General features: G+C 42.7%; 1 protein-coding gene and 1 pseudogene across 2 annotated transcripts; both read right to left on the reverse strand.

Annotated features, from left to right (window-relative positions):
• Positions 1-9,297: 9,297 nt before the first annotated feature.
• LOC147461353 (uncharacterized) lies at positions 9,298-9,868 on the reverse strand (annotated as a pseudogene).
• A 37,798-nt stretch (positions 9,869-47,666) lies between these two features.
• LOC147461354 (NAD kinase 2, chloroplastic-like) lies at positions 47,667-103,614 on the reverse strand. 2 transcript variants are annotated; one of them, XM_086508919.1, is made up of 9 exons: positions 102,770-103,614; positions 100,660-102,507; positions 79,952-80,073; positions 79,515-79,656; positions 79,202-79,426; positions 79,028-79,102; positions 74,881-74,982; positions 74,583-74,797; positions 47,667-47,871 (listed from the first exon to the last, which is right to left on the reverse strand). In XM_086508919.1, the coding sequence occupies exons 1-8, from the start codon at positions 103,160-103,162 to the stop codon at positions 74,591-74,593; spliced, it is 3,114 nt and encodes a 1,037-aa protein (XP_086365045.1). In that variant the 5' UTR covers positions 103,163-103,614; the 3' UTR covers positions 47,667-47,871; positions 74,583-74,590. The 2 variants fall into 2 exon arrangements, with proteins under 2 accessions (XP_086365045.1, XP_086365044.1); XM_086508918.1 differs by lacking the exon at positions 47,667-47,871 and having other exon boundaries at positions 74,214-74,797.
• Between the last annotated feature and the right edge of the window lie 40,565 nt (positions 103,615-144,179).

The raw sequence follows: 144,179 nt of genomic DNA on the forward strand, positions 1-144,179 counted from the left end.
TTCAGAGGGTCGTTAGTGGGCTACCCTTCAAATTGTGGCGCGAATCTCTCTCTCTCTCTCTCTCTCTCTCTCTCTCTCTCTCGCACACAGTACACGCAGCACGCCTGCTTGAAAGGCGACAAGAGAGGCTCCATCAACGTAAGATATAACACGCGATGCGTGTGAGATTGTTCTTCATACGAATATGATTAGGGTGGTGGTGGTCCTCGCTCTCAATTCTCAATCACAGAACTAGCTATCAACAAAGCCTAACAAGTCGTCTCCTGCTTTTGTTGCTACATGAAAAGCGTGGCACTCCCAATTCCGGAGTCCCAATTTTCCACTTGTCAAAAAAATAGGAGAGAGTGTGTCTATATGGGCATACAATACATATATGTGGGATGTACATACACATCTATTCTATATATTAAACAGAGAGACATTCGAGGGGCCACGTGTAATTTCTTTTATCCGACTGTGTGCAACTAGAGAGAGAGAGAGAGGGGCGCGACCGAAGGCTTTCGGCCGTCGGCCACACTAGTGTTTATTTATATGTACATGTACAAGGCCCTCTGAAACCAATGCTTGAAAAAATAAACATTCAAATTTCTAAACAAAAATATGTGTGTGTGTGTGTGAGAGAGAGAGAGTGAGAGAGAGATGTATCTTTGTATATTATACAAGCATACACACACACACACGTGTGTGTGTATGTGTGTCCGTGTGCGTGAGCATGCACGCATACACACACATATGCTTGTTCAGTGAAAATTGTCTTGGTTCCTATGGTCCCAAAAAGGAAGTGAAACTGTCTTGGTTCCTATGGTCCCAAAAGGAAGCTAATCACCACTCAGAGCCTAGTCTACATAGTACAAGCCCATTCGGGCATGCACAGCCGTCAATTCTCAAAAAGAAACTTTTCCCCGGAAAACTTACATATAAGAAATGCAAAAGGTCAAGTGACCATATTGAAGCAGGTCTAGAAAAATACATTTTCCCTAACCCAAGAAAATAAGGGCAAGCTTGAAATTCTCCCAGTTTTTAGGTCAAAATTTAAAGCTTTTGCCGATAATTACACTAAAATTTGTGAAACTTTCAAGGCAAGCTCAAAATCTAACCGGGATTTTAGGATTTCAGTCGCTTAAAATACATTGGACCCTGGCTTTTTCTCTAACACTAATTTGAAGGTTGTTACATTAAATTTCTCAAAAACTTGTAGGTTTTCTCGTTTTCAAAATTAAAATTTAAAGGTAAATCTCAAAATTTGGAGGTGGGATTACACTAAACCTAGGTTTTATATGGGCACTGCATGATGATAATGATTTGGTTTTTGTTTTCTGTTTATGGGCAGTCAACGTCTTTCATGAATTAAGTGGAAGACAAGGCCACTATTGCTTATTGCTTGATGTTTTCAAAAGATTTGACTTTCTAGGGATATGTTGGGTGGTTTAATGAATCTTTGGAAGTATTTTTCATACATGATCAAAGACATACCCTACTAAAAATGAAAGAATATTCCTAACTTGCTTACTTTTTTCCAACTTTGGCCTACTTTGTTTTCTCATTAGCCAAGGCCCCCCCCCCCCCCCCCCCCCCCCCCAAAAATTTTAAAAAATAATAATAATAATAAAAAATTGAAGACTATTCGCAAGACATTCTACAGATCTCATAATAGTAACTAGTATAGTCGATCACCTTCGACAGCCTCTCTCTCTCCCTCTTTATCATGTGCACAAGAGCTTATTTCCTTTCTGGAATTTAGCTTTCATCTCACAGATTTTGACAAGTCTAAAGAGCACTCCCTGTGCTATTATATATAGAATACATATAGATCTATTTTTAGAAAAAGATCTTAGGAGAAAACAAAGTGGGTGTTCGAAGACAACAACCACATGCTAAATTGACACCCACTTTCCTCATTTGCCTAAGCCCTTTTTCACCGACGGACCCCCTTTTTTCTCCTTGATTTTATTTTCAGACATGGCAGGTTGGCCACATCAAATTGGAAGTCTCTTTCTTGCATCAAGACCATTATGAGATGATTTGTCTCTCTGCGCTACATGGAGGCAGTGTTCGGGAAAAGTGTGCCTCAGCTTAGCCTAGAACCGGTTGCAAAATCAAAGTAGCCGGTTGAGGGGAGGGCAAGAAGGAGAAAATTCCGCTTAAAATACATGGAAAATAGTGTAATTTTGCAAAAATACAGGCTAGTATTGTAAAATTTTCGGTTCAGATTTGTCTTGGAGGGATTTTTGAATGTTTGTGAAAATAATTTTTCCCGATATCTCTCTCTCTCTCTCTCTCTCTCTTTTACAAGCCAAAGCAATGGTTAGTTTCTTCTCTTTTTTCGCTAGTTTTACGAGAATGTGCCACTCATGCATGTCGCAGTGATTGAACCATAGCGGACGCATTCACAACTCTTCACCTTACCAGTAGGCCAACTCCCATTGACACCAATGGTTAATTTCTTATGAGTCAAATGCTTTGTCCTCTTTCACTCAGGAGAAGTACGATGGGATTGCTTTAGAGATTTCTTTCTTTACTCTTGGTGCCTATTATTCTTTGTACCCTTGGATATCACATTTATTCGTGAAATTTTATAAATTTCCTTCATCGCATAATGTGCTTCCACATGGACGTTAGGTTTTTTTTTAAAATTATTACTAAGACTAGCTCGCACGATCCTCTTATCGACAAGTCTCGCTCGCTCTTACCATTGATACATGTATGTGTGTGTTTATACCTCTTTCCATGACACACACACGAAGGACACTATCATCACTAACCTACTGATACTTGTTTACCCATGCTCAAATTCCTATGTGGTCATTTGGGCCTTTTTATGCGTCACTACATCGGAATGAACAGTCGCAGTTACATGAGTGAAGGCAAGTTTGTATTACCCCGCCTTGCTTCGGAATGACCTCACTTCAATAGTGATACAAACTTGCTTTTTCACGCAACAATAGTGCACCACCTTTAGGTCCCACTCATCGACCTCAATGTAGACACCATTGCCCTCTTATCCCACCTTAGCGAGCTTGCCACTCAAAACACCCTCTTCATGTGCCTGCTTCTCTAGGAAAGTTCCCCAACTACCCCAGCAACATAAAGACACCTTCCACTTACAGGTCAAGGGAGCCAAGCACATAGTTGCACTTGCGTATAAACTTGCAAGTTAATTATGGTTTTTTCCTTTATGGAAATTTGGACATTGATGGGCATTCTCTCTCTCTCTCTCTCTCTCTCTCTCTCTCTCTCTCTCTCTCTCTCTCTCTCTCTCTCTCTCTCTCTCTCTCCACAGCTAGTAGCACTTCTAGATTCATTTTAGCATCTCTTTTTTGTACCCAGACATGGTATCAAATTCACGAGTTTCTAACGGATTGGTCTCATAGGTCATTTTGGCCTTTTGAAGAGATTAATATATCATTTCATTTCTCCTTCTTTTTTATCTCATAAATTAAAATCTACTCTTCCCATTTATGGGTGTGTTTGTGTTTGTCACAGCTTTCTAGAGAGTCACACAATGAGGTCAAGACTCATTGAGGACATCTTTTGAAATTCTTGATCTCCATTGAATAAAACAGATCTTCAAGGTCTCTTGAGATTGCTCCTACAACAATAAAACCTCTTGTCTCTTGTGTGGGTGCATACGTTTTGGAATTGTGTATGGATTCGAACACCCTAATCAGTGATGCCATAGGGTCTGGTTTCATAGGCCATTTGGCCCTTCTGAGGAAGTTAATATAGCATTTCATTTCATTTTCATGTGTGTGTGTGTGTGTGTGTGTGTGTGTGTGTGTGTGTGTGTGTGTGTGCGCGCACGCGCATGGTTGATATATAGATGATACTTACAATTTAGAATCTCCATTCAGTGTAGAAAAAAAGACGTTCATCAACGTACAATAATGCAAGCTTGAGAATTGGCAAAAAGGCAAGGCAGATACATTGAAAGGTGGGCACAGGTGCAAGGATTTGCAAGCAAAAATAGTCCACTCCGTCACCTTTACAACAAATGAGTAATCATTTACAGTAAATTATGCATTTGGTGATGAATATTATGCCTTGATGTAATCTCTCTCTCATGTCTCATACTTCCCACTATCATAATTATGCTCTCTCTCTCTCTCTCTCTCTCTCTCTCTCTCTCTCTCTCTCTCTCTCTCTCTCTCTCTCTCTCGTTTTAATTCCTATCTTGATCCCTCTTCAAGTCACTCTTTGGATAGGGGCCACTCATGCAACCGCTTCAATTCCACCTTCCATCGGCTACATGTGTGGCCCTTGTCTATCGGTAGGAGCCTTGATTCCCCACGATCATGGGGAAACAAGGTTGTATGAGTAGAGAGGGGCCATATGTGTAGCCGCTTCAACTTCAGATTTCACCGCCTCTATAATTGGTAGACAATCAATTTAGCTTCTACCACCTCTACTGATAGATTCTCTCGATCAGCCTGTGGCCTGAAGATTTTTGTCCATCATGAGTTTGAATGCGGTCAGAGCATTTGTCAGGCCAAAACTTGTAACTTATGAAATAGATCTTCTACCCGCGGTACAGGAAATATTTTTTTTTTGTGATCCTATTTAGTGCTCTATAGTCGACACACATGTGATATGTGCCACCTTTCTTTTTCACTAAAAGTATTGGTGAACAGAATGGAGAGGATCTAGGCCTCACCATTCCTTTTTCCACCAATCTCATGATCTCCTCTTGTTGAGCTTGTGCAACTCAATAAGGAGGTTTACTAGGCGATGAGCTTCCTATTAGAAGCTCTATTGCATGGTCATCATCCCCTCATTTTGGAGGTAGCTCACTAGGGATGTCATCAATCAAAACATCTTGGAATCCATTTAGGAAATTAGACAACTCTAATTCCTTTTGATTCCCTTTGCTACGTGCGAAAACATTATAATCATTTACATTCCCTAACAAAAATCATATACGCAAAAAGAGAGCTTTTCATTGACTTATCAAAAGCAAACATATTTACCACGGATATGGCATTCCCCGACTCATTAGCATCTATGTACATGCTCTTTTCCCTGTAGGTGAAATAGATTCTCCTTTCAGGGAACTTCATGTTGGTAGCTATGCGGTTGAACCATGGTGCCCCTAGGATTACATCCTCATGTTGGAGAGGTAAAAAAAAGTCTTCTTTGTGAATGTATCTTTGGACATGAATCCTCAACTTCCCAATCAAGGGAATAACGGAGACTTGCTATCCCTTGAAAGCTGCATCGGTAGTTATAATATCTCTCATCTCAAAATCTTGAATGCCTAACTTGGTGGCCAACTCCATTGATATGAAGTTGTGAGTAGAGCCAGGGTCAAAAAAGATGACAGCATCATGCTCCCTTACTTTTCCCCAAGCGTAGGAGAGGAATGAGCCTCTGCAATGAGTATCCTCTTTTGGAGCTTCAACCATGGAAGCTCTAGATCATTGAGTACATGTCTTTTGGGGCAAGAACAATAACCATGTCCTTGCTCCCCACACTTAAAGCATTTACGGTCTTTACGAAAGGCCTCCAATTCATTAGGAGAGAGCTTATTTTTACCTTTGTAAGTTGCTTTCTCCTTGGCCTTGTTGTTGCTGGTATTTGTGTTGCCTTGGGAAGAGTTTTGAGCATTGCTCTTCCCTTTAGCTTCATTTCAATCCTTGTTTTCCATGGGCTTGAAATTTCTTCTTGCCCCTTGTTGGAAATCGATCCTTAAAGCAACCATAGTCTGGTGGAGGACTTAGGTGGTAGTGCTAGGCTGTTGTGAGTAAACATACTCGGCCATTTCTTCAGGTAATACTGCACAAAATTGTTGCTTTTGTTTGATGAAGTCGATCCTTTGAAAGACTATCGCTTTGAGATGTAAATCCCAAAACTTGTTTACATATTTGTGGATAGACTCGTTGAAGAGTAGCTTCAAACTCCACCCTTTGGTAAGAACTTTGTCCTTTGCATCGCTTGCAAGGAATTGCTTCATGATGGAAACTCGTTGATTTTTCCATGTCTTTGGGGCCTCGCCATTGCCATGAAGGCTAGCCCACCATTGACGAGTAGATTTCTGGGAGTGCATAGCTACATGGCGTAACTTGGAGGTCTCCGTGAAGCCTCGTCTCCAAAGGTCTCATCAAATTGTTGAATGAAGGCCAATACTTTGTTGGTGGCATCAAAGGTGCCATCATAGGTGAGAAAAGAGATACTCTTTCCTCCCCCTTTGAATTTCTTAAGCTTTTGGGACCTTCGCCATGCAGGGTAAGTTTTGCAATGTCCTCTCCTCTTGTATTCTCTAGGAGAATAACTATTGCTTTCGTTGGAAGAGGAGGAAGGTGAAGAAGAAGGAAAAGAGGGTGACCTATTTCTTGCCTTTTTCTTCCTTTGTTGGGCCTGTCTTCTCTTTAGGAATGACGAGGAGAAGGACTATGGGTTGACCCATCTCCTCTTGGGAGGAGTTGACGATAGTCTAGACCACCGTCTTCATGGAGCCACATCTTTAGAGGAACTTAGGGATTCACTTCTTTCTCGTTCTTTGGATTTCTCCTCTCTTATGGGAGAGAGTCTTATTTCAGGAGTCTCATAAAGAGGCCTCCTCAAATCTCTCTCTCCTCTTGGAGAGGAAGGGAAATCCCATAAGCACAAAGTTATTGGGTAACTTTGGCTTGCAAAGTAGGGTTGCCCATAGCTTGATGCAACTTAGTAACAAGATAATTGATAAACATGGAGCATCCTCATTAGCACCTTCATGTGCAAAATCAAAGTTATCAATGTTCATTCTACTCTCTTGGTTATTGTCAGCCATGCTAATTATACTACTTATGTGTTTACTTATTGTATTATTTGGCAATTCAAAACCATAGTTACTACTCCTCTTAGCGTTTGAAAATAAGCACTTAAGTATCTACACCCACGGCTCAAATTGGTTAATTATAGAGAGTAGTGGCGTGGGTCTAACATAGCAGAATTAAGTGATGTGGCGTGGGTCTAACATTATTATGGCTCAATAATGGTAAAGTTGTAGGCAAGTCTAAAAAAACCCCATTATTAAGACCAAATCTCCCAAGGTGTGCATCATATCCCACATAGTGGGTTCAACAAAACCGATAATAGATCCCAGTCCCACTTACCCTAATATCTTTAACAAAATCAGCCATCAATAGACTACTTAAGGACCTCTCTTCTTAAGCAAGAAAAGAGAAACCAAATGCTCTGATACCAATGTAATGGGAATAGCCTATGAACTTTGAGAATAGCAGAATTAAGAGAATTAAGGTGAGCATTTTTGTTAGATCACTTTGAAAACATAGAGGGTGAACTTAATTGATGGTAGCAACATAAACATAGTACTTAATTAACTTGGTATGAATAATACTTTTGCAAGAGAGAGAGTATTAGAGAACATGACAATAGTTGAGGACCGGATTTACTTGGAGCCAGTCCCCCCTCCAAAAGACGTTTGTATTAGATTCTCCCATCAAGAAAGACTTTGTTACAATACAATCTTTGTGTTCCTTGTGACCTTGGTGATGCTATGAAGATGGAAAGCTTCATGCATAACGAGCTTAACCTAAACTTTGCAAAAAGCATTAACTATCCTAAGCTTCAGTCCCAAGGCCTCAAACACCTTTGAAGGTGGAGAGAGCTAGTGGGGAATGAGGGTAGGGAAGAGGAAGAAGAAACATTCCATAGGAGAAAGGAATAGTTCCTCACTTATCATCACACTTCTTGCTTATCATAGCATAATAGCATAGTAATGAAGATGAAGAAGATGGCAAGCTTAAGCATTGAAGCATGGCTCTTGGTTGGATTTGCATTCCATAGCCAAGAGTGTTGGTGTAGACTCTCCAATTCTCCACAAGCTTGGAGATCTAGAAAGAGATGGAGCTCTTGCATTTTGCACTCCACACAATGAGAGAATGCGTGTGTGTGTGTGGGGGGGAGAGTATACCCCCCCCCCCCCCCCCCCCTTCTTATGCTTGGTCCTCTCTCTTTCTCTCTCTCTCTCTCTCTCTCTCTCTCTCTCTCTCTCTTATTATTTTATTATTTCATTTGGACATGTGTCCTCTTTTTTCTTTTTGAGAGAAAGAACTTAATTACTTATTTTTATATATCTAAATTCTCATTGGACCCCTTTAAAACCTAACCAATAGCATTCAAGCACATCACGAGGGCCACATGTGGAGGATCATTTGAACATGTGTCTTTTATGCTTCTTAAGTCATTTGTTTTGAATTGAATACTTCAAGCCTTAGTCAATCAAGCATAGACGTTCATGCATGCCTATGGAGAATTTAACTTTGAATTTAACATTTCAAAAACCTTAGTCATTTAAGCATAAAAATTACCTCAAGCTTTGGACAAGGTTCCCACAACCACTTTAAACGTCTTAGCACCTCATGCTTGGGTACAATTCCCACCTCAAGGTTAGCCTTAGCTTGCGTAAGGTCAAATGACTTTTTAACACTAACTTTTGGAGGTCTTTAATGAAGCTAACCCTAAGGTCTTTTAAGATACATTAGATGCACATTGCTCTTTGATAGACTACCTCCGTTTAGACCCCTTTTGAGGATGTAACCATCTCTCCTCCTGGTCCCTTAGTGAGGTAAATCTAGAAGCACCTATTGCACATTGCTCTTTGGTAGACCGTCTCCTTTTGGACCCCTATTGAGATGCAACCATTTCTCCTTTCGGTTCCCTGTTGAGAAAGGTCTAGAAGCATATATATACTAACTCTTGTTCCCCTTTTATCTTCCCATATTAAGTGGTCAGTTTAATATGAGAAAATCATTTGGTAAAGTTAGATATTATATTTTATGACACCATGACCCTGTTGGAAATCTTGGACAAGAAGCTCCTCAAGCACTTTTTGCGCTTTAAGAAGTGCACCACATTTGGCATACATGTCAACCAAGGCAGTCAGCACCATTTTCAAGCCTTGAGGGGGACGGTTCACACAGGTCTGCACTTAATTGCTTCATGTTTGTGCTCTCTCTCTCTCTCTCTCTCTCTCTCTCTCTCTCTCTCTCTCTCTCTCTCTCTCTCTCTCTCTCTCTCTCTCTCTATGTGTGTGTGTGTGTAAGAAAGCCAGAGATACCTTGCTTGCTTGATATGAACCCACTAGCAAGTGTCCCTTCAAACTCTATCCACTTGAGTCCATATATAGCTGGGCTTGATAAGCTCAAAACACCACCATTGTAGTTCAGTGCTTTAGCAAATCCATAGAGAGAGAGAGAGAGAGAGAGCACGCAAGCTTCTATCGGCATGAGGTCATGGGTGTAGCATGAGGTATTGATCGAGTGATGGGTTCAATAGGAAAGTGGGTGGTCTGGTGCAAAGCTAAAAGAATTTGGTCCTGTTTTTTTTTAAAGATAAGCAAGGAAAACTAAATCTCAATGGAAACATAGTGACCAAGACAATTCCAATAATTCCAAGCCCAAGCTAGACTTGTAAGCGGGCAATCTTTGCACGTTGAGATGCACATCAAACATGGCAATGCTCCCGATAGGCACATACATGTCCAGATGATGCTCAATGGATGTGACTGCCATGTCCCTAAAGAGGAAACATGCAAACTCATGAAACTCTACTAGGGTTAGAAACAGCTTGCCTAAGGGGGCAACCCACCATGTCTGAGGGTGAGATCCACATCTGCTTGAGTGGGGGAAGAAGGAAGCCATCGCTACGTGAGAAGAAAAGTGGGGTCGTCTGCGTGGTCTACAAGAGAGGAGATGAGATGAGATGATAGATAGATGTGTCGGCTTGCGTCGCAGAGTTGGTAAAGGAAGACGCTTTCTTCTGTGTGGTGGGATATGGCAATGCACTCTTCGAAGCTGGTGCAAACTGCTGCTTGAAACCGGGGTGACTCCCTTAGCTTCTTCTCCACCTTCCTCGATGCAGTTATGCCCATTGAAAGAGACTCTCTCTCTCTCTCTCTCTCTCTCTCTCTCTCTCTCTCTCTCTCTCTCTCTCTCTCTCTCTCTCTCTCTCTCTCTCTCGGATGCTTGAGAGTCACCTACATCATCGCTAGAAGGCTCTAGAAGAATCTAGAAGTTCTAAAAGTATCAAGGAGATTCTAGAAGTTTCTAGAAAGCTCTAGAAAGTTGAAGAAGGATCCAGAAGGTTCTAGAAGAACTAGAAGGATCAAGAAGATTCTAACCTCCTCAAGAAGAACCTAGAAAGTCCTAACCTCCTCAAGAACTAGTATAAATAGGGGTCTTGGGCCACAAGCCCCTAAGTCTTGCCAACACTAGTTGTGAGGCTCCTATGAGGAAAACCCTCTTCTAGTTCTTGTCTTATGTTACAGTCTTGTCCTTGCAATCAAGACTTGTCTTGTACTCAAGTCATGTAATCCTAGTCTTGTATCTAGCTCTCTTAATAAAGTATTAAGTCTTATAATCAATATTAATCTTATCATCAAGTCCAAGTTCTTATACATTGTGAGCACCTCCTCTTGCACTCTTCTAGCTCTATACGCGCTCATAATAGTTTGGCAAGACTACCATCTCTTAATCTTCTCAAGCCATCATGGAGCCGACGATGGAAGGCGTCATCAACGCATTTCAAAGCATCCAAGCTCAGTTACAAGAACTTCGTGAGAGTAACGCTCAACTTCAAGCAGGGCAACCCCTAATCTTGGGACCGGCGTTGCAAAATCTTCAACGTCAAATTCAAGAGCTTCAAGAGACAAGCACACATCAAGCACAAGCTGCAAGATCTAGCTATTCTCAACAACATAAGAAGGAGCCAAAGGTCAGCATGCCTGAAAAATTTGATGGGACTAGATCAAAGTTTAGAGGTTTTCTCCAACAATTGCTTCTCTTCATTCGAATGCAACGAGAGCGTTATCCAAATGATGCCTCTCAAGTAGGCCTTATTGGGACCCTCCTCTCGGGTACAACTCTCTCCTGGTTTGCTCCCTTACTTGAAAAAGAATCTCCTCTTCTTCATGACTTTAAAGCTTTTGTGTGGGAGTTCTCTGCAACCTTTGGGGATATTGATAGAGCAAGGGTTTTTGAAACCAAACTTAGAAATCTCCGCCAAGGATCAAGACCTACATTCGTCTATGCATCCGAATTTCAACAGCTCACTTGTGATCTGACTTGGCATGAGGAATATTTCATTAGCCAATTTCGGTGGGGATTAAAGGATGACATAAAAGATCTTTTATTGACTATGCCAAAGGTTCACACACTAAGCCAGTTCATCTCTCAAGCAATAGAATGTGATAATCGACTATTTGAGAGGAGACAAGAGAGGCGTCTTGGGGCACCATTGCGGCCCCAAACAGAAGTGACACATAATGGGTACACACCTCAACAAGGCCATGAATCAAGAATTGAGCCCATGCAAATTGATTCAGCACGGTTTCAACCTCTCTTAGCCCAGGAGAAGCAAAGGCGACACATTAATGGTTTATGTATGTATTGTGGAGAGCAGGGGCACTTAGTTCAACAGTGTCCAAGGAAGAGAAGGATGAAGGTTCATGGTGCAATGGTCTCAACGTGTTTGGAAAACATGGACGTCCAACCTCAATAGAGACCGACCGGTTGGACAAAAGACAAGAGAAGAAAGGTCTCTTTCTTCCCGCTGATTCCACTTCAAGTTTTATGCTACCAGTCAAGATCCATATGCCGGGTAGGAACATGGATTGTGAAGCATTACTAGATTCAAGCGCAACGGCGTGCTTCATGGACAAAGAATTTGCAAAAGAACAAGGCATACCACTTGTGGAGAAGTCTAATCCAGCAACTGTAGAAGTCATTGATGGTCGTCCCCTCGCTTCAGGGGATGTCAGGTATGAAACTCGCCCCATAGAAGTAACATTGCATGAGCATGTTTCAAGAATAGCGTTCAATATTATACAAAGCCCAAGCAGTCCAATTGTTATTGGGCTACCGTGGCTTGAATTACATAATCCTGACATCGATTGGAGGGCTCGGAGAATTGACCCACGAAAAAAGTCCAAAAGAAGAATGGGAAGGCATAATAGGCCTATATATCTTGGAGCCAAGGTCTTCATGCGTGCAGCCAAAAAGTATCCAACTTTCTTGATATTTGCAACACCAACCGACACGTCGATAAAAAAAATCATGGAGGCATTGCCACGTCAATATCAAGATTACAATGATGTTTTGAGAAGAAGAATGCAGACCTTTTACCGGGGCATCAACTCTATAATTGTGCTATAGAGCTTCAGGAAGGAACCCAACCCCCTTTTAGCCCAATATACAAGCTATCTCAAGATGAATTGGTAGAATTACGGAAAAATATTGATGAGAATCTTGCCAAGGGGTTCATACGGCATTCAAAGTCCCCAGCAGGATCTCCAATACTCTTTGTAAAAAAGAAGGACGGAACTCTCCAGATGTGCGTGGATTATAGGGGCCTAAACAAGATCACCGTCAAGAATCGCTATCCCCTTCCCTTGATCCCAGAGCTTCTTGAGCGCCTTGGCAAGGCAAGAATATTTACAAAAATAGATCTTCGTGGTGCTTACAACCTAGTCAGAATCAAAGAAGGTGATGAATGGAAGACAGCCTTTCGGACAAGGTATGGCCACTTTGAATATACCGTCATGCCATTTGGTCTCACGAATGCCCCAACTGTTTTTCAACATTTAATGGACAATATCTTTCGAGAGTATTTGGATTGTTTTGTGGTGATATATTTGGATGATATCTTGATATTTTCCAAGGATCAAGAAGAGCATGAGCACCGTGTACGATTAGTGCTTGAAAAGCTTCGTGCATCAGGGTTATATGCAAAGTTGGAGAAGTGCTCTTTTCATCAATCTAAGGTGGAATTTCTTGGTTATGTAATTTCTGAAAAGGGAATCTCCATGGATCCAAAGAAGGTTCAAACCATCCTTGATTGGGAGACACCCACCTTGGTAAGAGATGTTCAATGTTTCCTCGGATTTGCAAATTTTTATAGTATCTTTATACAGGGATACTCCAAGGTGGTTACAGAACTCACAAGGCTAACATGCCATAATAAGTTTGTCTGGGACTCAGAGGCCACAAAATCATTTCAAACTCTCAAGAAGGATTTCACAACCGCACCCATTCTAATTCACGCAGATCCTACAAAGCCTTTCATCCTAGAAACAGACGCTTCAGATTTTGCCCTTGGCGCTATTCTATCCCAAGTAGGAGAGGATGGTTGAGTACATCCAGTGGCTTTTCATTCCCGCAAGTTCTCAGTTGCAAAAATCAATTATGAAATCCATGACAAAGAGCTCTTAGCAATCATCGACTCCTTCGACACTTGGCGTCACCTACTTAAAGGAGCTCCTCATAAGATCAATGTCTATATAGATCACAAGAATTTGGAATACTTCATGACATCCCGCATCTTGAATCGTCGCCAAGCTAGGTGGAGTGGTATCCTATCAAGGTTTGATTTTCTTATCTCTTATAGACTTGGCCGTCAATAAGCTAAGCCAGATGCCTTATCAAGAAGATCCTACCTTGCACCTAGAGAAGGCGATGCAACATTTGATCAACAAGAGTCTGTGATTTTGAAACCTGAGTAGCTTAAGCTAAACGCCACCATGAGCCAAGCTCCTGAAGATTCTACTTTTCTTTCTAAGGTGAAGACGCAAATTACCAAAGACCCACTTGCTCAAAATATTAGACAACAACTACAAGGGCAAGAGGTTAATGAGGACTTTCAAGAAATTGATGGACTAATTTACTATAAGGGTCTTCTCTATATTTTTCCAAGACCAACAAGCTTGGAGGTACTTCAGCAACGGCATGATCTTCCATCAGCAGGGCATTTTGGGTTAATAAGACAATTGAGCTTCTCTCCCGTGACTTTTGGTGGCCTCAAATGTGGAAGCTTGTCAAGGAGTATGTAGGCACTTGTGACACTTGCAATAGATCAAAGGCCCCTCGTCATCGTCCTCATGGGTTACTCCATCCCTTGCCCATTCCAACCAAACCATGGTCATCCATCTCCATGGATTTCATTGTAGAGCTACCCTTGTCACAAGGATTTGACTCCATTTTAGTAGTCATGGATCGGTTTACAAAAATGGCACACTTCATTCCAACCACTATAACCATCACCACCGAGGGGCAAAACTCTTTCTACAGCACATCTATCGTTATCACGGATTATCGGATGACATAGTTTCTAATCGAGGCCCACAATTCATCTCTAGCTTTTGGAAAAGCTTATTCAAGCTACTTGGAGTACAAATCAACCTCTCCTCGGCCAATCACCCACAAAGTGATGGACAAACAGAGAGATTAAATCAATTTTTGGAACAGTATCTCCGTTGTACTATCAATTATCACCAGGATAATTTGGTCGAGCTCCTACCGCTAGCAGAATTCTCCTATAATAACAGTTTTCATGCCTCCACCCGTCACACTCATTCTTTTCCAGTTATGGTCAACATCCCAAACAGGATATCCACAGACACTATCAAGTCAATCCAGCTGCTATTCATCTTACACAACAACTATCTGCAATTCACAAGGAACTTACAATTCATATCAAAGAAGCTCAATCCAAGTATAAGGAAAGTGCAGATCTCCATCGCATGCAGCATCCAAAATACAAAGAAGGAGATAAAGTGTGGCTCTTCCGACGTGATCTGCGTTCATCTCGTCCCTGTCAAAAGCTTGATTATCGAAGGCTTGACCCGTTTAAAATTATCCTTCAAGTCAATCCAGTCACCTATCGACTCTGATTGCCCTCATCCATGTCTCAGTCCTAGAACCTTGTCACACATCTAAGATCCCAGGAAGAGCCCTACAACCACCTCCTCCGGTTGAGATTCAAGGACATGACGAATATGAGGTCGAGAAAGTCCTAGATTCTCGAGTTTTGCGTGGTAGGTTACAGTACTTGGTGCATTGGAAAGGCTATGATGTTAGTGAACGAACTTGGGAACCAGCACACAATCTATAGCATGCATCTCTCAAAGTCCAAGAGTTTCATCAACAACATCCATGGAATCCCAACTCAAGGAACACCACTGCTCCTCGTGGAACTCCTCGCTAGAGGAGGGGATAATGTCATGGATGCTTGAGAGTCAGTTGCTACCTGCATCATCACTAGAAGTCTCTAGAAGAATCTAGAAGGATCTAGAAGATTCTAGAAGTTCTAAAAGTATCAAGGAGATTCTAGAAGTTTTTGGAAAGCTCTAGAAAGTTGAAGAAGGATCCAAAAGGATCAAGAAGGTTCTAGAATATTCTAGCCTCCTCAAGAAGAACCTAGAAAGTCCTAACCTCTTCAAGTAACCTCCTCAAGCACCAGTATAAATAGGGGTCTTGGGCCACAAGCCCCTCAGTCTTGCCAACACCAGTTGTGAGGCTCCTATGAGGAAAACCCTCTTCCAGTTCTTGTCTTATGTTCAAGTCTTGTCCTTGCAATCAAGCCTTGTCTTGTACTCAAGTCATGTAATCCTAATCTTGTATCTAGCTCTCTTAATAAATTATTAAGTCTTATAATCAATATTAAGCTTATCATCAAGTCCAAGTTCTTGTACATTGTGAGCGCCTCCTCTTGCTCTCTTCTATACGCGCTCATAACTCTCTCTCTCTCTCTCTCTCTCTCTCTCTCTCTCTCTCTCTCTCTCTCTCTCTCTCTCTCTCTGCGCAGCCTCCATCTGCCTATGTCACCGGGTGCTAGGGCACTTTTGCGGAGCTTGCCGGACTGAGTTGTCACTGTAGACACGTGGCCGGGAGGGGGACCGAATTCCCTCCCCCCATTATCTATAGTATAGATTGAAGACTCTCAAATTTTTCATGGGGTCCCTCGTGTATTGTTTTCCTACCCACCAAAAGGAGAAGAAGCCCCCCCCCCCCCCCCCAAATCGAGGCCTCGGTGAAGGGGGTGGGGGGGGGACTTCCTCATAATGGTTCCTATCAAAAGGCATGGATGGCGCTCATCTACATCATCAGATTGCAAATGGACACGATTGTGATACAATGTGATCTTGTAATAATCACAACGTGATCGTCATGCAAGTTACACATGGGGTGTGATCTTGATGTGATCCTTACGTGAACCAGATGTCATCCTTGGGTAAACGGAAAAAAGTCAAAAACCACCATTTACTTTATATTTTCTATTCATCTTTTATCTATCGAGTCTCAAACAATAGTAAGCGATTGCGTAGTAGTCTTGGAGTGATGAGTTCGAACCCCAACGTTCCACTCAAATGCTGTTTTCTCTTTTTCAAGAGAACAAAGATTCCCTTGTGATTCTCAAATCATTCCCCTTATCCATCTTCAGCCTTGGATGCAGCTTATCTCCACACCGTTGACCCCTCTAGAGTTTGGGTGTCAATTAATTTTAAGAGAGAGAGAGAGAGAGAGAGAGAGAGAGTGTGTGTGTTTTCCTACCGTACGAACTATACATTTGCATATAGTTTGTATCTCTATAGATGAATATTGGACATAATGTAAATTGCATGCTATAATTGATTCAAATTACGTTTAGTTTTATCAACGTTAAATCTTACCTTTGTTTAAGAGCTACAAGTAAAGCATATGCATGCATTAAAGCAATAGATAGTATTTCATTGGCATGTATGAAGTTCAAAGCCCTGCCAAAGAATACATCCTTTGTATTTCAGAGGTTTTTTTTTTTTTTTTTTTTTTTATAAAGAGGGGGGGGGGGGGGGGGCGTGCCCACAATTGTGATCTGAAAGAATTTTTATTAACTCAAAAAGATTACAATTGCCCTCGAGCACTAAATGTGCCCCTCACTAAATGTGCCTTGAGGGGCTACTTGAGGGGGCTAGGGTTCCAAGAGAGGTTTGTACACAAACAAAGAGAATACCAAACCAAAGGTGTTAAACCTACCCTCTTGAGTATTCTAAACAACTCAATGCATGCATCCATTCTTCATCTTTGTCAGCTAGCCCTCTTCTTGCTCCTACACCATGGATGAGCTCCATGCTCAGACGCACAACATCATCAAAGTGAGCTATAGCCAGTTTGGCCTTAAATACTAGAATGTTCTTGGACTTCCAGACCTGGTTCAGATAGCAAAATCTAGTGATTTGGGTGCATACCAAAATGGTCTGGCTTTGGAATCCACACCCTCTGTATTTCAAAAGATTCTTATATGCAAAATGAACCAATGATCAACCACACTAAGAAAAACATGCCATCTGAGAAATTTCCTACTAGGCCTCTAAATAATCTCAAGTAGGGATTTAGCACGTTCTCAAAGAATGCTTTTTCCTTACAGCTAAAAAATTTTGGGTAATGAAAATTACAAGGGCTGCAAAAAAATAAAATTTATAGGTTGAATAGAAAAAGTCCCCTTTAGTGGTGAAAATATGAAAAAATATAAAATAAGTTAATGTATAGTTTTTTGGACGCTTAATGGAAGAAAATAGGAAGCACTTTTAAAATAAACAATTTTTAGGGCAAATTGTGAAGCATTTGCTGGTATTGACACTAAAACTTGTAAAATTTTGTCAATTTTCTTCAAGGCAAGCTCAAAATCTAGCCAGGATTTTGCAATTTTAATGAGTTAAAATTAAACTAAACCGTAATTCTTGAGTAAGTCTAGCTTATTTCTTATTGATTTCTCAACCCATGCATATTGCACAAAAATCCATATACATGAATATCTCCACCACTATGTTGGCAAGGGTGTCCATAAATGTCTTTTCTTGGGGTGTGTTTGATTTAGTTTTAGTGCCCTAGACCAAAGAGTGAAAGTGCCTTTTCAATGAATTCACGCACAAGAGATAACCTCTATGCACTTCTTTATCAGTTTGGCTGCAATAGGTTGCCCTTCTTCCATTGTTATAAACCCCCTTATCAAGCTAACTATTTTCAGAATGCCATCAACTTTTTCATTTAGTTTTTTGTTTCCCACAATCTCACTGCCTTTTCCCAATTGTGCGTATTAACCATGTGTTGTAAATCCAATTGTTTGAAGTGTTCAGGGGGATGAAAAAGAGAATCATTTATAATGACAAAGAGAGAATGCTTGCATACCTAAGAAATTGTGTGTCTTAACATACCTTTTATATCAGAAACAGAGGTGAAATCTAGGGTTACATCGCTTGGGGAGCCATCATGAGATAGATTGTCAACTCTAGGTGGACACTAATTCATGGCTTACATGGGCTATCACATGACCATGGTGAAAATTAAATTTTAGAGGAGATTTCTATCAAAGTTGACGATACGGAAGCGTTGAACCAAGAAGAGGGGGGGGGGGGGGGGGGGGGGGGAGAGAGAGAGAGAGAGAGACTTATGGACCAACCAACCTTGGCAACGAATTAGTATATCTTTACAATGGGCGCTAAGTGTGCTTATACACTCACCTTAGCAAATTGCCCTCCCCAAGATTTGACAACTAAAATACAACATAGTGGACATAAATAGTGAGACCAAGTCGATGACAAAGCTACCATGGACACTCTAGCCACATTTGTCATGCTAGGTACACCTCGGATTTGTTATTATCAATGTGTCACCTAAGAAGAATGCCATCGTGAGCACCAGTTTCCTCATAGAAAATTGAACTGTATACCACACTACGTCCCTGATTCCCCATTCATGAAGTGTGAATATATCACGTCCAAACTTATAATAACTTCGAAACACATCCTGTCCATAAGCCAACCAACAACAATGAATTGGCGAGCACATCCATAGTGTTCTAGATATCTGCATTGGTTGCTTGTCAGATGCATGTGCATTGAACGGACTCACCAGTTCAAACACAAATAACTTGAACTCAAACACATGGGTCCAGATTATTTGTAGGGAGTATTGTTTGCCCCTCTTTGCCACACACAAGCCTCTCCTTGGTTGAAGCTAGTGGCAGCAACGACATCCACTTGACTAGAAGGCTCGAGTCATTATCAGTGTAGTCACACTAGAAGATCCCTTATTGTCCTTCCCAAAGTCATTATCACTGCTTTCATAATCATAATTGCATTTGCCCTTGTCCTTTGTAGAGATTTTGTCTTTGCCTTTGGATTTGCAATCTTTAGACAAATGACCACAATTCTGACAATTGTAACAACAGCTCGTGGACTTCCTTCTAGATTCCGAAGAAGCATGTGCTTCACCACCTTGTCACAAACTTGAATTCTGCGTTGAGTGATTAACACGGCTTCCTCCTCAATGAGGAAAGTGTTGAGACCATCAAATTGTAGCCAAAGGGTCCTAGACACCATTTCGTACTCCTCAAGCAATTTTATGAGTACCAGTGCACTTTTCATAGCCGATAGTTGATCATGACTAACTTTAGCCTTCATAAGAAAAGATTGCATGGAACTTCCGGTTGGAACCTTGATGGCTGATAAATGTCCAAGAAGGATGGCTGATAGCATCGTAGAGTCTCAATCAAACATTCTGTCGAGCTAGAACCACATATCATTGGCAGTCTTCAAAGTCTGTATGGCTAGAGAAATTTCATTTGTAAGAGATTCTGCAATGGCTCACAATGCCTTCGCATTGCTTACATCCCAATCAACACATGATTTTTAAAGCTCCTCATCTTGAAGGCAAGTGTACTTCTTGTTGGGATCTCTTGTAGGATGCGGCTCTGTGCCATCAACTATGCCTTTTTGCATGAACCAGAGTCGCATGATCAAATTCCAATGGACATATTTATTGCCATTTAGCTTGTCCTTGGCGCTCAACAAGGGGGGCCAATGCTGGAAATAAAAGGTTTCTTCCTTCTTACACTCCAAAAGGGCCGCACAATTCCCTAGCCGTTCACCAAATTTTGCAAAAAAAGGAACTGCAAAATTCTTGGCTTCAAATCACCAAGGCTTTCTCGACTTTTGCCCTCTCTACTAACCTAAGGTGCCCACAAATTCACTGCACACAGCGTTTTACAATGCTAAGTCACCAAGGGGGGAATGGGCATTCGCGAGCATTGTTGTCTAGGGCTTAATCACTATCAAGGAGAGCTTCGGAGGGTGGGAGGTAGATCGCCTAGTGGCCGTCGTCAGGTGGCACTACCGCTACGTATCAAAATGCAAGGAAATAAGAGGTGCAAGCCTGTTGGTGGGGGCTTGTGCTGGAAACATTTTAAAACTATATCAGTAGCAAATTCCTCAAGGCAACCATAGCACGAAATCGCCACAAGGAATCCGACGAGCCACTGTCCATGAGAGTTCTAAAACATTGCCAAGGACAAGGGAGAAAAAGAAAATGCTAGGTGTAGTCAAGGTCTTCAAATCTTCTCAAGATTTTATTTTATCCATCAAGGCTCTGGAACCATGTCAAAGTTGCGGAAGCATTGAACAAAGGAGAGAAGCACGAGAGAGAGAGAGAGAGAGAGAGAGAGAGAGAGAGAGAGACTTGTGAACCATTCAACCTTGGTGATGAATTAGTATATTTTTACAATGGAGGCTAGCTATGTTTATATACCTTAGCAAATTGCCCTACACAATACTTGACAAATAAGTCAAATAAATACATAAAACCAAAAATAAATTTTGGGGTCACATTGAATTATTCACTTGAAATGCTATAAACTAAATGCTATAAACTATAACAAATTCATACCATAAGTGACACTCATTCCCAACAACCACCCTCCTAAACCAGACCGTGTAATCGTGGCACCAAACAATGTGTCTCTCCATCCACAATCTCATTCAGAACTATACTAGCCACTACACGTTGTCAAGGCTATCCCGATAGTGGGTGACAGTCTTTTTCCTAAAAGACCACGTAAAGACAAGACAGCTATCCTAAGGGAACAACAATGATTGTAGACATTGTCTGAATAGGACCAATTTACAATACAAGAGTTATCCCACAACTATGAATCCCAAGACAGGTGTTTGAGGCCTTGGGACTGACGCTTGGGATAGTTAATGCTTTATGAAAAGTTTACGTTATGCTCGTGATGCATGAAGCTTTGCATCTTCATCACCAAGGTCACAAGAAACACAAAGATTGTATTGTACCAAGTCTCTCTTGATGGGAGAATCTATAATACAAACGCCTTTTAAAGGGGGGACCGGCTCCAAGTAAATTTGGTCCTCAAGTATTGTCATGTTATCTAAATACATAAGTATAATTAGCATGGCTAATAATAACCAAGAGAGTAGAATGAACATTATTAACTTTGATTTTGCACGTGAAGATGCTAATGATGATGCCCCCATGTTTATAAATTATCTTGTTACTAGGTTGCATCAAGCTATGGCGACCCTACATTGCAAGAAAAAGTTACCCAGCAACTTTGTGCTTATGGGAGTTCCCTTCCTCTCCAAGAAGAGATAGATTTAGGAGGCCTTTGATGAGACTCTTAAAAGAAGAATCTCTCCCATACTTGAGGAGGAATCAAAAGAACAAGAAAGAAGAAAATCACTAAGTTCCTCTGAAGATGTGGCTTCACAAAGACGACGGTCTAGACTGTCGCCAACTCCTCCCAAGAGGAAACGGTCAACCCATAGTCCTTTTCCTTGTCATTCCAAAAGGGAAGAGAGGAAACAAAGAAAGAAAAAGGCAAGAAAGAAGTCACCCTCTTCTCCTTCTTCTTCACCTTCCTCCTTCTTTTAACGAAAGCAATATTTATTCTCCTAGAGAATACAAGAGGAGAGGATATTGCAAAACTTATCCTGCATGCCGAAGGTCCCAAAAGCTCAAAAAATTCAAAGAGGGAGGAAAGAGTATCTCTCTTCTCACCTATGATGGCACATTTGGTGCCATAGACAAAGTATTGGCCTTCATCCAACAATTTGATGCGGCCTTTGGAGACGAGGGCTTCACGGAGTCCTCCAAGCTATGCCATGTAGCTATGCACTTCCAAAAATCTAGTTGTCAATGGTGGGCTAGCCTTTATGGAAACAATAAAGCCCCAAAGACATGGAAAACTCTATGAGTTTCCATAATGAAGCAATTCCTTGCAAGCGATGCCAAGGACAAAGTGCTCACCGAATGGCAAAATTTTGAAGCTACTCTTCAACGAGTCTATCCGCAAATATGTAGACAAGTTTTGGGATTTACATCTCAAGGCTACTATCTTCCAAAAGATAGACTTCGTTGAGCAAAAGTAACAATTTTGTGCTGGATTACCTGAAGAAATGGCCAAGAATGTCAACTCCCAAGGGTTTGGTTCTATCACCGAAGTAATCTACCACACCATGGTTGCTTCGCGCTTCAATTTCCAACAAGGGGCTAGATGCAATGCCAAGCCCATGGAAAACAAAGACAAAAGTGATGCAAAGGGGAAAACCAATGCCCCAAGGTAATTCCAATAACAATAACAACAACAATCAGTCCAAGGAGAAGGGAGTTTAAAAAGGTAAAAACAAACTCTTTCATGAAGAGCTTGAATATTTTCACAAGGACCATAAGTGTTTTAAGTGTGGGGAGCAAGGACATGGCTATCATTCTTGTCCCAAGAGAAATGCCCGCAGTGAGACTCCTAGAGCTTCCACCATTGAATCTCCAAAAGAGGGTGCTCCTTGCAAAGGATCACCTCTCTCCTATGCTTGGGGAAAGGTAAGGAAACGTGATGCATTTATCTTGTTTGACCCTAGCTCTACTCACAACTTCATATCAATGGAGTTGGCCCACCAAGTTGGGCATTCAAGATTTTGAGATGGGAGATATTGTAACTGTTGACACACCTTTCAAGGGACGGCAAGCCTCCATTACTCCCTTGATTGGGAAGTTGAGGCTTCATGTCCAAATCTATGTGAACAAAGAAGACATTTTTAATCTATCCTCTCCAACATGAGGATGTTATCCTAGGGGCACCTTGGTTCAACCGCATGGCTGCCAACATGAAGTTCCCTGAAAGGAGAAACTATTTCACCTACAGAAATAGTTACTACTCTCTTCATTACTACGCTCTTAGCATAGCATAATAGCGTAGTAATGAAGATGAAGAAGATGGAAAGCTTAAGCATTGAAGCATGGCTCTTAGTTGGATTTGCATTCTATAGCCAAGGTGTAGACTCTCCACTTAACAAGCTTGGAGAAGGAGCTCTTGCACTTTGCACTTCACATAATGAGAGAGAGAGAGAGAGAGAGAGAGAGAGAGTGGGCGAGTATACCCCCCCTCTCAAGATTGGTCCACCTCTCTCTCTCTCTCTCTCTCTCTCTCTCTCTCTCTCTCTCTCTCTCTCGTATTATTTGAGTTATATCATTTGGACATGTGTCCTCTTTTTTCTCTTTGAGAGAACGAACTTAATTATTTATTTTTTGCATCTAAATTCTCATTAGACCCCTTTAAATCCTATCCAATAGGATTCAAGCACATCATGAGGGCCACATGTGGAGGATTTTGACACGTGTCTTTTGTGCTTCTTAAGTCATTTGGTTTGAATTGAACACTTCAAGCACTTAGTCAATTAAGCATGAAAACCGTTTATGCCTCTTGAGAGTTTATCTTTGAATTGAACACTTCAAGAACCTTAGTCATTTAAGCATAAGAATCACCTCAAGATTGGGCAAGGTTCTCACAAACACTTTAAGAACTTTAGCTAGCAAGCCGACAAGAACCTCATGATTGGGTAGGATTCCCATCTAAAGGTCTGCCCTAGCTTGTTGCCTAAGGTCAAAGGACTTTTTAACACTAACTTTTGTTGCATTTTGACTTTGTTTGAGTGCCAAAACGGTGTGATGACCAATAGTGGTGAGACAGAACATAGGAAAACTTCTCAATCATTTAGTGGTGGTTCGCTTGTTGAGTTGAAGCGTTTTCTTGTAGGTTCATTTCTTGAGGATTGACAATCTCCAAGAGTTTCCGTGCCCCATTCAAGTCACTTACTTCATTATTGACATTATGTTAGTGATAGATAGCTAGGCTACAAGCGTCTATGCGCAGCAACCCGCTAGTATTAGCACCGTTGCAACGGAATGATCCTTAGATGGTGTGTGACCTAGTGCTAATTTAGAGCATTCTTTTTCCAAGGATTTGTCTTTCCATTCCATTTAAACTAGGAATGAAGTAGGTAGACACGGGGTTTAATACTTCATAGAGTTTAGAAGTGGAGGACTTTCTAGATCTATTCTTGCAAGATAAAGAGAGTTGTAAGTGAGATAGCCAAAAGAATTTCATTCTTTGATTTTCTCATTGCTTTACAATCCATCATGATCAAAGTCCTGAAAACTACAACAAAACTATCCACCAAAAAGATAACCCTATGCTTTAGGAGCACTCTCCTATGGTCAAAATGTCAAAAAACTGTGATTTTAGCACTCAAGTTTAAAGATTACGCTCACTAATGCGTAGTTGCAAACCACAATAGAACTGATAGTGCTTACACTTGAATGAAATCCATGGAAAGAGGAATGATAAGCCTTTCTTTCACATTAAGGTTGTTGACTTTTATACCTAGGGATTTCTAAATGGCGAGTGGCTAGCTCGCATGGGCTTTTACACATATCATGATAGAATTACAACTAAGGGAGTTGATCTGCTACTCTGGAATCTGGTTCTACACAAAGTGTAGCTATACTAGCTGGAGAGTACAAATTCATTTAAAATGTGGTGTTTCACTAGGTGTCCATCCACGTGGGCATCCGTCTACTATATCTTCTAGCAATCTATCTAAAGAAGAACCTCATCTTATGACTCTTGGAATTATTCCTCACTTTTGTCACTCCAATATTTGATGAAAAGCTCATCAACTATACGTTTTCACTCAACTGTTTTCAATGTATCCAAGTCCTCGATCTCTGTTTGTGATTCCAAGATAACACTCACCATTTGGAAGGGCGCTATTTCATGGCCCTCTTCATTATAGAATCTCGTTGGGTTACTTCATTCACACATACATATAGGGTAGCCAATATTTGATTCCAGCCAAAGATTCAAACAATTCCTCAGGAAATGGCTTTTGGATGTAATCTTTGTCTTCCACTGGTCTCCCTAGGATACAATCTTCTCCTGCCAAGATCTTGCAATTGGAAGCTCCACACATCCAAAGATGTTCTTTGGTATGTACCCATGCATGTATTTTCTTCTCGATTATTGTTGTTGAGTCAAAATCCTCAACAAGAGTTTGACTAACATATTTGCAGTTGTGATCCTCCTTGCTAATATGTGTCGTAATCTCTTTGTGTCACAAGTAGATATGGTTATAGACCAAATCTTGTACCAATTTAATTTGATGCATGAATGGTCTTTTCAAAATGACATGAAATTTGTTGATCTTACCAAAATCCATTATGGAAAAAATGTGTGCTCATACTCTATTCCACATGAGGATACTTTGACCTGTTCCAACATAACCAATGTCTCTCAACATAGCCATCCGAGTTGACATTAGTTCATGAAGTCTTTTAGTGTCCATCATATTTGGAATTGTCTTTTATTTAAGAAGGCACTACCTTGACATCCAATTTTGTTTCATGTTCTCCTATGAAAGACGACAAGGTTATCAATGTTTCAAAATCACTCTCATTGAATTCTTCTATTCTTGCATCATTGTACAGAGATTGTATATCTCCAAGATAAAACTCGTGATCCATATTGATCTCAATGGTAGGTGTTAGACTAAAACATCATACTACCATCCTTTCTATTTTGTGTTGTTTCCCACAAGGCTTGTGGCCATGGTTCTTCCACTTCTGGAATTGGCATCATCACTTGTGACTTAGAGTCATTTGTGGTATTAGCCACTGGGCCCTATTCTCCAATGATGTTTCTATCTTAGGCTTCTTTTGATAATTTGTTTTGTCTTTTTTGTGATTTTTGGATTGAAAATTTGTGTCTAGAGATGCTTGGTTTTTGTGTCTCCGTTAAAGCTTGAGTTGTCTCTAAGATCCTTTTGCCCTCAAAGATAGCAAGGGTTTGTCCGATCCACACAAATCATGTGTGGACAAACACTCATTGGCTATCTTTACCTAGGAGGATAATCTCTACGTTAATAATTTTTGGTTTGCTATGAACATGAGTGTGTTCTCATCCATCATGTAATGATTCTTTGTTGGTTGAGCAACATATCATAGATCTGTAGCATCATCTTTACTTACCCAAGAAGGGTAACCTTCATTGGTATATACAATACTCTCAAGTTCTCTCTTGTAGGTCTTACTCGATTCTTCATAACAAGAAGTTGGTGGTGACATTTTTTGACTCGCAATTGTTTCTACCAATTGTGTGTACCCAACAATATCTTGGTTCTCTTGAGGTAAGGGAGGTTCACTGGTTGAGGCTTGCCCCTTCCTTTGTCTATGTTATTCAAGTCTATCTGGTATCTTGATGGTGGTGGCAAAGCCTTTGTACACTCAGAGGTCCATGTGTCCTTTTCCTCATGTAATTCCTATTGTAAAAGCACTAATTTGTTTCATGGTTGGTCCACTTTTGCTAAATCACACACCACTTCAAGACACATTGCATGTTGACTACTGTTGTCGGCCTAGGCTGAGTATTACACCATGGAGTGGGATGATCTCTTCCACATGTGTCACATATCCTTGTTGATTGCTGTCATACATTTAGGTTTGATCGATTGTCTTGGTTCATTCTCTTGAACACTTCCTCAATCATTTAATCAATAGTCAGTATGATTGGGTTACTCTTCATTGTGGATTCACTTGTCATAGAAGAGGCACTAGTGGTAGCATTCTCTGCATCTTCCACCATCTCTCTGTAAGCCTTATGATTGTCAATTAGATACAAATCTTCTATAGTGACTTTCTCAAATGTGGTACATGCTTTGAAGTGTAAGGCCCTTTTTTAGAGTCTCATTCCTCAATCTCTCTATAAAGAGAATTAATAATCTCTCATCTTGTGGTAGCTCCCTTAATGGAGAACTCTCTATGTATTGTTTGAAGCAAAATGAAGCTTCCTTCACTTTCTCATTCTTCTTTTGCTTGAAAGTGTAGATTTGGGACATAGTATTGTGCTTGATTCCCCTTTTGTATAGTTCTTTAGTAAATTCTTACAAAAGTTGCTCCATGTTTGACGATTCTCTACTGCTCAAAGGTTGGAATTATGTCAAGCCTGTTCCTTCCAATGTTAAAACAAATCCTTTGTACTGAGTGTGGAAATCCGTCCACCTATTCAACTCTAAAAACCTATCAGAGAGTGAAACATGTGTCTATGGATCACCTGGACCATTGTATTTTTTGGCAACACACTTAGCTACCTAAGATGGTTGCATTTGTCGTGTCTCGGCAGTCATTCTTACAAGTCTAGGTTCTCTTGCTAGGACATCGCTAGCCTCATGACCCCCACTAGGAACTCTGGTTGGAGTATGTTCAGTGGCTCTCTCCTCAAGATGAGCATCTCTTGCTTCCATCAAGGTTTTTGAAGATCTAGTCGTATAGATCATGCTAGAAGATTAGCTTCCTCTATATGTAGTCATTGGAGCCATTGAGCCTAAGAATCCCATCAGTATAGTCACTTAAAACAATTGTTGATTCATTGAATAAGAAATTCTCATCCTATTCGGACTCAATCTTCTCGTTTTTTGTCTAATCTTTGATATAGTAGGTCTGAACGTGCTTCCTCTATATGTAGTCATTGGAGCCATTGAGCCTAAGAATCCCATCAGTATAGGCACTTAAAACAATTGTTGATTCATTGAATAAGAAATTCTCATCCTATTCGGACTCAATCTTCTCGTTTTTTGTCTAATCTCTGATACAGTAGGTCTGAACGTGCTTGGAGAGACATAATATGATGGAGTGGGTCTTTAAAGTATGTATACATCTCAAGTTCTCTTTTGTCTATTGTCAAATATCTATGCCCTTATTTATCAAGCATGATTATATGGGTATCTTTGCCTTCAATGTATGTAAACACATACAATCATTTTTGCTCTGACAACTCTCCTAGGTAGGGCTCATCACATTTTTAATAGTGCATTTTCTCACCATTATTGTACTTATACAGTCCCACATGGTTTGTCGTCCGTGTTGATATGTTTCATTTTATTTACTTGCCTTAGTTTTTCATTTGGAATGTCCAACTTAGGCGGTTTATTTTCAAGCTCTACGTCCACTTTGTCTTTTGTGCTAGTCATTCCCTATTTGTTCATAATATAGGGATTTTGCGCAACTAGATACCTTATTCTCATCAAAGTATTGATCACCACTATAGTCCACAGGTACTAGGTCCTTGAACACACTAGGTCTCTCTTCTAACTTCACACAATAGAAATCCACACCGTCTTTGTAACTTTTTGCACTGTGATCATTTTTGAGGTGGTATTTCAAGTTCAATAGTTTCATTGTTGGTGCTAGTTGGGATGGTCTTGCTCCCATGTTTGGTTCCTCTTTAAAACTCACTCTATTGAATTCCTCAACCATGTGGGTATGTATAAGATCTCTTTTATGAAGTATCATATAAAATCTCCTCAGTGATCGGCTCTAAGGGAGTCAATGGTCTTTGATTCACACTCTCTTCAATGGAAATGTTGCTCATTTGATCTCCTACGATAGAAATTATAACCAGGTAGAATCTACTTCATCTCAATTTCATCAAGAAACAATAACTCTTAAAAAAACCTCACATGTTACCTCTTTAAATGCTTCCAAAATTTTGACTTGGAATCACTTCAAGCTTAAATGCTCTAGCATGTCCAACTTGTACAATAAACACCTCTCTCACTTTTTGAATTGACAAAGCAATCACAATTTTGGCATAAAACCTATTTTAGCTTGAAAAACTCTCAAGTAATGTCCAAAGTCAATTTTGAAAAGGCCACTAGGCTTCCTATGACTAGATCTAGCTATGATGCAACTATGGTCTTAATCGATGATAGAAGACATGGATCGTGATTTATGTACCTCAGTGGCAGAATGGGATGAAACTTTAAACACAAATTGCCCTTAGTACTCTCACACCAGATATATGCTTTTTGTATGATCTGGTTTGATTAGATCAGTTGAAATTCAAACCCTATGTCCGACTACAATTTCTCACCTTGAAGTGTTTTTGGCTCTTTTGATGAGTTTTTTGGATTATCTTTGTACTCTTTTTTTTGCAAAGTATAGTCTCTAATGGTCTCTACTACTAGTTAGAGCAGTCTCTACCAAAAATCTCAGATGGGAGACATGGACGGCGATCCATGTTCCATAACTTCTAGACTTGGGATTTGTGTGAGCTGATAAAATATAATGTTTGCAGCCTATCCCCAAAATCTTTTCGAGTCTGGATTAGTTTGTGTCAGTCAAAAGTGAAATCTCAGGTCTTTTTTACCGATTTTTGAATATATTTTGATTTTGCCTCTTTCGGGTCACTTTTCTCACTCTTTTTGCACATGTATTTTTATTAGTCTCAGCTATTCACTCTTCAATTCTCTTCCTAAATCTCTCATGAGGTATATAGATCACGATCCATGTTCTACCTCCTTTTGGCATGAAACTTTGTCAGCTTGTAGTCTCTACTATTTGAAATCTTTTCCCCAAATCTTTTTGGATTTGGATCACAAAAGTTAAAAATACCCAAATTTTGGTCAATTAGACTAGCTTTAGCAATGTTTTCGCGAGGTAGTGTTTAAACCTATACAGCATTTTGCAAAAATATATTTCTTTTTATGCAGACAACATGTCTTTGCTTGTCATTTCTTTAATTATGCCCACTCCTTGAGCTTCTTCATGGTTAGCCCATCCTCTTTGGGGGTGAAGGCCAAAGAGGAAGGCCTTTTGCAATCTATGCCAGTGTTGTCTCTCTTACGAACAACCACTCCCTTTTAAGGCAATGGTAATAGCCACTAGCCACAAGAGAGCTCTCTTTTTACGCTTAAGGCTTAGATAGTAGATCATTGAATGGCACCAAGATTTGGACGAAGATGACAAGGCCTTACACCTTTTGAGATAAGTAATGAATTAAATTAGGTGTATTGTCCAAAGGATGTTAAACAAATAAAAAGGAGAGGTTAAGTTAAGGATACCAAGGCTATAGACTATGAGAAATGCTTGAACAGGGGCCAAGAGGGAAGGCATGCAAAGTTGGTGGGATGGGGCGGAAGAATGTAGAAAGGCAACTATGTACCATGAGAGAAATTGTGCAACTTGCATCTCCACCATAGAACGTGCTAGTTGCATCTATTTGGTGAGAGCGTTGGGACAACCATCTTAACCTTAAAAACAGACCATAAACAAATAGAGTCGAGAGAGAGACCTTGTCCACTAAAAAATAAAGGCTTTCCTCTAAATTGTACGTGCTTGACATCAAGGATAGCCTACTCTCCTACTCGGCTCCTACTGGCAGAAGGGAAAATAAAATCTTCACTTCCTCTAAATTCCTATAAAGATTCCCCTCCCCGCAACACCTTCGACCACCCCACCTTATCGGCTTGCATCTCTCTCTCTCTCTCTCTCTCTCTCTCTCTCTCTCTCTCTCTCTCTCTCTCTCTCTCTCTCTCTCTCTCTCTCTCTCTCTCTCTCTCTCTCTCTCTCTCTCTCTCTCTCTCTCTCTCTCTCTCTCTCTCGCTCTCTCTCTCTCTCTCTCTCTCTCTCTCTCACGTGCGCAAAGCAATTCTCTAAGACGTAGGCTACTCCCTACTCCTTGCCTCCCTTCCATCGCCTTCCCCTTCCCCCTCTGCAGCTCTTCTACATTCACGACGCCCACCTCTCCAGCCCCCTACTCACCAACGCTCCCTTCTTTCCTTGCTTTCTGCAAATGGTCCTCCATTTTTGCTATCCAAGAGTGCCCTCCTTCATGTAGTAGCCGCTCTTCACCTTCCCTTCATCCACCAAACACACCCCGCTCATGGCCTCCAACATGCAAGTAGCGCACACCTACCCTTCTTGTAATAACCACCTTCATGGAGCTTAATGTTGGAGCTGCAATTGATGTTGGGGCTTGATTCAGAGGTAGTGCGGGCAATAGGGGGAGAGAGAGAGAGAGAGAGAGAGAGACCCAAATTGGGGAAAAAGAAAAAAAATGCATGGCCTCCACGTGCCTTGCCTCCCTCCCCTCTCGCTGAGCCTTCGACTAAACCTCCAATTCAAAGGGTATCTATTCTGTTAATGGTGCATTTTTTGAATAAGATCCAGCTGGTACCTCGTACTCTCCTATGTAATCAAATTTAAAAAGTTCACCTCAATTTTTCTTGTTGAAGAAATGCTTCCACTACAAAAGCTCGTGTAGGTGGAGAGTCGAAGGAGGGTGGCAATGGTTTTAGAAAGTAGAGGGTGAAGGAAGGTGGGATTGACGAAGGGTGGAGGCTGACCAAGGACGGCTATGGTGCCCAGCATGGAGAGTCGACGGAGGGACCTGGAATTTGTTTGGAGAGTGCAGAGTCGATGAAGGGACTTTATCCTTCAACATGAGTGCGGCCAACCATGGAGTAGCAAGCACCTTGTGTCTCAAGAGGAACGCAGGCAAGGGTTGACAAAGGAGGCGCAATGTGTTGAAAACTGAGAAGGGCGCTACATTGCTTGCCCCCCCCCCCCCCCCCCCAACACACACACACACACACACAGAGAGAAATTGCGCAGAGAGAGAGAGAGAGAGAATGAGAGAGAAGGAGAGACGGAGAGACCGGATAACTGCTATATTAGTCGATTGATTGAAATCATTGAGTTGTGCCTCTTGGCTGCTGGGCGGCAGTATGCCCAATTGGGCTTGTACGAGGAGCTTTGAACGGCTTACCATATGGCAAAAAATATATAATTGCTAGATATCTTACTAGTTTCAATACACATATCTAGCAAAAGTGCAAACTAGTAAGTGTGAGAATACTCTAGTAGATGCATCAAGTAGCAATCTTCTTACCATATAGTAAGTTGAGTAGCTATATAATAAGATAATTGCTAGATGAATCGATAGAGTTCAAGCTCACTTGCTAGTTTGAGATGTGTTATGAAGCTAGTAATACATCTAGCAACTCACAGATATGACATAGTAGTTCATCTAGTAACTTCATAACAAAAAGTGGTAATCATCATAGACCTACTCAACGTGTCTCCCAGAATTACCTCAACAACCCTACCTTACGGTGAAAATACTCATCCTACAACCTATGAAATCCAAACTTTCAAATAATCAATCAACCCATGGCACTTGGAACAATCCACAACAAGAGACATGTCACATGACTCACAAGTAACATGAACCACTACACACCCACACAAAACTATGGCCAGATGTATTGTGCCCGGCTCATAATCAGCTTATAAAGCCTTTGGCCTTATAAAATAGTGGTCATACACTAGAATTCAATACAAGACAACTCCCACAAGTAATAGTGTAGATCCACAAGAAATCTCCCCATCGCATACATTAGCCCACAATGTAAGTTGCAAATTCCACCTGCTACTCCACAATCAAACCACAAGGGGTTACCCTTGCCTTCATTGCCATTTGTTATGGTCTAGCCCTAAGCAATGGTTACAACTTCACCTATGCTCCAAATCCAGCTTCACCTATTGCTTCACTCTCAGTACTAATCCCTACTCATCCTTGCAACCCTGCACCTATATATAAAAGCAATCATATAAACACAATGCAGAGAATCCAAGATTATTTCTTTACATAATATGGACTTTAAAACAATCATGTACAATCAAGGCTTGTAATTCATTTAAGAGATGCACCAAAAATAATTGTTGGTAGGTTGCAAGAACTACTTACTTACAATAGAGATGCGAGCACAAAAGCCTTGCTCAATCAAGTTTTGTACACAAGCTAGCAGACCAAGGCACCAGACCATGGTTGTAATAGACAAAAAACATACCATACATGATGTATCAAATTTGACATCTTCAAGGACCCTTGTAGCCTACAGCTGGAATGGCTCTTGCTCTCATGCCAAAATAATATTTCAGCAAGGCTATTGTCTGCAACCATCACATCCTTTTCCAATCACTAGCACCACCAAGTTATAAAGTACAAATAGCTTACACACTTATGCAATACATTTGCTACTTCATACATATGTACATCTTGATGTTCAAACCAAGTTTCAAGATTTGGTTCACATAAGCTTTCCTTGGTACTTGAGTTAAGAAACTACAAGCTTATCTTTTCAGCCCCTGATCTATTAATAACAGCCAAAAAATATATGCAAATCTCAATGAAAATATTTTTTTAGTTGTTTACCTTGCTTGTATTTGACCTTTGACATCACCTAGATGAGCTTGGCAAGCAAGTGAAGTCTGCATCAGTAGTAGACCGTGCAAGGGCAACACTGATGGTGTTGCCAACAGAAGAGGGATAGCACACTATGATCTACAGAAAGAGCAGTAAACCTTCAAGCAAAAGGGACACGTAGTCATACAGAAACAAGAAAGTTTCTCCAAGAGACCTAATTGTGGAATATATACCTTCAAGAAGAACACAAACGTAACAACTGCATTTGATGCAAAGTTCAAAAGCACTATAATGCTTAAAGCCCTCCTTGCATTCATAGGGGAAAGATTTCACATACGATAAGCCATGATCTATGGCGAAAAGAAACTTGAATCATGAAAATTCAACCAGAGGTACAAGCATTGAATAAGAAGGCCCTTAGATGGTCTTACCTGGTAAGAGCCAGCATAAAGTAGGACAGCAACAACGACTGCCAAAGCGAATGCACCTTGAGCAAAAGCGTAATACAATGCCATAAAGAACAGAGCACATATTTACAAGAATAGTTGAAGAAGCAAAGAATCAATCAATTTCAAGAGGCTACAAAAAAAAATCAGAATGAACCCTTCAACCTCCAAGACAATGTCACTTACAAGGACACTCACACCTCCGCTTAGCAAGGGTCTTCGACCTAATTTAATGACTTTCTAGATAGCAAACAATTTCATCAATACCTACACATGACAAGAAGTGTCCAGGCACAAATCGACTGCACATGCACATACATACAATTGTACACATGCACAAACCTTCACAAGCTCTATTTATTAATAGAATAAACTCAAAGAGATAGTGGATCACAGACTAAATGCAAAAATACACTCGCATCCCAGTCATAAGCATCTAAAACACAGCTCCACACACAAAAACGAAATTTGAAAACAACAACCAACTTGGTCACTTATGCTACACAGGAGCTACTATGTCTGGTGAATTGATACAATTGCAACAATGGACTAGTATGTTATGCCCATTCCAAATGTCAAGGATAACATCCGTATTGGCCTGTAACTAACAAAAATTAGTGCAATGTTTAAGATAGATAACCAACTCTGTCGATAAGAATCCATGATGGAAAGACTTTAAAACCCTAACCTTGAAAGGCCAGGCCTAAAAAGACCTATCTTTAAGCCATGGAGAAGCAATATCTAGACGAGACAAACCCCTCGTTGTACATCGAAAATTTTCATAATAGCTGCTAGATAGTCTGAATTTTCAGCCTTGTAACTTGCTCAAATGATCACGAGGTAGGAAGTCCAAGCATGCATAGCACTAAAAGGTCCAGACGGTTTAAAAATGGCAAGCACAACCAGAAAACATTGAGTGATTTTTGGAAGCTTCAAAATAATGATTTTTCAGCAAAATATCACCCTAAAGCCACCATGTACTTAAAGTCGATGACGCCTGATCGGCCGAGGCTTGAGCTGTTGAGCTCCAGTTCTATCGCATGGTCACATCCTTCAACTTTGACAATTATCAACGTCTTGCAATGACGAATAAGACCTGTCAATCCCTTACTGGAAGCCCATATGACATTTGCGCCATCGCCTTCTACAAAAATTACTAGCAACTACAATGTCGAATGGAGAACGTCCAGTGGAATGATCTGATCCTCCTTTGAGTCAGGAATTTGCGGATTGTAGAGGTCGCTCACGGTTTGGGCGCGTAGTCGCTTAGGGTTTGCGCGCGTAGTCGGCTCTCTGTAGAGTAGGAAAAAGCATGGGTTCGAAAAAACCAGGTTTTCCATTTGTCCACCGGCCAAGTGCACAGTGGAACAAGGGGCTTATCATTTGTTTAGGCCTCTGTCACCTGGACATGTGTGAGGTTGAAATGGCGAATCCGGATTGGCTCCCAGCAAGTTATGCCTCTACAAGACTGGCGTGATTTACCCCCGTCCCTCCCCAGCTCTTTTGGACCCCTATAAGTTAGAGGATGCCAACAATGAGCAACACTTGACAGTCAATGGTGTCCTATTCTAATAAGTCAATGAGAGCAGGCTGCAATAGTATGAAATTCAAAAGGTATTCATTCTATTAAGCTTTGGTTGTCATTACACTGTTAAAGTTTTACACTTGGTCATCATATTACCCAAAACAAGCTCTGTGAAGTAAAGTTTCTACCATTACTCCGGAGAGATGCAAGGCAGGATCAACAATAATGCAATCTATTACTAAGCAAATGTTAGCAGCGGCTAACGGCTACACCAATTATGCACCAAGATGTGGATGTGCCATAGTGCACAATATTTACTTTTCATTGTACAGGGCTTGGGCTCATTTAGGAGTTCCAAAGTTGTATGAGTCTAAGCTGGAGAGCTCACTTTATCCCATAGTTGAGGGGTTTGAGGCCCAGAGCTATAAAAGAGCCCTATGCTTAATGAGTGGTCATTCTAGAGTGGTCCTTTTGAGAACTCTCTCCCTAGAGTAGGTCTTGATGGCCTAGCCTTTGAGCTTAATTCCCATGCTTAGAAGGCTAGTGCTAATCACATGTAATTAGTGTAATCCTCTCTTAATTAATTTAGTCTTCATTATATTGTCAATCATGTTTCTCTACTTTCCTTCATTGTTTTGAAGTGTTGATCGTTTCTAATCTAACTCTTACTTATGCTAAGCTACTCCGATTAGTGGAGTCCTTATCTAACTCTCTCGATTAAGTGGAGTGGGTGCACTCGTGATTGAGGGATTAGATTTGTCCTCTAATGGTGTGCTTGTGTGTGTGTAGGTTTAAGAAGCCTTGAGCTTAATTTGATTATGTGTGACTTGATTTGGACACCATGATTGGCATGGTTGGGATGGCCGACTTGAATGCGATCTTGTGTGCTTAATCGTCAATGCATGTAATTAGAGTTGTGCTTGAGAGACTCCAAGATTAGTGTGTTTCACTTCGTTGCTTGATGTGTGTAGATGATTGCTTGTATTGATGCTTGATGTGCGATTAGCATTAGTTGATTTGGAATTATTTCTATTTGCATCGGAGGATGCACGCTCTTGAATCTTCTCAATCTTTGCATCCGATGACGCTCTCGCACATTCTTTGTGTGATGCCTCCAAGCCCTAGCCGGGTCATGCTCTCTCTCTCGGGATTGATAGATTTTGTGGGAGATTGACTATGCTATGGCGAGCCTCCAACATTGGCGCCGTTGCCGGGGAACGGGTTGCCTACGCTAGTGGAGTTGAGGTTGCAAAAGATAAAAGTAATTTGATTACCGATTTCTTATAGTTAGGTAGGATTTGATTTGTGTGTAGTGTAATTAGGTTTAATTAGATGTGTATAGAGTCATTTCACCCCAAAAACCCCTAAATTCTCTTTTGATTTTGCTAATTTTTCACTAACCTTCTCTAATTTTGCATCCCATTCATGCTAATTGTACTAATTCCATGCTAATTTCATGCTAATTGTGCTAACCTAACCACTAATTTCATGCTAATTGTGCTAACCTAACCACTAGTTTTGATTTGGAATGTATGCTAAATCCCCTTAATTGAGGAGGATCATCACTCTTAATTTCTCTAATCTATGCCTAATCATATGATTGAGTGTTGATTTTGGTCAATTTTTTGATCAATTTTGGACCGAATCGGAGTTGCACACATGTGTGTGCAATGGAGTGTCTACGCGAGGAGCAAGGATTAAGCGAGCAAGTAATCAATTGTAAGTGGATTGACCTACTCCGTTCAATTTTTGATTGATTAAGTTGATCCCATTGAGTTGCTAAATCATTGCTAAAATTAGGTGTGTGTGCCTACTTGATGGAATTTATGCTTAATTTGATTAAATTGGATGCCTAGATGCTTGAGGAATGGTAGTTTTGCATAAATTGTGTGTGCGAATCACTAAATTGATGTGTATGTGAGGCTATTCCGGTCATGGAGTAGACCTAATTGCCAAAATTAGGGCAAGATTTGAATGTGTGTGCCCATTTTAAATAACTTTGATGAGAAGATTTATGGTCAAATTGAACACCTAAATGCTTGTAGATTGATGATTTTGCAAGAAATGTGTGTACAAACATTAGGAATTGGCCTAATTTCGTTGCTAAATGAGCAAAAACTTTGGATTTCTGCACCTAATTTTTGTGTGTGCAATGCTAAATTGAGTTAAAATTTGATCAATTTTTTATTAAAATTGAGTTAATTTAGCATGTATATACTCATGTATGTGTGATCAAGTGTGCAATTGATGAAATGCAATGAGTGTTTCATGAAATTTTTGCACAAATCGACGGCCTAAATTTAGGTGTGTGTGCCTAATTAATGGCCAATTATGCCTAAATTGGGCATGAATAATTGGTAGCAAGTACCAATTATGATGATTATTAGACCTAAAGATTGGTGTGTACATAATTGATCGATTTGGGATTTTGATATGAATGACTCAATTTGTGAAAGACTCAATTTTGATATGAATGACTCAATTTGTGCGTAATTGGGGATGATTGAGGTACAATACCATTACCACATATACTAAATTGATTAGATATGGTGTACTTTTAGTTTTCCACAGCCACGTATGAATGACGAATATAAATCGGGTTGAGCGATTAAGGCTATTGGATATGAGCAATTAATGTTGCAATGATTGATAAATTGGGCTTGGATTGGAACTGCAATTACAAGCAATGCGAATAGGAAGTGAACACATGAGGTGCACACAGGAAGGAGAGACTTTAATTTTTTTGATAAATGGCTCAAGTTTTCAATATGTCGCCCCATGGCATGATCTGTACGCGTTAAAAAAATTGTCTTGAAATGGAATGAAGGATTGCAAATATCACTAGATGTGGTATATTGCAATAGAAGCCTAAATTGGTTGCATGGTTGTGTATAGCATAGGGAGTCAATGTCTGATTCCCTAAGTTTTGGTTTTCGAACTTTTTTACAATACTATAGGTGTTTGCCGTGGAAACGAGCCCCAAAAGCTTTTTTCTTATAAAGCAAAAGGAGAAGAAAAAAAATAAATAAATAAATCGACCTTGCTGACCTCATTTTGTCGCCAAGCCAAGGAATGAGCAGTGAGCACCCAAGCCTGGCTTGTAGCGGCACACACACCCATTTTTGGGCCCTCCATGCCCAACTTCAGTGCTGGTAGCCTTTGGCGCTACTCACACACACATATTGGTGGCCTAAATTCTCGCCTTGACTCGGAGCTCTCAAGCCACACACACATCCACACACACAGTCCCATTTTGCCCTCCACTTGCCTCAATGCCCTCCCTTCTTGGCCGCCTTTTCGCCAAATCCAAGCAGCTCCAGTTGTCCTCCTGAGCAAACAGTTTCTAGATGCTTGGAGCTACAAGACCTCGTCCCACTTGCATTGCCTGGCTCAGACAGTGTGACACACACTTATGTATGCCCCCAGATGCGCCATCATCTATGCAACAGGTTACGGCATCGCCTTGCTTGACTTTGGACTGATAGACAGCAGATCCATTCAACCCATCCTCTCATAACTCTTCCCTCTCAGAGTCTCAAAAAAAAAAAGAGCCCTCCAAACTCACCGTAGTCAGAATATCCACTCTCAGCTCTTGCACTTGCCATGTGCGCCGTCGACAAGCAACAGAAATTTAACTAAACAAAAAAAAAACACACACACACACCGATTTGCTAAGTTTGTTGCAGCCAAACATGCAAACAAAGAGAAGCTTAGCATTCTTTGTGAGAGCTGTACCGGCTCTTTTACGCCCCTTCACACATGTACGGAGCTGACATCGATAGCCTGGGACCTAACAGCCTCAGGATCACACACACCCTCACGATTAAACATGCTTGTTGATGCACTCGAAACCCACACCTTGTCATTTGTCCGGGTCATCAACCATTCTCTTCCTCAGCTCACTGAAACCGACTTGTACACAAGCATAACAGAAATCATTTGACGTTAATTTGTATTTTTTAAGAGAGAGAGTTCCCACCCAATGTGACCCAAACATTCTCAAAAAAAACAAGGGTCCTGTTGAGCCAATCGAGAAATCAGAAGGGGAGTAAGGGGACTAGGAAATTAACAAAAAAAATGGTGATTGATCAGTCCTTGTGTTGATAGGTCTCTTTTTAGGACTGAAGAAAAAGGCGACTTTAAACGGATTTAGGAGGATTTAGTGATCAATATAATTCTCTCTCCCTTTTCTCTCTCTCTCTCTTTTGCTTCATATGTGAAAGGATACTAGAAGGGAGCACGAACATATTTTCGTTGAAGTCATTTGAAAATGTTGCACTAAATTGTGGGGCTTGTGATGATTCTTGACATTTTTGAAGGGTTATTGATCTATGGAGGGAGCTATCATTTTACTTACACTCTCTTCTTCATTGCTATAAATGTCATATGAAAGCAAGAATGTGGGTATTGATTGCGTTCATTGTGATCATTTGGCCCATGCATTCGTCTAGTGCTTGGCTTGCTTGCAAAGGCTCAAATGAAATTCTTCTTCATTACATGTGGGGTCCATCTTGAGCTACGTACATTGACAGTAAATTGATCCTTGATGGAGAGTGTGCATTAAAATTTGGATTTAACATTGCTTAGTGCTTGAATCGAATGAAAAATCATGATGGAAAAAAGATATCATTTTGGGGCTTGTGATTGAGCATGCTTTTAGTGCTTGTGTTGAATTTACCAAATGCTTAAGAGCACTAACATTGATCTTGTTTGATGGTCAAGAGAGAGCACGAGAATTTTGGGGTTGTGGTTGATAGTGCATTTTTAGTGCTTGTATTGATTGAAAAATGCTTTCATGCACTAACAAGCGAGCTTTGCTTTGAAGGGGTGTGGCAGATGTGTGATTCCAAATGATCCAAGAAGGGGTCATCATTGCAAAATTTGGCTAATTAGAGTCATTCCATGTTTGGATTAAAGTTGTAATGCTAGCTCATAGCTTGATCTAAAAATGCAAAATTTTTCATTTGAGCTAGTGTTTAGCCAACTTTTTGAGCTTTCAAGTACAAATTTGGCTATTGAGAGCCATTCATTTTCAACTCATCAAGTTGAAGTCATCTCTAGCTCATAGATTGCTCAAAAAATGTAAAATTTCATGTGAGCTAGTTGTTAGCCAACTTTTTGGAAAGCTTTGCAATGTAAAATTCGGCTTTGAAGAGCCACTTCATTTCTTCAAGTTGCATTATTTTTTTAGCTCTTGACTTGTTTTTTCCATACTTCAAGTGAGCTAGAAACTAATCAACTTTGAATCATGCATAAGAGATGATAAAAATTACAAAATTTGCTTATGTAGAAGCATTTTACCTCTCTCATTGTTGATATGTATGCATAAATTTGCTACTTTAGAGCATCATGTGCATAGCCAAAGGCAACTTTTTCCCTTGGGTTTTTTCTCTTTGGCAAATTCAGGTATGCAAGACCCTAGCTTTAGGTTTTCATTAAATTTTTTTTGTGTGATTTTGGCTTTCAATAATTGGCTTTTGTAGCTTGTGTTTACACTTAGCTTTAAAAGGCTTCTTTTTGCAAATAAAAAGGATCAAGAGACTTCTCTACACAAAGGATGCTCAAAGAGCATGAATAGGTGTAATCCTTCCATGATTATTCTCTTTGTTCATCTCTCCATTCTCTTGCTTAGTTTAAGTGAAATTTTGCTTCTAAGCTATGGTTTTTTCATGTTAGAAAGACTAGGCATTTTAAAGTTTCAACACTTTGCTTTGTGAAAATTAACTCATCAAAAAATTGGGTTTTATGTGTGCTAATCATAGGTAATTGGCCTTGACCTTAGGTTAATGTAGGTTTATTTCTTGCTAGTCCTAGATTCTTAGTGATAGTTTTAATACTCCACTCATTTTTTGTCATGACCTAGGGCTATGATTAGGCTTTAGTCTTTTTTAGTCCAATTGCCACTAGTATCTCATAAAGAAAGAATAAAAAATGTGCTAAAAAAATAATCATGAAGCAAAGAAGTGTCCAAAAAAGTAGCAAAAATGCTACTAAGACACATGAAAATAAAAATTCTATGTTATGTTGTGTCTTTGTAAGGCCTAGCACCTTAATGACACTTGGCAGGCGAGGGGAATCACCTTGGCTCGCTTGGTCAAGGTCCTAAACCGATGCCTTGGGTTGATAGGGGTTAGCCATCGCCTTGGTAAGCTAGTAGGCTTTTGGAACACCTTCTTGAGGGTTCAAGGAGCTGAGAGTCGCACCTAGACTTGCCTTGGGGTGGTAACCTTGTGATTGTGCTTTAATTTTTCAATGAATGACTAAATCAAAACTTCCATGAGCTTCAAAAAACTTTGACAATGTACTAATAGATTAGGAGTTTTTTTATAGCCCATAGACATGATAGACTTGAATGATTTATTAAGATTGTTCACATAGTTTTTAGGCTAGTAGGTTTATGAACTTGTATTAGCCTAAGGTCATAATTGATTTCTTGTGTTTCATACATAAAACTGAAATTTCAAGTGGTTTAATCTTCACAATAGTTTGAGTATTTTTTTGCTTTATGTTGTCTAGTTTTTTACTATGATTGACCCATCTTTTAGAAGCAAAAAATCACTTTGCATGATTGTTCATTTATGCTTCATGTTTTATTCATTCTTGGTGGCCTTTGATGCTCATTACTTGTTCTTATGTTTTGCAGCTCAACATTTCTTCCATGGACTTACTTTCTACCATGTTACCGTGTCTTAGTTCACGACAGACGAGGACGTGCGCCAAATTAGGAAGGGGGGAGTGGTAGCAGCGGCTAACAGATATACCAATTATGCACCAAGCTGTGGATGTGCCATAGTGCACAATATTTACTTTTCATTGTACAGGGCTTGGGCTCATTTAGGAGTTCCAAAGTTGTATGAGTCTACGCTAGAGAGCTCACTTTATCCCATAGTTGAAGGGTTTGAGGCCCAAAGCTATAAAAGAGCCCTATGCTTAATGAGTGGTCATTCTAGAGTGGTCCTTTTGAGAACTCTCTCCCTAGAGTAGGTCTTGATGGCCTAGCCTTTGAGCTTAATGCCCATGCTTAGAAGGCTAGTGCTAATCACATGTAATTAGTGTAATCCTCTCTTAATTAATCTAGTCTTCATTATGTTGTCAATCATGTTTCTCTACTTTCCTTAATTGTTTTGAAGTGTTCATATTTTCTAATCTAACTCTTACTTATGCTAAGCTACTCCGATTAGTGGAGTCCTTATCTAACTCTCTCAATTAAGTGGAGTGGGCATACTCGTGATTGAGGGATTAGAGTTATCCTCTAATGGTGTGCTTGTGTGTGTGCAGGTTTAAGAAGCCTTGAGCTTAATTTGATTATGTGTGACTTGATTTGGACACCATGATTGGCATGGTTGGGATAGCCGACTTGAATGCGATCTTGTGTGCTTAATCGTCAATGCATGTAATTAGAGTTGTGCTTGAGAGACTCCAAGATTAGTGTGTTTCACTTCGTTGCTTGATGTGTGTAGATGATTGCTTGTATTGATGTTTGATGTGCGATTAGCATTAGTTGATTTGGGATGATTTCTATTTGCATTGGAGGATGTACGCTCTTGAATCCTCTCAATCTTTGCATCCGATGACGCTCTTGTTTTCTTAGTTCCCTTTGGGACTCTGGATTCAAAAGGATCCATGGAGCATGTCAAAAGGATAATGGATCTCTTATAATTGGAACCTTGGGGGCAATGATAAAGTGCTAAATACAGCAAACATGAAAAATATGGGTTTAGCATTATGACCTCTAGAAACCCATAGACACTACTCAATATCTAGCCAAGTTTGTAGTATATGATTAGATAGGTTACTACCTACAAAATACACACAATTGTCCTAAGAAACTAGTAATATTGAGAAAGTTATACTTGCTACTCTAAAATGTATCGTATTCTTCAGCAATCAAAAAACTCAACCATCATCATATACTATGCTATATAGCATAATAGGTTCCCCAAAACTCAAGGAAGATTAGGTTTATGTTATACATTACACTTACACGATCAAAATTGAATTTGGATATCAAGAAAGCCACCAAAAAAATCATAAAAGTGCTAATTTTGGCCAAAAAACAGGATTATGCAATTCTTGTAAATTGGTCATAACTTTCAATTTTAACACTTAGCTCTCCCTACAAGCATCAAAACATGTTGAGAACTATGAAAGCCTAACCTCTAGCCATCTAAACCTCACAAACATGAAGTTTAGAGTGGTATAGTTACCTACAGCGTAAGAAACACATGGTGTGTAGCAGTGGTTAGTGCTTACTGGTTTTTGAGGATTGCCAGAGGTGGGGACTACCATACAGTAGCCGCAACATGTGTGGTGGTCGGTATGCTTTTGGGGGAGAGACCGAGCGGCAAGCTCTAGTGCAAAGCGGAGCAGACACTAAGAATTATCTCCAAGTTAGATACTTCAAAATACTATGAAATTTGAATCTTAGCTTCTTCTTGTTTCAAATGTTTACGACGAAATTGTAGACCATTTTCACCTTGTTTTCAACACCTTCTACATTGACTGAGATGCGAGTCATTTGGACCAAGCACTATTTACTAGGACCACACATCACTCGTCTACATTTTAAGTTTTTCAAAGCCTTAAATCCCTTGTGGGAATCCTATTGAATAGGAGGTATACTTATTTGATGAGATTTTGAAATTAGTGTCGATATACAACGGAAGCTCTATCCAAATTTCTAAAAATGACTATATATACAACTCGTATATATATTACAGATGAGGGTCAAGTTGACCATACAAGCTCCATAAAAAGGGGGGTATATGGGTTCTTTAAAGTTTGTAGATAGAGGGTTGGATTAGTGCTATGAGGTCCGTAGATAACGGTTTTGTCCCATATGGTTGCACGCAGGTGACATTTCTCCATAAGTATAAGTGAATCCCCCGAGGTTTAAGCTTTTAGCAAGAATTATCTATATGTATATGTACGTGTAGATCTTTGGACAACCCAAAATTGAAATGGATTTATGTATTTACAATTAGAATAGTCTCAATTTTTCACATGGTCATATGGTTTGATTGGATGTGTTATCTTGAGCTATCCATTTCTTACCAAATGGTAATTTGTGCCTCTTTTTACAATAAAAAGAGTGACAAATTTTAAGTTGTTAATTTTTTTTCTATGTAGCTACAAATTCTATAGTTTCAATTTCCCACATGGTCATATGGCTTGACCGGGTGTGTTATCTTGAGCTATAGTTTCTTAACAAAACATTATTTATGTCTCTTTTTACAATAAAAAAGGTAGCAGACACGTCTCACATACCTTGGGTCTGTGTGTCACACATGACAGAGTCTTTATTTTTCATATAATTACAAATATAGTCTCAATTTGTCACATGGTCATATGGCTTGACCGGGTGTGCCATCTTGAGCTATGGATTTTTACCTTCAATTATTTTACCTTATCACATTAGGTCAATGTAAAAACCTTAATATGATGGTTTTAACTTGTATAATAAGGTTTTTTTTTTGTGGCATTTTGATGTAGAAGGATGCAAAATTTTTTGAAGTACACCATGTTTGGTATACCTATCAACCACGACATACTTTTTAACAGTCATTTTTAGCATCTTATGTAGGTCTATATGCCTTCAAGATGCAATCTTAGGTGATTGAATTGGGAGAGACGCCCTCGCCTCGCATCTGCTAAAATCAGCCTACTACTTGCTAATCATGCTTCTATTGCGCATACCCTGCAAGTAGTGTGTTTCAAGAGACAACATCCCAGGAGGAAGCTCTAAAGTACATCTCATTTGACATTACTTGTGTAGTACCACATGCCTTCAAGTTGAAACAGTAGGTGATTAAAAATGGAGAGATGCCCTCCCCTTACATTCACTGAAAATAGTCGAGATCGTGTTGGCATCAGATTGAGATTTGTATTAGTTTACAAGGGAAATGTTGCCCATTTTTTTTGTCAAATTACATTGAATCGATTAGTTTATTTTAATCTAGTATTTGTTACTTTATATGGTGGTTTGTTCTCTCAAATGAAAACAAAGTACAATCTACACTTCTGTTTGTTTGCAATTCAACATGTATTTTTGCAAAAGCACGTGCTTCTAAAATTGTCATGTTACTAGTACACATAAAATAGTGGGTTATTACATTCCGTACGAAATTCGTATGAGGGGGGGTGGCTCATTGTGAGAATGTCCATATCTTGTCCGTACGTAGGGGGGTAGATTAGCATGTAAGATATAGTCATAGGGGGGTTTCTCTAATTTGGATGCACGCAGGTGACATCCCCCCATTACTAATAGTGAATCCCCTGGGGGAGAGCCACAAGGTTAATGGAAAATAATGGATGAATCTTAGGGTTAAATGGGCTATGATCTAAGGAGCTCTTCTACTTGATGCACTTAGTGTGAGTTAGCAAGAATTAGAAAAATATCGCAAGGTGTGCTGGTTTCAAGGCTAATCATCTTCTACCACTTGGTGATCTATCTGGTGAGTTTATACCACTCTTACGTTCCTTTCAAAAACCTTTCCTTCCAAAGTGAGAACTAAATATAAATTATAGCATTAAGCCCAAGACATAAAAACTATTCTATTATTATGGTTTTCCTTTGTTACGAGAAAATGTTGTAGTACTCAATATTGCAACTTCAACAATAATGAGTCAAGTACATTTTGTTCAACTAGTGTAGATTTTCGAAATGGACAGAGGAAAGTGACTTAACAACAAATTCACCATTTTTACATTCCTTTCAAAAACCTTTCCAGCCAAAGTGAGAACCAATTATAAATTATAGCATTCAGTCCAAGACATAATGACTATTAAATTTTTATGGTTTTTCTTTGTTACAAGAAAATGTTGTAGTACTTGATATTGTGAGTTCAACAATAATAAGTCAAGTAAGTTTTGTTTAAGATGATGAAAGAGAGTTGTGCTAGGATTTCACATAAGGAGAAACCATGAAATCGGCAAGACACTTAGGATTTAAACAAAGTTTAGAGAATACATGGTTCTATAGGTCAAATACATCAAGGCCCTTTCTCATATGGTGAGCGTATAGAACCAATAGACCTTTTGAGGAGTTTCTCATATGGTTACTATAGGGAAAATAGATCAAAGCCAATTTCTTTAAGGGTGAGCATATACAACAAATGGACTTGTTGAAGAGCTCCCCATGCGGTAAGATATTAGTAACGTAGGGTTTAATTAATTTGCTACTTTCAATTAGCAACTCCACTTAGTTACTAGATAGGAAAAGCATAGGCATTGTATACTTGCTAGTTCCATCTAGCTGTTATGAACTTACTATATAGCAAATCCACTATTGCTTTGCTAGTTCTATCTAGCAATTTCACTACAAGCTTAGGCAATTGCCAATTCCATCTAGCATAAAAGCTATGATTTGCTACTTCTATCTAGGAAATAGCGTGAACATGATCAAACTTGCTATATGGTAACATGCTAAAAGTTCCTTGTGAATTGTACTTCCAACAACCCCCCTTAAGCACAATTGCAGCATGAGAGAGCCGGATTTATTTAACATTGTGCCTATCTGCAACTAGAGCAGTGCGTTCTGTTTTTGTGGTTTTGGAAACCATGCGGATGCGGTGCATAAGAAATAGATACATTGTTTGATGGCGAAGCTATCTGGGACCAATGGCATGGTTTCCATCAATAGCTCAAAGCAAGTACTTTTTCGGCGTGCACAGTCTTTGTTTTGATCGCTTCATCTTCTTAGTTGGCTTCGAGCACGATTCTCGAACTTGAGAAGCGTGCTTGGTAGCAGATAGGCTCATGCATCTCAAGGAAGCCTATGAGACTCGCAACTTACGCAAGCTCATGAGAGTGAGTTCTAGAGAAGCCCAAGACCACTGTGCTCCTCCTCTTGGCTGGCAAGTAAAGCCATCTCAACTCGCGGGCGAAGGTCACTGACAAGTTGCGTGTATGCTGCCCGTGGAGGGTGAAATGTTGCCATGGAGGGTGAAATGTTGCCGTGGAGGGAGGCCATTTCACGAGCTGATGCCGCATTGCTGGTTGCTTGAAGCTAGCAAGGAGCTGGCATGGCTTGACGACCAGAGTGTGGAGTCACCGTTTTCTTTTCAATAATTAAAAAGGTTTGGACGGCATCATCTTCATATGGTTTGTCAGTAAGATATTTTCCTTACCTACTTCTTTTTGCATGTTCACTTTTAGGAAGGGGGTTTGCACTGTCAATAAACTCTTAACATTAGTTTTGTAGATTTTTCCCATCATGTGTAGAGGATGGCTTGGCCGCCTTCAGTTGCCAAAAACATGCATGTATCTCTTCCGTATTAACATTTTCATTTTATTTTGCATGTTGTGGCCTGTTTTTGAAGGCTTTGAAGCATATATGCACGCGTGCGGGCGCGCGCGCACACACACACACAGAGATAGAGGAGGAGAAGAAGATTTTAGCGTCTTAGTAAACTATCCCAAGAGACCTTAAAGAACTATCCGACGAGGAGAGTTGAACACGAGCAAGAGAGAGAGAGAGAGAGAGAGAGAGAGAGAGAGAGAGAGAGAGAGAACAAAAATATACAAATAACTTTAACATGCTCATTGTCTCATGGAAGATAGGATAAACACGATGCACAATCCAAACTAGAAGATCTTGAAGTAACACTGAGACACCAGCACATTGCATATGAGAGAGAGAGAGAGAGAGAGAGAGAGAGGAAGAAGAAGAGTTTTAACATCATAGGAAACTATCCCAAGAGACCTTAAAGATCTAGCCGACGAGGAGTTGAACTCAAGACCTGTTATGAGAGAAAGAGAGAGAGAGAGAGAGAGAGAGAGAGAGATGAAATGTTATATTAACGTCTTCAAAAGGCCAAAATGACCTATGAGACCAAAAAGTTACAACGCGGTAAATCTGATACAATGTCTAAGAGTGCTATGTACCATACATGGAGAATTCCAAATACAAACGATTTGAATACAAGGCCCATGGGGTTGCCTGCAAAGGCCCAAAAGTCGAGTTTTAAAAGCAACTTCCCCCTACAAAAGCCATTAAAAAATCAGCCGGATGTGTGTTTTGTTTTAATCTTCCAGAAACATTTCTGTTTCCTCCTAGAGATCTCATTTTTTAACAACCTGAGAAAAACCACTGAAGAATGGAGCCAACCTGCACATCCCAACCGAGGGGTCTAAACCCGAGATGCAGAAGTTCTGGCCAACTTATAGATCCTCGCCGAGTGGGGCCAACAATTTAAAAGTCCGTCCAACTTATGGGACCCCGACCGATGGGGCCCCTGGTCACTAGGGTGAAAATAAATCAGGTCACCCTCACAAAGACCCAGCGTGCCCAACTGATGACAATGCAATTTCTGTATGGACGCTCCACAAATTGTGCTGCTGGACTGATGACGTGGCAGCTGTATGGACGTCCACGAATTGCATTGCAGGCTGCTGACATGGCATCAGTATGAATTTCCACGTTTTACATGCCGAGAGCACCAGATGCTTTTAGAACTAGTAGCTTTTCACGTAACTGCTTTTGAGAGGCCAAGGTCCTTTTGAGCACTAGATGGTTTTAGAACTGGTAGTTTTTCATGCAACTGCTCTTGAGAGGCCAAGGGCCTTAAACATGTGGCCTGGGCTCTTACTCTAGCATTCTACCCAGTGGGAGAAGCAGAGCAGAGCTGCAGGGATTGTGCTTTGTTGAAGCATATAAAGAAATACCGAAAGGGGCGCCAGGGTCTTGGGCTAGTGCTCACTAGGGGTGGAACTCCGCCACTTCCCGTCTTGTGTGTTGTGCATCTCTCTCAGTTCAGTTGTTTTGAAGCGTCTTAAGTATGTTCAGTATGTTCTTTCGGTTGGCACGTGGTCCCCGTCCCGTTACACTTCGACCAGATCTTTGGTAGCTACACATCAGAGAGACATAGATCACACCCAGACAGCTTCTTGCATCAAAGTTGTTGTACTATATAGACCATTTCTTGACTGTCTTGTTGAACGGTTCATCCATAGAGCAAGAAGTATGCACATACATGCCACACAGTGCTCGTGTGGCATCAGGACAGCTCAGAGTATTTTAGCACAGATAAGAGATTTGTATGTGCACAACAGCGCTCGCGTGGCATCAGGACAACTCAGAGTATTTTAGCACAGATAAGAGATTGAGACAGACAAGCTGCCCACATCCCTAGGGATCAGAGGACATGCGAAGTATCCTCAAAGGGAGTGGAGAATGAGGAGCATTATGTATACATATGCCCACCTTTGAGAGAATATGGAGCCCATACACGGCTTTGTTCAGATGACACTCCACACTCAAAGAGATAACAGAGTCACAAACAAGAGACAACTTGGCCGCTTTATACCCGAGAGCAGAGGTGCTCCAGTACTCTCTCATACCATTTAGAGAGGAGTCACTTTACAGCAGGCACTTACTGCCCGAGCTTGCAGACGACCGAAAGCACCAGGTACCGAGCCAATACAAGAGACGGAGATTTGAGAGATCTACGTGCACACGCACACATAGGCGAGTAAGCCTTTTCAAACCCTCCCTACTATCCTTTGTGGGCTCTCCTTCCCACATCCACCAATGCATCATATCATAAACCCCCATTTGGTACAAAACGAAGCTATCCACTTATATTTTGTGCTTTTTGTCATTCTCCTAAGGCATGCTCATATATATATTCCTTCATAAGGTCAGATTAGTATGAACTTACAAATTATAAGAGGATAAAATACATGCAAAAATCACTTGTGCAAAAATCACTTTATTTGTTATTAAACAAAACTAGATGAAAACAAACCATTTTTCACTTAAGGTGCTTATAGAAAAGGCATAAGCAGAATAAAACGAAGAAGCTTACTCGACTACTAATTGAAACAAGAAACAAGTACTCAGCTTTAAACTACAAGGATAAGACATCAAAGAGACTTAGTCCTAGAAATCAAACTCCACACACCTTTTTTTCTCGAGAAAAAGATCCTTCTATTAGTTAATGAAACGGCCCATAGGGCTACAACCACCTCTTCAAGCGAGGGCTACAACAATCATAATGGGGAGACTCTCTCAATGAAAAAACAGCATATGTACAATGAGCTAAATCAAGAAATGGGAGGAGGGAAAAGCCACACATGTGGACGGTAGTGCCATCTGAGTACACCCTGGACCATGGTGAAAAAAGGCCCAGGACGCAGAGTCGAAGGAAAGCCTCTCTGTGCTCCTGCATGCTGTCGGAGCTGCCCTGGAGTCTCTCAAGCTGTCCTCTGAGAGTATGGATCAGCTCTAGCCAAAGATCACAAACAGTCTCTGCTGCTGGTACAGGGCGAGCCTCAAAGATGCGGAAGCAGCGGGCCCGCCAGATGAACCAGAGTGTCAGGCCACTGATGAGCTCCCAGCACTCCTCTCTCTCACTGCACCACTCCTGTGGAGTAAGCTCTGTGGCAGGCTGGAGTGTAGGTCACCCCCCCGGTATCACTATCATCCTGCTGGTGGAAGATAGATCAAACTAAAGTGCCAGGCCCGTGAGAGTGGACCAAGCAGCTGCCGCCCAAGTGTACTGTCGAGCCGTGGAAAGAGCAGGCATCAGCCGAAGAACACGAAGCCACACTTGTTGTGCCACAAGACAGTCCCACAGACAGTGACGCTGACTCTCCACAAGATGGTCACAAGCTGCACATGCGGCCGAGAGACCACTAAGTACAAGCCAGCTTCCAACTGTTGTAGCTCTGTGTGCGACCAGCCACCACTGGAACAAAGTGACTCGCCTCGACTATCTGGAGCCCCACAACCTCTCTTAAAAAGCTGCCAAGAACTCAGCTGTGAGACCCTCTTCCTGCCAATGAAGTGCTACAGCAGGGCGAGCCTCTCTCTCTGCTGCCAGTATGTGACGTCCCAATCGAACAGTGTACTGAAAGAAAGGGACACCTGGGTGGTCTGCAGAGGAGAAAGGGTCCCTCCAAAGACACTCTCCAAGATCCCACTGTACTCATGCCAATGGACAGCTCTCCCAAGCCCACAGTCTCCAGTGTCCAGTCTCAAGAGCTGCTGGGTCAGGATCGATGACACAAGTCCTCCCACAGATGCCCACCACTCGGATCCTCTGAAAATAGCACTCTGCCACCTGCGGGGCCTCTACTGCAACTCGGTGTAAGCATTCCTCACCCTGTAACTCAAAAAACAGGGAGGATGCAGTCTCTGAGCAAGCCCGAACTGAGATGAGAACCTCCAGTCACGTGAAGGCTCCCATCCATCTGGGCGCTGCTGGCTCGAGAGGTGTGAGCCACTCAGCTAGTACTGCCTCTGAGATGTCCTGGCACATACTCTGCACCCCTCTCATGCCCTGGAGCTGTAAGCCCTGCAGCTCCTCTGACAAGCCTCAAAATTGTAACCAGTCACCTAAAGAGCATGCTGGACCGGCTGCCATGGGACCCCAGGAAATATGAGGCCGACTACCAACCATGTGGCCTCTCTGAGTGCTAACCATGCGTTCCAAACAAGGGGCTATCTCAGGCGCTCCTCCGTGCAAGTAAGCTGACGCTGCTCTAGGCCTCGCCGCAGATGCTCCCAAGATCGGAGCAAACTCACAACGAAGCGGTCCTCCAGTCTCCTGCTCAAGCCAACTCTGCGCATCTCTGTAAAAATCCATCTGGTCGAAGGTCGCCAAGGGCCTCCAGCCTGAGGCACCCTACTACCTAGCACGAAGCCGTTGTAGCAAGAACTCCTTCCAAGGCTCCTCACCTGGAAGAAGTCCTCTAACGATGAATTCCCAAGAAGAGATGAGCTCTGCTGTGCTGGGTCTATGATCCCAAGCCCTCCCTAAGAACAAGGAAGAGTGATGGCCTGCCAAGCCGCTTTGGCCCGGGCTATCTGAGTGTCACGCCCTGACCAAAGGAAGTTCTTGATCAGCCTCTCTACCTGGCGGATACAAGAACTCGAGAAGATCCAGCAAGAAGTGATGTACCACATAGTAGCCAACAACACCTGGTTGGCACTACAACTCTGCCTGCCAGAGAAAGTCGTGCGGTACTCCAATGTACCAACTTCATCCTGATAGACAGGAGGAGGGGAGCAATCTACTGCTCGGGAGACAAGTCCAAACCAACCTGACAACCCAAGTACCAAACTGCAGTCCCGAGGGGAATCCACCTGAAACCCTCACCTGGCATCCAATCGGGCAAAGGAGCACTACCAACAGAGAAAGCCACTGTCTTTCTCCAGTTGATCAGTGCGCTAGATGCACAACAGAAGGTCTCAAGAGCCTACTCACACCTGTGAAGGTTGGCCTCCCGGCCGTCCAAGTACAAGGCTGAGTCGTCTGCAAACTCAGCGTCCAGTAGCTCATTTCCCCGAATAAGAAGTGCGAAGCCACGTAAACCAACCTGCTGCAACACTAAAAACCTGCTCATCACCTCAGCATAGAACAGAAAGACGAAGGGGGCAAGAGGACAGCCCTGTCTGACCGAACGTATAAGCATGAAACGATCACCTCTACCTCCTGACAAAATTACCTGACTGTGTGCCTGTTTGTACAAAGCTGACACCCCTCAGATCCAAGCATCTGAGAAGCCCATCCTGCGTAGAGTGCCCTCCAAAAAGTCCCAGTCAACTCTGTCGTAGGCCATCTCAAAATCGAGAAGAAGAATCACCAGATCCTCAACACGGAGCCGCGCTAGGGCAGAAGCCTCCCAAAAAGTAAAGATGTTGTCAAGGATACTACGCTCCTTGACAAAACCTGTCTGAGTCCCATGTATAAGGCTCTCTAGAAGTGGTTGAATCCTCAAACTCAGAGCCTTGGCAAGAATTTTGTAGACTGAGTTGAGGATGGCGATGGGGCGCGAGTGTCGAATCTCATCCAACGAGCCACCCTCCTTGGTAATGAGGTAGATCAGGCCCTCACTCATGCTGTCAGGCATCTCTCCTCTGTGCAAGATGTACTGAAAAGCACTACAGAGATCTGGGCCAAGCAAGTCCCAGTACTCCAAGAAAAAATTGGGAGTCAAGCAATCCTCACCTAGACAGCTACCACGGGGGAGTGCACTAAAGAGTCGTGTGCAACTCCTCAAGCTGAAGTGGCAGCTCAAGCCTCTAACGCATCTCCTCAGTCACAAGACAAGGCATTTGTGCCCACACCTGCTCTCTGCATGCATCCTGACGCTCTGACTAAGGCTCTGCAGAAAGTAACTCACGGTAAAAGTCAGTAGCAACTGTACGCATGTCCTCTGGCTCAGAAGAAACTTACCCGTCGGGCTTCCTCAACTAACTAACCTTGGCATGCGTATGCCGAGGTCCCACTGCCTCAAAGAAAGCACCAGTCACTTTGTCACCCACCTGTGTCCACTGAGATGCCTGTCGATGGAAAGCAAACTCATGGCGCCGCTCCTCTGTGCTAACAAGCTCTTGGCGAGCCTGCTGTAACTGCTCCTCCAACCAAGGACTGTCTAGATGCTGCTTCTGCATCCTCTGCAAGGAAGCAACGCCTCATCGGAGACGCTGCTCCTCCTCTCTTGCTGCAACCAGGCGAGCCAAAGACTCTTGGAGAAAGAATCGACTAAGCTAAGCTAGTCCTGAGGCCACTCTGTCAACATGAGAAACCTGCATGTCTAAGCTCTCTATCCAGAGAGCCTCCACTCGCTCTCTCTGTGAAGAGTCCAACAAGACCCTCTCAGGGATGCGAAGCATCGTGCTCCCCCTCCTCTGCCTATTTGTCACTGTGAGGATCACTGGTGCATGGTCCGAGAAGGAAGTCCCTGTCAGAATGCCAACTGTCCCACCCAAGTCACAGAAGTGGTCACTAGTGTAGAAGCGATCTATCCGTGATAGATTCACTCTTCCCACTCTACGGTCCGAACGAAAGAAGGCCACGCTGTCTAGGGGCCTCACAAAGCTAGAATGCTGCCACACATCTGAAACCCCAGTCATACAAAACCTCTCCCAAGTTGCCAGCTCAACTCCATGCATAGTAGCATGGCTACTACCAATCCTGTCAGAGGGGTCCTCCAACATGTTGAAGTCACCCCTTATGCACCACTGCTCTGCCTGCGGCAGAGACTCAACAATCTGTGACGAAAACTCTGCTCGGGCACTCGCCACATTGTGCGCATAGATGTTCAGGAAGCCCACAAGACAACCCTGAACCTGCATAGTGATCCACTGAGCCCTGCCTGGCACAATAATCTCTCTGCACACAATGGCCTGCTACAAAGAATCCGCAATAGTCATATATACCCCACCCTGGAAGTCTCCAGGTCTAAAAGTAGATGACCAAAAAGTATTATATCGTCCACGCAAAAGCTTACCACAACGTCTAATGCGGCTCTCACACAGATGATGCTCCTGTAGCATAAAGTCAATCTCTCCTCCCACAAGGCATCGCTGAAGCTCCTGACGCAGTCGGCCCCTCTGACGCTGAAATTGGGGCCCACCTAATCCCTGCACGTTCCATGAGACGATCCTCATGGGAAGCGAGAGAGAACAGATGCTGCCGAGCAGCTAAACGTGCTATCTTCGAGGCTGGCTTGGATGGGGAGTAATCCACATCCGAGCGTCCTCTAGATAGGCGTGACTACAAAGAGTGTCTGGCCCAAGCCCAAGTAGACCGAGCCGTGCGTAAAGCAACCTCCTCTGTCCAGGAGTCCTCATGAATGTGTACATAGCATGGAGGGCACTACGTATCAGCAAAGAAATGAATCACAATGTGTCTACATCCTGCTGCATTTGGAGGTGTCATAGCAAACTTGGCCAATGGCCAAAGAGTCTAAAGCATGTCTGTAACTCCTAGGTCTCCCATGTGATGAGAGAACTCTAGGGTCTGTGTCTGTAGCCAGTCGAACACTGAGTCGAAAGTCCACTTAGTCTAGTCCCTACCACAAAGGGGAAAAGAGAAGCCAACCCCGCCGAGTCCAAGGGCTCTATCCCCCTAGCTCCAAGGAACAGAACATGAACCCTGAAGCAGGCTGCCTCAAGGTCTGGTGACCGAGAAAGCGTGTGAAGTCATAGGCAAAGAAGTCCCATCGGCGCCGAATGTCGAAGCTCGTCAGACCATGAGGGACTGTTGCAAAGGGAGATGTCTGGACCAGAAGAGGGGGTCGCAAGAAAGGCTGTCCCTCTCTCGCCAAGCAACTCGTGGCAAAGGCGCTGCCAAGAGATCTCCTAGCAACCGGGGATGGCCCTCCCTCCTGGGTCGACTAGGGGACTAGAGCGGGAGGGGGGGGTGAAGGAGCAGGGGGAAGGGGGGGGGGGGGGGGAGCAGGAGGCTGAAGAGGAGGGGGGAAACTCGGGGGGAGGGGGGGCCGTCGAGGGTGAAGCTGAGGTGGAGGCTGGAGCAGTGACCTCATTCTGCTGAAGAGGACCGAATCGGTTCCCCGTGGGAACCCACTGCTGCTGAGTAGGCGCCTGAGGACCACTCTGAGTGCCAGGCTGTCGCTGTGGCCCTTGCCGTCGTCGACCACGAACCTGCTGCCATCCTCCTCCGTTGGAGCCCCAGGCTCGGAGGGTGTCTCTGCCTGTGTGCTCTCGGCCTCTGCTTGCTGCTATTGGCCAGTCCTTGCAGGCTGGGGCTGGGGCTGGGGCTGGGCCTGTGGTGTAAGTCGGGGCCTCCTCCGTGGATAGGCCTTCGCAAGATGGCCCATCAGTCGACAAATGAAGCACTGATTCAAGAGGCCCGAATACTCCGCGCTCTGTTTAAACCAACCCCCACTCACCCGAGGAAGTAGGATGACCTTCGGGAGAGTGTGGGCGTCCCTAACCAGAACGCGAACTGAGGGAATGCCGGCCGCCTTGGAAGCTACTGAGGCTGCCGTGCGAGGTGTCTCCAAGACAGTCTCAATCGCTAAGCCTATCCAGGACAAAAGTGGTAGGTACTCCCTCCACAAACCAAGAAAGCAGACGGAGATGTGGAAGGTCTGCCTCCTCTACCAGAACATCTGAAGCAGGGTCAAAACCATGTCTCCACTGTCAAAAGTGGGCTCGAACTGCTCGGATGGTCAAGGGGCTCATGGCAATGACCTTGGACGCCATCTCGGAGGTCTCAAACTCGATCAAATAGTAGCCTCGTCCAAGGAACTGAACATCCAAGATCTTGCCCACCTCTACAAGAAGGCAGGCCTAGAGAAGGTCACGCAGCTCTCCTCTGCTGGGTCTGGTGCCGAGAATCTTGCAGATGACGGAAGTCGCCTGCAGACGATCCACCTCTGCGGCTAGGCTTGCTTGCTCTGTCGGAGTGAGAGCAAGTCGAATGGTGAGCTCAGTGGGGTCGGGCGAGGGGACTTCATCAGAGTCCCTCTGTGGCGGAGCTTGAGCCTCCATCTGTGTTTGCTGCTGTGTCGGAGAAGAAACGGATAGAATAATTTCTCTGCAAAAAAGCCCCGACGAGCACTGTCCAAAAACCAGCATTGCCAGAGCCAATCGACAGGAACCTTCGGCGCGAGAATGGTAGAGAATTAAGAGAGCCGGGGGGGAGGGGGTGCGGGGTGGGCTGGAAACGGCAATGGGCGAGGGCAGCGGGCTGGCAGGCAGCGAGTGGCAGCGAGCTGAGGGGCGGACTGGGGGGGGGGGGGGGGGGGGCAAGGGGGAGGCGGGGGGCAGCGCACGCGCAGCATTGAATGCTGGCAGCGCAAGGGCCCCGGGGGGGGGGGGGGGGGCAGCTAGCGATGGCGGAAGGGGGGAGGCGACAGGTGCTGGCGAGGGAGGGGGAGCGAGTGGCAGCAAGCAGCGAGCACGCCACCCAACAACTTCTTAAAGACTAATGCAAGCTAAATACTAGAACTGAATACTACTAGGAACCTCCCTCGAAGAGGCAAAACATAACCAAACCATACTCATGTATATTGATTTGTCTCATAGGCGCACTTTGGCCCCTAAACCAAGTTAATAAATCTTTCTTTCTTTCTGTCTGTCTGCTTGTGTATGTGTTGGTATGAGCCTGTATGTTTGTCCATGTGGGCACGTGTACACATATATTTTTGTGTCTAAGTGTGCGCATGGAAAAACTGCGCGCCTCTTTCATGTTGGTGAGAGATAGCCTACGCGTGCATGACGAGGGGGCAGACATTGACGAGGGACCAATTTCAAAATTAGCAAAACATTCAACAGAACAAACAATTCCTTCCTCCGAGCAAGCTTGCTTACAGGGGGTGTGATTTTTGTCCTTATTTCAAGGAGAGAGTTAAAAATGGTGTGACAAAGTGATGATGTGGCATAACCTGACTAGACCAGAAGAGGAGAGCAAGATGATAGATCCGAACTGGACTCGAGGGACCGACCAAAAGAGCCAACAGAAGACAGCGTGAAAACTACATAATTTGAAGCGCAAATGCGGCATGAATCACAGGAGGCCATACGGCTCCTGACATGGGGTCTGGAACGCCAGAGATCTTTTGGTGCCACTTACAAGAAAGCATTGACTGTGAATGCTTTTATACACTAGTTTTGTTAGCAATTAATTTTTATGCTTTTGAGCACTTGTTAAAATAACTGTAATTATTAAAGGTCGCTTTTGGGGTGCTTTTGGACCGTGCCTATAAAGGATAGGCCAAGGGTGCCATAAGAACATAAAATCAACATTGCGACTACGAAGTGTGCAAGACAGAACTGTTCTTTCAGGTCATGATCAAGTTTCAAGCTCTTGTATATTGTGAGGATCTCCTCTCGGTCCCTCCTAGCTTGAGACGCGCTCATAACAGTTAGGCAAGACTCCACTTCTTAATCTTTCTGAGGCATGGATTCTATATTGGAAGGTGTAGTATCCAGCTTGCAAAAGTTGCGGAAACAAATTCGAGAGCTACATGCACGATGGAAAACACAACAACCACAATTGCCAAGCCTTGCAAAAGTTGCGGAAACAAATTCGAGAGCTACATGCACGATGGAAAACACAACAACCACAATTGCCAAGCCCACTGGTGCAAGACCTTCAACGCCGAGTCCAAGAACTACGTGAAGCCAATATGTGACAAAATCCAACCATGATTTCAGCTAGTCTAGTGGGACAAGTAGAGCAACCACACTTGCTAGGTCCAATGGTGCACGAGCTTCAAACCCCAATCCAAGAATTACGTGAAGCTAGTAAGTGAAAAAATCCACTCGTGGTTTCAACTAGTCCAGCAAACAAAGGGAGCCCAAGGTCAACCCACCTGAAAAGTTTGATGGGCAAAGATCAAAGTTTACAAGCTTCTTGCAACAAGTGAGGGTGTTTATAAGCATTACCCGGATGATGCTTCTCAAGTTAGTCTCATTGGCACTCTTCTCTCACCACGCTTTGGAGAAGAAGTTGTCGAAACCAAGGTTCGCAAGCTACGACAAGACTATCACCCTCCTTCATTCATTCGAGAAGGAAGGGCAAAGCTTTTCTTTAAGGGTATTTACCACTATCATGGGCTTCCATATGACACTGTCTAGGATCAAGGGCAACACTTCATATCAAGCTTTTGGAGAGGATTGTTCCAGCTTCTAGGAGTAAAGATTAACCTCTCTTCAGCCAATCATCCACAAAGTGATGGACAAACTGAGAGGGTGAATCAAGTTCTAGAGTAGTATCTCCCATGCACAATCAACTATCATCAAGACAATTGGGTAGAATTGCTAGCCCTGGCTGAGTTTACATACAACAACACTATTCATGCTTCTACTCGACATACCCCATTCTTTACCAACTGTGGTGAGCACCCAAGGATGATGTCCCCAGCGTTTCTCCTGGCGGCACCCACCCGTCGCCCTTGCAGACTAGTCAGCTCCAGGTTGCGAGCATCTACTTTATTTTTTTTTATTTTTTTGCAAGCGGTCGTTCTCACATCATCACAACAACTTCTTGGCCTCATTTCCGATGGCTCGGACTGCACCACTCATTAGCCCTGGCCCCGTGCATATTGGGTTATGGGCCAACATTTTGAATTCAAGCAGGTTGTCACCCTTTGGCTCCTTTGCTCTTCAAACTAGCTTCACTGCGGTTGTGAAGGCAATTGCATGGAAAGAGGCAATTGTGCTTCATCGAATCAACCTGACACTTTAAAGATACAAACAACAAGGCGGCAATATCGAGATTTTTGGCAAATAAAAGAGAACCCTCGACAATCGATTGCAAATTTACCGTCAATTGAGAAAGTTGCAGAAAACAACAGCAACGAGGCATATCGCATCTATGCTCTAAGACTGGTAAACAAAGTTCTCAACTCCTAAATCTTTGTAATTGAGAAATCTAGATACTGGCAATTGCTTGAGAAAGTCTCTCAAGTAAGACCGCTCCACACTATGAGCACCAAGAAACTGGACAAGTTCAATGGCCAAAACTTTCACACCTAGTAACTTAAAATCAAAGGGTACCTGATGAAAAAGAATCTATGGGCTGTTGTAAAGCCAATTGGGGAAGGGGAGAGCATTATGACACGAGGCACACATGCACAATTTGTGTCAAAAGACTAGCAAGCCCTAGACGTTATTATCATTGCATTAGATGATAATCATGTTCATTACATAGATGAATGCGACACTTCATTACAAGCATGGGAATCCTTGGCACGAATGTTTGGTGCAAAGGCTAAAACTCCAAAATTAGCCTTAAAATGCATCTTTATGGACTCATGATGGATGCTAATAAAGATTTAGCTAGCCTTATCAATAGGCTTCAATCCATTTGCACTCAGTCTGCGTCCCTAGATTCTAAGGTAGATGATGAGGACAAAATTGCAGTTTTGCTCCAAGCACTTCCGCTCGAGTATGACCACATAGTCATAGTAATTAAAGAAAAGGAACTTGTACCTAAGTTTGAGGATGTGGTTAATTCACTTCAAGATGAAGAGAAGAAGCACTCTAACGACAACTCTACATCAAATAGAGTTTATATTACACAGAAGGCGAAGTGCAAACATTGTGGCAAGCGCAATCACAAATCTAGTAAGGTCGAAGCATGCACCCTTTGTGGAAAGCTTGGGCATACACCTTCAAGATGTTTCAAGAAGACCCAAAACAGGGATGAAGGCAACGTCAACCTCACCAATGATGAAGAAGAAGAAGAAGAAGAGGAGCCACTACAAGCCCTCTTCGTCATTGATGTACTATAAAAGGTTTGCAAATACCCTCTAAGCCACTACATGATGTATCCAAAAGGTGAACCATAGTATGACGTATCCAGTTTGAATCATGTTATGATGCCATCAAATTATGAACCCATGAATTATCTGGAGTGCCTTGTATGAATTATGACCTACTGCATCCATTGAGATCTAGGCATGATGTGATGAAGTTAGGCTTAAGGGGGCGATTGTTAGGATAACCCTAACTTCACCACATGTAAACCGTACCCAATTTAGCTCCTCAAACCACTACGGGAAACATGCCTACACCTAACACTTCATTTGCATGCCATGTCACCAGCGTGTGACTACTATCTATCCTTTTTGTTGATTTCTTTCTTATTATCTATTTACTTTCACTTTTTGGAAACACCCCTCGGGAAATCTAACTGCCCTGCATTGCATAGCTAGTGTGGAACTGTCCAGAGGGAGTCCATGCCTGAGGGCAAGAGAGCACTAAGGTTGGACAAGGACTATGGTTAGCCAAGTGGGGTCATTGACTAGCCAAAGTGGAATCCTTTGCTACAGAGGCTACATTTCAGTTCTGGATGTGGCCGCAGTGTACAAAGAGGGTCGGATGACCTAGAAAGATACAATGGCAGCATCTCCTAAAATTTAGGGAACTGCTATTTTGGGACCTGAAAATATCTTCGCGTCATTACGTGCAGTTTGACATGGGGATCATTTTGTTACTCTGTGGCCAAGTCAACAGAGGCTGCAGGTGAGATATTTTTAGACCCGAGGGTCTAAAGCGGGAAAATGCATAAATGAGTGACACTTGGCACTATGAGGCCAGTTTACTACTTATAGAGAAGGCAAAAACGTGATTTATAGCTGGGAGGCTCATTTTGCAAGTTTCTGTCACAGGTTAAGAGCTATGGAGTGCTTGCTTTCCCTCTTATGCACAGTGCGGTGCCAGGAGTGATGCCCTGCACGCTACACACTGCCCTCTCTCTCCCCTTTGGCAGTATGTTATGCCCCTCTAGTGGGCTCTTCATTTGACCAATGTACAGTTGTGTGGGTTCATGCGCGATTGCCGAGGCAAGAGCCTCTTGCACAGGTACTGGATTAGCTAGCGGCTAATCCCCCCGCAGGTACAGGTGAATTCGGAGAGGTTTCACGCCAGAAATCTCGTCCGATTCAAAGGGCAAGTAGCCCTACAGGTGCGGGAGCTCGAGGACTTGCTAAGGATGCGACCGGCACGCGAAACGGAGCCCGAAACAGTGAATTACAGCCTGCTGTGTATTTTTGCAGGTTTAGGGTTTTGGCCCTAAACGGACCCTGATACCCCCAGGAGGTTCGGGGACGCAAGGGGACCGCTGTACAGGTGATCTGGCGCATTTTCAGGGCTGAAAACAGAGAATTCAGCGTGCTGCAGATTCTCGCCAGGTTTTGCAAAGTGCCCGTATGCGTCGGGAAAGTCAGTCAATGCGTGGGAATACTGACTGTGAAGGGTCCTAGTACAGTTATGCTGCCGAAATCAGGCCGGAACAGTTGAAATTCAGCCAAGTTTGTGCGGGGCAGCTTGTAGGGATCTACAGCATTTATTCCCTCTTTTAAAGAATAAAGAAATACCGAAAGGGGCGCCTAATTAGGGGCCAATCTGGTGTCGATCTTCTCATACAGGTGCATTCTAGCATCTGTATCCCATTCCCCTCTCTTGTGTCTTGAAAGTACAGGTAAAATAGACGACTAATAATGGGTGAAAGCTAAATAAAGGTTTGAAGTAAAGTCTACCGCCCTTTTTGGATTGAACAGGCCGGTTTCATGGTTCCATCGACGGGATTAAATCACTTTTTCCCATAGAAGTGAGCCTTGGTCAGATTGGGCTTGAAGACACAGGGGATCATAGACCAGACACAGGGAATTGCAATTATGGCTGACAGACCAGATGATGTGACTGAAGAGGTTTCCTCTTCACAGGGTCAACAGACACATGAAGTGGGTGAGTCCTCAAGACCACCACAGACAGATGACGATATATTCAGGACCCAGTTGGCTACTGCTGTGGCTATGTTCACGCAAGTAATGCAGAACCCGAGGTTTTTAGCCTTTCTGCAACCTCCTGTTCCGTCTCAGCAAGTTGGGTCACTGGATCATATTCAAAAGCCTGTTAAGGCTCGAGCACAGGTGATTCATACCACACAGTCAATGGAAACACCTTTACACTTGACGGAGAACATGCAGTCTCCACAACCTGTGCCTAAGGTGCAAGAACAGGTGGCTGAGATGCCAGTCTTTCAAGCTGTACCAGTTCAGCCCGCCACCTTTTAGCAGCCTATAGCTGGTTCTAATGGGCAGGGAAGCAACCTACAGGCTATGCAACAGGTCTTCCCACCACCTTCAGTACACCCTGGCTATTTTGGAGGTGGATCCGTATTCCAGAGCATGGCTGGTCATGCACCTGGAAATCAGTTTTACACGCCAGGAACAGTGTTTGGGGGTGCTCAAACGATGATGCCTAACCCCATGTATGGTGTCATGGGTATGCAACCAGGGTTTCAGAGCACTCAGGGCCAATTTGGGATGCCACATGCAAATTTTGGTATGGCTGGAATTACAAATCAGCAGCCAAATATGGCATTTCCAAGTCAAGTTAATAGCGGCCAAGGAACACAGATGAACCCTAATAGTGTTCCCATGTTTCAGTCACTTCCATATGACAATTTAACGCCGCTGGAGAAGCCAACTCCGTACAAAGAAGGTGGCAAAGGTATGACTTTCACGACCTTTACAGGGTTTGATGACAGGAAGAAGGCTCTTTCATTCCTCCAGCAGTTTGACAAGGCCTATGCAAGGGGAAACTTTACAGAGGCTTCAAAGGTCCGCAAGGCAGCCACTTTCTTGACAGGGAATGCGGGACAATGGTGGACAACTTTATTGCTTCAAGGGCAAGCTCCGTCCACATGGATTTACTTCAAGCAGATTTTTGCAGCAGCATGGTTATCTGATGATTTCGAAGCAGATGTCATGACAGAATGGCACCAGCTAAATGCTGCCACTTGCAGAAATCTGGATGATTACAATCGGAAGTTTTGGAAAGCTCTACTTCCAGTAACTTCCTATAGGTTTGTGCCATTGACAGAACAGATTGAAAAATACTGTTGTGGCCTACCCAAAGGATTGAGAAAATACTCCACGAAGACAAAAGTCACTACTTTGACGCAGCTCATCGAGGTAGCAAACACTGGCAATGGTTTGCTCAAGGGAGAAGATTGTGAATTTAACACTGGCATCAAGGCAGGATCAGGCAAGAAAAATTCAGCCAAGAAGCACGTTCCCAATGAGGCTCCCAAAGGGACTCAGGAGTCAGCCAACGCAGGGAAAGACAAAGCTACGGCTGAATCAGAAAAAGGACCAGCAAAGAAATGGAAAAGACGTTTTCCTCGCAAGTCAGAAGAGCAAAAGAAGGTCCTTAGGACAGAGAACAAATGCTTTATATGTGAGCAGCCTGGCCACATTGCTTACAATTGTCCTACAAAGAAAAGGCCAGTTGATTCTGATGACAACGAAGACAAGAAAGGAAAGAAGCCCATGGTTGGTCTAGTGCCAGATATGGTGGGCAACAAGCCAAATTCATATGCAAGTGAGCTTTGCCGAGCATGGGGAAAGGTCAGGGATCAAACAGTACTTATCTTCTTTGATCCAGGTGCCAAAGCCAACTTCATTTCCCCAGAATTGGCTTCAAAGTTGGGAATCAGACCTGAAGAGATGGGGTATACAGCAGAGGCAGGTTTGGCATGTCCTGGCCATACAGAGGTTGTGACACCCATCATTGGAAAGTTGCGTCTACATATCCAGTCCTATGTAGATGCTGAAGAATTTTACATCATGCCACTGGACGGATGTGATGTGTTGTTAGGTATTCCTTGGTTGTTTCGTGTACAGGGAATCATGGATGCCTACAACAAAAAGATCACTGTACAGAGCAGGGGAAAGACTCACATTCTGGATGTAAAGCTTAAAGGGGAGTCTATTCCTACTGTATCAGCTTCTGCTATTACTTCTGTAATGAAAAAGCATCTTTCTGCGTACTTGGTTTTTGCACGTGAAGTGTCAGATTGTGATGAATCAAATTTATCTGTGCTAGATAAAGAAAGGTCAATGTTTTTACAACAGTATAGTGACTGTTTCTCCGATTCATTACCATCTCAATTACCACCAGAGAGACCCGAGGACCATGCGATAGATTTGGTGCCAGGCAGTAGCCCACCAAATAAGCCTCCGTACAGGGTTAGTGCGGCTCAGCAGAAAGAGATAATGGGCCAAGTACAGGAGTTGTTAGAAAAGGGGCTGATTTAGCCCAGTTCATCTCCATTCTGTTCTCCAGTGTTGTTGGTGCAGAAAAAGGATGGCTCATGGCGTATGTGCATCGACTACCGTGCACTGAACAAGAATACCATCAAGAATAGGTTCCCTATACCTAGAATTGATGATATTATGGACAAATTAGAAGGAGCAGGTATGTTTAGCAGGATAGATCTAAAGAGTGGGTACCATCAAATCCGCATTAGATCAGAGGATGTGCACAAGACTGCTTTTAGAACAACGTTTGGCCTTTATGAATTTTTAGTGATGCCCTTTGGTCTCACAAATGCTCCTGCTACGTTCAATAGGATGATGGACAGAATTTTCCGTCCACACCAGCAGTTTGTTGGTACATTCTTTGATGACATGATAGTCTACTCAAAGAATGAAGAGGAGCATAGGCATCACTTTGCCATTGTGTTCAAAGAGCTACGCAGTGATAGGTTGCTCATCAATGCAAAGAAAAGTGAATTTTTTCTGGAAGAGATCCACTTTCTGGGACACATTGTCTCAAAGGATGGTGTCAGAATGGATCCTGCAAAAGTTGAAGCGATCAAGTCATGGCCAAATTTGAAGACGGTGCATGATGTCCGAAGCTTTTTGGGACTATGCTCCTATTACAGAAGGTTTATCCGAAATTTCGATGAGATTGCTTCACCTTTACATGCTCTTCAAAAGAAGGCAGTCACCTTTAGATGGACACAGAAAGAGATTTCAGCTTTTAATCTCTTAAAGGAAAAGATGACTTCAAATCCAGTCATTGTGTTGCCAGATCTTAGGAAGTCATTTGTGGTCCAGTGTGATGCCTGCGGTAGTAGCATTGGTGCAGTGCTAATGCAAGATGGCAGGGTAGTAGCTTATGAGAGCAGAATTTTGCAAGGGCCAGAGATGACCATGCAGGTCTATGAGAAAGAGTTACTGGCTGTGATTCATGTGCTCTTAAGTTGGAAACACTACCTGCTAGGTGCAGACTTTGTTGTCCAAATGGACCATCAAACCTTGCGATACTTCTTGACACAGACAAAGTTATCTGAGAAGCATATGCGATGGGCAAATATTTTGTCCATGTTTCATTTTCAGATTGTGCATGTGGAAGGCAAGAAGAACGTTGTGGCTGATGCCTTGTCTAGGAAGCCACAAATTTCAGCTGTGTCGATTCCTTATCATCATGAACTTGATGATATGAGAGAACAGTATGCAAATGATGAAGATTTTGCAAGGGTCTTCGAGCAACTAATGGATGGACAACGTCATGAACACTATCTTCTTAAAGACGGGTTCATGATGATGCATGGCAGATTGTGTGTCACAAAGCCATTGCGACGCAAAGTTATGGAAGAGAGTCATGTCCCACCGTATGCAGGGCATCGTGGTATCGATGCTACAGTTAAAGCGGTTGAGACATTCTTCTATTGGCCTACATTGAGAAGGGATGTGGATGCCTTTGTGCGAGAATGCCTAATATGCCAAAAGGTCAAGTTTGACAGGCAAAAGGCACCAGGGTTATTGCAACCACTACCTATTCCAGATAAACCATGGGAAAGTATTGCTATGGATTTTATCTTTGATCTTCCGAGAACGCAGACAGGAAACGATGGTATTTGGACCATTATCTGTAGATTCAGCAAACAGGCTCATTTTATTCCTGTCAGGAAGAAGATAAAGCCAGATCATATGGCACGCTTGTTTATGAGCAATATTTTCAAGTATCATGGCATGCCACAGTCGATTGTTAGCGACCGTGATCCACGCATGACAAGTTTGTTCTGGAGAGGCTTGTTTGAGAATATGGGCACTACGCTCAAATTCTCTTCGTCATTTCATCCTCAAACAGATGGGCAGTCAGAAGAGGCAAATTCTACTGTCCTAGATCTGCTGAAGTGCTATGTGTCAGAGCATAAAGGAAAGTGGGAGCAGTATTTGCCATTGGTGGAGTATGCATACAATAATGCAATGCATTCATCAACTGGCAAGGCACCCTTTGAGATAGTTGAAGGTGGCAAGAAAGTTCCTCCCATACTGCATACAAAGGACAAGATATTTGAAGCAGATAAGTATGTTCAGGACATGGATGAAATGTACAAGAAGGTCAAAGTGGCCTTAGAAAGGACTCAGGCAAAGCAAAAGAAAGCAACTGATCGTCACCGTCGTGAAGTGGTATATTCACTTGGTGATTGGGTGCTTTTACGCTTTGAAAAGGCAAGGTTAAAGAAGATGAAGGGCAAGGAAAGACTGTTTCCAAAGCTCAGCATGCGTTACTATGGGCCTTTTCAAGTATGCGACATAATCAGTGATGTTGCATATAGGCTAAAATTGCCTGACAGTTGGAAGATTCACAATGCGTTTCATGTGAGTCTTCTCAGACCCTATGTGGGTGATGTGCCAGAAGATATACCAGCTGAAGATCAGCCGGAAGTCGAGGAACTTGACGAGATCTTGGTCCCTGAACAGATTTTGGCACACAAAGAAAGGAAAGTGAAAGGCAAGGTTGCTAGGCGTTACTTGGTAAAGTTCAGAAACTATCCACCAATGGATGCTAAGTGGATGGAAGAAGGTGAACTTGCAGAGTCACCAACTGTGTTATCACTTTACCTGGAAGCCTTCGATTTGCAACCTACCTTGACCCCTTGAGTTTCAAAGCTAAATGGATTGTCAGTGTGACAATGGCTTCTGAAACAAATGATGTACATGGTATTTAAAGTGAGCTCAAATCAAATACCTGTTACATGAATGTTAGAGCTGTACAGATTGTCAGTTTGGCAATTGCTCTTATAAAATGTCCAACAGTTTGGTTAGTGCTATAGAAGTGAGTATTTCTTGTCAGTTTGTCAAGGATGCAGTGATTGCTTCTATTGAAGAGTACATGTGTAACTGCATTCTTAAACTGTCGGTTTGGGTATGCTCGAAAGTGTTACGGGATCCAACGTGTACTATAAGACAGTGGCAAAATGTGCAGCTACCATTTTGTCATTGGAAAGTTAGTGACTCAAAGCAATGGCAGAGTGCGAAGCTACCACTATGTCATTGGGACAGGGTTCACACGCAGGCAATACATGAGTCGACGAGGTGTTGAATACACCAAGGTTGACAATGAGCATGTATGTGTCGTATATGTGTCGACAGGTGTATGACATAGATGCAAACGAGGACGTTTGAGATTTCAAGAGGGGGGTATGTCACCAGCGTGTGACTACTATCTATCCTTTTTGTTGATTTCTTTCTTATTATCTATTTACTTTCACTTTTTGGAAACACCCCTCGGGAAATCTAACTGCCCTGCATTGCATAGCTAGTGTGGAACTGTCCAGAGGGAGTCCAGGCCTGAGGGCAAGAGAGCACTAAGGTTGGACAAGGACTATGGTTAGCCAAGTGGGATCATTGACTAGCCAAAGTGGAATCCTTTGCTACAGAGGCTACATTTCAGTTCCGGATGTGGCCGCAGTGTACAAAGAGGGTCGGATGACCTAGAAAGATACAATGGCAGCATCTCCTAAAATTTAGGGAACTGCTATTTTGGGACCTGAAAATGTCTTCGCGTCATTACGTGCAGTTTGACATGGGGATCATTTTGTTACTCTGTGGCCAAGTCAACAGAGGCTGCAGGTGAGATATTTTTAGACCCGAGGGTCTAAAGCGGGAAAATGCATAAATGAGTGACACTTGGCACTATGAGGCCAGTTTACTACTTATAGAGAAGGCAAAAACGTGATTTATAGCTGGGAGGCTCATTTTGCAAGTTTCTGTCACAGGTTAAGAGCTATGGAGTGCTTGCTTTCCCTCTTATGCACAGTGCGGTGCCAGGAGTGATGCCCTGCACGCTACACACTGCCCTCTCTCTCCCCTTTGGCAGTATGTTATGCCCCTCTAGTGGGCTCTTCATTTGACCAATGTACAGTTGTGTGGGTTCATGCGCGATTGCCGAGGCAAGAGCCTCTTGCACAGGTACTGGATTAGCTAGCGGCTAATCCCCCCGCAGGTACAGGTGAATTCGGAGAGGTTTCACGCCAGAAATCTCGTCCGATTCAAAGGGCAAGTAGCCCTACAGGTGCGGGAGCTCGAGGACTTGCTAAGGATGCGACCGGCACGCGAAACGGAGCCCGAAACAGTGAATTACAGCCTGCTGTGTATTTTTGCAGGTTTAGGGTTTTGGCCCTAAACGGACCCTGATACCCCCAGGAGGTTCGGGGACGCAAGGGGACCGCTGTACAGGTGATCTGGCGCATTTTCAGGGCTGAAAACAGAGAATTCAGCGTGCTGCAGATTCTCGCCAGGTTTTGCAAAGTGCCCGTATGCGTCGGGAAAGTCAGTCAATGCGTGGGAATACTGACTGTGAAGGGTCCTAGTACAGTTATGCTGCCGAAATCAGGCCGGAACAGTTGAAATTCAACCAAGTTTGTGCGGGGCAGCTTGTAGGGATCTACAGCATTTATTCCCTCTTTTAAAGAATAAAGAAATACCGAAAGGGGCGCCTAATTAGGGGCCAATCTGGTGTCGATCTTCTCATACAGGTGCATTCTAGCATCTGTATCCCATTCCCCTCTCTTGTGTCTTGAAAGTACAGGTAAAATAGACGACTAATAATGGGTGAAAGCTAAATAAAGGTTTGAAGTAAAGTCTACCGCCCTTTTTGGATTGAACAGGCCGGTTTCATGGTTCCATCGACGGGATTAAATCACTTTTTCCCATAGAAGTGAGCCTTGGTCAGATTGGGCTTGAAGACACAGGGGATCATAGACCAGACACAGGGAATTGCAATTATGGCTGACAGACCAGATGATGTGACTGAAGAGGTTTCCTCTTCACAGGGTCAACAGACACATGAAGTGGGTGAGTCCTCAAGACCACCACAGACAGATGACGATATATTCAGGACCCAGTTGGCTACTGCTGTGGCTATGTTCACGCAAGTAATGCAGAACCCGAGGTTTTTAGCCTTTCTGCAACCTCCTGTTCCGTCTCAGCAAGTTGGGTCACTGGATCATATTCAAAAGCCTGTTAAGGCTCGAGCACAGGTGATTCATACCGCACAGTCAATGGAAACACCTTTACACTTGACGGAGAACATGCAGTCTCCACAACCTGTGCCTAAGGTGCAAGAACAGGTGGCTGAGATGCCAGTCTTTTAAGCTGTACCAGTTCAGCCCGCCACCTTTTAGCAGCCTATAGCTGGTTCTAATGGGCAGGGAAGCAACCTACAGGCTATGCAACAAGTCTTCCCACCACCTTCAGTACACCCTGGCTATTTTGGAGGTGGATCCGTATTCCAGAGCATGGCTGGTCATGCACCTGGAAATCAGTTTTACACGCCAGGAACAGTGTTTGGGGGTGCTCAAACGATGATGCCTAACCCCATGTATGGTGTCATGGGTATGCAACCAGGGTTTCAGAGCACTCAGGGCCAATTTGGGATGCCACATGCAAATTTTGGTATGGCTGGAATTACAAATCAGCAGCCAAATATGGCATTTCCAAGTCAAGTTAATAGCGGCCAAGGAACACAGATGAACCCTAATAGTGTTCCCATGTTTCAGTCACTTCCATATGACAATTTAACGCCGCTGGAGAAGCCAACTCCGTACAAAGAAGGTGGCAAAGGTGTGACTTTCACGACCTTTACAGGGTTTGATGACAGGAAGAAGGCTCTTTCATTCCTCCAGCAGTTTGACAAGGCCTATGCAGGGGGAAACTTTACAGAGGCTTCAAAGGTCCGCAAGGCAGCCACTTTCTTGACAGGGAATGCGGGACAATGGTGGACAACTTTATTGCTTCAAGGGCAAGCTCCGTCCACATGGATTTACTTCAAGCAGATTTTTGCAGCAGCATGGTTATCTGATGATTTCAAAGCAGATGTCATGACAGAATGGCACCAGCTAAATGCTGCCACTTGCAGAAATCTAGATGATTACAATCGGAAGTTTTGGAAAGCTCTACTTCCAGTAACTTCCTATAGGTTTGTGCCATTGACAGAACAGATTGAAAAATACTGTTGTGGCCTACCCAAAGGATTGAGAAAATACTCCACGAAGACAAAAGTCACTACTTTGACGCAGCTCATCGAGGTAGCAAACACTGGCAATGGTTTGCTCAAGGGAGAAGATTGTGAATTTAACACTGGCATCAAGGCAGGATCAGGCAAGAAAAATTCAGCCAAGAAGCACGTTCCCAATGAGGCTCCCAAAGGGACTCAGGAGTCAGCCAACGCAGGGAAAGACAAAGCTACGGCTGAATCAGAAAAAGGACCAGCAAAGAAATGGAAAAGACGTTTTCCTCGCAAGTCAGAAGAGCAAAAGAAGGTCCTTAGGACAGAGAACAAATGCTTTATATGTGAGCAGCCTGGCCACATTGCTTACAATTGTCCTACAAAGAAAAGGCCAGTTGATTCTGATGACAACGAAGACAAGAAAGGAAAGAAGCCCATGGCTGGTCTAGTGCTAGATATGGTGGGCGACAAGCCAAATTCATATGCAAGTGAGCTTTGCCGAGCATGGGGAAAGGTCAGGGATCAAACAGTACTTATCTTCTTTGATCCAGGTGCCAAATCCAACTTCATTTCCCCAGAATTGGCTTCAAAGTTGGGAATCAGACCTGAAGAGATGGGGTATACAGCAGAGGCAGGTTTGGCATGTCCTGGCCATACAGAGGCTGTGACACCCATCATTGGAAAGTTGCGTCTACATATCCAGTCCTATGTAGATGCTGAAGAATTTTACATCATGCCACTGGACGGATGTGATGTGTTGTTAGGTATTCCTTGGTTGTTTCGTGTACAGGGAATCATGGATGCCTACAACAAAAAGATCACTGTACAGAGCAGGGGAAAGACTCACATTCTGGATGTAAAGCTTAAAGGGGAGTCTATTCCTACTGTATCAGCTTCTGCTATTACTTCTGTAATGAAAAAGCATCTTTCTGCGTACTTGGTTTTTGCACGTGAAGTGTCAGATTGTGATGAATCAAATTTATCTGTGCTAGATAAAGAAAGGTCAATGTTTTTACAACAGTATAGTGACTGTTTCTCCGATTCATTACCATCTCAATTACCGCCAGAGAGACCCGAGGACCATGCGATAGATTTGGTGCCAGGCAGTAGCCCACCAAATAAGCCTCCGTACAGGGTTAGTCACAAGGGACGCATTCCGGGACGGGGGAACGGGGAACAGGGGACGGGGCTGAAATGGATTTTTAGTGTAAAAAAGAGAGCGGGACGGCAAGTGGGGACGGAAAAGTGGGGACGGGAAGCCCGAAAAAGGACGTCCCCTGTTACTATGCTATGGACACACCTATGCACTCATCAGACGAGTTCACACGAGATATGGCCATGCTCATGGCATATGGGATCACCACATTCCCAGAGAAGACACCACCATCTTTGGTGGACAGACACTTACCACTTGACCTCAACACGTCAAATCACTTGCTTATGCAGGAGCATCTACATGGACTTAGAGAGAGGATCTCGGATCTCTTCTTGGACAGGTTCATTGCTTGGATCTACAGATTGGAGTAGGACTTCAGTGCTTTGGACTCTCTTGGAGGGTTTACCCGCAAGATGCAGGAGATCAGGCATCCCACGACTATATTCAGAGTCACTCGGAGCTTGGCTTGGATGGTAGTGTAGTTGCTCTTCTACACTCCTAATCATTTGGATTGCTACCTTCAGAGTTGCTTACACTCACCCTCGATAACCTTACAACAGACTTATCCCCCAACCTGGGCAGTAGGCCACTCCCATCTCATTCACATGAGAGCCACACCGAGTCGCGGTTTGGTGGCGTTGTTGACGTGGAGTCTGTTTTTTGTTGACAAAGGAGGATTGGAGGCAGGAGATATAGGCACGAGGACATAGAAAAATTGGTCTGGCCTTTTCTCTTCACAGAGGATCTTCACAGCGCAGAATTCTCAATCTGGCTTCTCTACTTCAACAGGATGATCACGGTGCAGACAGATTGGTGTGACCACACCTCTTCTCAAAGGCCCTTCACAGCGGAGACTGTTGAGTCTGGCTTTCCCCTCATCTTGGATTACCCTACGTACGGACAGGACACCATCCGGTGGTGGTCCGTGCTGTCTATCGGTGACTGCTACAGCTTACGGTAGCTTCTACAGTGCAGACTGCTCAGTCTGGCTTTCCTTGTTTCGGAGGACGTTTACCGCTTCCGATCATTCTCCTGACGGTTCCTGGGCTTCCCCATTTTCCCCAAGCAATCCCATAAATTGCGGAAGGTGTGAAAGCAGTCAGGCAAGATCGCCAGAAGTATGTGAAGAAGAGAAAGGCTTTGTACTCAGAACATGAGAATAGGGTACCTCCCAAATACACGAGGCAACGATGCCTACAAGAATTGTGAAACCCAGATCTCAAACAGTGGCTGAAAATGGAGCTGCTGGTAAGGCACACCTCTAGTGTATCGTGAGTGTACTGAAAAATGACATCGTCCACCTCCCACTAAAGGTGAGATGACATCCCACGTAAGTGATGGAAGCCAGCTGGTTGTGCCCCATGAAACATAGCCAATATCCAAACCAGCCGTAGCCCTAAACAAAACCTACTGAATGGCTTTCCATACTAAATGGCCCACAGACAACACAGCAAGGCATGTCGAATAGACTCGAGGTCAAAGAGAACATTTGAGACACGAGGGAGGAGGGAGCATGGACGTGTGCTTTGCCCATGTGCCACAAGGGAGAGTGCCATGGACTGTCAGCCATGCAAAACAGTTATTCCATTTAACAGCCATACTCTTCAATAGATCTCGGTGGAAAGTGGTAACAAACCCTACAAATAGGCTGGCATGTAACCACAGTCTCAACCGTGTAGCTTGGTGCGCCTAATGGATCACAAGATTGCCAACCAGCTTGCAAGGTGTACTCAAGAGAGGTAGGACTAGGTCTTCCTCATCTATTATTGGCCAAAACCACTCTTTTAGGTGCCACGACAATGGACTCAAGGTCAACCACCCTAATCCACAACCTCCATACACTAGTGGTTGCGTGTACTATATTCTCCCGCTGTTGCCCACCACACTGAATGAAGTCCATGCTATGCCTCAATACCGAGGTGGTGAGCATGAAAGGAGAGTCTGAAACTCTGATAAAGGCCCATCACCCCGCAGAGAGATCTCACCGCACTGTGAGGTAGCCTCCAAAGCTCCAGAAAATATGTTTACAATAGTGGCTCTCTCTCCCCTAGAAATCAAGCAATTCACAAGAACTTCTCAAAATGGGGTCTACAAGTAGATCGAGGCATTGCAATCATAGAAAATGACAGTCGGTCAATCGTAGCTATATATGAATCAAGTGAGCTAGATGTAAATTAAAATTGGACTGAGTAAAGATGTATCTTTGGAGAGAGCGGCATCAAAACAATAATTCAACTCGTGAAATAGATAGAAGCACCAAATTTACAACCACTACATTTTACTTTGTTTCACAAACTTGCTTGTGAACTTTGCCCTCCAGCACAGTCAGTACATTTAGTGAGCTTCCAAATATTAGAGAAACTTTCAAGCTTGCCCAAGCTCCCACCCAGTTCACTGGCATATTTAAAACGGACGGTTTCACCCGATTGCAACAGATCAATCTGGCCATGGATTCCTCTAGGAGGTTGCATGGTGTGTCATCTAGGACTGTCTGCCCCCCCCCCCAAAAAAAAAAGGGAAAAAAAAGAGCAGAAAGAGAAAAATAGACAGCCCACAGCTCCTCTCCAACACAGACAAAACTAAATTTGTTGAGCCATGCTCTCCAGTTTTACAGCTCCTGACGAATAGGTCTTTCCTCTTGCCAATGGCGATGCAAAGCACCTAAAACTCAATAAAAGCTACCTGTATCTCATGAGAGAATTTAAACCTAAACCAAAGAGAGCTTTCTTTGTGCATAGCTCCGTCCTGTCTACAGGAGAGTTCATTTTTGACAAGACAACCAACACAATGAAAAGCTTGATTATCCGAATGACAGGATTGGTAGACATTACTGGTATTAAAAAAACTGTCAAAAAGGGTTGAAACTATGCCTTTAAAAGAATCGATAAATTATAAATAATAATGTGTACTCTCAGGAGTGTTGCTGGTCGCATTTTTGACCCTCATCACTTATGAGTAAATAATAATGGTACCCCCAGGAGTGTTGCTGGTCGCATTTTTGACCCTCATCACTTATGAGCAATCAGCCTACAAAAAAAGAGTCTAAATGGACTCAACTTTACAGTAATAATATACATGTCATGCCAGGCAATGGTTGCAAACCAGCAGGACAAAATATACAAATACAGAAATGTACAGGCATGTCTTTCCTTCGCCACAGCAAAATAACCACGTACGTAGTAATCTGACCAATTTGCTTCTGTCAGCTGCTTTATGAAGAATGAAAGACAGCAACATTACCACTTTCATCATGGAAGAGCCTTTTGCTCCAGCCGTTCATTCCAATTTAGACAGCGAACAAGACTCTGGAACCAATCATCTGTTTGATCTGATTTGTTCACGGTTGGCAAAGGGTGTTGACTCATACAGATCCGTACAGAATCGCCTCTAGAAAGCTGTTGCCTTCTCTTACCATCAAAAGATACCCAGGCATTGCTGCGTGCATCCTCTGGGACCTACAAAAAGTAAAATTGATGTCGAAATGTTAGAGACTCAAGAATGGAATCCTGTGGCAAATTACATGTATCCACATACATACCTTCAGCTCCAATAGGGCAGAATCAGGAAGGATAACAGGCCTGAAAGAGAGAGAGTGTGGACAAATAGGAGTAAAAAGCATGCAAGGAACATTTGGATGGACCTGCAACATAAAGATCATTAAGTAACGGACCCGCAATTTCTGCCAAACACAATAATTCGCATACGCATGTCAGTCATGTGCAATTTTACATTATCAAGCACAATAGGTGTTTATCACATGTTTTCTCGACTAGCAAACTGTACTACACACTTAACATCTTCTAGAAGCATCCAGTATGAAGGTACTAGAGAGTGTTGCAAGTGTGATATGCGGAACAAGGACAGAGTGGAAACGGGATCTGGGCTTGCAGTGTCATAAGCGTGGGTCAAAAAGAGAGGTTGAGAATGAGAGCAGGAGCATGTGCAAAGAAGAGCAGGTGCATGAGTGAGATTGGAAGTGAGCACATGTACAGCGGGTGGGGCCATGTACATGCACAGGTAACGAAAGATGGGTGATGGAGGCACTGAAATTGCTACTGAACAAAGGATCTTTTTGCTCTGCAAACACTGCTGTCCTTGAACCGCTAAGAGCTGTGTCTTGAGTCTCAAATCCACCTGAATTCAAGCAGGCACTAGGGTTAGACTGAAGGGAGCGCTGGACTGACACATGCATGTAACCTCACTGAATGACCCCGTGATGGCAAAAGACCATCCATTGCTCTCACACCCTTTTTTATACTTCTGTATGTTTAATGACATGGCTTACATACTACTAAGAGGGACTTCGAGTGGACTAGAATATTGTACTAAGAATGACCTTGGTTGATATGGTGTAGTAAGTTACCATGCCTCCTAGAGGAAATGCAACCGCTACAAATGCCAAAGCGCCTATTGTACCTCAACAAACCATCATTGATAGGGACATCGATGCTATGCTCTGCAAGTCTCAACCTGGGAAACTTAGCGGGGAAGGCAAGGATGTGGGCAAATTTCTTGAAGATTGGATTGAGCGCATGGACGACTACTTCGATTCGGTTCATTCATCTATAGAGAACAAGGCTATTATTGCTAAGTTCAAATTAGAAAAGACGGCCAAGCCTTGGTGAAGAGACCATTGCACAGAGAACGATGTTGACTCTAATGCAGTAACTTGGGATTATCTCAAGACTCAACTCTACAAAGTTGCCATTTTAGTCACTGCATCAAGACGCTGTGTGAGATTTAGGGGGCGACCTCTACAAGACCTACAATCTCCACAATACAAGAAGATCAAGAGAGTACTTTAAAGGTTGTAAATTCATCTCTCCTCCCAATTCTCTCAACCCCTAGCACAAATTGCCCTTGATCTTAATTGGAAAGTACTCCAATCTCAGCTACCTACCAACTCCTATCACACCTATTAGTCACAACTACCCTCTTTCATGGTTTATAAACCCATGCAATGGTTTGTCTTTTATAGTAGTGAAATTAAGGTTTTAGGTGTTCTCATTTCTCTTGGTGTTCTCAACTTCTGTAATTAACTATTGCATTAGATGATGACATCAGTATTGAGGATACAAGTTGGTCTCATCGAGTCTCTTTGATCAAGAGACTAGATAATATTAACATGTAGGAAATCAGTCCATTGCCAACCTTGAAAGTTGGCAAGCTCTTTTTCTGGACAAGAGATCATGCAGTAGGCAAGCTCTTCTTCTGGACAAGAGATCCCGGAGCAGTTGCAATCTACATTTCTACTCTTTACTCTTCTAGTTTCGAGGAGAGGATTTATTATACTCGAGCTCCAACTCCAGGGCTTGGTGGCAAAGATTCAGCAAGAAAAACTCTACACGGGCAATGTCGCCCACATCCATCCATGCATTTTTCCCAAGGCTGTCGCCCTCCCTGAGCCTGGCATTTTCAGCCTGATAACACCCTCCTAGAGCTGTACCGGCACATCCTGGCAGCCATCACCCTCTTCCCTCTAGTGCCCCATCGCTGGAGTCAAGAACCCTATCTACTTCCCATTCATTGCCGCATCAGCCCCATCATTTTCAACCTTGCTTTCTCGACAAATTTGCTGCATTTTCAGCATTGACCATCTGCGTTTTGCAGCTTGTGACTGCCCTACCCAGCCTCTCTGTCGGCCTGAGCCCCGGCACCCCCCACCTCAGGGAGCCATGGAGGGTTGGCAGAGAGCTACTCATAGTCATACCTTACATCTGCAGCAGCCTCCTGCGGCACCATCTCAGCAGACATTGTCTCCCGAGTTTCAGATACTCCGCACCAACCTTTACTAGATATACCTTCTATCCTCCGCGCCATCCACCTCCGGCACCACAGGCACCTACAGCCACCACTCGAGCTGTTGCTCCCCACTTTGCCATGGAGACAGATTTTCCACCTTTACCGTTTTCACAAGTGCCTCTTCCTCTTCCACCTTCTCCCATTGCTGCTCCGGCACCACCACCATATACCACGCACCCCCACTCACCACCCCCTCCACATGTCGCTCCTACATCTCCGCCTCCACTTTTGTACACCCCACCACCTCCCCATGTTCCTCTCTCTTTCATGGCTAGTGCTCCACTAGCTTGGCAGTTCTCACGTTGCCACCTATTGCGCCACATGAGAGAGATGCTTCGGACAAATTCCTTTTTGCAATTTCTGTTACAGATGTCTGGCATGTTCCATCCTAGACTTGCACTCCACATTCCTTGCAGTTTTCGTGGGGTTTAAAGAGACAGTCAGGTCGCTTGCTAGAGAGATTAGATAGAATTTACATTGGCTCTTGGGCAGCAACTCATGGTGGGACAATTACGATTAGGCCTAGTACAGTGCTATTTGATCATGTTATGAGCAGCCGAAGTGATTTATGTTGATAACTCAGGATGAGTGCTTAGTGCGCACTCAAGGTTCCTTTTACTTCATATGAGAGATGTACAAAAGACTAGAGAGAGGAGAGAGAATGATAACTGTGAGTGAAGGTTGTGTGAGTGATATAGAGAGAAGAAGACTAACACCGAAAGGGGTCCCAAACCCCCCTCCAAGAGTCCCCCCTCTCTATCACTAGACTTCTCTAAAAGCATCTAGTCAATTTGATCATTACCAGACATGTTTGGAGATGATCAAAAATCTGCACAAAGACCTAGAATAATTATTTAATGAAAATATACAAAAATTGACAGAACTGGCGACCTCAACATGCGTACAACACTCAATAAGTTGCATCACACCACTATAAAACCATGCACTTATTATGATTGCTTTACCACGAACCGAGTTTCTTGCAACCACAACCAGTCTTTGTTAGCCCTCACATGAGAACGTACTCTAGCTAAGGCAAACCACACCCAAACCTAAAATCTTGCTGCATGGCTGCAATCCAAAGGGCTAAACAAGACACACAAAAACGACCTCCATTGCAGATAAAAATAAATACCTTCCAGAAAAAAGGGAGTTTAGTAGTAACAGAAGAAAAGAGAGAAGCTCTTACCTCAAGCAGCTGATTTTGTTGCTCTTATATGCAACACAAAGATCCTCAACCACAATTGGGCACTGATCCTATGTAAAGAGACCGAGGAAGAGAAATTTTGAACTCTTGCAAGTGCATACCCAAAAGAGCGCACACAAAAAGAGAGGAGGCTTAAATTTCTTCTTCTTCACAACTCCAAACGACAAGGGCCTCTAAACATAAGTGATGGTACAATATAGCATAAATGACGGCCAATCTAGCATACATTAGCATCCGTGGCAGACGAGCATCTTTACCAGTGATATCCTACCTGGACCTCCCACTGATTTCATCTACCTGATCAAGATTGATGGTTGCCACCTCATTCACGTGACATTGACAATTTTACAGTCTTATTTATATCGTACAGACACTTTAACGTAGGTGAAAATTTATCTAAGGCAAACCATGTGTTTTTGAGCTTGATACCTCAACAAAATGTGCATAGCAAAACTTACATATGTTTTGATTTTGGCAAACATCATTAAATATATGTGCAGTCACAAAGCCAAAAGGTTAAAAACTTGCTAAATAAAGATAGCATCATTTTGGTAAACAAAACAATCTTCATTATACTATGCTGGGGTCTGGTATGAAACCTAATCAAAGTAAGACATACCCTTTGCAAACAGTAGTTAAATGGCACTTCCTAAAACATGTTTTTGGCGTCACTCACCATAGATCCACCTGCAGCTGTTGAGTAAGCTGTGCTTCCAGTAGGTGTTGCCACAATCACCCCATCAGCTTGCACCTGTTGTCATGCATTACTACTAATTACCAAATTTACTGTCGCCAAGAACTGAACACAACTAAATATTATTAAGTTGACGCAGCTGGAAACAAGAACTACCTTTGTGATTAGCCGATTACGTTCATAGCATTCGATTTTGCAAAGATAAGGATTGGATCCTCGATCCACAACTACTTCATTTAAAACATCAAAAACCTTTCCTGGGACCGGTTTGCTGTTTCGAAAAAGTTCACACCTCAGTCGCATTCGAAGTGTTATGTACACACCTTCCACCATTGTATTACCATGAATGATAGCCCTCAGATCTTGCATAAAATCATCAAACTGCCCAATATGCCTTTTCTCATCATGCAGTTTTTGAAATGGCAACTTCAACACTGAAGCACTCCTGAGGGTAAAAAGAATCACTTACAGGATGTGCAGTCAAAAATCCAAGGGAGCCTAGATTGAAAGATACAACCGGAGGCACTGCATTTCGGAAAATGTTCGACGCATAAAGGATCACTCCATCACCCCCAAGGCAAACCACAAAATCAATCCTTTGATGGAGGTTGCTGTGAACACATATCCCTAACATTATCAGTGCATCCTTGTTTGTAAGCAAGGTCTGCATAAAACTCCATATCTTTGAGTGATCGAGTAAGGATGCACCCATCATGCATACATGCCTGTAATACATGCATCTCTTCTCTGAGCAAGCAGATGTGCATTTTGTGTTGTGCTCGTGTGCATGAGCATGCCTGATGCGCAGGGCCATACGTACACACGCATTCATTAGTATGCATGTGCATTAATTGCTGAGGTAGCACTATTTCCAGAGCTAAACGATGCATAGCAGAGGCAGTAAACCTTGTATCTTGGATGTGAAATGTTTGAATAAAGCCAAACCCTGGAACCCTTGCAAAGTGGTCGTGAACATCAGGTTCCACAATGACATTCATTCCCTCTTTGTAATGTAAAAATGATGCCACCTGCAGTTAGGGTGCACACAATTATAGCAAGAAGAAAAATAAAGCTCTCTTGTATCATTATTCAAAAAAATTTACTGACTAGTAACTATATGTTCATATTCGGACTGGATCCTCCGTACAAGAAGAATCGACAGAAACTCTAATACCACTGTAGCCGGCAAGCTATTGGCGAAGCGATAAAGCCACAGCAGAGACACAAACAAAACTGATAATTGATAACATGATAAAGCTCTCTTGTATCATGATTCAAGAAAATTTACTAACTAGTAACTATAAGTTCATAATTTCAGACTGGATCCTCCGCACAAGAAGAATCGACAGAAACTCTAATACCACTGTAGCCGGCAAGCTATTGGCAAGCGATAGAGCCACAGCAGAGACACGAACAAAACTGAAAATAGATAACACTTGAACTTGAAAACAAACTGTAGTCAAAACCCGAAGTGGCGGAGTCCCATTTCCAAAAGCAATGGCCCCAAAGTTTGGTGCGCTTTCGGTACTTCTTTTTTCGTTCATAAGTCACACAATATGGGATTTCACTCTACAACTATGCAACCATGCACTGATCTGCCAAAAGTGAACCCCAGGGCACATATTTATAGGCACTAGGCCCAAGCAACTGGTACAAAAATCTGGCACCCTCAAAAGCAAGTCCTGCTAAAAACATGGAGCCCTAAAAGACTCAAAAAGTCAACTGCTTTATAACTGATGCAGAACAGCTACTCCCCGCTGGGATTTGGAAAATCCGTGTGCCACATCATCACCACCGTACAGTTAGCCACGTCAGCAATTCGGCCTCTCTCTCTCTCTCTCTCTCTCTCTCTCTCTCTCTCTCTCTCTCTGTGCTGCATCCCTCGCGCCCTGCTGCATCCCTGCCCCCCCCCTCGCGGTCTCCCCCTGCTGCCCTGCCCCCGTCGCGCGCCCTACTGCACTCTCTACTGCCCCACCCCACCCCCTCACGCTCTCTCGCTCTACCTCTGCAGCCCCGCCCCCCTCATCACTATATCACACGGGCATGCTTAAATGGGAGCAATGGTGGAGGAGGAAAACGCGGGGCGCGCCAATCATGGACCGTCAGATTCGACAATTGCCCCGAATTTACTAGTCTGCCTGAATTTACAAATTTGCACCGAATTTACTAATCGGCCCGCATTTACAATATGACAAACTCGGATCCCCTATAATTCACGAACGCATGCAGGCGTAGCGGTTAGTGCATATGGCTCGTGTAAGGACATGGGTCCTACGGGTAAGGCCACCAGCACGGCCGGACAATGTGTACGCTAGGGGGAGGCTATAAGATAGCATGGTTGGATGGAGACTAGTACACGCATTACCACCGCCCTTTCACTAGTATCCGAGCTATTTTTGGGAAAGGACAAAAGTGGGTTGCATGTGCATGCGACGTGCTGCTTCTCTCCCACGATTCGTAGACAGCGACATCTCCACTGTGCAGCAAAAAGAAGGCAGGCACAGTTTTTGTGCGCGGCACGCGCAGACAAACAACGACAGCCAGCCGCGACGACCGCCTCACCTACGCCCTCTAAAGTGCACGACTAAGGTGGGCGACCAAGGCAAACTCGACCGGCAACTCTACGGCACTGAGGCTACGAAGGCTTCGTTGGCTGCGCGCGTAGGAACGCCCGCTTAACCCTTGCATGAAGGAGGGTTGAACCCACCCCATGAGGGTAAGAGGCCAACACTTTAGCATCAAACTATTGAGCCTTGTTGTGTATAACAAGAAAAGATAGCATACTTGTGTTGACAAGAAAGCTAGAAGGAAAGGGAAAAATTCAAACTTCAGGAAAGTAGTTTCACCCTTCCTTTTCACTTCATGGACCTATTCCTTTTTCCTCAAGGAGGTAGCTTCAAAGTGAACAAAAGCCTTCACAAAAACGACGAGTTTTTGTGAAGAATCCACAAAGGTGTTCTTACGACGAACGACACATGAAGCGCTACAATTTCTGCAAGGTGAGGTTCGCATGCGACGCAAATCGCCGAGCATACAAACCACAAAGACTTCAAACTTTACAAGGTACAAGTTGACGTTTTTTTTTTCTCTCTTTACATTAGTGTGTGTTTACCATGGCCAGCGAGGATAACCCACCTACCCACACTTTTGATTTTGAGCACGTAGATCAAAATCAGGGCACCACGGATGCTGCTGACACTAATATGCATGACGATGATAATCTAGGAGATCATGGTCTGGTAGATATGGTTGCTTTCAAAACTTTGGAAAATCGCCAAAGCGTACTTGAACGCAACCTTTCTGCACTCAATGCAAATGTTACAAATCTTACTAAACTACTTCTGAAATTTATGGATTCACAAACGGCTCAAGGAGCCACAAGTGGCACGGTTCACGGAAACCAAGTTCGCACGACTCAAGTGGTCCAAGAGACAAGTGCTTCAAAAGATGCAGAAGGTAGCAATGCATTGCTTAAAAGATTATCACCATTCCCGAGTTTCACGGGGAAGAGCGTGATCGCAACAAGGATGCGGTCAATACATTCTTACACAAATGGAGTGATATTCATAGATTGAGAGACACCCCGGATATAAAGACGGCTGTGGAAACAAGTCTCTCTCTTAAAGGCAAGGCCTATAAGTGGTGGATGACATTTCCAATAGATGCTCGTCCTTCGTCTTGGGCTACGTTTCAAGCTTCTTTCTCCAAAGAGTTTTTGGACTCCAATGAAGAAGATAAGAATTGGTTAGCATGGGATGCATGCCGCATGTCTGGCCTCTCTCTCACACAGTACCTTTCAAAGTATTGGAAAATCATATTAAAACTAGAAGGCCTAGATGAATTCCAAAAGATACGGGGTTTTAATAGGGGTCTTAACAAAGACTATCGTCTTCATGTCAAGACCCAGCATCCAAAAACTTTGGAAGAATCAGTCATGCCCAAAGATATGATGATGACCAAGAGAGGAAAGGGAATGTTCCCTACTCTAAGAATAATTTTGTTAAGAGCAATGTAGCTAAGAGCCAATGGCGAGGTAGATCTCCCACACGTTCCAAGAGGAATAAGAGACAATCTACCTCTCCACGCCCACAAGAGGCTAAGAAGCCTAAGCAATCACGAGATACTCCACGTGGGTCTCTCAGCACTGCTGATTTTGAGCGTGCAAAGAAACACAATTTGTGTTTTAGATGTCTTTCGGACCAACATAACAAGAAAAATTGTTCTCTTTTGCAAGGCAAAGAAAAGGCCATGCACACGGTGCAACGCCTCACATTGGATTCGTAGAGGTTCTAAAAGCACAAGTGTTGTGCGCCTGCTTCAATTTGGCAGCCCCACCTTTGGCCCCTGTTATTAGATTCGTATGGATGGCACTATTAACGGACAACGTGTTCGTATTTTAGAGGATGATGGTGCAACTCATAACTTCCTGAACTATAAGCTAGTCAAGAAATTGAAGCTTACACAGGCTCCCTACTCTCACAAGTATGTGGTCGAACAGATGTCTGGCAATGATAAAGAAGTATGGAACATGGTAGTTCAAGGGATTGAGCTTATTGTTCAAGATCATACGATGACCCTTGACTTTCACGTTATGAGCATGGACCGTGCTGATGTAGTTTAAGGACGGGAGTGGCTGCATGGTTTAGGAAACACATTGCACACTAGTTATGAACACAACTCCTTATCCTTTATGGCCAATGGTAAACATGTGCTTTTGCTTGGTGAGAAAAATATACCATCTGCAACTCTTATATGTACAGCCGAGCTTTCTACTTCGCAGAAAGCAGATTTAATAGATGAAGTCTTTTTGTGTTACTGCTTGTCTCCAAGTCTTGTGAATTCTCAAGAGCAAAGTGTTGTGGATTCTAGTAATAATATGCAAAGTGCAATGAATTCTAATGATAAACAAAGTGTTAACAAATCTAACGAGCAAAGTGCTCTCAATTTTAATTCTATTGAGCAACATGCAACTGTTGTAAAACAAACATTCCAAGAATTACAAGATTCTCTATCCCAGCATAACTCTAGTTTTGCACGGCAAAAGCTGACTCACTTACTCACGGAGTATAGTGATGTATTCTCAAGTGATATACCGCCGGGTTTACCCCCTACACGTGATGTGCAGCATGGCATAGATGTCTTGCCAAGCACTAAACCAGTGAGTAAACCACCTTATCGTATGAGTGCTAAAGAAGCCAAGGAGATTGAGAGTCAGTTGGCTAACTACCTCGCCCGTGGTTTCATTAGACCTAGTACTTCGCCTTGGGCATCACATTCACCAATTCTATTGGTAAGAAATAAAGATGGTACTATGCGTATGTGCGTAGATTATCGCGGATTAAACGCCATAACCATCAAGAACAAGTATCCTATATCTCAAGTGGATGAGTTGTTTCATCAACTCCATGGGGCAAGATACTATACAAAGATAGATCTTCCTTCAGGATACCACCAGGTGCGTATCCTTTTGCAAGATATCTCCAAAATTGCCTTTAGAACAAGGTTTGGGCATTTTGAATTTTTGGTTATGCCTTTTGGTTTAACAATGCTCCAGCTACATTTATGACACTTCTTGGAAAATCTGTTGTGGTTCTCCTTGATAACATTCTCATTTACAGTAACATTGAAGATGAACACATCGAACACTTACGATTAGTGTTCGAACAGCTACGAGCTCACGGTTTGTATGCTAAGTAAAGCAAGTGCGATTTCTTTAAAACAGAGATACATTACCTTGGTCATGTGATCTCTTATTCTGGCATCAAGATGGACACTAACAAGGTCGCTGCCATTCTTCGATGTCCACATCCCAACACGGTTGAGGAGCTTCAAATATTCTTAGGCATGGCTGGATTTTATTGACAGTATATCCGTGATTATGCCAAAATCGTTGTTCCTATGACGAATCAACTTAAAGCAAAAGGTAAGACCTTTTCTTGGGAAGAAGCCCAAAAACGCACTTTTGAACAGCTCAAGGTATAGCCACTGCTCCCATCCTAGCAATCGTTGACTCACTTAAGCCGTTTGTGGTAGAGACTAATGCTAGTGATAAAGAAATTGGTGCGGTACTTCTCCAGGAGGGAAGACCTATAGCCTTTGAAAGTAAAAAGTTAGATAGAGCTCAACAGAATTATTATGTCTATGAGAGAGAGCTCTATGCCATAATTCACACTTTACGAAAGTGGCGACACTATTTATATGGTGCCGAGTTTGAAGTAGTTTTTGACCATGAGAGTATCAAATGGTTTACTACTCAAACGGACTTGAAGGGCCGTAAAGCTAGATGGGCAGAAATCCTTCAAGCTTATGATTATAAGCTACGATATCGCAAGGGGCGATATAATGTAGTAGCGAATGCACTAAGTCAGATGCCTCATATTAATTCACTTGCTTTCACGGAAATAAAGAGTGGATTTTTGGAGTCATTACGTAGCAAGTGTGCACAAGATCAATCATATGCTAAAGTGTGGAGTGCAGTTTTAAAAAGGGATCTTTCACACTGACATGTCTCTGTACAGCTAGATCAACATGTCTCTGCACGCGGTAGATAAAAACTCCAACACACAGAGCTCCACCCTTACTCAAGAAGAGCTTAAGCGATGAAAAAAAAAATTCATTGATGATAGCTACTTACTCCACAAGGGTAAAGTATGTGTGCCAAAGGACTCAGACACTAAGCGCCAAATCTTATTTGAGTGTCACGATAGTCCAAGTGCTGGTCATCCAGATATTCGTAAGACATATGCCTTAGTTCGACGGCAATTTTATTGGTCAGGCTTACATCATAATGTTCAAGAGTACGTACTAAATTGCCAACAGTGCAAAGTTAGTAAGGCAGAGCGCCTCAAGGTAGGTGGCCTTTTACATCCTTTAGAGATTACACAAGGTAATTGGGAGAGCATCTCTATGAATTTTGTAGTAGGACTACCTACTACAAGTCGTGGCCATGATACCATATGGATACTTGTAGACCGTCTCACAAAGATGGGTCGATTCATTCCCACTAAGACTACGGTTAAGACACCGGAATTAGCACAGCTATTTGTAGAGCATATATATAGACTCTACGGTCTTCCAGCTAGTATCATTAGTGACAGAGATTGAAAGTTCGATAATCACTTCTGGAGAGCTGTGTTTCAAAAGTTGGAAACTAAACTTAATCTAAGTACGGCTGATCATCCAGAAATAGATGGTCAAACCGAAAGAGTTAATCAAGTGCTAGAGGATATGCTACGAGCATACGTTAGCAAGAAGCAAACCAATTGGGAAGACTACTTACCTATATTGGAATTTGCTTATAATAGTTCAAAGCATGTGACTATAGGGTTTAGTCCATTTATGTTTTTATATGGATTTCAACCTAGATCACCTATCTTGGGGTTGGCTACGGAGAAGATACAACAAGCGAAGGATTTTCTCCAAGACCATTTTCACATGCTTCGAGTTGCTCGACAGAATGTTAAGCAAGCTCAAGATCAATATAAGAAGTACGCAGATGAGCATTGTTGTCTTGCTCCTTTTGAAGAAGGAGACAAGGTTTTCCTCAAAGTTCCGGAGCATTCAGACAGTCTGAAGACGAAAAAAGTTGTTAAACTTTCACCACGCTATTGTGGACCGTTTACCATTCTCGAACGTATAGGTCAAGTGGCCTATAAGTTAGCTCTTCCAGAGCACTCACGAGTTCATCCTGTTTTTCATGTTAGCCGTTTACGAAAACAGCTAGGACAGAATGATAATGTCATTGACAAAGGTGTGTTAGTTGACCTTATCGAACCGCCAAGCATCCCTCGTGAGCCCGAAAAGATTTTGGATTCTCATAAGCTTTGCACCAGACATCATGTCAGACGACAGGGGTTGGTAAAATGGCTAGATAGACCTCAAGAAGGTTCTACATGGGACAATGTCTCCGCACTTAAGAAACGTTTTCCTACATTCGTTTTCGAGGACAAAAACAATTCTCCAAGAGGGGGGTAATGTAAGGAAATGGGTCCTACGGGCAAGGCCACCGGCATAGCCGAACAGTGTGTACGCTAGGGAGAGACTATAAGATAGCACGATTGGGTGGAGACTAGCATACGCATTACCACCGCCCTTTCAGCTCGCAATGGGGAGGTCGCCGGTTCAAGGCATGGGGTGCGGACTGCCCCGAATTTACAAGCCTACACGAATTAACTTTTCTCCCTAAATTTACCAAATGTCCTGAATTTATAAATGTGCATCTGACGGTCCGAATCACCTCAACCGTAGATCCCATTTGAAGTGTGGAGGCCCCACCCCCCTCGCGCTCCCTCTGCCTCTCTGTTGTCCCCTGCGCTCCCCCCCGCCCTCTGCTGCCCGTGCGTAGAGAGAGAAAGTAGAGGGAAAGAAGGCGTAGAGAGAGAAATAAAAAGCGTAGTGGAGAGAAAGAAAGCATAGAGAAAGAAGGGAAAGAAAAAAAAGAGCGTAGAGAGAGAGAAAGCATAGAGAGAGAAAACTTGCACGCGTAGAGAGGGGAAAAAAACAGCTTACAGATTTTTTACTGAAATTGCAGGGGTACGCCAAATGCATACTTGATGCGGAAGAAAATGTATGCATAATGTGGAAACATACGTGTGCATAGGCTCTCGTTTTGGCGGCGATTAAGCATGAGGAAGCAGAATGATAAGATCAACCCCTTAGAGGATGCCATCCAAAAGTGCAAAGAAGAAATGACAGAAACCATTAGCAAGATGAACCGCAACCTATTGGGCATAATAAAAATGCTTGAAGGATGCATGTTGATCCAAGAAAGCAAGATAAATACACTGGAAGATCGTGTGACAACCCAGGAAGAAGAGATTGCGTCACTCAAGAAGGATCTCGCTGAAGCACAATCAAGAAACACACTTGAAGAGGGAGAATTGCAACCCACAGTAATAGAAGAACTCAACACGATCAAAGAGCAAGTACGGGCCATCAAAGAAGAAGAAGAGCAGCACAAAGAAACGACGACTTCTTGAGTGGATGTTATTACGAAGACTCAATAGAAGGCTGATGAAGCCGAGAAATGGATCAAGGTTGCCAAGAAAGGAAAAGGCACACTCACTCACTCTTATTAATTTGACACTAGAGGAGGAGCAAAGAAGACGTGTGCGCGCTTTACATGTGAGAATTTGCGGCCTTAAAGACAAAGATAATGTGGACAAAGAGGTAAAAGAACTCATGGCTTTAATGGGGGTTCATGAGCCAATGCACACAAGAGCTTGGAGAGTGGGCAACAAGAAAAATGGAATCAATAGGGAAACCTCGAAAGAAGGGCACTCATCCTTCATTTTCCCTCCATGGAAGCGAAGGAATTTTTGAAGAAAAGGCCAACTCTTAAGAAGATGGGCATCTTTCTCGGAGATGATCTTACCCTCTCGCAGATCGCTCATATGCAGGAGGTAATGCCGGAGATTAGAGCGGCAAGGAAAAAAGGCAAGATTGCCTTTTACCGAGATGGTAGAGTGGTAATACTGGAGCAATGCTCCACATGACGGTGCGAGACCTATGGGACCACACTCAAAGTTGCCACCTGGAACTGTAATGGATCTATGCACCTTGATGTGGGTGCTTTTGAGGATAGTTTTACTGGAAGGGACATCATCTTCTACTATGAAACACATCAGGCCCCTGGGCGATCTATGCCTCACATCAGTGGATACAGATGGGAGACAGCCTGCAGACAGGAGACACGATCAGAGCATAGAGGACGGGGATCAAGGGGAGTGGCAGTGTTATTCAGAGAGGAGTTGCAGCCATTGATACATATAGCCCATACGTATGAGCAAGCTAGGTACATGTGGGTGAGATTAAGAGCAGAGACAGGCAGATAGCTTTACATCGCTATTTGCTACTTTCCCCCAAGTACGTCAGTCTATGCATCACCCAGAGGCTAGTCCCCCTTTTCTATTTTGGATGATGACATATGGGAGTTCTCTAGAGATGGTGACATTATCATTCTAGGGGACTTCAATGCTAGGACTGCCCATCACCAGACAATCTTCTAAGATACTTCAGAGGAGATGCTGAGAGAGCTGGATGTTGTAGAGACGGGCCTGTCCAGACTATCACAGGATGTGGAACATATTGAGTATGGACGACACTTGATAGACATGGGAATTGCACATGGACTGGCCATCTTGAATGGCCTACAGAGATTTCCGTGGATTATGTCATGGCAGAGCGGAGCGTCATCTCTACTATCTAGGATCTCATGGTTGGACCCAGACTTATTGGGGTGGCGGTGGATCATGCCTTTGTCGATGACCATCTCTTTTCAGTTTAATGTAGGACACGGTCCACGAGCAGCAACACCTACTCGCTACACCTTCACGCGGGAGACGGACTCTATATATATAGATGGGATCCAGATGGCTGTGCACTGAGGAGCCGGGGCAACCTCTGGAGGAGCTTACTACTATATTGACACATACATTACATGAGGTAGCAACAGAGGCATATCCACACACTCAGCCTGAGCAACGACGCCGTTCTGGGAGCATGCCGCAGAACAGTTGGTATGACGCGGAATGCCGCGAGACTAGAGCCAGACTTAGAGGGAGATGCTTTTGGGGGACATCACTCATAGACAGTCACAGATTGACTTCCGATGCCTACTGCGGCGCAAGAAGATAGCTTTTTTGGCTCGACTAGAGCAGGATCTATACCAGCTATTCTTGAGTCAGGACTCACGAGAGGCATGGCGGCTCTTTCATGAGCACTCTCCCCCCCTGCCATTACCTCTACAGAGGCTTGGGGCCAGTACGCTTCATCTTTGTACACAATTCCTAGACAGCCGCCCCTTCCCGAACATCCCGATCCATGCCCACAAGCATGTGTTTTTTTCACCGCTGACATGGTGAAGAAGGAAATTGACAGGATGAGGACTGGTAGAGCATATGACCATGATGGCTTAGTGGCTGAGCACTTCATGCATGCCAAAGATCTACTAGCAGAGCTTCTGGCAGTTATGTGTAACCGTGCCATGTGTGAAGGCTTGCCTGATACTTGGAGCCTATCAACTATTGTACCTATCTTCAAGTCAGGAGACCCTAAGTATCGCACTATCATGATTGGACACACATTGGCACGGTTGTACGCATCCATTCTTGAGCAACAGCTCAGTAGATGGGCAGAGAGAGAGGGTATGCACAGTCGGGCAAGCAGGGTTCAGGAGAGGCTTTTCAATTCTTGACCATATCTTGACACTCAGAACCATCACTGAGGAGAGCAGATCACATGGGAGAAGGATCTATTGTAGCTTTGTGGACTTCCACAAAGCATTTGACACAAACCCAGAGCTAGATTGATACGCAGACTACAGGAGATGGGAGTACCCACAGAGCTCATTTGGGGGATCATGGCATTATACAGGTCAATAGTGGGGCATGTACGCACCTCAGAGGGTCTATCTACACAGGAGTGTACTCTATGCGGTATGTATGTGGATGAGGTTGCTGACTACATTGAGAGCGATGGTGATAGAGGTGCACAGCTGGTAGGGACATGGATTCCACTATTGTTATATGCTGATGATATTGTGTTGATCTCAGACTCCCCGGAGGAGATGCAACGTCACTTGGATGCTTTGCATAGGTTTGCCCACAAGAGTGGTTTGTCTGTCAACCTTGGTAAAACCAAGGTTATGGCGTTTAATACCACCCCACAGTGGATCAGGAGGTCAGCACCTACATTCACATACGGCAAGGAGACAGTGGAGTATACAGATGCTTACACTTACCTTGGAGTGGTTTTTAGCGGACCAGCATTTTCATTGAGGGTAGTAGAGACCAGATTGACTAGAGCCCATGCAACATTGGGTAGATTGGAGAGGATGTGTTTGCAGGTTCAATTTCAGTAGCCTCCGACGAACCTCTAGCTCTTTGACACTTTGATGGCTTCTGCATTGCTCTATGGAGCTGAGATATGGGACCTTCATTAGATCATCACGGGAGGTCGGGTCGCACTGATGGATGGGGGGGGCATGGAGAAACCTCTAGTCTCTATGATCTCGCAGCTCATTAGAGCCAAGGCTTCAGTACCACGTGCCATTATCCGAGTAGAGCTAGCGGCCCCCCACTAATGATTGAGGCGCTCACCAACTCAGTCTCTTTCATACACCACATATGAGAACTTCCCAGAGACAGATATGCCCGCCTTGCACTTGAGTCCTCTCAACAATTAGCCATGCAGGGAGATACAACATGCTGGTATGGGGACATCGCATCATGGTTTCAGGCGCATGGGTTCAACATAGACAGATTACCACCCTTCCAATTCTCATTGGATGCACCATCTCTCACTCTTACACAGTCCAAGGTCATCGCACTCATCCGCCGGGACTTGACTCAGCTAGACACCAGGAGGACATGGATATAGCCAGCACATGAGCTGGGCACAAAGATGGCTTTCTACAAAGAGCATCTTCTCCAACTTACGGAGGACGGTTTTGTGACGAGACCCAGATACATGGACACCCACCAGTCTCATGGGATACGATGTGCTATCGGCCAGATCCGCACATCTTCACACCAGCTGTGGATTGAGACTGGGAGATACAACGGAGTACCAGCAGAGGCCAGGACATGCCCCTTGTGTGACATGGAGCCTGAGACAGAGTTGCACTACACATGCCGCTGCCCCGTCTACTACGAGATACGAGGCCGCTTCCATTGCTTGTTCAGAGAGGGTTTTGGACCACTCTCCAGAGTCATGGGGTACGAAGATCAAAGATGCCTGGGTTTGTTTTTGCTCGAGTTGCGCAGACACAAGGAGAGCCTGATGAGAGGAGAGTCAAGCCGATCTCAAAGACGGATCATAGATTTCTTTAGAACAGACACTCGACAGCCGGAGAAGTTACCACCACAATAGAGCTCACATTTGTCTCACACCAGAGGCACGCTAATCGACCGAGCGTTTGAGCTGGGGAGATCCAGACGCCCACGACTGCGGAGGACTACACAACATCGATGGAAGATGCATCAGAAGATTCGGATCACTTTGGCCAGGCATGCACGACGCCTAGTCAGAGTACTGACCATGGACGAGATTGATGAGATCCGCTAGCGACCGATACTGGATCTCCTGTGATTTAGCTATTTAGCTATCCCAGCCAGCTGCTTGGTTCACATCGAGCGGCCTAGGTTTCCATAGTATTTTTATTTTGTTATGTTATGTTGTTATTGTTGCTATTTTTGTTACTCTCACTTTGTATTAGATCCACCACATTGTAACTTTCTGGTCTCATATTTGTCCTTTTGAAGACGTTAATATAAATTTCATTCTCTCTCTCTCTCTCTCTCTCTCTCTCTCTCTCTCTCTCTCTCTCTCTCTCTCTCTCTCTCTCTTCCATGGGCACTCGCCCCCACCAGTCATCACTTCTACGGAGATATGGGGTCAGTATGCATCATCTCTCTACATAGTCTTGCGGTAGCCACCTCTTCCGGATTCGCCACAGCCATGCCCATACACATGTACTTTCTTTACAGCTAAGATGGTAAAGAAGGCCATTGGCAGGCACTCACCCCCACCAGTCATCACTTCTACATAGGTATGGGGTTAGTATGCGTTATCTCTCTACACAGTCTCGAGGCAGCCACCCCTTCCGGATCCGCCAGAGCCATGCCCACACACATGTACTTTCTTTACCGTTGAGATGGTAAAGAAGGCCATTGACAGGATGAGGACCAGGAGAGCATATGATCACAATGGCCTAGTAGCAAAGCATTTTATACATGTCAGAGATCTGCTTGCAAAGTTTCTAGCAGTGATGCTCAATCGGTGCATGTGCGAGGGCCTACCTGATACTTGGAGTTTGTCTGCTATCGTACCTATCAAGTCAAGGGACCCTAAGAGCCTCGGAACTACCGCACTATCATGATTGGACACACATTGGCATGGTTGTACGCATCCATCCTTAAACAGTAGTTGAGTAGATGGGCAGAGAGAGAGAGGGTGTACGAGCAACAGAACAGGCGGGTTTCAGGAGAGGTTTCTCTACTCTTGATCATATTCTGACATTGAGAGCCATTATTCAGGAGGGAGATCACATGGGGGACGTCTCTATTGTTACTTTGTGGATTTGCGCAAAGCCTTCGATACAATGCCCAGAGCTAGATTGATGCGCAGACTACAGGAGATGGGGGTACCCACAGAGTTGATTTGGGGGATCATGGCTCTATATAGGCCAGTGGGGCATGTACGCACTCCAGAGGGGATTTTTGATTTGGTTCACTCCACTATCGGGGTGAAACAGGGCTGCCCACTGTCTCCTACACTATTCGGTATGTATGTGGATGAGGTTTCTAACTACATTGAGAGGGCTGGTGATAGGGGAGCACAGTTGGCAGGGACATGGATCCCACTATTGTTATATGATGATGTTGTCTTGATTTCTGACTCCTCAGAGGGAATGCACCGTCACTTAGATGCTTTGTACACATTTGCTCATGATAGTGTGGACTGTTAACCTAGGGAAAACCAAGGTTATGGTGTTTAACACCACACCACAATGCATCAGGAGGTCAGCACCCACATTTACATATGGCCACGAGATGGTGGAGTATACAGATGCATACACCTATCTTGAGGTAGTGTTCAGTGGACCAATGTTTTCTTTGAGGAGAGCAGCAGAGACTAGACTGACGAGAGCTTATGCAGCCTTAGGAGGATTGGAGAGGATGTGTCGCAAGTTCATGCAGAGGGTCTGGGGAGGGTGGGGAATCAAAGTCACAACCCCAAGTGGGCTGAAAACAGAGAAAACAGCAGGTATGTATGACTGAAATCTATAGCAGATGAAGAGGAATCTCGTTGGCAAGGCACCGGATGCCAAGCCGGGTTGGTCGATACAAGATCCGGGATTGGAAGCCCAACACTCCCCCTCTGTACAGCAAACACTGCCTTGCTGTACAAAAACGCAGCTCCCCAAAAAAAATGCTAGGGGCAGCAAAACACAAATGGATGAGGGGGGTTTCTGGTGACAGAAGTACCCAAAAGGGTCAGCACTAGCAACCAGGAGGTGATCACCGATCACCTCCAAGGGAGAGCAAAAACGCAAGCAACCTCCAAAAAACGCTAGGGTTTTCTGCTGCCCAAAACGCAGATGGGCTGAAAACGCAGGTTTTTCCCGATGGAACACTGTTGTAGGTTGAGCGCTGGCCTCTCCTTGTAAAAACGCTGGCTGATCTCCTTCTTGGGAGGAGAACCTGTTGCTGATGATGCGCCTTGGACATGAAGAGCCTGTGCTCTGATACCATGTGAGAGTGCGACAGAGAGAGAGAGAGAGAGAGAGAGAGAGAGAGAGAGAGAGTAGACACAAACACAAGACGGTGGTGTAGGGAAGAGGGGGCAATCAACCCCCCACTGACTACCAGAGCAAGAGACCCATACAACTGAGATATAATGTGGGTACCCCTATATAGATGCCCAAGGGGAGGTCGGGCAATGCCAATGAAAGCCCCACGACCCAACAAGGAAAAATAAGGATATACGTGCCCATACAAGGTGGGCGGCCAGCCCAGAAGTGGGCGGGCGGACAATGCCGTGGGTGGCCAACCCGGAGACGTACTAGCCGTACATATATGCCCTAGACCTGAGTGAAGCAGCAAAGTGGTGTAAATCTAACACTACTGAGCAGCACCCCATTGAAAGTTCTTTTCCTTGGCTTTCAGCTGATTCGTCATCGACACAACAACGTGAGCATTGGTTTTAACGAACCTTCGATAAAAACCTACAAATCCCAAGAAAATCTGTAACTCTTCCAGATTTTTGGGAGAAGGCCACCTCCGAATGGAAACCACTTCAGATTGATCCATGTGCAGCCCATCAGCAGAGATTGCATGTCCTAGATAGTAAATTTCCTCCGTGAGAAAATCACACTTCGACTCTTTGGCATATAACTTGTTTACTCGTAGCAATTCAAACACCTGTCTCAGATGTTGCAAGTGCTCTTCCTCGGAGGCATTGTACAGGAGAATGTCATTGAGAGAAACAATAACAAACTTGCCCAAATACGGTCTCAAGACACTATCCATTAGCGTCATGAAAGTTGCAGATGCATTGGTTAACTCAAAGGGCATAACCAGAAACTCGTAATGCCCAAATCTTGTTCGGAACGCAGTTTTGTGTATATCAGCAAGTCAAATGCGTACTTGGTAACCGCAAGTCTATCTTAGTAAAAATACGAGCATAAGTGAGTTTGTCAAACAACTCATCCACTCATAGTAATGGGTACTTGTTCTTAACACTTACCGCATTCAAACCACGGTAGTCAACGCACAAGCGCATGCTACCGTCCTTTTTCTTCACCAATAGGATAGGAGAATCACATGGTGACGAACTAGGTTGAATAAACCCTCTACTGAGATAGTCAGCAAGCTGACGTTTCACCTAAGCAGACTCATAATGGCTCATTCTGTAGGGTGGTTTGGTAACCTGTTTACTATCTGCAACCACGTCTATGCCATGTTGCACAAATCGTGTTGCCGGAAATCCTAGTGGTAAATCATTAGGAAAAACATCTTGAAATTACATTAACAAATTTCTTAATTGACTAGCAACTTTTGCTTGTTGAGGAGAGAGTGTAGTAGCAATTGCTGAGAGAGAAGAGAGAGAAGCATGTGGTGTTGAGGAATTTTCAACAGAATCAGCATTTGAAAGAAAATGATACAAAGAGTAACACAAGAAAACTTCTTCTATTGCATTATCAGAAGTGAGCTTCATAAGCTTTGTTGTACATATGAGTGGTGAAGAAGGCACATCCTTCTCTCCTAACAACAACAAATGTGTGCCATGGGATTCAAACATCAGACTGTTGTGCTCGTAGCTACGCTTAAGAGATGGTCCTAGGCTATGCAATCATTCTCGACCAAGTACCACATCTTCCCGCTCCATATTCATAACCTGGAAATCCAAGGATGTGGTATACCCTTGAATTTCCAACGGTACAGCTCTCACTTGAGTCTTCCACACCTCTGCATCATAGCCGTTCATCATCGCTACCTTGTAACGATGGAAACTCGGAGTTCGAGGCAACTTGAGCCGTTTCACTAGCCCGTAGTTAATGAAATTGTGTGTAGCACCGTCATCTACCAAGATACGCACCTTGTGCCCTTGAATAGATCCGGCATATGCACTAACTCATGTGGGACGAATGGAAGCTGTTATACAGCATTCATGCACCACCTCGGTGTCCTCCACATTGAAGAAACGTGAGGAAGACTCAAGGGGCAATAGCTGCACCGTGTACACTGCTCTCTCCTTCCTTTGAGCAACAGATTTCCCCTTGGTACAATCCTTTTTGCCATGGCCACTTCTTAAGCATTGAAAACAAAACATTTCTTTTTTCGCCGTCTCAAACTCTTCTGTAGAGGCCCTCTAGACCCCTTGGGTTTCTTAAACGCCTCTGAATTGGCTACTATAAATTTCATTTTACTGTGTCCAAGCTGTGTACGTGTATTGTCAGGCACGTGAGTATTGTGCAGTGTCTTATCATCAGGATCATCGTGGATGTGAGCTTGCACTATGGCCTCCTCAAGTGTTTTGGGATCCTGAATCTTCACATGCTTCTTAAGCTCTCGTGTCAAACCGCGGATAGATACCCGTACTTGCTGAAAGGTATCTAACCCCTCCAGATTGAGAATGACATCCCCAAAGTGCGAGATATATTCCAACAATGATTTATATTGTCGCATGGAACACTTAGACCAATTTTTGTCTGCTTTTGTCCGTTTCATTCGTGGGAAGAAATTCCTTTCTAAATACAACCTCAAAGACTGCCCAAGTCTGTGGTATAATGTTCTTCTCCTTGAGAGACATCCACCATTTGTAGGCGTTGCCTTCTAATGTCAGACTTGTCTAAATTGCTCTGACTCCATCTAGAGTATGCCGCAGATCGTGAATTCCTTCCCACTTACTGAGAAAGATATTCACCACATCCTTATTGCACTCTCTTTCCTCTCCCTCAAAAGTCGGCAGTTTTGTATTTTTCAACAAATCATCCACCTCCTTTTGAGGGAGAGAGTGCAAAGAATCCGGAGAGGGACCCTGTCCTTGACCAGGGGGGCACTGCCCCTGATTGAAGCCTTGCTCCTGCATATGTGTATCAGCAGCCGAGACAAGAGCCTCTTGCACATGTATTGAATCAGCTAATTGCTAATCCCCCGCAAGGTGAACTCGGAGAGATTTCACGCGAGAAATCTCGTCCAGTTCAAAGGGCAAGTAGCCTACAAGTGCGGGAGCTCAAGGGCTTGCTACCCATGTGACAACACACAAAATAGAGCCCAAAACAGTAAATTACAACCTGCTGCGTATTTTTGCAGGTTTAGGGCTTTGACCCTGATGATCCCTAATGATCCCTAATACTCCCATGAGCTTTGAGGGAGCTAGGGGATCATAGTACAGGTGTTCTGCAGCATTTTCGGGGTAGAAAATAGAGAATTCAACGTGCTGCAGATTCTTGCTAGGTTTGGGAAAGTGCTAGAATGCACCAGGAAAGTCACCTTTTGCACGTGGATTTTGTCTAAGAAGCCTCCTACTACGGTTATGCTGCTGAAATCGAGCTAGAGTAGATCATTTTCAGCCCAGTATAAGCAGGACAGATTATAGGAATTTGCAGGTTTTCTCCCAAGTCTAATGAGAATAAAGAAATACCGAAAGGGGCACTAGTCTTTGGGCATACAGGGTGTCATTGTCTGCTTGGAAGCACTCTAGCTCTCAAGCCGTGTTTTGTTTAAAGTGTAATTTCTAGTCACAAGCTTATTCGTGAAGTTTCTCTGTGTTGTAAAGTTCAAGTAAAGTTTGAGGAGTTAAGAATCGAGTGAAAGCTAAAGTCTACTGCCCTACGGGCCAGTTTCACTTGGATACTCAGCGCTCAGGTTTTCCCGGGAGGAGTATTCCAGAGGAAATAGTGCTTGAAAAGTTGTGCTTGCTCATGGCTCGGGCTTTCCAAGGAGGAGTATTGAAAAGAAAATTGGTTGCGGTCCAAGAAACATTTATTTGTACTCTTGGAACCTCCAAGCAGTGCAGGCTATAGTCTGAAGAGCAAAGGGCCTCTATATCTCATGGCCCGGACCTTTCCAAATCATGTGCGGGAGGAGTGATGAGGGAATCGTTGAATATTTTATGGCCCATACCTTCTTGCTTATTTGCGAGAGGAGTATTCTTCGGCGACTGTATGTTTTTATCTCTTGTAACATGTATATGTAATAATCTATGTTGCATTGTAATGTGTCAACCATGGAATATTCCCAATTGGGTGAGATTGCCTGGGTGTGTAACTTTAGTGCATCTGTGTTGCATTGTAATGTGTCAACCACTAAATATTCCTAAATGGGTGGGATTGCCTGGGTATGTAACTTTAGTGCATCGAGACACCCCTCTAAAGATCAGCGCGGTCTAGGTGTGATGGGTAATTTCGCTACACCAGAATATCAAGAGCTCTGATACGGAATGAAAAAACACATTGACCCTCCGATATTCTTTATCTAAATTGAGTTGTTTTGCAAATATAATCGTGGACGATTACTCTTCTTTTAAGAAAGGGGATGTCACAAACTACTGATGTGTCAAGCCACTAAAGACCCAGAGGGTTAGGAGTCACGACTCCCAAAGCCTAACCCTAGCCAACTTGCAGATCCCAACTGAGGGGCCTAGACCCTTGCAAAAGCAAAGAAGAAGGACTGACCAACTTACAAAATTCTTGCCGAGTGGCGTAAAACTCGAGGGAGGGGGGGGGGGGGGGGGGGGGGGGGGGGTGGTTTAGGATTTTAAAATCCTAGCCCAGCCTAACTTAAAGGACTTTGGCCAAGGGGCCTCATTTAAATAAAGTGTGTGCGCGGCAAAAGAAGGACTGACGAACTTACAAATTCTTGCCGAGTGGCCTAAAACTCAAAGGGGGTTAGGATTTAAAAATCCTAGCCCAGCCCAACTTGAAGGACTTTGGCTGAGGGGCCTCATTTAAATAAAGCGCACTCGATCGCACGCACCCCAAGCCAATTTGCGTAGAGATGATGACATGACAGCTTTACGGAAGCTCCACGCTTTGCACTGGCTAAGATGAGCAGCGTGGAGATGATGACATGGCAGCTTTGCGGAAGCTCCATGCTTTGCACTGGCTATAGCGTATGAACAGCCCCATAGACACTTGTTTTTGGACCATACGCTTTTAGAATTGCAGCTTTTCATGTAAACTGCTTCTGTATAGGCCAAGGGCCTTTAATACGTGTTGTGGGCTCTCTCTCTCTCTCTCTCTCTCTCTCTCTCTCTCTCTCTCTGGCATTCTACCCGTGGGAGAAGCAAACGTCTGGGAGTGGAACTCCACCACTCAGTGTCTCGTGTGGATTCTCTCTTTCTTTCTGTTCGGTTGTTTAAAGTGCTAAACACCTGTCTCAGTCTGTTCTTTCAGTTGGCACGTGGTGCCGTCCTGTTACAGGTATCTAGAGAAAAGGACATAATGATGAAAATGAACATGCTACAAATAAAGTGGATTGAGTCAGAAAGTGATGACGTTGCATGCTTGCATCCAGATGGGGAGTCAAGCGGCCAGCAAAGAGCCGCGCCAAGCCTGAACTAGAAGGCCAGTCTTAGAGTGCGGTCACCTGGATTTCACACCACAAATCGGGGGGACTATCGATGTGGCACTATACGGATTAGGGCTGCCGTAGCAGATTGCGCTAGGAGTTGCTTTCGGTATTAGTTATGCAAAGCAGATTATTTTTAGTGCTTTTGGGATACTAAATAAAATATATCAGTTGGTTTTGTGATTTTAGCAATTGTACTTTATAAAAGTTGTTTTTGGGGCTTTTGGGCCAGTACCTATAAAAGAGAACAAGATGCCATTAGTTCTCAATTTTATGATTGTGTGGAAGACTCTAAGAGGCAGTGTGTGTAGGCTTCGCCAGTTGTAACTTCAACACTCGGTCAATAGAAAAAGAGATACTGCTAGAGGCACCTAGCTGAGGAACTATTTGAAGCCTTTTTTAATTGTTTTTCCATTCACACGTGGTACCAGCTGGTTTCAGTGGTATCAGAGCTGAGCAGTTTGCTTTTCCAACAAACTCTATCTACTCAAGAAACAAAAGGCAGGACTCAACAAGAATGAAGCCTAGTAAGTACCACTAGCATGTGATACACATACAACTACGCTCAATATTATAAGAGATTCCAGTTATTGCAGCAATCACTAGGATAAAATCTTATATTTCATGGCAATGTATAGGGTTCGCATCATACAACCGCCAGACCATTCAAAAACATTAATAGACCTTCCTTTCATTCCTGCTGGTGGTGAAGAGCTAACCAAAAATTTCCACCTCTGCCGGGTCCTAAAACATCTTTCACTGTACAGCAAGAAACATTATTTAAGCCACACAATATGTATGGACCTTAAGTCTTTAACTCTTTTTTGACTGCTGCAATTTACAAACGATAATTCATAACTCTTACATGCATTTCTGGAGGCTTCTATATATAAAGTGCTCTTGAGACTTTAAAACTTCGGAATGCATGTGAAAATACAAAAATAATGAAATACAACTGAAAGCTAGTACCAAGAACCGTATTGAAAAGGAATACGAAAATAGAAAAAAGTCCTTATCCTGGTCTACATAGAAATTTACCTGCTGTGCTTCTTCCATGAGTTCAGAACCCAGTTTCTTGAGGAGTAAAACAGTTTTTGGGGCCGTCTTCCACATGAGCATTTGTTGTTGGGTGCTTGGATGTGTAAAAGCTAGCGTTGATTCTTTCACCTTTTCTCTAGTACATGAGAAGCCATCCGTTCGGACAAGGTACATTTCTGCCTTTCTCCTAGACTGCAGTCTTACAACCCCCGTTGTAGAGGCACACATATCACCAACAATAGGGGCATCATCATCGTCATCAAGACTATCATCAAAGTCAGAATGTTTGAGAAGTACTCCCTCGTTTGGCCTTTCTTGGGGAGTGACAAAAGAAGCTTTGAGTTCTGGTTCTTCATTGACTGCAGCAAGATTCTCTACTTGTTTAATGCTGACAGAATCCTCCCTGACATACACTGATTGTGCACTCCCATTTGTCTCTCCAGACTTCCTTTCCAATTTCTCTGCTCGAGGAATTGCTGCACCATTCAAACGCCATCGCCTTGCAAGCTCCCCAGTGCTTGAAAGTGAACGATCTGTTTCATCTTGATGTATACTACCAACTCTAGCAGCCTTTGCAGACCCTTTCCATTGAAAAGTTCCTGGAGATACCAGCCTTCTTTTCAGAAATTTTGAAATTTCTTGCTTTGACAAGTAATTAGCGACCGGTCTTTGTGCTTCAAAAGGTGTGCAACAAACAAAAGTTTCTTGCCCGGGGCTGGAATTTGGTTCAACCAATACCTTAGACATGTTCTTGTTTGCCAGTTTTGGAGTTCCAGTAGAGGAACTGACGTCAAATTCTTGAGAAGCAGAATCCACATGCTGGGAAGCATTCTCCACGAGCTTTTGGTCAGCTCCTGGAGGGAGATTGTGGCTCTTCAAAGAATTTGGAAGGGTTTGCTCTTCCAAAGATGAAGAAAGTAGGCCAATTTCTCGCCATCTCGAAACCATAGCAGAAGTCCTACCTACCCCCTTCTGGCTGTGCAGATATAGGGGGCAACTGTTTCGGTCAGCTACAAGTTTGGAAAATTCAATCACCTGGTCCTTTGTGGGATTGCTACCTGCCTCAACAGGTAAACGGATAAGCTTTAGTTTGCCTGAAGATACCGCAGTAGCTATAGCAGATTTTGCCAAATAATCTGCACTGTCTTCAGCTCTCATGTCAACAATTACTTTGAAGCTCTTGTCTATCAACCACTGCACCCCATCATCCGTTAATTGGCCACCCCTCCAGAATGCTATTTCACCATCCAGCTCCGACGTTTCATCGTTCCATGGTGCTTTGGATTTTACAACCCCCCAATTTGGGATGTCCGCATGGCTAGGCGCACTTTCTGACCTGGTATAACCAGCATCAAGGCAGATGTTGCGTAGCTTCTGAAACTTCTTATGCAATGGCTTGAATTGGACATCATCTGCAGGGAAATAACATAAAAGTAAAGACTCGAGCTCTTCACAGCACCTCTTTATTTCAGCTCGAAACAGAGCAAGAGGAGGCATTGAATCGCGCCTTGCGACTGGTGTGAACCCCGCATTTAGCCTTCCACTGAGAACCTCTTGCTTTTGTTGGTGAAGCAGGGCCCCAATACATCCAAGCCCCGAAACTACCTTCTCTTCCAATAAGGGCACATCTTCATCTTCAAGACTATCTTGATTGGCAGAATATAAATGATTGTTGGCATCAGTTGGGCTACGTACAAGCTCTCTCGCATCGTTCACAGAGCGCAAAGCATCCATGACAGCATTATGAACTTGCTCTGCTAATCGAAAGATACGACAAAAAGCCTCGACTTCTGCAAGATCACCTGGCAATGGACCATGTCTAAAATGCCACAAGTCTTCATCTTTCATCTGACAAACATAAACACAACTATTTAACTTAAGTATGCAGGTGGCACGACCAAAATCCTACCTTGATAAAACTTCCAGTTTAGTTCTATAGAACCAAGCGGCATGAAAGCAACACAATACATTGAATTTTGATGGACACCCTAGTTAGAAATCACTGACGCCATAAAAGAAAAATGACAATTAATTAAACAGGACAAACATTCATGTTGTGTTCACTGATAAGGTGTAGTGAGGCACATAGAACAGCTGGCATTAGCAGTACCTGCTCTATTGACGTTGAATCGAAAGGTTCCATTGCACGCCAATCTCGCGTTGATGTGCCCCTCTTTCGCACTTGCTTTGAGTTCGTTGATCTAGGAACTTCCTGCTCCATGAAATGCTCAGAACTCAAAGTTGCAGCAGCTGATGTGTCTGAATAAGCAGCTGCTAGACCAAACATGCGATCGCCATCACTATCACTCGTGTCATCTTCATACGCACCACCAAACCTGAGGTATCTAGAGGAAGAAGCGTAGCTTTTCTGAACTTTTTGTTTCGTGTCTTTCCCATGAGTGGCACAAGCTCTGGTAATGGAGCACATGGAGTTGCATCGAGGTAGCAGAGAATCATGGGTACACCATTGCAGATGGTGACACAAGCTTGGCTCCGCCAACATCCTGCACCTACACACTGAACAAAGCAATCGAAATAGCAGCTTGCTGGCATCTAAACGCAGTGGAGCAGCTGATGTTGCATAATTGTCTCATGTACCCAAAGCGCCGGATGGATGCACAAGCACCTGCCCACGCTAATTGCTTGCGCCACTATCAGCGAGCTCTGATTATATTTTTTGTTAAGAGCTGCTGTGTGGAAGACACCAAATATGGAAAGAACGGAGCATCGTGGACATACGTTGGTGCTTACAACAAGCTCAATGGAACATCGACATACAGCAAATAGCAACGACACGCATCTCTCTCTCTCTCTCTCTCTCTCTCTCTCTCTCGGGAAGAAACACTGGCGACGAGAAACTCTTAAAGGACCTGCAAATCAACTGCTAAGGACGTGATGATCGCAGAAAGAGAATGGACATTACAAGAGCATGGAAGGGGCTCGGGTGGCAAATGATGATGATGGATAGAAATCGTGTGAGAGAAAACTATAGGAGAGCTGTACTCTCATCTAAGAGCTGGGTCGCACTAGGGCCCAAAAGGAACCAGTCTCGTCGAAGATCATGGTGTCCATCGTATATAGAACTTTGTGGCTGCCCAAAACATGGCAGCAACTTAAAGGTCGCGGGCATTCAAGTAGGGGGTACCAGCTGAAGGAAATTCAGAAAATCGAGCATTAGGGAGTGTATTCTCTCCTAATTTTGGAGGCAGACAGAGATCATGCAACCCCTTTCCTTCATGAGTAGGTGATTGCTTTCAGCACCTTACAGCTGGAAGAGGACCGCAACAGAATAGGGAGTCACTACAAGAGGTACTTCACATTAGCGACGCTCGCAGTGCGACGCTTAAAAGTGAAAATTCACGACGTCGCTATGAGAGTCGCTAGTTTATTTGTAACATAGCGACGTCCATAGCGACGTCGACAGGGGTAAAAAATAAACCGAGAGCGCCCGAAAACTTAGATCTGAGATCTGAGTTTTCGACGCTCAAGCAAGCAAAGAGGTAACCCGCGCTCTCCCTCTCTCTCTCTTTCTTCTCCACACACACACACATACACAAGGAGAGGAAGGAGAGCCAGGTATGCTCCTTCCCTCTCCTCTCTCTCATGTTCCCTTCCCCTCTCTCTCTCTCTCTCTCTCTCTCTCTCTCTCTCTCTCTCTCTCTCTCACGCATTGTGTTTGAGCGAGAGAGAGACAGAGAGAGAGAGAGAGAGAGAGAGAGAGAGAGAGAGAGAGAGAGAGATCAGAGCACATGCATAAACAAAGAATGCATACACACACACATTGAGAGAGGAAAAGAGAGAGAGAGAGAGAGAGAGAGAGAGAGAGAAAGTTATAAAACAAAGAGAGAGAGAGAAAAGAGAGAAGAAGAAGAAGAGAGTTTTAACGTCGTAGGAAACTATCCCAAGAGACCTTAAAGATCTAACCGATGAGGAGTTGAACTCAAGACCAGTTATTCAAGAGGGAAATGGCATAACCAATCTACCACACTTGGGTGATAGAAAGGTTATACCATATTCCTCTTTTTATTGGCACACACACACACCCAAGAAGAAGAGAGTTTTAACGTCGTAGGAAACTATCCCAATAGACCTTAAAGATCTAGCCGACGAGGAGTTGAACTCAAGACCTGTTATTCAAGAGGAAAATGGAATAACCAATCTACCACACTTGGGTGATAGAAAGGTTATACCATTTTCCTCTTTTTATTGGCACACACACACACACACCCAAGAAGAAGAGAGTTTTAACGTCGTAGGAAACTATCCCAAAAGACCTTAAAGATCTAGCCAACGAGGAGTTGAACTCAAGACCTGTTATTCAAGAGGAAAATGGCATAACCAATCTACCACACTTGGGTGATAGAAAGGTTATACCATTTTTCTCTTTTTATTGACACACACACACACACCCGAGAAGAAGAGAGTTTTAACGTCGTAGGAAACTATCCCAAGAGACCTTAAAGATCTAGCCGACGAGGAGTTGAACTCAAGACCTGTTGAACAAAGAGAAAGAGAGAGAGGGGGGGGGGGAAGAAGACGAAAGAGAGAGGTAAGGGGAGAAAACAAAGAGAGAAAGAGATTATGTTAAAATTTAAATTAGATTAGGTTAGATTATATTTAGATTTATGTTTATGTTGAGTTTAAAATTAGGTTAGATTTAGATTTACGTTAGATTAGATTTAGGTTTATTTTGAGTTAGATTTACGTTATATTAGATTTATGTTATTTACGTTAGATTAAATTAAATTTAGGTTTATTTTGAATTTAAGATTAAATTAAATCTAGATTTATGTTCGATGGACTAGCTTTTTTTAGATTTAGGTTAGATTTTAGTGTGAGAGAGAGAGAGAGAGAGAGAGATCGCACGCGCGCAAGAGCAAACGACGAATTTGAAATTTAAATCGTTTTATGAAGTGAGGCCCATTCACATCTACGCAGCTAGTGGCCCCATTGGTATGTCTTTTACCCTTCAATGGAGCGAATCACCACATGTTCAATTACGTTAGATTTAAGATTAGATTTTGGATTGAGTTTTTATATTAGATTCTACCTTCGAGATTACGGTAAAAAAATTAGAGTTAGACAAACAATGATCCCTCTCTTCCTCTCTACGGATGCGACCTTATGCTGGAAAGCTTTTACCGGCATGATACTCAGATTGGAGGCCAACATGTAATGTGTTAAGTAATCCCTCGAACAAAGATCTACTATGAAAAGATGTTAAGATGCTCTGAAATTCTATAGCTAGAGAAGAGGCAAAGGGGGTTTGTCCACTACATGCACTATCATGTAGACATGGGTGTGTAGATTTCTTGTACCCACAAATATAGGCATTGACCAATAAAAACGAGATTATAACCTGGTGGTTCTGATCTCCGTTGTCGTGTTGTGGCACGTGCATAATGTGAAACTAAATTATCTACCTCACTCTCAATGCTTTTGCTATGTGGGACCAAATGCTATTATGTACATAGTGTGATATATGTGAAAATAGAAGCCACGGTTGCAGCTCTGTATATACCTTGCGGGGACAGCGAGGCCCTCGACGTGGCACTATGACATGCTTTTTCACATAAATATATGCCTATTTTGCTTTAGAAATGTACAAATGTCAAGTGTATCGAAGTGGCACGCTCGTTTTGCCTAGAAAGTTCAATGCGGGCGATCTCGGTCAAAAATAGCAGATTTCATGCGCGAACGGAAGAGATGCATCCAGAGTGCTTGGCAAGTGGTAAAATGAGGTTCAAGATGATTTAAGCCCAATGGGATTTTTTCATAATTTTAGGGATTTTTCCTAGCTCGTTTGGGCTTTTTACGGGCAAAAAAGGGCATTTTTGGACAAAAAATGACCGAAAACGGTTATAAAATGGTCAAAAAAAGACCCAAAATTGGTCAAAAATGACTCAAAATACCACATCACTCATGGTGCTGTGACTTTGAGAAGTAAGGGTTCATTTTAGAACAGGAATATCAGCACTACAAGCTCCTCTGTGAAAGGGATACAAAGCCTGCACCTAAGGTATGCTAGTGCAATCCCGTGCTATTCCAACCCTGTATTCGAGGCTGTGAGGCCACCAATTAGGGTTTCCCCTCTTCAAATAACCACTTGGGAATGAATAATGAAGTTCTGAAGCTTCCATGAAATGGATACAACGGAGAATTGAAGCGTTTGTGTAGGGTTTTTATTAGGGCGAAAGAGCACTGCAACTATGTAATTGGCACCGAGGTTACACCAAATCATCACACACACAAGAGTTTTGAGTTGATCTTGGTTCTTTTTCAAAGAGAAGCTTTCATGGCTGGAGTTTTGTTCTTTTTGAGTGTTTTTTTAGCCTCAAATCTTCTACGACTTGCTTGATTTTGTTGCAAACTCTCACAGTTAGAGGCCCGGCGCTTTCCTAGCCACACTCCGCACTTCTTGACAAAAGTTTGGTGAACCCGACGTGAAGTAGGCTAGGGTGAGGGTTCAAAAGCTTCATTGAAGGTATCAAAACAAATTTTTAAAGCTATGGAGCAACAAGAGCAACATGGGGTTCGATTTGATCCTGTCACAATGCAAATGTTCCAAGCTTTTGTGGTGTTTATGCAGCAGCAGCAAGCTGCGGAAAGGAGGGAGCTTTCCTCAACTAAAGCGCTTCAATCTATGGTGAAGAAAATGGACCAATTTAAAGGTAAAGATGTAACAATGTATCTTTGTGGATATGTAAAGGAGATTGAGCTTCATCGAGTGCCCAAGCAGAGATGGTGCAAAGTTTTGAACTAGTTGTGGTTCCCAAGATTAGAAAGCATGTAAGGGGAATTAGAAATGAGCATGGGGCAACTTGGGAAGCATTCAAATTAGCCTTGAAAGAAGATTATTTCATGGAAGACTCCGAAAGGGTGACAAAGAGGACTTTTCTAGAATGGGTGGTTTGGCCAAAAGAGGGACTTTCGCCTACCGAGCTGCTAAGGGAATTTGAACGCCGCTATGATCAACTTTCAAGGACTGAGAAGGCTACCCTAAACTCGGAGAAGACAGAGTTTTTTTTGCAAGCTGCAGGCAAAGAGATTCAAGAGAAGTTAGAGTTACTGCTTGAGGATAAGGATGCGGAACAGGGCTTAAAGACTGATTTAAATGAGGTCGAAGATGCAACTTCACTGCTAGCCAAGCGACAACGACGAAGAGACAAGATGATCGTCAACCCTACTCAAGCCCCAAGTGTTCCCAAGAGTCCCATGAAGCCTGTGATTGTGGCTCCAAAGAGTGACAAATCCATCCTTGATGATATTGTTAAAGGAATGCAAGAATTGAAGTTAAAGCTTACAAAGCTAGAAAAGAAGGGGCAACCATCAGGTCAATCAACAGTGCAACGACCTCAAAGCAGAGAAGGTTTTGTAAATAGATTCATATGGTGTGATAGTACCGACCATGGAAGGAGGGATTGTGAAAGTTTCAAAGATGCTTTGACAAAGGAGCTTGTTTTCTTTAAAGATGACAAAATTCACTTAAGTGAAACAGGTAAGCTCTTGGGTACTAACTTTGGCAAAGGTGGGATGAAGAAGCTACTTGAGGACATGGCTACTAGCCATGCCATCTCAATGGTTGAGGCAGGCGCCTATGGGTTGAAGGTGGAACCTATTAAGCAGAAAGGAGTCAAGGTTGGAGAAGAAGCATCTAATGGGATTAGAGAACTGTGGCCATGGGCAATAGAGTCTGTTGTGAAAGGTAAAATGACTAAAGAAGCTTTACATGAAGCTGGAGACTGCATTCGGCTAGAAACAGGTTGGAGCGACCTATTGACTCTTTGTCAGTGCATGCATACATTGCCAAATGTCAAGCCAATGAGGCATTTACCGAAGAGAAACGTAGGCGTGATAATGGGGATGAAGGGCCTTCAAAACGGGCGACCAGGAGTGGGGGCAAAAATGACACAGTGCCTCCTAGGTCACCTTTCCCGCAATAGATGCCTGTCCTCGAAGTGCCTATGCAAGAAGCCTCTAAAGAAAAGAAGAAGGATGCAATGAAAGCCAAAGCAAAGGGTCTGGCCTACAAGCTCCAATCTGACATAGAGGCGGCAACAGATCTTAAAAAGGTTTTGGAAGAGAGGATTTTGAACAGTAAGGTGGAATTTACGTTGGGTGAGGTCCTTGGAATAGCAAAGAGGGAGTTCCATGAAGAGATAATTGATATCATCAAGAGGAAGCGACAGTCTCTTACTGAGTCTATCCATATACAGGGTGAAGAAGAGACTTTAAATACACAAGGAGTACAGGTCTATGGTGAGCAAGGTGATCAAACTATTGTTGGATGCTACAAGTCTATGGGAGGAGTAAAACAAAGAGGGAGTTCCATGAAGAGATAATTGATATCATCAAGAGGAAGCGACAGTCTCTTACTGAGTCTATCCATGTACAGGGTGAAGAAGAGACTTTAAATACACGAGGAGTACAAGTCTATGGTGAGCAAGGTGATCAAAATATTGTTGGATGCTACAAGTCTAGGGGGGGAGTAAAACAAGTTCACTTCTTGGATGACAAAGATGAAGTCGAGACCACTCACAAGAGTTACTACTTGAAGAGTCACTGGGCAAGAGCAACTACTGAGACCCTAGTGAAACTGGGAGACTTAGAAGAGCCATACATTGCGCTGATAGATCATGGGTAAGAAATTAATCTTATGTCAAAGAGTCTATATCAAAAGGGAAAATGGCCAATTGATATAAATCATGGATGGATGATCAGTGCAGCAAACAACTCATCAAGAGAGTTGTACGAAGCTTGTCCAAATGTAAAGGTGACTATAGGGGATGTGAAAGATTACCAGAATTTCTTTGTACAGGAGATGTCTACATACCCTCTTATCCTTGGGCAGCCATACATCACTGCTACTTGCATGGAAACCAAGGTAATCGAGAATGGGTCAGCTTATGCTAGGATAAGGAGCAAGGATGGGAAGCGTGCAGCACAATTCCTTACTGTTTTTGTGGACCATGAAAGTAACCGTGAAAGTCTTAGAGAGCAACCCTTTCCAAAGACAAACAAAGAATTCAAGGACTACAGAGATATGAGGGGTTTTGGCCATGTACCATTGTAGAGCAAGATTGCAGTGGTACAAGAAGAGAAAAGTTCTCGCATGATGTATATGCAAAGGAAACATATTCTACAGGTTTTGTAAGATTAACAGACTATGGATCTATTGCCTTTACAAAGTGTGAGGACTTAAAGCGGGGTGAACGACAACATGTAAATAGTGTACAAAGAGGTATGAAGATGAATGGTTTGCTAGAAAATGATGAATGCATTACAGGAGTGTTTGATGAGTGTTCGTTTGTGGATACTATGCAAGACTTGGAGTCTTTAGTGGATTGCAATTTGCGTATGGGAAGTGAGGTTGTGAAAGTTTGCTCAAATCAATAGAAATGTATAGAGTCATTGAGGATTTCAAAAATGCTAAAGGTGTTGATGTACAAGTGGATACCAAGTACAAGTCTGTGGCAAAGAAAGTGAAACCAGTGGCATTACCTCTACCAAAAGATTGCACAAATAAGATGAAACAAGCTTCTTTGCAACCTAGCCTTCGTGACCCAAGCAAGATTGGACACAAGTTCACACAGGAATCTTTGAAGGAGTTAAAGGTTTGTTGCGAGAACAGTTTGACAAAAGCTGAAAAGATATGCTTTGAAGACATGCTTGCCAAACATGGAAAAGCTTTTGCATTTGAGCCTCATGAGATAGGGTGTGTTGATCCATCCATTGTTGCTCCTATGGTGATCTTCACTGTCCCTCATGTACCTTGGAACTTGAGGCCTATTCCAGTTCCAAAGGCTCATTTGCCAAAACTCATTGAGCTGCTTAATGAAAAGATCAAGATGGGTATTTTGGATCCTCCTTGTGCTCCATATTCAAACAGGTGGTTCACAGTTCCAAAGAAAAATGGTTCTTTACGCTTTATTCAGGATATGCAACTTGTAAATAAGGTGACAATCAGAAATGTGGGTACAGGGCCAGTTGTAGATGAATTTGCAGAGGCATTTGCAGGAAGGGCAATATATTCTATGGGAGATTTGTACTCAGGGTATGATCAGTTTCAACTAGCAATGGAAAACAGGGATCTGACTACCATGAGGACACCTTTGGGCCTGGTAAGGATGTGCACCTTACCTCAGGGAGAAACTAATTCAGTTGCACATATGATGAATGGTATGAACAAAGTCCTACGTGACTTCATACCTCAAACTACAATGCCTTTCCTTGATGATGTGCCAATCAAAGGATGTGATGTAGGTGATATAGATGTGTCTCTGGACTCGAGGGGGTGTCGCAAGTATGTGGCAAACCATATCAATGATTGTGATAATATCTTATCAAGGTTGGAAGAAGTGAACCTTACCTTGTCTGGGCAAAAGTCAGTGTTTGGTGTGAATGAAGTTCTTATTGTAGGACATATCTGTGGGGCCATATGGTAGAAGGCCTTGTCCTGCAAAGATTGATGTAATTCAAAGAATGAAAGAGAAATGCATAAATGTCACTGAGGTTCGAAGGTTCTTGGGTGCATGCGTGTTTTATGTTATCTGGATTCCATATTATGCACATGTAGCAGAGCCTTTGTATCAACTTTTGAGAAAGAACCAAAAGTTTCAATGGGAAGAAATGCATACACATGCCATGAGGAAATTAAAGAAGTTGTTGCTTATGTCACCAACTTTGAGGAAAGTAAACTATGATTGTGGAAGACATGTGATTGCGACAGTAGATACTAGCCCCACAGGAATTGGATGGGCGATTGGCCAAGATGATGAAGATGGTAAGCGATATGTAGTGAGATTTGGAGCAAAAGTCCTAAGTGCTCGTCAACGCCATTATCCACAGGTGAAAAGGGAATTATGGGGAGAAGTTACAGCCCTGAAATGTGATAAAGAGTATCTGATAGGTGCAAATGTAATAGTGGAGACTGATTGTCTACCTCTTCTTGGAATGATCACAAGCTGCTCAACTCCCGACATTGCTATGTTGAGATGGATTGCCTACATAAAGTCCTTAAATCCAGAATTTAAGCATATTGTAGGGAAAGATAATCCAGTTGTGGATATGCTTTCGAGAGCAAGGTATGAAAATGAAGAAGAAATGGTTATTGAGGGTGATGATGTAGGCACAAGGTTTTATTGTAGCTCTTATGCAACGGGTGATCATGTTTGCCTATCAAATGCACTTGAGTCATTTACAGAGGACCTATATCAAGGTGTCTAGTTGCTCATTGGATGCTATTTGAGCACTTTGACAAGGCAAGAAGGGTGGACAGATCAAGAGTTCAAGAATACGCACAAAAGCCTATGGATGCTTTTTGAAAGATGCATACTTGTGGAAACATCCCAAACAAAGAAATGGGATGCCGTTGAGAGTTGTGAATGATAAGGATGCTCAAAATGAGCTTATGAAAAAGTTTCATGAGAGTCTTTATGCTGGACATAAAGGTGTATGGGCCACCTTTAATAAAATGAAAGAGAGGTATTGGTGGAAAGGTATGTATAAAGATGTATCTCACTTTGTGGAGTCTTGTGAAACCTGTCAAATGTATTCAAATGTATGTCATCGTGATGGGTTGCACCCTACTTACCCATTGGCCATGCATTATAAGTGGGTAGTAGATTTGGTTACAATGCCATTGGGTTTATGGAAAATGAGATACATAGTGCTTGCACGAGAAGACTTAACTAATCAGGTTGAAGGTCGTTCTCTAAGAACAAAAAGCACAGAAGGGATATGTAAGTTCCTCTTGGAAGATGTAATTAGCCGTTATGGCTGTGTTGGAAAAATAACAGCGGATAGGGGTGAGTTGGATGCTGACAAAGCAAGGGATTTTTTCTCTAGATTGGGCATTAAACTCGCTCTCACTACTGCATACAATCCTGAAGGGAATGGTAAATCAGAATGTGGGCATCCTCCTATCATTAAAGCTTTGGCTAAGGCTTGCAAAGGTAAAATGGGAGAGTGGCCTAGGTTATTGCCTTATGCTTTATGGGCTGATCGTACAACTCATAGCTCAATTACTGGTTATATGCCTTTTGAGTTGATGTATGGTCAAAAACCTATAATGCCAATTGAGGATGTAATTCCCACATGGAATGTATTGCCTTGGGAAGATGGAATGAGTAGGGAAGACCTTCTTGCTTTGCGCATACAACAATTAGAAAGAAGGCCTCAAGATATTGAGATTGCAATAGCACGATTAAAAGATGCAAGGTTGAAGAATAAGGACAGATTTGATAAAAGGCACAGGCTTAGACCTAGAGCTATTGAGGAAGGTGATTGGGTGTTGGTGTATGACAGTAGTCTTGATAACCAATATTCAGCGATAAAAAAGCTTTCAAAGAGATGGTTCAGCCCTTATGTGGTTAAGCATGTACATGGAAATGCAACTTATACCTTGCATGAGTTGGATGGTACAGAAATGAAGATTCCCATGGCACAGAAAAGAATTAAATTGTTCAAAAGTGTTACCATATACATGTGGTAGTGATGTGTGTGAACACACCAGGACAGCCGGGGCATTTTTTCCCTCTTTAGGAGGTTTTTTCCCCCGAGCATTGTATATACGCCCATCACTCTAGGGCTATCTATCTTTCCATTGCACACTAAGTAATACACTCTCTATTGTGTGACTTGAGCTTTCTTCGTCTTCTCCAAGTTGTGTGCGTTTCTCTGCAACCTTAATTCCAACAATTAAAATTAGAGCAGGTTGCGTCCTCCCGGGCTTAGTCGCTTGCTGCTCCGGCACACACCTGCTCACTTTCTCCGATTTCAGTGAGCTTTGGCGAGCGTTTGCAGGTCAACAAATACTTCGAGCTCATTTTCTATTTGGGCTCATTTCGGCCTCCGTTTCCACTACAGGCAGTACTGCACAGGCTATTTCGTCATTTTGTGCAGAATTTCTGTTAGTGCCATTTTCTGCATAACAGGTGCCTTACAGTCTTCCACGGTTTGTGCTATATAGCACGTGTTGTTCCCGCTCCGTTGCTCCTATTTTCGGGCAGTTTTCACATCAGGTACAACATTTACCATGGATGACAACAACAACACAGATGTGTTCAAGATGTTTGCTGCAGAGGACAGGTTGGATGGGGACAATTACCCTATTTGGGCTTATATGATGCAACATGTTCTTGTGTCAAAGGGCGTCTGGAACATTGTGCAGGGCATTGATGTACGTCCTGGTTCTGAGGATGTAGGCGATGTTGAGGATGTTGCAGGTCTTGCTGCTGTTAGAGTTGTTTTTTGCCTACGGCAGAACAAGCTCGTTGGGATGTTAAGGATGCGCAGGCTCATGCATTGATTGCGTTGTCTGTGAAGTGCACCATTGTTCCTCACATCCGTTCAGCGAAATCTCCAAAACAGGCTTGGGATATTCTAGCTGGTCTTTATGCAAGTCGCAATCAGGCAAAAATTGCAGCTGGAGTCGAAGATTATCCATGAGGAAGATGATATGGACACTTTCCTTGCTAGTGTCAAGGATATCAATGAGCAACTCATTTTTGCAGGTGAAGTCATTTCAGACAGTTCCCTAGTGCAGACTGTTCTTGATGCCTTATCAGATTCTTACCAGACTTTTGCTAGTACTTGGAGACTTATGACCCAAGGAAATCGTGAAGTTGTCAAGTTTGATGCATTATGCACATTGCTGTTGCAAGAGTCACTTTCCAGAAAAAACAGGACAAGGCAGCATGCAGTTGAACAGGCTTTTATTGCTTCTCAAAGAAAGGGTGGTAACAGCAATGCAGCCACTTCTTATGGTTCTGCTGCGAGTGGCAAAAATTCTGTTCCTAATGCTTCTGCTGGCAGAAATTCGTCTGGAAATTCTGGTGATAAGGGCAAAAAGAAGATGCGTTGCCATTATCGTAAAGCTAATGATCACTTGATCAAGTTGTGTCCTAAGTTGAAGGGCAAAGAGGCTAAGAAGAAAGAGGGTGGTTCCACTACAAATGCAGCCATTGTTGAGTCTTCTGTGAAAGGAGACTGTAATGCTGATGTTGATGCAGAATGGGCTTTTAGCGCAGAGTGCACTTACAATCCTGCTGTCCATGATGCATGCTTGTCAGTTGCTGCAGATTCACATGTGTGGTATTTCGACAATGGTGCTACAAATCACATTACCTCACATCGTGAATTGTTTACCTCTCTCGAGTCGTCCCTGATGGGAATTTAGTCACTTGTGCCAACAATGCCTCTTATCCAGTTCAAGGAGTTGGAAAGATTGTGCTCACTACTGCTAATGGCAGCTCCTTCACACTTGTTGATGCACTTTATGTACCTGGGATCAAGAAGAATCTCTTGTCTATATCCGCACTTGCTAGACTTGGACTTGTAGTCAAATTTGTGGATGACAGATGTACAGTTCATGATCTCAGTTTTGGTGATGAAATTGTTGCATCTGGCCTTTTGTGCCGTGGGCTGTATAAGCTCACTTTGTATGACAAGTGTGGACAAAATTTTGCAAATGCTGTTGCAGATTCAAGAGCTATTTCAGATGCAAAACTTTGGCATGCACGTTTTGTTCATCTGAATTTTGCCAGTTTGCTGCGTTTGCAGAAATCTGATATGGTTGCTTCTTTGCACCTCTTGAAGCACCTGTCAAACATGTTTGTGAAGGCTGTATTTTGGGTAAGATGCAGTGTTCTAAGTTTCCAAAGGATGGTTCAGTTCGGGCCACATACAGGTTGCAGCTTGTGCATAGTGATGTTTGTGGGCCCATGCAAACTCCGTCCTTGGGCAATTACATGTACTTCGTGACTTTCATTGATAATTACTCGAGGCATGCATGGGTATTTCCGCTTAAAGCGAAGTCCGAAGTTTTTATGTGCTTCAAACAATTTCTGGCTATGGCTGAAAATGTCTCAAAATGTACTATGGGCACCCTTCGTTCCGATCGAGGGGGGGAGTATATGTCTCATGAATTTAATGCATTTCTCGCTAGTCGTGGGATAAAACACCAATGTACAGTGCCTTATACACCTCAGCAAAATGGTGTTGCTGAGAGGAAAAACAAGTCACTCACGGAAATGGAACGATGTATGGTCAAAAGTCAAGCTTCGCCGCATTCTTTTTGGCTTGAGGCCATCATGTGTGCCACTTATGTACTTAACAGCTGTCCTACGAAAGCTTTGCAGTCTATTACTCCATATGAAGCATGGCAAGCCTTCTATTGAGCACATGTGTGTTTTTGGCTGTTTGGCATATGCTTTGGTGCCACAAACATAGCGCAGAAAATTGGATGATAAGGCTATGAAATGTATTTTTGTTGGTTATAGTGTTGAAAGCAAAGGTTACAGGTTGTATCATCCGCAAACAAAACGTATTCTGGTTTCATAGGATGTAGTGTGTTTGTGGAAGATTCCGTTTAGCCCTTGCTGTCGTGTACTAGAGACAGTAATGTAAGCTCATAGGACATTTATGACACTTTGTTGCCTCTTTTCAGTGGTGGAAATATGAATGTAAGTTCCAATGAGGCGAATGTATAGCCTATGGGGGTTTTTGAAAATGTTATAGATCAGCCTATTACTGATGCAGATGTACATGATGTACTTGATGAGGAAAGGGCTGAAAATGAATAGGCTAGAGGTATGCCAAAATGACTGGTGCACACTTTGCGTGACAGTAAATTGGATGCACCTTTGTCTAGTTGTACTCGTTCAGGCTCTCGCCATGCATCTTATGCATCAGATTGTTATGCTTTAGCTGTGTCTAGTTTACATGATGTTGAGGAGCCTCTGTATTTTGATGAAGCACAGAGTTCAAAAACTTGGATGGCTCCCATGCAATCAAAATATGATGCACTTATAGAAAATGACACATGGACTTTATGTGATTTGCCTCTTGGCAAAAAGGCCATTGGTACGAAGTGGGTTTACAAGTTGAAACGCAAATCGGATGGTGAGATCGATCGCCATAAGGCTCGACTTGTTGCAAAGGGTTATGCACAGCAAAAAGGCATAGATTATGAAGAGACTTTTGCTCCCACTTTTCGTATGACTACTGTGCGTCTTCTATGTGCATTGGCAGCTCATTTTGGTTGGGTACATCAATCATACATTGTTACTGATTTCTTGAATGGTGACATATTTGAGGAAGTTTATGTAACGCAGCCTCGCGGTTTTGTCATAAAAGGACATGAGGACAAAGTGTGCAAATGTAACAAGGCTTTGTATGGGTTGAAGCAATCTCTCGTGCTTGGTATGAGAAAGTTGACACTCATTTGGTCAAACAAGGCTTTCGTAACAGTCCAATAGAAAGCACATTGTATGTAAAGCGTGAGGGTGATGTACTTCTCATTGTGGTTCTTTATGTTGATGATTTGCTGATCATTGGACCAAATGAGAAACATATTGCTGAATTTAAGGCGGATTTGAATGCTACTTTCAAGATGAAAGATTTGGGGCTGTTGCATCATTATTTGGGTATACAGTTTAAGCAGTGTGATGGTGGTATTGCCTTGCGTCAGAAAAGTTACATAGAGACATTGCTATGTAAGTTTGGACTTGAGGATTGAAAACCTATTGCCACTCCCATGGAAACAGGTTTGAAGTTGAGTCTACATGATGTTGGCGATCCTGTTGATGTCACTCTTTACCAAACTGCTATTGGCTGCCTCATTTATGTATGCAACACGAGGCCAGATATTCAGTTTGCAGTCTCATAGGTCAGCAGATTTATGCATAGCCCAGGGTCTAAGCATTGGCAGGCTGTCAAGAGGATTTTTTGCTACCTTAGTGGCACTTTACATCTTGGCTTGTTTTATCCCAAGGGGGGATCATTGCCGCTAGATTTACATGCTTTTTCGGACTCAGATTGGGCTGGTTGTTTTGACACGCGAGTGTCCACAAGTGGTTTTTGTTTCATGCTTGGCAGTTCATGTATATCATGGTTGAGCAAGAAGAAACCTAATGTGGCCACTTCGAGTTGTGAGGCTGAGTAGAGGGCAGTCTTCACAGCTACGGTTGAGTGTGTATGGCTCAGACGCCTTATGGCTGATTTGGGTGTTGGATAGGATGCTGCCAACACTATCTACACTGACGACCAGAGTGCATTGGCAGTTGCAAGGAACCCAGTTTTTCATGCTCGCGCAAAGCACATTGAGGTGCATTACCACTATGTTAGGGAGAGGCTCTCATCAGGAGAGATCAGCTTGGCTTATGTGCCAACACAGGACAACCTTGCAAATCTTTTCACAAAGGCATTGTCTTGTGAGAAGCTTGAAGCTTTCCGCAAAGCTTTGGGATTACTCCCCTTTGTGGACTGATCATGTCCTCAGGGCATGGCACTTCCCTTTACTCATGTGCCAGCTCTCGTTCACTGCATCACCCCAGGGGGGATTTGTCACCATATACATGTGGTAGTGATGTGTGTGAACACACTAGGACCGCCGCGGCATTTTTTCCCTCTTTAGGAGGTTTTTTCCCCCGAGCATTGTATATACGCCAATCACTCTAGGGCTATCTATCTTTCCATTTCACACTACATAATACACTCTCTATTGTGTGCCTTGAGCTTTCGTCGTCTTCTCCAAGCTGTGTGCGTTTCTCTGCAACCCTAATTCCAACAAAAAGAAGAGGTGATACAGATCCCTTTGTTTCACAAGAAAGTCAAAATGAAGGCTTTGATGAACATGTTATGGATGAGAATGAAGAAAGAGATGATGATGCACTGGACTTCGCTGCAAGTGATGATGAAATCGATATGTATGAGGATTGAACCTTCAAAAGCTATGTGTGGCACATGCCGGAGGATGTGCAGGTTTAGAGGGGGTGGATGTCGTGCCGTGGCACGTGCATAATGTGAAACTAAATTATCTACCTCACTCTCAATGCTTTTTTTATGTGGGACCAAATGCTATTATATACATAGTGTGATATATGCGAAAATAGAAGCCACGGTTTTGCAGCTCTGTATATACCTTGCGGGGACAGCGATGCCCTCGACGTGGCACTATGGCATGCTTTTTCACATAAATATATGCCTATTTTGCTTTAGAAATGTACAAATGTCAAGTGTATCGAAGTGACACGCTCGTTTTGCCTAGAAAGTTCAATGCGGGCGATCTCGGCCAAAAATAGTAGGTTTCATGTGTTGGCGGAAGAGATGCATCCAGAGTTCTTGGCAAGCGGTAGAATGAGATTCAAGATGATTTAAGCCCAATGGGATTTTTCCACAATTTTAGGGATTTTTCCCAGCTCGTTTGGACTTTTTACGGGCAAAAAAGGACATTTTTGGGCTAAAAATGATACAAAATGGTCAAAAAAGACCCAAATTTGGTCAAAAATGGCTCAAAATCCCACATCACTCACGGTGCTGTGACTATGAGAAGTGAGGGAGCATTTTAGAATAGGAATATCAGCACTACAAGCTCCTCTGTGAAGGGATACAAAGCCTGCACCTAAGGTATGCTAGTGCAATCCCGTGCTGTTCCCACCCTGTATTCGAGGCTGTGAGGCCACCAATTAGGGTTTCCCCTCTTCAAATAACCACTTGGGAATAAATAATGAAGTTCTGAAGCTTCCATGAAATGGCTACGACGGAGAATTGAAGCGTTTGTGTAAGGTTTTTATCAGGGCGAAAGAGCACTGCAACTGTGTAATTGGCAGTGAGGCTACACCAAATCATCACACACACAAGAGTTTTGAGTTGATCTTGGTTCTTTTTCAAAGAGAAGCTTTCATGGCTGGAGTTTTTTTCTTTTAGTGTGTGTTTTTAGCCTTCTACGACTTGCTTGATTTTGCTGCGAACTCTCATAGTTAGAGGCCCGGCGCTTTCCTAGCCGCACTCCGCACTTCTTGACACCGTGCACCTCTAGACCGAGGTGTGCGGGGATTGGACATGAGTAGAGAATGTGAGGTAGTTTATAGTGTGAACAAAGAGAGAGAGAGAGAGAGAGAGAGAGACGGAGAATGTCAATAGAAGATTAAATTTGTTGTCCAAGTTATAAGGTTTTTACCCTCATTATGAGTAGTGACAAGGATGTGGGGCCGTCCAACCGAAACACCTATCTCTCAACAAGGATCTTATGTCCTTGTAATCATTACACGCATGCTGTGCGATGTACAAGACGCGTTTCTTTGCAGCACGTTCATGAATTTGGCGAGTTCGATCCATCTATTATAGATCGAGTTGTTGCTAATTATAACTCGTCGGACTCTGATGATGGCCAATAGGCAGCAATCTTGTAACCCAATAGACGTTTTCACAGGCGCTTTGGTCAAGCAGCATATGTGAGGCCACAAGATGTAGCCTCTGACAGCTCGGGGGATGATCATGCAGACCACATTCCCAACGAGGCATTGTGAACAAGTAAGTATGTAAATAGTTAACATCCAATTTTAGAAGTTATGTGCTTGGAAGCTCCCATGTAATTTATGTGGCTCTGGTAGGTGATATTTCATCCTACAAAGTTTGCATGAAACTGGTGGTACGTCATAGAGGTAGCCCCTCGTAGTGCACGGACGTATAAAGGATACCATGTGCCAATCACAGCGGCATCAATGGAGGAGATCGGAGAAAATGCTCAGTTAGGAAGCCGCTAAGGTGGTTCCAGACGAGCATCAAGCTGCTACTCTCTATGGGGTGCATGCAGAGGATCTACAAAATGAAACGAAGGATAGCTGTTTAAACGGAGAGCTCTATATAGATATAGGAAGTTATGCTGAGCTTTGCGAGGATGAGAGAGAGACCTCTTAAAGCCATAAATATTGTATTTGAACAATTTAGCTCTGTTTTATAATATATATTGTATTCACGTGGCTTTTTGTCCATTTTTGTCTATATGCGTCATTGCATCATTGTATTTAATGTTCTTTGCGTCCACTCCAGGTACGTATGCGCTAGGTATGTTCCCACAAGCATGGACGATGAGCACTGTGCTCCGAGTGGGATGGAGACTGAAGCTGCAATCGCGAAGGTCTGCTCAATATAGATGGTGCTCGTCCCACCGCTAGATCTAGTTGATCAAGTGAAAGAGACACTAAGAAGCACTACTACTGCTTCTCAGCGTCTCTTTCACCCGATCAATTAGATTTAGTGGTGGGGCAAGCAAATTCTATGAGCAGACCTTCGCGATGCAGCTTTAGTCTCCATCGCACCCGGAGTGCAGTGCTTTTACAAATTCACAGAAATTCAACGAAATCTCTCTACACATGAATCCCTCCCCCTTTATGAATCCCCTCTCTCTCTTTCTCTCTCTCTCTCTCTCTCTACTTGTCCATGTTTTCTTCTCCATTCATTATTAAGATAAAATGTTCGTGTGTTTAATGCAGGTATGGATGATGATGAGTTTCTTTCTTCTTTGTCACCCTAGCAGAGACAGTGGTATGTGGAGCGTCATCGCTCTGGAGCACCATCACGTGTTCCTACTCCTTTAGCGTCTCCCTCTATTTCGGAGCATTCAGCGCGCTCCGAAGCTTCGATGTAGACGAGACGATCTTCACACTTGTCTAGGCACCGCAGCTCTAGTAGTGGCGGTGGCGGTTGTTGTGGGGATGCCACCGCCGATGCCTCGACACCGCCTCATGTTCGACGAGGCTCTTTACCCTCCCCTTCTTTGCCCACCCCCACACCAGCCACAGCATCGCCATCTACACCAGGTTTTGCACGGTTGACGGCAGTTCCTAGCAGCCACACACCACTAGCTACTCCTCCAGGAGTCACTTTAGTCGACACTCCTCACTTCGTGGCCCAAACTCCAGTGGAGACACCTGACATCCGTACCCCCATCGACACGCCGCTAGAGACCTCTGTCGGGACACCCAAGTTCACGCGTCACTGACGAGAGGGCTTGCCTTACTCCATCGACTTCAGCGGCGGCATCATCTTGGATGATGAAGGCAAGAAGGTGATCTTGCGCATGCGCGGTCTTTGCTCTCAGGTGTTTAGACTCTACATACTAAACACTTGGAGTGAAGTATCAAGTGATTTAAAAGACAGAGTCATTAGCATGCTGCATGATAAGTTTCCCGTTTCAACACGGGATGACCGCTTCAATGAAGACCTGATGAAGGTTCGAATGCGCGAGTACTACAAGCACAAACGTTCCGAAGTGCAAAAAGCAATTAAGCATGGGTGGAACAGACCAGATTGGTTGGCCAAAGAAGATTGGAAGAATGCGAAGAAAGCAGCGCGTGAGAATCCCAACAAGTGGAAGCAACAAAAGGAGGCAGCGAGAGCGCGAGTAGAGGCAGGGAGCTCGCACCACTTTGGGAGCGGCGGGTGGGCATCATTTGAGGCCGATTTTGAAAGTGTTTTTGCATTGCTCTTTAGGTTTTATAGTTTAGGGTTTAGGGGTTTTTAAATTCTAACATAATGGATTCTTTGTATGTTTTGATAGTGGTCGATGACATGACATGACTCCACACCGTACGAGCGCGAGTACGCAGGCAGGAAGGGCTTAAACGCCTTGATGGACATTCTGAGTTCTCGCGGCACCATGGTTAGTATTAGGGTTTACTCTTTTCTATTTGTTGTATTGTTTTATGAGTTATATGTTTATACTTACAGAAAGCTGTCTTATTGTTTTTTTTTTAAGAATCCGACAGATACGCTGCTTGGACGCGATGAGACGTCTGATTAGACGACGTCAGTTTAGCTGTAGCTAGATAGCATTAGTTTCATTTTGTCATAGCATATGTATCATGAGATGAAGTTTATACGTCTTTTTGTAACTATTGGAAAACCATGTATATTTTTTCAATAATGACAATGGTGTTGTAACTATTACATTTGCAAAGTTTAACAATCAAGTGATCTTGCCTATGATGTGTACAATTGTCATTGATTTACTTTCATCAATTTACTTTTGTCAGTTTTGTATCTTTATTCTGCAAACAATACTATGGATGATGGAGTTAATGGTTATATTGTGTTGTGGGTGACTACTTTGGGTCTATATCTAAGCTTGCACTTTCTTTCAAAGGTGAATCTGGGCTTATCTTGGATTCATTTAGGTTTACTCAATTATTGAAACATTCAATATGGTTGATGGGTGGCAGGGCATTCAATTCTTTGCCATCAAAAAAAAATTCTTGCGGGTGTCGCTATGAGCGTCGCTATATAAAGCTCTACAACGTCGCTATAAACGTCGTTATAGGTGTCCTGTAAATGTCGCTATGATCGTCACTAGGCGTTGCTATATATCGACGGCTATAGCGACGATTATAGAGACATTCCCGTATCGACACTGTTAGGGACGGTCTTAGCGACGCCGAGGAGTATAAAAACCCAATGTATTTCCGTCGCTAACAACGTCACAAGTGCACACAACCTCTTGTAGTGAGTGCATAGGATGCAAAAGTTGAGGGAGTTGCGCGAATCAAATAGGGGGTTGGATTCCAACGAGTTGTTTGGGCTCAAGTGGTTACGACCTCTGACCTCATCTCCCAAGAAGTCGAGATCGAATCTATCGTCGTGCAATTTTTACATGTAAGAGAAGAGAAATGGTAAGCTATGGAGGAAAGGGTGGGACTAGGAGGAATCTCACAAAGAAAAGAATAAAATAAGACATGAGCCACTAGAAGGGGTTTCACACTACATGTAGCTATCTTATGAATTAGTAGTATGGCCGGCAAGAAAATAGTGGGCATGCTTACATACAACCAAAATTAGCAAAACCATACACAAACTATGGTAGCATTCCATGTGATGTGATTCCTGACAATATCAATAAGCTCAACAAAACAAATACCAATAATCGTGACAACACAAAATCAATTACTTCATCCGTTGTCATACAATAACTACTGCAAGCTCACCTCGTCATGAGCATGCACTAAATTGTGAAAGCATTTACTCCTGAGTTTAATGAACCATTTCAATTATGATGTTTCTTTCTAGCATGAAGGAAAAGTCAACACTTTGCATTCACCAAACTACACGGCACAAGTGGAAGGATGAAAATTTTGAAAGCAAAACACGCCTTTGAAGCATGTACACTAGTGGCTTTGAGATTTTGGAACTCGTTGATGATCCTATTTTACAAGCTAATCAAATCGAGATTATGAATTTTTGAATATCAAAATATAGCAGGCCTTCTTTGTCTGCTTGAGTCAGGATGCGGTCTCAAGAGAAAGGCATTATTGAGGATAGATAAGGTGAAATTAGAGAGAGAGAGAGAGAGAGAGAGAGAGAGAGAGAGAGAGAGAGAGAGAGATACCTATGTACATGTCTTGAGGTGAGGTGCCTTTTTAGGTCAACCACAAAACAAGAGTTGCATCAGCTAGTTGTGATAATGAACTTTAACCAAGTGAAGTTTACAAAAGTTTTAACATTATCTCAAACTTCTTACCCATATGAAATAGAAAATTTTTCACCAAACAAGATTTCCATGAGATGCAATTTGAAAAGATTTTGGATGATTCTTAGTTTTCTTTTTCATGTGAAGTAGTCCAAAACCTCCCATAAAATAAGAGTGCCATCTTACAAATTTCACAAAAAAATATTACCAATCTTGAAATTTCTTTATAGCTCCCATTTACCACATTATGCTGCTTCATATTGTTTCTCCTTGTTGTGTTTATCATTGACTCCCGATCGAATGATAGTTTCACTCTTACCAAAAAATAATTGACCAGTACGACAAGCCAATGTGTGCAGGGATCTCATTAACGTGATCACAAACTTGTGAACACGTTAATATCATTGAGTGATCACATAAAAATCACGTTAATATCGTTGAGTGATCACACATGAAAATCATGTTAATATTGTTGAGTGATCACACATGAAAATCACGTGATCACGTTAAATATTAATGTAACCCTCTTGGTAACTTGCAAAAACCACTTGTGTTGGTAAACTCGTCGGGCTTTTTTGTTTTCTCAACGCATCGGGTTTTTTTATTTGCCCGGTGGGCCCGTCGGGAAAAAAGAGAAGCCCGACAGGCCCTTCTATATATATATATATATATATAATTCTACTATCTTTGGTATTTTGACTAGGTAAATGCGTGGGGAGTGTATCCTAATGTCGGATATAGTTATTTGGTATAGTTATTTCTCCTTGTGAGTTGACCTAAGGTTATAGAGTCACAGGTCCTACTTATGAGCTAAGTGTGATTCTTAATACGGTAAACATTTCTTAAAAAAGTAAAATCCTTGACTGAAAGCAAAGGTACGATGCCAAACAAATGAAATCTCTTAAAATTCATGCTCATTGCGACGAAGCCACTAGTCCATAAAGGGACTGAAGTTGGTCTTAAAAGATGAGCATATTTCAAATATGAGTCGTTGGTCAAGTGTTAAATATCATGTACTAGTGTATTGGGTATGTAAAGATCCTTGAAGTCTTGCATTTCACACCATCATAGGTTTTAATTGATGTATATTATTTGTCACTACACAATATGAGAGCTACAATCTTTAATTGGATGAAAATAGCTTATATATATTCAATTGAATGTATAAGGGGGCTACAATCCTTGATTGGGTAACTGTAGTCCTCAAGTGTATAATTGTAGAAGATTTCATAGTTTCGTTTAATGCATAATGTTAGATAGAGAGTGCATTGTGTATTGTGAAGAGCATTGGTGCATGAGGTTGAAATCATACATATTGTTACTGTTGTTTGTGTTTTGCAAATGATTATCACCATTCTAATGTCTAAGTTAATTGTCCTATGTTGCATGTGAAAATAAGTGAAAAAAAGAACCTAAACCACTACATATAGACAATGTGGTGTTTTTAAATATGTTTAATTTGTCTGCAAATTGCAGAGTACGTAAAAGTAATCATCAAGTGTGTAATTGCATTGAAAAATTCATAGTTTTGTTTTATTCATAATGCACATAGAGAGTGCATTGCAAATCGCACAATGTGTAAATTTTTTAATTGCTTTCTTAATGAAGTTTTTAGTTCAAATATGTATCAATTGTTTTTATAGCTGAATATGGAGTTCTTATACCTTCAACTATTAATGCAAGCAATGGACCAAAATGTCGGCACAAGTGGTATGAAGTCAAGAAAGAAAAAAAAGGCTCTTGACAAAGAGTGGGAACTTGCTCACAACATATGTGGTCGATATCAAGAGTGACAATGTAAATTTTGCTTCACCACAAAAACAGGCGGGGTTCCACACATTAGGGACCATTTTTTGAATAGCTTTAAAAAGAGTTGTCGCAAATGCCATCATCCTCAGGCACATGTATTTGCAAAGCGTTTGAGGAAAGAGATCGCAAAGAAGGATGGCAAGAAATAGAGGGTAGAGGAATTTGTTATGGATGTATGCCACGAGCAGCTAGAGCCACCTACCAGTCATAATGATCATGTGGTGACACCAACGAACACTACACAACAACATGTGCAAGGAGATGTAGTAGCAAACAATGTTACTTCTAAGCGCAATGAGGTTGGGCTTGGGCAAAAGCGACAAAGATCATTCCACCAAACCTTTCGAACACAGATATTAGAAGAGACAAAATTTGCACTTGCAAAAGCAAATTTTTTTACTATGAGTGTATTAGTCATGGTTGACAGCCATCATTGGAAACATACATGGAAGAAAGTTGGTGAGTATGGTCCAGGATTTTCAACCCCTTTGTATCACATGATACAAAATGATATCTTGGACAAATGCTATGCCGAAGTAAAAGATCGTGATTCCAAAATAGTTCTTAAGAATATATCATTTTTAGGATGCACAATTGTCAGTGAAGGTTCAAGTCAAATATTCAGAGAAGATCACTAATCAATGTTATGCTGGTTCTTCCAAGGGAAGAGACGTTCATAAAAGCTATTGAAAATTTTGGTGCTATTAAAAGTGGCAACTATATTGCTGAGGTCTTGATTAATCTAATTAAAGAAATCAACAATGAACATGCCGTTCAAGTAGTTAATGGACAATGCAAAGAACTATAAAAATAGTGGTAACATAATCAAAAAGTGATTTCCACACATTTATGTCAATGGTTGCAATACACACAATTTAAACTTGGTGCTAAAAGATTGGTATACTAGTGAAGAAACTACATGGTTTGCCAAAAAATTTGATGTAGCATGAAAAGTTATGAAAATTTATCTTGAAATGACAAAGAGTGCTTGACTTGTACAAGATGTGCATGTCAGTTTTGTTGAAATTGCCTGTTGATACTCGGTTTTACACACACTATTACACATTGGAATCACTCATACGCAATAAGTGTGTTGTGATTGATATGTTCAGCTGCACGACATTTGAAGAATGGTAGCTTGACCAATTTGAATGAGTGAAAGCGAAAATTATGAGACAAAATTACAACTCAGGGAATTGACCTGCTACTCTGAAATCAGGATTTACACACAATGTCGTCGAGTTTATGTGGATCCATAAATAAGCCAGCTTGGTGGAGGAGTGTAATGGATGCATACCACATAATGATGCTCGTTATGTTTGCAATTTGCAACCTCGATCAAAAGGTGCCAAATGTGAGCAAAGTGTGGATGACTTGGTGGACAGTCCAACAAAGTTTAGAAAATCCTAAGGAGTTAAAAGAGTGTAGTAGAGAAGGAGTGGCGCATACCATTTCTCTGCAAAACAACAAAAGTTTCTTTCTAATCATGCAAAGTGGAAGAGTGCTCATAGTCCACTCCATAGTGTGGCTTACATGTTGGACCCTGAGTATTGGAATTTAGACTTGAAATCAAATACAGAGATGGTCAAAAATTTCATCAGGTAGTCAATATGTTCTACTCCAATGTTCAGGATCAGATTAATTGCATCAAAGAGATGAGTGCATTTAGACTAAAGGAAGGACCTTTTGCGAATGAATTCGTCCAATCAATGGTAAAAGAGCAACGTGCATGGAAGTGGTGGATGATGAACGGTGGGGACCATTACTCGACTTGTCATTAAATACGTAATATCTAACCAAACCCAAATGATTTTCTCATATTAAACTGATCATTTAATATGGGATAATAAACGAGAACAAGGGTCAGAATATAGACATGTGCTTACGTATCTATCTCAACACGGGGCCAATGGTAAAGGGGCCCAAATGAGAGATGGTCTGTCAAAGAGCAAGGTTAACTAATGAAGCTTAAAAGACCTTAGGGTTAGCTTCATTAAAGACCTCGAATGGTTAGTGTTAAAAGTACTTTGACCTTAAGCAGGCTAGGGTTGAACTTGAGGTGGAAACCTGACCTAAACTTAAGCAAGCTAGGGCTGTGCTTGAGGTGGGAACCTGACCTAAACTTAAGCAAGCTAGGGTTGTGCTTGAGGTGGGAACTTGACCTAAACTTAAGCAAGCTATGGTTGTGCTTGAGGTGGGAACTCCACTTAAGGTGCTTTTCATGCTTGATAACTAAGGTACTTGAGGTACTTGTCACATTTAATGAGGAAGTTGCTTGAGAAGCTTCCTATGCATGGGGGGTAAGATGCTTGAGTCAAACAGAGAACCTACACACTTAATGAGGAAGTTGCTTGAGAAACTTCCTATGCATAAAAATCTCAAAGTTAGGGGAATTCTAAAAGAGCACATGGGACACATGTCAGACTCTCACTAAGCTTAACCACATGGTGTGCTTGAATGCTATTGGTTGGGCTAAAGAGGGGTCCAATGAGATTCTACTTCCATCTAACAAATATCTAGCTATTTTCAAGCTCTCTCTCTCTCTCTCTCTCTCTCTCTCTCTCTCTCTCTCTCTCTCTCTAAGGGGTAAGGAGGACACTTGTCAAAAGACTACCCATGTACTTGACTGCATGCTGCATGTAATTGGCTAGGGGGAGAAGGGGTCCAATGAGCTTGCAACATGCAGAAAGGTCACCACTCGCCCAAAGCAAGGAGGGGGGGTGCTGGGGGGATATACTCCACACACACACACTCATTTGCAAGGCCATTCTCACTTGGTGAAAGGAACACCACCTCCTCCAAGCTTGTGAGAGTGAAAGCCTACACAGTCACTCTTGGCTATGGAATGAAAATCCAACCAAGAGTCATGCTTCAATGCTTAAGCTTTCCATCTTTTCCATCTTCATTACTATGCTATTATGTATGCTAGCAAGAAGAGTAATGATAAGTGAGGAACTATTTCTTTCTCCTATGGAATGTTTCTTCTTCCTCTTCCCTATCCTCATTCCCCGCTAGCTCTCTCCACCTTCGAAGGTGTTTGAGGCCTTGGGACCGAGGCTTGGGATAGTTAATGCTTTCTTCAAGTTTATGTTATGCTTGTGATGCATGAATCTTTCCATCTTCATTGCATCACCTAGGTTACAAGGAACACAAAGATTGTATTGTACCAAGTCTCTCTTGATGGGAGAAACTATAATACAAATGCCTATTAGAGGGGGGACCGGCTCCATATGAATGCGGTCCTCAACTATTGTCATGTTCTCTAAACTCTCTCTCTTGCAAAAGTATTGTTCATGCCAAGTTAACTAAGTGCCATGTTTATGTTGCTACCATCAATTAAGTTCAACTGCTATGCTCACAAAGAATCTCTCAAAAGTGCTTCACCTCATAGGCAATTTCCGTTACGTTGGTATCAGAGCATTTGGTTTCTCTTTTCTTGCTTAAGAAGAGAGGTCCTGACGTAGCCTATTAATGGTTGTTTTTGTTAATTATATTAGGGTAAGTGGGTATGGGATCTATTATCGGTTTTGTTGAGCCCACTATGTGGGATATGGTGCACACCTCGGGAGCTTTGGTCTTAATAATGGAGTCTTTTTAGACTTGCCTATGGCTTTACCATTATTGAGCCATAAGAAGTCCGAAAGGAGCTATCCCTCGACAAATTCCTATGTTAGACTCACTCCACTACTCTCTATAATTAACCAATTCGAGCCGTGGGTGTAGATACTTAAGTACCTATTTTCAAAGGCTAAGAGGAGTAGCAACTAAGGTTTTGAATTGCCAAAGCATACACTAAGTAAACACATAAGTTTAATTAGCATGGCTGACAATAACCAAGAGAGGAGAATGAACATTGATAACTTTGATTTTGCACATGAAGGTGCAAATGATGATGCCCCAATGTTTGTTAATTATCTTGTCACTAGGTTGCAACAAGCTATGGGCAACCCCAAGCTGAAGTTACTCAACAACTTCGTTCTTATGGGATTTCCTTTCCTCTCCAAGAGGAGAGAGAGCTTACGAGGCCTCTTGAAGAGACCCCAAAAAGAAGGCTCTTTCCCATATGGGAGGAGAAATCCAAAGATCAAGAAAGCAATGAATCCCTAAATTCCTCCGAAGATGTGGCTCCACAAAGAAGGAGGACTAAACGATCGCCAACTCCTTCCAAGAGGAAACGCTTAACTCATAGCCCTTCTCCTCATCACTTCAAAAGGGAAGAGAGGAAACCAAGGAAGAAAAGGGCAAGAAAGAGGTCATCCTCTTCTCCTTCTTCTTCACTTCCTCCTCTACCGATGAAAGCTATGGCTATTCTCCTAGAGAATATAAGAGGGGAGGACATCGCAAATCTTACCCTGCATGGTGAAGGTCACAAAAGCTCAAGAAGTTCAAAGAGGGAGGAAAGAGTATCTCTTTTCTCACCTATGATGGCACCTTTGGTGCTACTGACAAAGTATTGGCCTTCATCCAATAATTTGATGCGGCCTTTGGAGACGAGGGCTTCACGGAGTCCTCCAAGCTACACCATGTAGCTATGCACTTCCAAAAATCGGCTCGTCAATGGTGGGCTAGCCTTCGAGGCAATGGCAAAGCCCCAAAGACATGGAAAACTCTATGAGTTTCCATCATGAAGCAATTCCTTGAAAGTGATGCAAAGGACAAAGTGCTCACCGAATGGCAATGTTTAAGGCTTCTCTCTCATGAGTCTACCCAAAAATATGTGGACAAGTTTTGGGATTTACATCTCAAGGATATTGTCTTTCAAAAGATAGACTTTGCTGAGAAAAAACAACAATTCTGTGTGGGATTACCTGAAGAGATGGCCGAGTATGTCAACTCTCAATGGCCTGACTCTATCAGCGAAGTAATCCACTATACCATGGTTGCTTCACGCATCAATTTCCAACAAGGGGTTAGACGAAATGTCAAACCCATGGAAAATAAAGACAAAAGTGATGCAAAGGAAAAAATTAATGCCCAAAATTTTTCCTACGGCCATTCCAACAACAACAACAAGAATCGGTCCAAGGAGAAATGAGTTTACAAAGGTAAAAATAAACTCTCTCCTGAAGAGCTTGAAACTTTTCGCAAGGATCACAAATGTTTTAAGTGTGGGGAGCAAGGACATGGATATCGTTCTTTCCCCAAAAGAAATGCTCGCAATGAGACTCCTAGAGCTTCCACTATCGAAGCTCCAAAAGAGGATACTCATTGCAAAGGATCACCTCTCTCCTATGCTTGGGGAAAGGTAAGGGAGCATGATGCCTTCATCTTGTTTGACCCTGGTTCTACTCTCAACTTCATATCAATGGAGTTGGCCACCAAGTTGGGCATTCAAGCTTTTGAGATGGGAGATGCTGTAACTACCGATGCCGCTTTCAAGGGATAGCAAGCCTCCGTTACTCCCTTAATTTGGAAGTTGAGGCTTCATGTCCAAAGCTATGTCGACAAAGAAGACTTCTTTATCTCTCCTCTCCAACATGAGGATGCTATCCTAGGGGTACCATGGTTCAACCGCATGGCTGCCAACATGAATTTTCTTGAAAGGAGAATCTACTTCTCCTACAGGAGAAAGAATATGTATATAGATGCTAATGAGTCTGGTTGTACTATACCACTTGTAAATCCTCTTGCCCTTGATGAATCAATTCACTATCAAAAACAGATTTCCCGTACCTCGGGTAGAAGATCTATTTGATAAGCTACAAGGCTCTACCTACTTCAGTAGGATTGACCTTAAAAGTGGCTACCATCAAATAAGGATAGTGAATGAAGATATCCTAAAGATCGCGTTTTGTACAACGTTTGGCCTTTATGAATATCTAGTCATGCCTTTTGGCTTGACTAATGCACTAGCTACATTCAATCGATTAATGGAGAAAGTTTTTAGACCCTACCGCAAATTCACTGGAGTGTTCTTTGATGATATCATCATCTACTCCAATTCCTTGGAGGAACACAAGCAACATCTCCAAGTGATTTTTCAAGCATTAAGGGAGAATAAACTTTTTCTCAATCAAAAGAAAAACGAATTTTTCCTTCAAGAGATTCAAAACTTAGGTCATATTATCTCTCGAAATGGTATCCTTATGGATCCATCAAAGTTGGAGGTAATAAAAGCATGGCCTAATCCAAGGAATCTACATGAACTAAGAAGCTTTATTGGTATGTGCATACTATAGACGCTTCATATCAAAATTCTCTCAAATAGCAGGACCATTACATGACTTAACAAAAAAAAACGTTAACTATTCATGGACTGCTAAAGAGCAAAGTGATTTTGACAAGCTCAAAGAGAAGCTTACCTCCCAACCAGTTCTTATGCTTCCAGATCTCTCAAAGCCATTTGGGGTCCAATGTGATGCTTATGGTGATTGCCTTGGAGCAGTATTGCTTCAAGAAGGGCATGCCGTAGCATATGAGAGTCGAAGGCTCAACACGGATGAACGGGTATTAGGCATTTATGAGAAAGAGCTGTTACCTGTTCTACATGCCCTAGACACATGGAAGCACTATTTATTGGGGACTCCATTCATTTTACAAACAAACCATCAAAGTCTCAAGTACTTCATGACGCAAACAAAGCTTTCCGACAAACAAATGAGGTGGGCAAATGTTCTTTCACAATTTAATTTCCACATTGCTCACATTGCTGGTAAGCACAATCAAGTGGCTGATGCACTTTCACGACGACCAAAAGTTAATGTTGTGTCAATAGCAACTCACAATGATCTATCTTCTATGATAGATGAGTATGCTACTGACCCTGACTTAAAAGACATAATGTCAGCCCTTGCTTTGGGGAAGAAAGGGGAACCATTCACCTTATAGGATGGTTATCTTCTCCATGGCTATAGACTATGTGTTACCCACTCCGTTCGTGAGAAAGTCATGTATGAATCCCATGCTCCTCCCTATGCGGGGCATAGAGGCATTCAACTTATTCTTTGAGGAGTAGAGATGTACTTTTATTGGCCTACCATGAAAGTGGACATACAAGAGTATGTTTCAAAATGTGTACTATGCCAAAAGACCAAGTATGATAAAGGGAAGCAATCTAGATTACTCCAGCCATTGCCAATTCCTAATTCACCATGGGAGAGTATATCCATGGATTTTATCTTTGGATTACCAAATCTATCCATGGGAATACGGGAATATGGACAATAGTCGTCAGGTTTTGCAAGCAAGCACACTTTATCCCTGTCAAGAAGACTATTAAGGCACACCAAATGGCAACTCTCTTCATATCATAGATTTTCAAACACCATGGATTGCCAACATCCATCATGTCAGATAGAGATCCTAGAATGACCAGTAATTTTTGGAAAGGTCTCTTCAAAATCTAGGTACAAGGTTGAATTTCTCTTCGGCCTATCACTCACAAACGGATGGCCAAAGTGAGATAGTCAATCTTACGATTCTTGATCTACTAAAGACCTATGTTACAAAAGTAGATCAACGCTCACAATGGGAAAAGTACTTACCTCTTGTAGAGTATACGTATAATAATACTATCCATACTTCTATGGGAAAAGCACCTTTTGAAATCATAGAGGGAAGACCTAAAAGTCCCTTGCTACTTAAAGTACATGGAAAGATCTTCGCTGCTGATGAGTATAGCTGTGACCTGCAAACATCTTTTTAAAAGATTAAGGAGGCTATATCCATCTCCCAACCAAGGCAAAAAGCTGATGCTGACAAGCACAGAAGGGCCTTAACGTTCAAAAAAAATGATTGGGTCTTACTTAAGTTTCCTAAGGCACGATTGAGGCAAACGACGGGCAAAAATCTTACGGGCCATCAAAAGTATTATGCTAACTAGCAAAAAGATACTATGGTCCTTTTCAAATTTTGAAGCCAATCAATGAGGTGGCTTATCAACTCAAGTTACTTGACCATTGGCTCATACACAATGCTTTTCATGTGAGACTACTCAAGCCCTACAAAGGAAAGCCTCCAAATGACCCAATTATTGAAGACCCTCCCGAAATCGAAGATCAAGAAGAGGTACTACAACCCAAAGCTATCCTTCAGCATGAAGACAAGGTACTACGAGATGGTAAGATTATCCGTCGGTATCTTATTAAGTTCAAAAAAATATCCTTTTGAAGATGCTAGATATATGCAAGGAATCCGGCTTAAGGATAGTATGAACCTTGTCAACGCTTACAATGCTACATTAGAGTAACCAAATGTACATGTTTCTTTTAAATGGTCAATATTTTAGTCTTATAAGATTGATTCTCTCTTTATTGTGCATAGATTTAAGTAGTATGCGTACTAAGAATCATGTTTGGGATGGCAACATCTCTCAAACACCATGTAAAATTTGTCACTCTACTTGGGAGGATGAAATGGACTAAAGAGTAGATAGGCTTGCGGCAACTATGTCTCCCAAGAACCAAATGGATTAGTCATCCATCTTGGAATGATGTCGTAGGGTAAAAAGGGATCATCTACCTGCTAAGACAAATTGACTAATGACTATGACTTTATCTCTTTTACCTCATAGTCAAGGAAGACTATGATTTCAAGAGAGAGGTAATGTCATTATATATCTAATATCTAACCAACCCAAATGATTTTCTCATATTAAATTGATCATTAAATATGGGATAATAAACGGGAACAAGGGTTAGAATATAGACATGTGCTTACGGATATATCTCAACATGGGGCCAATGGTAAAGAGGCCCAAATGAGAGATGGTCTGTCAACAAAGAGCAAGATTAACTAATGAAGCTTAAAAGACCTTAGGGTTAGCTTCATTAAATACCTCCAATGGTTAGTGTTAAAAGTCCTTTGACCTTAAGCAAGCTAGGGTTGAACTTGAGGTGGAAACCCGACCTAAACTTAAGCAAGCTAGGGTTGTGCTTGAGGTGGGAACTCGACCTAAACTTAAGCAAGCTAGGCCTGTGCTTGAGGTGGGAACTCCACCTAAGGTGCTTGTCATGTTTGATGACTAAGATTTGACCTTAAGCAAGCTAGGGCTGAACTTGAGGTGGAAACCCGACCTAAACTTAAGCAAGCTAGGGTTGTGCTTGAGGTGGGAACCCGACCTAAACTTAAGCAAGCTAGGGCTGTGCTTGAGGTGGGAAATCCACCTAAGGTGCTTGTCATGCTTGATGACTAAGATACTCGAGGTACTTGTCACATTTAATGAGGAAGTTGCTTGAGAAGCTTCCTATGCATGGGGGGTAAGATGCTTGAGTCAAAAAGAGAACCTACTCACTTAATGAGGAAGTTGCTTGAGAAACTTCATATGCATAAAAATCTCAAAGTTAGGGGAATTCTAAAAGAGCACATAGGACACATGTCAGACTCTCACTAAGCTTAACCACATGGTGTACTTGAATGCTATTGGTTGGGCCAAAGAGGGGTCCAATGAGCTTCTACTTCCATCTAACAAATATCTAGATATTTTCAAGCTCTCTCTCTCTCTAGGGGGTAAGGAGGACACTTGTCAAAAGACTACCCATGTACTCGACTGCATACTGCATGTGATTGGCTAGGGGGAGAAGGGGTCCAATGAGCTTGCAACATGCAGAAAGTTCACCACTCGCCCAAAGCAAGGAGGGGGGGTGCTAGGGGGATATACTCCACACACACACACTCATTTGCAAGGCCATTCTCACTTGGTGAAAGTTGAGGAACGCCACCTCCTTCTCCAAGCTTGTTAGAGTGAAAGCCTACACCATCACTCTTGGCTATGGAATGCAAATCCAACCAAGAGTCATGCTTCAATGCTTAAGCTTGCCATCTTTTCCATCTTCATTACTATGATATTATGTATGCTAGCAAGAAGAGTAATGATAAGTGACGAACTATTTCTTTCTCCTATGGAGTGTTTCTTCTTCCTCTTCCCTATCCTCATTCCCCGCTAGCTCTCTCCACCTTCGAAGGTGTTTGAGGCCTTGGGACTGAGGCTCGGGATAGTTAATGCTTTCTTCAAGTTTATGTTATGCTTGTGATGCATGAAGCTTTCCATCTTCATTGCATCACCTAGGTTACAAGGAACACAAAGATTGTATTGCACCAAGTCTCTCTTGATGGGAGAAACTATAATACAAATGCCTATTGGAGGGGGGACCGACTCCATATGAATCCGGTCCTCAACTATTGTCATGTTCTCTAAACTCTCTCTCTTGCAAAAGTATTGTTCATGCCAAGTTAACTAAATACCATGTTTATGTTTCTACCATCAATTAAGTTCAACCGCTATGCTCACAAAGAATCTCTCAAAAGTGCTTCGCCTAATTTCCGAATTTCGCTACTCTCAAAGTTCATATGAAATTTCCATTACACGACTCCACGTACTCTTGCAATGAAAGCATTGGCGCAATGTGCAACAAATTTGATCTCTAAGAGAAATTGGAGTATGTACAAGTATGTTCATAGAACAATCCACAACAGATTATTAGCAGACATAGCTGAAAAATTAGTTTCTATACTCTGCAATGAAAAGATATTGCATCATATCGAAAGTGCTAGCCACGAGGAAGAAACGCATGGTTGGGTCTATGATTGTCAAATCAAAGATGAAGGTGAGTTCAATGTCGGTGTATCACAGTGCACGATAGCATAAATAGAAGAGAATCTCACAATAGATGTAGACAATTCAACAAAGGAAACAAACAATGCTGGGACTCAGAACAAGACATTGACTACACATATTCACCATAAGATGAATTGAGAGTGAAAATACAAAATGTAATTGGAGCTTATATTCCTCAACATGTTTTAATTGTATACAATGGTACTTAGAGGTGAAATTACAATGTTTGTTGTCGTCAAGTGTTGTGTTTCAGAGTGTTCTTCTTCAATACTAAATATATTTTTAATTGCACCCCTAGGTACCATAAGAAAAGAGTAGTTGTCTAAGCTCGATAGAAGTAGTTCAATTTTTGGTATTGAAGAGTATTTCTAAAGTTTTCAATTTCAAGTTTGTTTGCAAATATGGAATAGGGGAGATAGGGGATAACTTCGCGGAATTGATCTCCGTGTTGTTTGAACCGAAAACTCTACAAGCTTCCATGGAGATGCCCCATGGATGGCAAAGGATTGCAAAAACTTGGGAATCGACAAAACGGAGATTGAACTTAGAAAGTTGGCATTTCCGAAGAGACATTAACCATCAAATGCCTATGGCAAAAACTCGCTTGTATTTTCTAAATAAACTTGGCTGGTAGATAATTAATGAAAGTAGGAATTAAGGTTGATAAATGAATGAACCTAGAAATTACCAACTAGTATGCCTTGATTGCCAAGCTTTGGAGGAGAAGGCATAAAGTTGGAAATTGACAGAATGAGTTATAGAGAAGCAATAGCAAGAAATACTATTAATTTGTGCTGAAGGCAAGGTGTAGCATTTGAAAATGTATAATTTTTTTGTAAAATATAAAAGTTGTTGGTACATGATTTTTTGTTTCATATTAGCTGATCAGTTTTTGTAGAAGTATTAGACATGGGGTTGCGTGAATGGATTGTCTGTTTCTGTTTTTATGTTATTGCAAGACATTTAGGTAATGTGGACGGACTAGTATCTTGATCAATCATTGAGTTGCAGTACATAGCGGTTGAATCCTTAAGTTTGAAAGTTGAAAGATGTTCTTGTAGAGAAAAGCAAGAACATAAGCTAAGCAAATATTATAGAACGTAACCTGAACAGAACATAACTTAAAGAAAGTCTCACAGATAATAGAGGAACATAACATAAAAATTATCACAGATATTAGAGGAGAAGACTCTTGAGAAGTAACTGAATACAGAAGAGAAAACTAAATGAGAGTTGCTACCTTAGAACAAAGATTAAGTGGCAGTGCACGCTATATTTTTCTATGGTGTTTTAAATAATAGTATTTCTTGCAGTTTGGAGGATGTCCCTTCAAATTATTGTATCCTTTGGTGGACATTGCATCTTGACTAATTATCTCTTGTGTTTCCAGTGCAATAACAGTGCTCCTATCGTGTGTATTGTGCAGTACATGGAACTCAAAGTTTTGACAAAATGGGGGAAAAGACGACACATCATGTTATATCCGTTTTGGTGGATTTGTCATGTGTGCTCTTTTCCTAGCTTCAAAATTGGATGTCATACCTATGTAAACACGGTTATTGACTTTGCACCTAATTGAGTAAACTATGTAGTTCTCTTCGTCTGTCGTTGTCTTTTGGGAGTTGAAGCAGCGTCGGAACGTGCTGCTTCCTCTTGTGAACTTGTTATGTTGTTGGGGATCTTCATGTTGTTTTCGTTGTCGATGTCCTGCATTGAAGTGATATGCTCAATTAGTATGTAATCAGGTAATAATCAGGTAATTATATTCTGTAAGAGGTGCATATGGTTACCATGTAGTGGTTCAAGCTTTCGAAATGGATCAGTTGTCTCTCCGAACCGGGCATTGAAAAGGTCTCTATTAAAATGCCACGTGAATTTCTCATCAGTTAAGATTGCTCTCTCGTTCCCTTTGAATTCGTTCCCAAACTCTTTCACCATGTTGGAAAGTGGCTGGCTTGCTGTATTCTTCTCGAGAACGACTAATTTGTCGAGGGCAATTTTGTAGCCATAGTGCAGCATCTCGATTGCATAGGTGGTGATTCCAGCAGTCTTTGTGTTCAGTATTTCTTGGGCTTCTTTGTCTAGCAGTAGTTTGTTTGACTCATGAAAGTCAATGCCCAACGATAGTAGTATCTCTTTTTGTAACCCTGTAAAAAAAGAAGGGTAGATGTTGTAGAAGCAACGAAATTTTTTAATGTTTAGTGTTTGCAATACAAGAATATGAAGAGCTTGAAGTACCTGTTGCCAACTTTAGCTCGTTATTTCTATATTCTTTGTTTTGATTGCTGCAGTTATTGATGTATGAGTGGAGGAGTTGAGTTGTGCGGAACCCTTCAATGAATGTAGTCGGGGCCTCACCAGCCATATTTGCTATTCGCATTTGGTTTGAAGATGGGCATACAGAATAATTGTTTTTGGTTTTGATGTAGCTGCGGTGTTGATGAATTTATCAAATATCTGAATAATAGAGAAAGAGAAATATGATGGTTGAGTTTTCTACATATTGAATGGCATAAAATGTAGCTATAAAATACATTAATTCAAGGAATGGATACCTGATTGGTGTCCATGAGGAGATGCTGGAGGTTGTTACTTGCTATGAAGAAAATCTGCAATCAAGAAAAGTGTCGTCAGAGAATTGATTGTGTAGTCCATGCACCTTACGAGAAGAAAGACTGAAAGAGCTAGAGTACTTGTTTGTGAAAATAAGCGAGGAAATGTCTAAAAATAAGCGAGGTAATGTCTAACCATTGGGGGAGTGTTGTATTGGCCAGCCAGAACATCCTTGGGGTTGGGATGTTCAATACTTTGAGATGGCGTCTTTCTGTCACACGAGAGCACATGACGTATGCCAATCCTGGGGCGAAAGCTTGTTTTATAATGAGGATGGCTTTCTTTGATATCGTAGCTCCTTGAGATTTGTGTCCAGTGATTGCGTACGCGAGTGACAAAGGGAATGTGCTTTTGTGGAACCATTTGCAATTGATTGCTCTTGTAGCATGTTAAGTCCTTCGTATTGTCATGGTGGTATTAGTGGAAAGTAACATTACCTCTATAGCAACAATTTGATCGGTACAGTCGTATGAATAGGAAAGTGTACGACAAGTGGATCCATTCGCAGCACCCATAGCCAAATTAATGTTTTCTGTAATCATACATCTAGCCCCAATTGCAGCATTGTCCATCTCATGGAATGCCTTGTCTTGGAGCCATTCCTGCAGCAATGGTTCGTCGAGAGCATTGGTCTTCAGTGGAATGGCAACAATATTAGATGCCGAGAAGGACTTTTGCAGAATCAAGTTGTTGTACCTATATACGTCCTCCCTATGAGTACATATCAGTGTAGTAGCGTCATCGATTACTCGCAGGAGTTCAATTTCATTAATTACACATTGTGAAAGTGTTTCGGCTATCTGTTGTTCTGTTGGTTGCTTGACACGGATCGTATCCAAGAATTGGACGTAAGCGGGGTCTACAGCATGGCAAACTGAGAAGGTCATGTCGTGGGTAGTGGTTGCAGCGATGTAAGCTGAGTTTTGTATGTTGCAAACATGGCATAATGGCTCCTGGTGATGGCAGACTGGAGGAAGTTGCGTCAAATCCCCAAAAATCAAGATGAGCTTCTGACTGAATGGGTCAAGAAGTGTTCTGTTGTTAATGTTAACTATCTGGCGAACGACCATATTGAAGATTGTGCTCGTTAGCATTGATATCTCGTCTATGATAATGACGTTGGCACCATGTATAGCGACAAATCTTTCATCTGTGGGATGAATTGCCTATGGAAAATGATATTTGGAACAAGGAATCCTGAACTGATAGTGGACTATAGTTGCGAGGCTGCTAAGGCGAGCAGCTGCTGCTCTAGTTGATGCAGTCAGGATAACGGTCTTATTATTTTTTATGAAGCTTGAGGTGAAGAATTTTATGAGGAATGTTTTTCCACTTCCTGGAACGTGTGTAATGATGTGGAGGCCATTACTTAGGCCTGATATACGATCGAAGATTTCTTGCTGTTGAGAGGTTAGAACTGCATTGTTGGTCTCAGCAAACTCTTCCAGTAGCTTCAACATTCTAGCATGACTTTGAGATACTCCTGGTTCAACTGTGTCATTCACTGTACAAGTGAGTGGATCCTCACGGTTGAGGATGAACTTTTGTTTTATGAGGTTTAAAGTGTGTCCTATATTTTCAGAGACGAGCATATTGCGTTGGGTGTGCTCATTTATGTACATCTCCAAGTCTTCATCATCAAGAATCATCCGACGGATTTTGCACTCCAAGAAGTAAGAAGAGGATGTGTTGGTTGGTGATAGAAGCTCCATCTCATTCCTAAAGGGAAGTTTTTGCAACAAGACATTGAAGAAGAATCCCTCTGTTTGATGGCCGGGATCATACTCTGTAAATCTGACAAGGCATTGTTTCTCTATGATGCTGTTGTTGTACGCATCGCGAAAAATCACTACAGGAGTATGTTCGTGTGGCTTTAGAATTTTGTATCTTCTGTGGTAGTCATAGAATGTAATCTGTTCAAAATGACCGGGCCTTGCACAATATAAATCAATTGGATACATGACTATAGTCTGCTGGCTACGAGATAGCAATCGTTGCCGTAGTGATGGTGGAGAGGAGTCGATGTATTCAACCTGTTCACTCCTTGTGATGATTGGAATCTTCAAACAGTTGATTGCTGCCTCTATTGTTGCAGATATTGGCTTTGATAATACGGAGGCTGCAATTAGTTGAAGCTTTACTTTGTCCAAGCTGTGAAGTCCAAGCCTTGCTGCATCATCTGTGGAGAGGTTTAGTTTTCCAAGGGGTTCTGGTTTCATTGCATATTTGAGAAGGTAATGCGATATAGATGAATTTGTGACTCTTTGAATATTCATGTGTGCCTTCCATAGGAGCAAGATTGTGGGATGGTATGGGACAACATTTCGATGGTCATATCCAGGACGATAGTAAAGCCATCTAGCAGTACAGGTATCCATAGTTGAAGTCGTGTTGTACTGTGGTTCAAACGGGAAGCCGTATTTGCACACTAAAGTTGATCCCATGACTCTGCAAGAGTCTTTAAATCTGTGTATCTGTTTTGTGGTAACGAGGGTCCGCAGCTCGATGGTGAAGATGTCTTGTGATTCTGCTGGTATGTATGCAACAATCTCGTTTGTAACTCGGCACAAATGTTCATTAGAGTTCCACAGTATGACATGTGCATGCAGTGAGCCTCGATTTTGCACTTCATAGCGGACCATGTGATGCTCTACATGGCCAATTATGTTGCTTCCATTGATGATGTATTTATTCAGGAAAGCGTGCAAGCGAAGGTGAAACAGTTTTGCACACTCTACAGGGCAATCGTTCCACTTGAAGTCTTGGTTGTAGCCTTGAGCAAGTTTTTCAATTGTGATGACTTCTTTCCATCTTGTTTGGGAAACCTCATCAGCATTGAATGTCAAGAACAGATGTGGTAGTTCCCATGTGTCTACCATTGTTATGAGGTCTCTCAAGTTTCGTGGATGCCATGGTGGAGTACCTAGCATTGTGGCTGGGAGATTGTATCGAATAATATGCTTTATTGCATCATGTGTAGATGCCGCGTTGTGTGCTCGTTTGTAGTTATCAATATCCCTTTGCAGAAATGTACTATTTGTGGAGTTTGCAATCATGATAGCTTGTTTCAATTGGTACATCATGCGCAAATATGGCTTGTACAATGTGTATACAGAGAAGGAAGTTCCGATTATCATTCTAATGTATTCACTAAAGTCAAATTCTCCTTGGTAGTTTCCTTTTCCTGTGGGAAAGAGGAAAGGGAATATCCCTGATTCTAATGTAATATCCTGTACTTCAGATTCATGAGACAGGAGTCCATTGTGTTGAAAAATGACTGTCCGCTCGCTTAGAGAAGTGGTATCGCGTATTTGTATGGAACCAAACTCGTGTTTGTCTTTAGCAGTAAATGAAGTTCTCTTTGTTGTGCTGAACAAATTTTGCAATATGCTAATTTCACATTGTGCTTCTGCTTGTTGCATAAGTTCAAATGGATTGTTCTCTGAGTGGTCTCTTACGATATTCTGTATAGCTGATGCTGATAGAATACAGATAGATGTTCTTTTGTTTGGCTGCTCAGCGATGCACTGGTACTTCTTGAGAATTGGATTATTCTTTATGTTGTATGCTAACACTGCTGCTAGTGGCGTGTTTGCAAGTAACGAAGGTGGCCGAGACATGTTTTGCTTTGTCGACCAATAGATTAGTGGATTGTCGAGTAGCGACCTTCTGTCAAGCAGGCCTCTTGCAACCGCAGTTGCTGTTTTTGTGACACTGATTGTGACATTGATGACGCTAAGGAGTTGCACAATTAGTTGATTTGTGTTTAGCATGGCTTGTATGTAGTTGGGTTGCAAGATGACAACGCTGCTTGCTCTTGAACTTTTTAGGCAAGCAGAGCAGCAAGTCCAATTCACTTTGACATTATGCATTGCAGTTGTTTGCAGCAAGGTTGCATTTGCTAGCTTCGTGCGTGTGGTATTAAGACCATCATTATGGGTATCTTTTTTTGATAGACTGCAAATGCCACACCTTCCGCAGATGGAAATGTTGTGAGCTATGATGTTGCATTCCTCATGCCAAGCGTCATAAATATGTTGCACACTAAACCATGAAGAAGCAACAGGACAGAGTAGAACTTTTCGTCTATTCATAGTTTGAAAAGTGGTGTATTCCCGGCGTCTTTTGCGGGTAGCACGTAGCGTAGTAGCAATTGCCATTGAGAAGACCTACATTTAAATGCAACTGTGAACACAACAGATATAAATTAGCCCGATTCAAATTAGAAGGGACTATTATAATGAAATTGGATGACCAAAAAAAAGTAGAAGGGGTGAATATAATAGAAGTAGGCAACAAATCAATGTTCAAAGAACTATTGCAAACCACAATGGAACTTTTAGCTAATACTAAAGAAGGGCATGTTAATGTTCGAGACAAGTTGGAAGAAAAGAATAGAATCTCTATAATGAATAAAAAGAGCTTCGTAGTTGTGATAAATTTTGTAGGCTTAGTGAAAAAAAGAAATGCACATTTCAGAGATGAGACGCAAGCATTGTTCCGGGTGCATATGCAAATCTTCCAGATCTTTATCTAAATCAGCGAGCGTCTTTCTTTCAGACGAATTCTCCAGAAGGTAGGAATTGTTGATTATATTCTGTATGGCTTCAAGCTCAATAGCAGTGCTTGTTTGCATCAAGTCAAGTTTGTAATACACATAGAATTCGTTGCAAAAAATACCGAGCTGATTGATGACCCATGCTAGTGCATATACATCGGTTGATTTGCTCCAAGGGCATGTAGATCTGGTATTCAATAGTTCAGCTGCTTGCCAAGGCCTTTTGGCATGCTCTTTTGGCTTACGAATATTTGTTGGTCTTCTCTTGTACGATGGTCGAAGGGCAAGACCCCAATCTATAATGCCTACTCTTGGTATTCCCTCTTTAGTGAAGTCTAGCATAATGTTCCAAGGGTGAAGGTCATTGTGAATAACTCCATTGTCATGTGCAAATACCAAAGCTTTTATTAGTGCATGAATCAAAGATGAAGCATGATTGATGATAAGCCTGCATTGCTGCAACTCCAGTTCAGTTGGTTTTTTGTGTTTTTGATCACCCATGGCAAGTACAATTTCACTGATGCTTCCTGAAGGTGTAGGCACACACTCCATCAAATCGCCAAGGGAAGATCCATTGAAATAAGGAAATATAAGTATCCATGGTGATTGAATTGTATGTGCAAGAGCACGCACAATACCTCGGTGATTGAGGTCGACACTGCTCTCGATTGCGAATGATTTGAATTGTTGTTTTTCTTGACCTTTGAATTCCTTACAACAGTACACATTTGTTGGATGGA

This window comes from Adiantum capillus-veneris, chromosome 3, assembly GCF_014529385.1.
Source record: "Adiantum capillus-veneris isolate H3 chromosome 3, ASM1452938v2, whole genome shotgun sequence".
NCBI classification, from domain to species: domain Eukaryota; kingdom Viridiplantae; phylum Streptophyta; class Polypodiopsida; order Polypodiales; family Pteridaceae; genus Adiantum; species Adiantum capillus-veneris.

Coding starts and splice junctions, on each gene's coding strand:
- LOC147461354 (XM_086508919.1), bottom strand. CDS start 103,162: ATGTTGGCGGAGCCAAGCTTGTGTCACCATCTGCAATGGTGTACCCAT. Junction 102,508..102,769: donor ATTCAACGTCAATAGAGCAG/GTACTGCTAATG, acceptor TATGTTTGTCAG/ATGAAAGATGAAGACTTGTG. Junction 74,983..79,027: donor CAGCTGCAGGTGGATCTATG/GTGAGTGACGCC, acceptor TTTATGTTGCAG/GTCCATCCAAATGTTCCTTG.